The sequence below is a fragment of the Coptis chinensis genome, chromosome 5 (assembly GCF_015680905.1).
Source record: "Coptis chinensis isolate HL-2020 chromosome 5, ASM1568090v1, whole genome shotgun sequence".
NCBI lineage: Eukaryota > Viridiplantae > Streptophyta > Magnoliopsida > Ranunculales > Ranunculaceae > Coptis > Coptis chinensis.
This window is the reverse complement of record NC_141460.1, coordinates 79,616,871-79,734,403: the sequence shown is the minus strand read 5'-3', so window position 1 is coordinate 79,734,403 and position 117,533 is coordinate 79,616,871. Positions and strand designations below refer to the sequence as shown.

Sequence of the window (117,533 nt, the reverse complement as noted above, 5' to 3'; positions counted from 1 at the left end):
TTTCAAATTTCAACCAACACTTTGATGCACCCTAGATGTCCTCTTTTTCATTATATGCATTTTTTTAGTTATAAGTGAATTTTTTGTGTGAAATTCCAAACTATTTTCGTCTATTCTGGTAAAGTTGGATAACTTGGTGGTTAGCAACCAAATTGGGGTATTAAATTCTAAACAAATTTTCAACTTAGGACTACTAAAGTCACAAATTCAAATGTATTTGGAATTTTCAATTTTCAAAATATGCAACCCCATGAATTCAACTCATAGTCACAAGTTTAAAAATAAAAAAAATCAAAAAATATATAAATAATTAAAATATAAAATAATATGCAATGTGCGATTGTGCATTATGTCAGGATTACTTCAAACATATATCAAATTCAAAATTTGCAAATATATATATGTAAAGTCTTGTTATATCTTACGATATTCTATGCAATTCAGAAAATAAAATATTAAAATAAATTAATCGAAAGTTATCCATCATAAAAAAAAAAAATTGGAAAAAATTGTTAAAAATCAGTAAACATCCCCCTATCTATAGGCTTATGGGCTTAGGCCACGCAGTTAACATAGTGGCCCATGTAGGTTTGATGAGATTAAAGTTGAACAGCTGTATTTGCACCACCCTTCAAGTGTTGATGATTTATATTGCTGAAATTCAGATCGATGATACCATTATATTGAAAATACTCTTAGTAGCATTCCATTATTTATCAACACTTAAACATGTGGGTTCACAAATGACTTTTTATAGATCTCTACACCCTTGTTAGTAATTATAGGGCTGAAATTCAAAATGATACCATTATATTGAAAATAATTAGTAGAATTATTGGTGATTCAAAAATGACGCACGGTTAGATATTCGGTCAAAAAATCGCAATACTACAATTATGCGATGTTTAATTAATACGCGTTTTAAACGTTAGGTTGTAAAAATTATTCTTTACAACATAACACACACATCTAAACAATTTAGTTACAAAAACATTGAAACCAATTAAATAGTTCACATAGGTACCTTCATTTATTTGTTTTTGGATTGAAATTAATGTTCAAATTTCAAAATACACACACACACCATGACATGACAATTTAAATATTGCCCAAAAAGTATAAAAGCAAAGCTTTTGGATTAATTTATCACTAAAAATGTAAGAGTAGTGGACTTAAAGTAAGAGTGAGGACATAAAGCACATACAAAATAACAAAACGCAACCGAATTTTCATTATTTTTTTTTTTTTTTTTTTAGCCAAATTTTTTAGCTGGAATTTTTGAAAAATTTGGAAAAATCCGTATTATTCGTTCCAAGGCAAAAAATCGCGAATTATTGGAAATCTTTCAAACATTCGGAAGTATTATATGTTTTGCCCTTCAAAAATTCGATTCGCGAACTATTCGCGAATAATTTGGCGAATTGCTAACAAGGCTCTACACAAGCTAGCTACACGAATGCACAACAGAAGAGTCTACCAACTGATACTTGTGTGAATGTGCTTAATTTATTGGCTAGAGAAAGGTTTGCTCCGGTGTTAGAAGACTCGGGGAAATGAATTTACCGAGTACAAAGGAGCAAAATTTTTTTGGACAGGCTGGGATCACACATTGGCACCCATGTTAAAACATTCAACTAGTGTTTGGTCGATCAGCACATATCAGAAGGTCGTACTACCGCATTGATGCAGCCAACTATGTAAAATACACTAATTTCCACTGGCTGCTGGAGTACTAGCAGCACATTCTTGTTAAAATGGATTGTGATCGGTGTGGGACGACAAAAACACCAATATATACTGGGCAAACTTAAACTTTAGCTACAGAAAGGAAGTTATACTATGTTTTTAGTGCATGATCAGACATTTATTAAACTAGAGGACAATAAATCATTTGCCTTATGAGGAAAGAAATATATACCAATCATGTAAAACTTATACTATGATTTAACTGGATTGATATTGTTGTTTTCAGTATTGTTCGTTTTTCATTCAGAAAAAAGGGTGCGCACGCGCTCAACTATAGCCAGGCCTGAGGGCACACACGCCCATGTCGTGAAAAAGAAGTTAGTTAGTTTTTTTTTTTTTTTTTTTTTTTTTTTTTCCGTGAAACAATAGTACTAGAAGTTGGAAAAGTAGAGGGCACGCGCACTCCATTATGCCTTGCCCAAGGCGCACACACGCTCTAGCATCCACTCATCAGGTTCCGAGATTTCGCCAGTAAATCGAGATTGTGTTTTTTACACTGAAATTTTGACACACTATAAATAAAAGAGTTTGGGTTTTGATCTATGAATTCTTTTTGCTAAGTGAGAGATTTTGAGAGAACAAAAGAGAGATTTAAGAGAGAGCATTCTTTGTGAGTGTTGAGTGAATCATTCTAAGTGAGTGAAGAGAAAACTCATCTTTGTAATCCTCTATCTAGTTCATACAATATATCATTGAGCTCGCCGGAGGACGTAGGCACATTGTCTAACCACATATATCTTGGTGTTGTGTGAGTATGTTTTTATCTTCTCTATTTAGTTTATATGCCCTGTTGTTGATATTGTGTTGATTGGGTTGTTGCTTGGAAAGTTGTTGAATATCTTGTTGGTAGTTTGTTGTTAATCGCTTTTGCGTTAGACGCAACAATTGGTATCAGAGCGAGATTTACGACCTTGAATTTTGAGCTTTGGTGAAGAACCATAGTGCTCGGAATTTGCGTAGACAAGGTGTTCGATAAAATTTTTGAGTGGTTGTTTTTTCTTGTGGGTTGCTTAGTGTGACTTGGGAAAATGGCTCCTAAGATGTCAAACGCAAGGTTTGAAGTAGAGAAGTTTAATGGCAAGAATAACTTTGGGATTTGGCAAGTCCAAGTTAAGGACATCCTTATCCAACAAGGTTTGCACAAGGCGCTAAAAGGGATTAAAGCAAAGCCGGCGACAATATCCGATGATGATTGGGAAGAGTTTGATTTCTAGGCTTGTTCATCTATCCGATTGTGTCTTGCAAATGAGGTCATGTATAATGTGATGGGAGAAAATATTGCCGCCGGTATTTGGCTCAAGTTAGAGTCGATGTATATGACCAAGAGCATGACGAACAAGATATACCTTAAGAAGTGTCTTTATAGGTATATGATGGTGGATGGTTCAACGATGCAAGAGCACGTTAGTGAGTTCCGTCGACGCCTCTCGGATTATTTGAATGTTGGCATGAAGATGGATGGCGAGGATCAAACGGTAATGTTTAATATTCTCTTTGCCCGAAAGCTATGAGCATTTGATGACTACCTTTATGAACAGAGAAGATGTTGATCTTGACGAAATTTAAAGTATGCTTCTTTCTTATGAGTTAATGAAGAAGACACGAGTAGAGAATAACATTGATAATGCACAAGGGTTAGTGGCAAGATGAAGGTGGCATGAAAAGGCCTCTACAAATAATAAGAGGTCTAGGTCCAAGTCAAAGAAGCCATTGAAACATGTGAAGTGCTACAATTACAATGAAAATGGACATTACGCAAGTAATTGTCCTCACCCGAAGAAAAGTGACAAGAAAGATGGTAAGAACAAGGGTAAGGCTCAAGTTGTGGCAAGTTTTGCTTCGGGCTCTGAAGGGGATAATGTGAGTTTCTGTGTGTCCACATAAGACTATATGACCAAAAGATGGATTATTGATTCCGGGTGTTCCTACTATATGTGCCCGAATAGAAAGTGGTTTACTTCTTATGAGAGAATTGATGGTGGTTCTATTTTGATGGGTAATAACCATGCGTGTAAGACGGTTGGGATTGGAACTATACGGGTCAAAATGTATGATGGTGTTGCGAGGACTCTAAATGATGTGAGACATGTTCCTGAGCTAAAGAAGAATCTTATTTCTCTTGGTACCTTAGATTCCAAAGGCCACAAGTTTGTGCTAGAAGGTGGAGTCCTAAAGATTGTTAGTGTTTCTTTAGTTGTTATGAAAGGCCAAAGACATGGAACATTGTATACTTTGATGGGTAGTACGGTGACTGGCAATGTAGCAGTTAGTACATGTAGAGATGATTCTGAGTGCACTAAGATGTGGCATATGCATTTAGGGAATATGAGTGAACGGGGTTTGTCTAATTTGTGCAAGCGAGGGTTCTTGAAGGACTTGAAGAAGCCAAGTATATGGGGTTCTGTGAGCATTATGTCTATGGGAAACAGTGCAGAGTCAAGTTCAGTTCAAGTAAGCACACGACAACAGGCATCCTTGATTATGTGCATACGGATATTTGGGGACCCTCTAGAGTGGCTTCAAAAGGAGGTAACCGTTATTATGTCTCATTCATTAATGATCATACTCGCTATGTGTGGGTGTATATGATAAAAACAAAAGATGAAGTATTTGAGATATTTAAGAAGTGGAAGGCAAGGGTTGAGAATCGCACAGAAAGGAAGGTGAAGACTTTACGGTCTGACAATGGTATTAAGTATACTAATGGTACTTTCCAAGAGTTTTGTGGGTAATTAACATGGTATTGCTAGACATTGGATAGTCAGGGGCACGCCTCAACAGAATGGGATGGCAGAGAGGATGAATAGAACATTGCTTGAAATAGCCAGATGTCTGTTGTCTAATGCTATTCTTGGCAAAGAGTATTAGGCAGGTGTAGTGTCCATGGTGTGTTACTTGTATAATAGGTCACCGGTTTCGACAATAGATTGCAAGACACCTTATGAGGTGTGGTCAAGGAAACCTGCTGATTACAGTATTTTGCGAGTGTTTGGATCTACAACTTACTACCATGTGAGGAAAGCAAGCTTGATCCTAGAGCTAAGAAGGCAATATTCTTGGGCTTCACAAATAGGGTAAAGGGATACAGATTGTGGTGTCTTGAAGACAACAAGTTCCTGGTTAGTAGAGACGTTACCTTTGACGAGACTTCGGTGCTAAACTTTAGCAAACCGGAGAAAGCTGGGTAGAGTGGTGACTCTATGGAAACTCAGGCTATTGAGCTTGAGTTGTCTGATACAGCAGATGATTGGTTGGTTCATGATGATGTCAAGATCATAGAACCATACTACAACCGGAAGAAGAGCATGAGCATCCGCAACTTGAGTTGGCTAGCACTAGGCTAAAGAGACAAGTTAAGGAAGCCCACAAGTATAGGCACGATAAGCCGGTGAAACATTATGGTCAGGTGGATCTAGTAGCATATGCACTGAATATTGAAGGTGATGAGCCAAATAGCTTCAAAGAAGCTGTTAGAGATGCACATTATAGCGATTGGTTGGTAGCTATGCAAGAAGAGATGGAATCTCTTGATAAGAATCACACATGGGACCTGGTTTTGTTGTCTAAGGGCAAGAGGGCTATCGGTAGCAAATGGGTGTTCAGAAAGAAAGAGGTCCTTCCTGAGTCGGGTAATACTAGATTCAAAGCAAGAGTAGTAGCAAAGAGTTTCTCACAAAAGGAAGGAGTTGATTATAATGAGGTTTTCTCACCGGTGGTCAAGCATACTTCTATCCGTGTGTTATTAAGTTTGGTAGCTCACTTCGACTTAGAGTTGGAGCAATTTGATGTGAAACTACTTTCTTGCATGACAACTTAGAGGAAGAGATCTATATGAGACAACTCGGAAGGTTTTGTTGTTGCTGAGAAAGATGATCATGTGTGCAAGCTTAATTAATAGGTCATTGTATGGTTTAAAGCAATCGCCGAGGCAATGGTACAAGCGCTTTGACACGTTCATGATGAAGTAGAAATATACCCAAAGTAAGTATGATTGTTGTGTTTACTTTCGTAGGCTTCGTGGTGTTGAATTAGTTTATCTCTTGCTTTATGTGGATGACATGTTTATTGCTTCTAAAAGCATGGTGGAGATAGAAAAGTTGAAATCTCAACTTAGCTCTGAGTTTGAGATGAAAGACTTGGGTGGAACCAAGAAGATATTGGGCATGGAGATTGAAAGCGAGATAGGAAGAAGTGAATGCTAGTTGTATCTCAGAAGAAATACCTTCAGAAAGTGATTTCTAGATTCAGTTTGGAGAATGCAAAGTCGGTTTCTACTCCTTTAGCTGGGCATTTTAGGCTTTCAATTAGGTTTTCTCCTAGCTCGGTGGAGGAGCAAGAGCATATGACTCAAGTTCTTTATGCTAGTGCAGTGGGCAGTTTGATATATGCTATGGTGTGCATACATTAGGACATTTCATAAGCTGTGAGTGTTGTGAGTAGGTTAGTAGGTATATGGCAAATCTTGGGAAGCAGCATTGGGAGGTAGTGAAATGGGTATTGAGGTACTTGAAGATAGGGGTGGGCAATGGGCCAGGTCGGGCTAGCCCGGCCCTAAATATTTAAAGCCTTTCAGTTATTAGGGCCGGGCCACCCGCCCTAAAGTCCCCATAGGGTTGGGTCGGGCCGGGTCATAAGTTTAAATTTCAAGCCCTGACCCTACCCTAAGCCCTCTTTAACAGTTTAAGGCCGGGTCGGGCCGGGCCTATATATTTTATTCTTTTTATTACATCAGTTTTAAAACTCATTTATATTACAAAAAAATTTCAAAGATTTGCAAACTCAAAGTCTCACCACTTTGAAATTTGAATAACAACAAATCTAGTAATAATTCTTGATAAGTCCAACAATTTAAAATGCATATCCACAATCTAATAAACTAAAGTACATAGATACTCATATTTATATTTCAAAATTACAGTTAAAATGCACAAGACACATTTTGGAATGAGCTTTCACTGACATAAATCCGTTATTTCTTATACTTAAATCTCACCAAAATTACATTTAACATTGAAGAACACAAAGACAAATAAGAGTATGGAATGAGTTTTTACTGACGTCAACCTATTTTTCATTAGGCTAGTGCCCAATGCTCATTATTGTTCTTGGCGACTAGGTTAGACGGGGAGTTGTGAGGTGTACGTGAGTTGTGAGATATAAACAATTAGGTTTACAAGTTTTTATGATATAAGACAAGTTATTAGAAGTACCCATACGGTAAGTGATAAATTACAAAGGACAGTGTTATTTTAATTGAAAATATGTAACAAGGAGTTGGATAGTTTTAGTTGTGTATTTTATAGTGAAATTATAACTAGGGCTTGGTTAGGGTCGGGCCTATGTTTCAGAACCTTAGCCCTGACCCTGCCTTAGAAGGCATTAGGGTCGGGTTGGCCCTGCCCTAAATTCTATGAGGGCTTTAGTTGTGAGGGCTTTATAGGGCTTAGGGTCGGGTTGGTCAGGGCCGGGTTAGGGTCGTTAGGGCCAAATTCCCACCCCTACTTGAAGAGTACTTTGGATGTGGGATTAGTTTATGGTGGAGATACCTCTCATGTCAGTGGTTATGTGGACTCAGATTATGCAGGTGATCTAGACAGACACAGATTGACTACTAGTTATGTATTTATGATACATGGTGCACCAGTTAGTTGGAGGTCTATGCTATAGGCTACAATGGCTCTATCTACTACAGAGGCAGAGTATATGGCAGTGGCAGAGGTAGTGAAAGAGGCCTTATGGCTTCGAAGTCTTCTAAATGATATGGATTTTGAGCAAGACAGGGTTGCTTTGTATTGTGATAGTCAGAATGCTATTCATTTGGCGAAGAACCAAGTTCATCATGCTCGGACGAAGCATATTGATGTCCGCTATCACTTTGTATGGGATGTCGTTGAGGATGGTGATGTCACACTTGAGAAAGTGGGCACCAAAGACAACCCTGCTGATATGTTAAGTAAGGTTGCCACCAGAGTTAAGTTCCAACATTGTTTGGACTTACTCCAAATCCTACATGTTTGATGAGAGCAAGGCCGAAAAGTTTTGGGATTTGAAGATATGTCGGACCCTCCCAAAAACGATATATATCGGAAAAATTGAAAAATCGGATCGATATATCATTTTTGCCTATTTTGGTGATAATATTCAAAAAAATAAAAAAATCAGGATATATCAGAAATATCGCCAATATATAATGATATATATCGGTCAATAGTCAACAAAATCGGTCAAAAGTCAAACTGTCCAACCAAGTCAAACGATATATATCGAATATGTCGGAATATATCGCAGATATATATTTTTATATCGGTTTAAAAAATATTAAATTTTTGAAGCCGATATTTCAAATTTTTCGAAGTCGGATTGCTGAAAAAATGATATATATCGGCGATTTTTTGATGAATCGACCGATATTTTCGGCCTTGGATGAGAGCCCTTTGTGGCATGTCCCTTCGGGGTGATTGACGGCGAGTTCGCAATGTGGTTTGAAGACTAGTGACTCTTGGTGGATCTTGTATTCGGCTCGGTTTTATGTGTTAAAACCTTACCGAGGTGTAGAATGTTGTTTTCAATACTGTTCGTTTTTCATTCAAAGAAGAGGGTACGCATGCGCTCAATTATAGCCAGCCCCAAGGGGCGCACACCCCCATGCCGTGAAAAAGAAGTTAGTTTTTTTTTTCCAGCTTTCACGAAACAATAGTACTAGAAGTTGGAAAAGTAGAGGGCGCGCGCGCTCCAATATGCCTTGCCCATGGCGCGCACGCGCTCTAGCCTCCACACATCAGGTTCCGAGATTTCGCCAGTAAATCGAGATTGTGTTTTTTACACTGAAATTTCGACACACTATAAATAGAAGAGTTTGGGTTTTGACTTATGAATTCTTTTTGCTAAGTGAGAGAGATTTTGAGAGAACAAAAGAGAGATTTGAGAGAGAGCATTCTTTGTGAGTGTTGAGTGAATCATTCTAAGTTGTTAAAAAGAAAACTCATCTTTGTAATCCTTTATCTAGTTCATCCAATATATCATTGAGCTCGCCGGTGGACGTAGGCACATTGCCTAACTACGTATATCTTGGTGTTGTATGAGTATGCTTTTATCTTCTCTATTTAGTCTATATGCCTTGTTTGGGAGAAGAAAGAGACAGCGTGTGCACGCTTCAGTTGCACATGATGAAGGTGTGTGTGCGCTCAGTCGGTTCATGACAAGTTCGACTGATATTGGTGTTTCTATAAAAAGGAAGACTCCATTCTTAGAATATTGTCGATTTTGTGCACTTGTGTTGTGCCTATATATATCTCTGTAATGGAACCCTAAGAAATTAATCAAGCAATAAACTCTTTTCTTCTCCCGTGGACGTTAGGCTGCCGTATTGGCACCGAACCACTATAAATCTTGTGTTTTGTCTCTTTGATTGGTTATTTAATTCTACATGGTATCAGAGCGGAGCGCTTAATCTCTTCTTTAAATCAATCTAAATAAACACAAAACACTATGTCAGATCCAAAACCAAACCCAAAGTCTGCTGTAACAACATAGACTGATTCTAATCCCGTTAGAAGCTGTCATCAATTCTCTTAAATGGAACAAACTATATACCTTGGTCTAGGGCTGTCTTGCTATCTCTGGGTGGCAAGAGCAAATTAGGGTTCATTAATGGTGCAAAGGTGTGTCCTGCCATTGATGATGCCGAATATGAGAATTGGGTTTCTAAGGATCAGCTTGTTCGATCTTGGTTACTCAATTCTATGGAGTTAACTATTGCTGAAATTTTCACTTTCTCTGATTCTGCAAAGGAGATGTGGGATTCAATTGAAGATTTATACTGAAACCAGAACAATTATGCCCGTATTTTTGAACTTCAACTCACAATCGGTGCTTTGTAACAAGGTGAGAAGAATTTTACAGAACACCTTGGGAATTTGAAGAAATTGTGGGATGAGTTGAACATATATCGTCCACATGCCACAGATGCTAAAACTCTTTTGAAACGGGCTGAAGAGGATAAAATCTTCACAGTATTTCGTAGTCTTAAACCAGAATATGAAAATCTGGAAAGCAATATTCTAATGGAAATCACTCTTTCATCACTTGCTGCTGTTTGTGCAACTATTCAGAGAGAGGAAACAAGGAAGAAAACCATAAACTCCGAGGTGAAGTCCTCAATCTATGAATCTACTGTATTACTTGCAGAAAACGATTTCGAATTAAGAAGTCACAGGGATTTGAAAAAGGTAAGGGAAAAAGGGAACCGTCTCACTGTGATCATTGTGGAAAGAACTGGCACACCAAAGGCCGTTGTTGGGAATTATATCCGCATCTTAAAAAGGAAAAAGGAACTGTCTAAGAAAGAGCATGCCGCAGTAGCTAAGACATCAATGTCCAACTCAGATATTAGTCATCAGTTGAGTCATATTCTTCAACAACTCACTAAGTTCATGCCATCTAGCAAAGGTCAGTATGTCTTAACTCATGTGTCAGGTAATTTACATGCCTATTTTACTATGCCAGAAAATAGTAACTCATGGATAATTTATTCGGGGGCAACTGATCATATGGCTAATTGTCCTGCCTCTGTCCATAATTTTGTGTCCAAAACTGAAAAACATAATATTTCCATAGCCAATGGCTCCACCGTTTCTATTCTAGATAGTGGTCAAGTGAATTTTTTTAATTAAAGTTTCAAGAGTGATGCTCTAGTTGTTCCTTCCTTCCCTGTCCAACTTCTATCTATTGGCAAAGTTACAAATTCTTTAAATTGTGATGTCATTTTTTCTTCTAACTCTGTCGTCTTTCAGGATCAAAAGTCGAAGAGGACTATTGGTGAAGGAATTTATTCTAATGGACTCTATTTGTTGAAGTCGCATAAGAAGGCGTGTCAAGCTAGTGGTTCACTTGAGAGTCGCATTTTGCATAAAAGATTTGGGCATCCATCGAGTCATGTCCTGTCAAATTTGTTTCCGCATGTTTCTATAAACTCTGATGATGTTTGTGATGTTTGTCAATTTTCTAAACAAACTCGTTTACCTTTTCCAAACTCGCATTCTATGTCTAATAATTTGTTTGAGTTAATTCACTCTGATTTATGGGAATCTACTCTCGTTAATTCTTATGATGGCTATAAGTATTTTGTGTTGTTTATTGATGATAAATCTCGTGCTACATGGTTATATTTGTTGAAATCAAAGACTGAGGTTGTGAATGTTTTCAAGGATTTTCATAATATGGTTACTAATAAGTTTGCTGGAAAAATCAAGATGTTTAGATCTGACAATAGCACTGAGTTTTGCAAAGGTTTGTTACCTGAGTACCTTTGTAGCCAAGGGATAATTCATCAAACTAGTTGTGTTGGCACACCTCAGCAAAATGGCGTGGCTGAAAGAAAAAACAGACACCTTTTGGAGGCCACTCGTGCTCTTATGTTGGGCATGAATGTTCCCAAGCAATACTGGTCTCATGGCATCTTAACTGCTGCTTATTTGATTAATTGTCTTCCCAGTCGGGTTCTTGGTTTTAAATCCCCATTGGAAATGCTCAAATCTAGGCCGCTGGATCTCTCTCATCTGCTAGTTTTTGGGTGTGTTTGTTATGTGCATCAGCAAGCTCTTCATCAAGATAAATTCGATGCTTGGGCTACTTGATGTGTTTTTGTTGATTATTCTACCACTTAGAAAGGCTACATATGTTACAATCCGGCAACAAGTAAACTGGTTGTCTCTCGTGATGTCCGATTTATGGAATCTGAAGCCTTCTTTCAAAATCCAGCTATCTGGGAATCGGTCCTAGGGGGAGTGTTTGGCAGATTTGGCACCTCTCCCATCAGTTGGTGAAGATATAGTTCCTATCCCAGTAGTTGGTGAAGATATAGTTCTACTAAAAGAAAGGCGGGCACGCCGGTTCGTCAAGAAGTTATTGAGTCGATAAAGTAGAAAATGAAGTTATAGGTTCTAAACTAAAAGAAAGTGGCACATTTCCTCTTTAAAAGCAACTAAAAGTGAAAATAGGCGTCTTGGCGCTTTGTTCTCGACAACTTTTCCAAAAATTGACTTTAGATGGCGCTCTACTTTATGGACTTTTAGCCCTAGAATGAGTTAACAAAGGCGCGGGCCCACTCTAGTGCTCATGACTTTCTAGTAATCGATGGCGCTGGGTGGCCCCCGAGAATGAGCTAACAAAGGCGGTAGCTCATGACTTTCTAGCTCCTCCGTTTCGACAATCAGAATGAGAGAGACGACCTCCATTATAACTCTCAAGGATTACTATAAATCTGATAGAGAACTGCATCCTCCAGTGATTCACATGAATTTTTATTCCTTGCATGACGTTTCATATCCGCTACAGGAGTATATAACGTATGCCAATATCACTTCATCTCATCACACTTTCTTGAGTATAGTCGATGATGTGCAAGAACCCAAGAACTTTAGAGAAGCTAACTCTCGTCCAGTATGGAGAAAGGCGATGCAAGAAGAACTTCGTGCTCTAGATGAGAATAAAACTTGGGAGATTGTTATGCTACCCTACAGAAAAAAAAAACAGTTGATTGTTGTTGGGTGTTCAGAAACAAGTTCAACAGTGATGATTCCTTAGAGAGGTCTAAAGCTCGACTCGTTGCAAGGGGATTCACCCAAACATATGGTCAGGACTACAAGGAGACTCACCAGTTGTAAAGATGAACACGTTTAGAGTTATTGTATCTCTAGCTGTAAATCAAGACTGGAAATTGTTTCAGATGGATGTTAAAAATGCATTCTTACACGGTGATATGAAAGAAGAAGTGTATATGAGCATCCCACCTGGACATCCGAAGGAGACTAAGGTTGGATTAGTATGCAAGTTAAAAAAGGCTATCTATGGACTTAAACAATCTCCACGAGCGTGGTATGCCAAGCTCAGTTCTGTTCTAGCTATGACCGGTTTTAAGCGGAGTGATGCTGATCCTTCCTTATTTGTTAAGTCTAGCAAGTCAGACTTGGTTGTTGTTCTTATTTATGTTGATGACATAGTTATCACAGGTAATGACCATATTGAAATCTCTGCGCTCAAGGATCTACTGCACAAGAAATTTGCCATCAAGGATCTGGGTATTATGAAGTACTTTCTTGGGATCGAAATTGCTTATTCAAAAATAGGCATATTTCTTAATCAAAGAAAGTATGTGTTGAATCTTTTGAGTGAAGCAAGAAAGCTGGGGTAAAACCATCTGATTCTCCAACTGACAGTGGAGCCAAGTTGGACCACACCAGAGATCTTCTTACTGACATTGGTCAGTATCAGCGATTAGTTGGTAAACTAATATATTTAACTATTACCCGACCAGATATTTCTTATGCAGTAAGCTTGGTTAGTCGTTTTATGCATGCTCCAAGGACTCCACATATGAATGCAGTTTCTAGAATACTGCAATATCTGAAAGGGTCGCCAGGCAGAGGTATTTGGATGCGGAAAAATGGGCATACATCTATTACTGCTTATACATATGTTGATTGGGCAGGATGGCTAGTTGATCGGCTGTCTACTTCCTGTTATTGTACCTTTGTGAGAGGTAATTTGGTCACTTGGAAGAGTAAGAAACAGAATGTAGTGGCTCGTTCTAGTGCTGAAGCTGAGTACAGGGCTATGACTTCCACCACCAGTGAAATCATATGACTTCACACTTTTTCTAAAGGATTTGTGTTTTGGTTTGCATATGCCAACTACACTTTACTGTGATAGTCAAGTTGCTATGCACATTGCTGCAAATCCGGTGTTCCATGAGAGAACTAAGCATATTAAAGTTGACTGTCATTTTGTGCGTGAAAAAGTGCAGTCTGTAGACATTTTTACTAAGGGACTTCCAGCTTCCAAGTTTCATGATATACTCTTCAAGTTGGGCTCACTGGATATCTTCACACCAACTTGAGGGGGAGTGTGGGAGAAAAAGAGACAGCGCGTGCGCGCTTCAGTTTCACATGATGAAGGCGCGTGCGCGCTCAGTTGGTTCATGACAAGTTCGACCGATATTGGTGTTTCTATAAAAGGGAAGACTCCATTCTTAGAATATTGACAATTTTGTGCACTTGTGTTGTGTCTATATATATCTCTGTAACGGAACCCTAAGAAATTAATCAAGCAATAAACCCTTTCTTCTCCCGTAGATATAGGCTGCCGCATTGGCACCGAACCACTATAAATCTTGTGCTTTGTCTCTTTGATTGATTGTTTAATTCTACATCTTGTTGTTGATATTGTGTTGATTGGGTTGTTGTTTGGAGAGTTGTTGAATATCTTGTTGGTAGTTTGTTGTTAATCGCTTCCGCGTTAGACGCAACATATACATATTTTGAAATAGGTGACATTTACAAGATTGGTAGCATCGATTTTTCCCGACCTTATTTGGCCACTTACAATAACAGAACCGCCCTGTTTACAGGTCGAAGATGCTCTCATGAGCCATGCATGACATCAAACTCTCTTCAAAGTCCAAAGAAGGTACTTGAACTTGCACGCCCAGGAATCAAGGTAGAAGATAGAGTAATCGGTACGTTTAACAATCTTTAAAGTCAATATATAAGATGAAGAAAAAAGATTGGAAAAAAAATACGAAAATTTTATACGACGAAGATGATGGAAGTCAATTTACAATCCAAGTCTCATGAGTGCAGTGGAGAAGAGTTACAGAGACATGAGTGGGTAGTTGAGTCTTTGGTAACTGTAGTCTAGAGTATTGTAACTCATGAATTGACATGCTGTATGATAACTAACTACCTATGGTAAATTTAATCAAAGTGAGACACAATTTTCAAAAGGCAAAACAGAACCGCCAAAGAAGATATGATTTTAACTGACTTTAAGCCTTTTTGGTTTGAAAACAAGCTGTGGGGGTGTTGTATTCAGTCTCTATATTTCTTTAGTTAAGAATCTATAACTACTACTACTATTAGGTGGAATTCCACATCAACACCAGGGAAAAAGAGAGATCCCAACTTTTGGCTACATAGCTGAGCTAGTGTAAAAGTTTTTCTTAGTTTTTATGTGTGTGTACAACACTTTTCAAGGTATTGTGCTGCCGACTCAACGGTCGATTTGTCATAGAAAAAGAGTATTAGTAAAAGACTTTTCTATATTACAAGAATTGAAAATAGCAATGTTAATTGTGTCCTCAACTTCCTTACATTCAATATCCCTTCATTACATTTGTTGTGGGAAAATGATTCCACAAATAATTAAGTACTTTGATATCTCAGCATTCTAGAATTACAGGAGCTTTTATGTGACCTCACATAGAATGATGAAAAAAAACTGTATCTGGAAAAATAGTTTAAGACTATTCTGGTTATCAATGAGTATCATTCCGGCATAACTACCCCACCACTAATCTCTCTAGCGCTCTCAGCTCTCAACGATCGACAAAAGTAAAAGAAATATATAAAGGAAATGAAAGTAAAAGTGATATGATAGGTCAATACCACCTTTCACAAATGAACCTAGTGCAGGTCTTTTTGTAGTTTTCACACATAAAGAGCCCTGTATAAATCCATGAGTAGGGAAATTTTAAGCTCTTAAGAAGATGGTTATAAGGAATTACCATGTGAATAACATGGACTATTGCTTTCAAGCTCCAACTTTTACTGAATGGCTCAAGCCATCAACGGCAACCCCTATTTCTTCATCTTCTCCTTCAGGGAATCAACAAACTCAGGATACAAGCACCAAGAGTGTCTTAAAATTACCTTTCTTTTATCGTCAAGAAGATCATGACCACGTTCTTGATAAGAAGACCAAATGCTTACCTCTTCTAAACAGGTTAACTGAAACTAAGCCTTTGAAAGAAGAGAAAGTCCTGACAGAAGAAGAGACATCAGGGATCAGAGATGAGAAGCTAGAGAAGGTCACAGTTACCTTGCATATTGGATTACCTAATAATGAAGGTTTTGATGGCGTGACCAAACCCTTGAACTATAATGATGATGAGAAAACTATCAAGAAGAGCTTTGAAGGTTGTTCTCTAAACACTGAAGGTAGGTTTTGGATCCCCACACCAGCACAGATACTTCATGGGCCAACACAATTTTCTTGTTCAGTCTGCAGCAAGACCTTCAATAGGTACAACAACATGCAGGTGTGTAATTCTGTCTCTAATTATTTCTTTTTTTATGTGTCCCTCACAATTTACATGCTTTTTACTTGGTTATTGTTATGATGACCTGATCGAAAAAACATCACCGTGGCCTATAAAATAACTGATTCAACCTTTTATCAGTAATAACTAACAAAAACCTTGAACTGATCTGGTGCCCGCAGTGGTGCCAGATCTAAGGATTTCAATTTTCTTTCTCTCTTAATTTATTCATTAAAGTTTATTTGAGATTGATCAGTACGTGTACACGTCTCATATTCATTACCTCTTCCATACATTTCTTGAAATTATTATTTGTCAGTTTTCAAATAGAGGATTGAAAACCAATATATATAAGATATATTGGCTTTAATGTGTATGACTATTTGCATATACACCTTCTAATAATACTGATTTGTTTAAGGTATGGAGGGAGTACTTAAAACAAATCTAATTTGATTAAATGGTTTGGGAGAAATAGGAAAAAGATAGGGTTTGGGAGAAAACACTACTAATGATTACTTATTTCATTACAGGGGTAAAAGCAGTAGTAACAGTAACAGCAGGGAAGATATATAAGACTAACTACTCCAACTTATTGTGGTACTTTTTATTTTGATGCCAACTGCTGCTCCTCTTATTTCCTTGCAATAATTGATTAGTGAACACAAGTTTTCATTGCAATTAGCATTGAAGGAAACACTATGAACCTAGGAAGAAACTATGAACCGAACTTTTTCAGAAGATGAACAACCTATAGTAAGCATCTAAAACAAAGTGGACACTTCATACTTTTCCCGATTCATTCTATCTATAGAGTATGTAGGACCGAATAGTTGATTTCTACGGCATTTCAAGAAATCACTACTTTCTTTTCAATTTGTTGGTCCACAAAAGAATGAGACAACTCTTCTCAGATAGTTCTAGAAAATGATAGTGAGAACATTCAGGGGTACATGCAATCTGTTATATGTAATCAAACTTTCAATCATATTGATAGAAAGGATGACCATTCTGATGAATTATGAATACCTTCAAACATGTGCATGTTGAGTTATTTTCTGCCTACAGAATTTTACAAAGTTCCAAAAGTATTATGAAACCATACGTGTACATAGAACCTGTAAGGGAATCCAATGTCCAAATTAAGGTAATAATCCTACTACCTGTAAGATTTTAATTGCAAGCTCTTAGAGGGAAGAGGATGTATTTCGGACATATTGTCCCAGATATCACTCCTATCAACAGAATAAGTTGAAAAGGGAATTTGTTCGGTCTCCTCCTCTTCAACAAGTTCTCTAGTTTAAGCTTATTATCATGTCTTCTTGAATAAATTTTGCTTTTTTCGCTTAAACTTAACGAAGTATATATATATATATATATATATATATATATATATATATATATATATATATATATATATATATATATATATATATATAGGAATTCTCTTAAACGGATTATCCGTTTACAGACATGTTATAGTGTCTTGACGTATCTTATTTAGTGTCTTGAACAACTTATTTGGTGTTTTGCCCACGACCATGTAATAAACGTAAATGAAAAAGTTGTTCAAGACACTATATAAACTGTTCAAGACACTAAATAAGCTGTCCAAGACAACCATGTCCGTTAATGGATAATCTGTTTAAGAGAAGGCCTATATATATATATAGGCTTTATTTTAAATATATGGGATGTCCGTTAACGGACATGTTATATAGTGTGTTTCACAACTTATATAGTATCGTATATAAGCTGCCCACGAACAAGTTAATAAGCATATATATACTTGGAGCAAATAACTAATGACTTGATTAGTCTTGGAACCTTATGTAGTGTTATGTCTGTACTATACTACTATTGGACTACAACAAATAGCTGCACACGAACTCCTGGATTAGTTACCATTGATTACAATTAATTAAGGTCACTTTGCTTATTGGAACTATATTACATATCTATCTGGATCTTTACAGTAGACATTTAAACACTACTATACAATCATATGTATATCATATATAACCACCTTTTTTTTTTGTTTACTTAATCACTAATGACAATAATTTGCAGATGCATATGTGGGGACATGGATCACAATATAGAAGAGGACCTGAATCGCTTAAAGGAACACAACCAACAACAATGTTGAAGCTACCTTGCTATTGTTGTGCTCATGGTTGCAAGAACAACATCAACCATCCTAGAGCAAAACCATTGAAGGATTTTAGGACTCTTCAAACACATTACAAGAGAAAGCATGGTGCTAAGCCATTTTCATGTAGGAAGTGTGGCAAGTTATTTGCGGTAAAGGGAGACTGGAGAACGCATGAGAAGAACTGTGGCAAGCTGTGGTATTGAACATGTAGTTCTGATTTCAAACATAAGAGATCACTCAAGGATCACATAAGATCATTTGGAAATGGACATACTCCACACCCTTGTCATCAAAGTTTTGAAGAAGAAAAGGAATGTATTACGGGTCCGAAGATGAAACAGGCTCAAGAAGATCCAAGTGATCAATCTCCAATATATTATAATATTTAAGTTTACATGAACACCATATGAAAGTACTATGATTGCAGTAGGCTTATCTAAGCTTGTGCTCAGTAACAAAATACTCTAAGAAAGTGTTGTTGCAGGAAACACCTAGAGAGCAGTTTGATACTGAGCACAGATGATACGATAAGAAGATAATAAAGCTACATAGTTGTCTTTATTTATTAGTGGGTGTTTTCTGAAAATGAGGGTGTTGACGACTTGAAGTAGCTGAATTTGCTTCAGTGGCAAGATTTAGGTAAAGTGGCATAATCTGAAGTCGAAGTGTTTGTAAAAGCTCAGGTACGTGTTTGTAATCACTCGATCCTCATGGAGAATATTTGTCCACTTCAATGTCTAGTTGGTAATTGGTAATCTTAATGAATTATTAAGTAACAGATCGATTGTTGTTTGTGTAGTAATGGTCTTATGATCACGTGTTTGAGCGATTTCAATTATATCCAGTTATTCACAATTTCACACCATTTGGTAGGCTGTACCAAGGCCCAAAATATCGATATCGGTTAATATATCGGTGTACCCAAAAACCGAGATATATCGGATATTCCGGATATATCCATTTTTTTGGTAACTAGTCCAAACTATTTAAAATATAAGAAATATAAGATATATCGGAAATATAATATTGGAAATATATCGGAAATATCGGATTTATATTAAAAAATGGTCAAAAAGTCAACCGATATATATCAATTATATCGGAAATATCGATTATATCGGCGATATAAAATTTCATATCGAAAATTCCAATATATATCGGAAAAAAAGGGATTCAATATTCAATGGATATATATCGGAAATATTGATATCGTACCAATTTACCGAAATATATCGGATATTCGGTGATAGATATCTCGGCGATATCTAGGCTGGATATGTATGTAGGCATGATATTTCGGGGGACATATGGAGATAGATTTTGGCTTTTTGGGTACTCAGCAGGAAAGGCATAGTCCATCAAGGTTGTTTAAAAAAGGGGAATCAAATAAAGTGTAAGAGATCTTCCACCATGTTTTGTCGGAGCGGTGCTGTAAGCGAGCGAGCCACTATTTGAGCTTTTAACCAAGCCGTGTAAGCTCAATGGTTCATATAACATACTAGCATGAATACGGTAAGGGAGTGATATTCTCCTTCAAAGAATATCAAGCACGTGTTCAGTAGAGCGGACATACTACACCGACCTAGAGCAGGTCGCACCCACAAGATAAGAGAGCGTTCCGCAGCAGTTCGCACCAACACGCAAATCATCCTATTGCGGAGATCAATCTACCTTCCAGAAGCAATCATGAGCAAAGGTGTACAGACATCAGTCACTGCCGCCAGCTACTGACCACTGCCGCAAGCTATTGGTCCAGTCTACTCACCCCCATCATCACAGCAGACCTATGAGGGAAGTTCTCACACGATTCCTTGATCTCCACCCCACGTTTGTGTTGCACTTTACACGTGGGAGATGGAGATCTACTCTCAAGACCTATAAATACTCCTCTTATGAACTAAGCCCGACCTGATTCTACTCTCCACACACACACGAGAGCAAGATACGTAGGCAGTTCGCATCCAACACGAACTCGGTCCCAACCAAATATTCCAATCCATTTCCCCTCCTCCATCTAGTATATGTAAAGGAAGACCAAAATCACGCCTTTACATTGGCGTTGTCTGTGGTCTCGATTCCTTGAGACACACTTAACAAAACACAAACCAAAAACCAATAATCTCAAGCCCACGAAGCATGGCAAGCCTCGAAACTCAAGTCCAAACTTTAGCAAACCAAATAGGAATGACGAATGAGAGCATCTCCTTGCTCAGGCAGGAGAATGCTGCCTTACGAGCCCAAGTAGAAGCACAGCGACCACCAACGGGCACGGTAGTCAAGAACGGCATCAACGAAGTTAATCAACAACTCAACGAGCTGTCGCAAAGGATCGACCAGAGTGCAGTGCGCAAGGACGCAACTCAGATAGTCTAGAAAATGCTCAAAACTTACAGAGCATCTCCGTTCACACCTGACGTGCTCAACAAGCCTTCTCCTCAAGATTTCGTGCAGCCACCTTTCCCGATGTACGATGGCAGTGCATGCCCCGGTCAGCATGTAGCCCGCTACATTCAAAGCTTGGCCCTCTACAGCTCTCCGGAGTATGACCATCTACACTGTCGTCTATTCCCTGCCAGTCTAAAAGATGGAGCACTCGATTGGTTCTTCTCCCTCGAGTCAGACTCGATCAAGACCTTCAAACAACTCACGGATTTGTTTGCCAGCCAATACGTGCACAACAGATGTAAGAAAGCAGATTTGGATTCACTCTTCCAATTATCCTTTGGAGAAGACGAAACCATTCGCTAGTTCCTAGGTCGGTTCAAAGCCGAACTGCTATGCATGGAGGCTGGCCTTAAAGAATCTTTTGCCACATTGGCTTTCTCCAACGCCTGTCGTGTGCACAATACCGACCTCTCCAGATCCCTAATGAGATCACGTCCTGAAACCTTGTCCGAGCTTTACGCCCGAGTTGACAAATACATCAAGCAGCAGGAAGGGTTGCGGTACTCACGGTCTACCCGACAACATAGAGGTCGCGGCAATCTCCAATACCAATTCACGGCCCAATAAGCGACCCAGGTCGCCACCTCCACAACCAGCTCGTGCGAAAGACAACAACCGAGAGTTCGCTGTCTTGACACGCTCTCCCAGCCACATCTTGGAGAACATCAAACGAGCTTCATATTTCCGACCCGACGTACGGCAGCCAGCAGACCGACCTGACAAGCCTTACTACGCATTTCATAAAGCAAAATGTCACGAGACAGATGCGTGCTGGGGGCTAAAGCACTACCTCCAGGACCTAATTGAAGCCGGACAGATCAAACAATACACCAACATTGCCGACGGCGACTTACGCCATAAACTCATGGCTCGCCGAGTGCGCAGCAGATCGCCACCCCGCCATGTACGCCAAAGCGTCCAAGCTCGCTCCCACAGTAGAGGACGCCCTGTAGATCGCTAGCTCACGACATGACCATCGCCAGCACTCTTCCGATCGAGACAATGCCAGAACCATCCATATGATCACATTCCCAGATGATTCTGTTACTTCTGCCCGAGAGAAGCGAAGGCGTGTCGGCGCCCTACATGAAGTTTATCATTTCTCTGCCCAAGCAGCACACGCCCCACGACACCCCTCTCACAACTCAGGGGATATCATTTTTGCCGAAGCCGATCTCAACAAGGTCTGCCTCCCCCACAACGACGCGCTCGTCGTCCATGTCAAGATCAGTGAATGGACAGTTAAGCGCGTCCTGATAGACCTTGGTAGTTCTTGCGATATTCTGTTCTACCACACAATTCAAGAGATGAACCTACCCAAGTCAGTCTTCATAGACCCGATTGCTCCCCTGTACGGTTTTAACGGCTCTAGGGCCGACCCAATGGGCGACATCATTCTTCCAGTTTCAATAGGATCACGAGAGGATAAAGTTAGCTTCAACACGCGTTTTAGCGTCCTCAATACCAAGTTGTCCTACAACGCCATTCTAGGACGACGTTGGATCCACCAAATGCAGGCAGTACCGTCAACACTACATCAAGTTATCCGTTTTCCAGGCCCCAGGGGCATGATGGAGCTCCGAAGTAACCAGCTCGAAGCCTATCAGTGCAATCAAATTCTCTCAGCAAATAAGACCACTGACCCCCCAACCAGCACCAGATATGAGCCCACTAGTTATACAATGGCCAAAGACCTGGTGGCTGAGGTCCGAGCTAACGCTCCAAAACAGCACGCTGGGGGCTCCAGCAAGAAGATCCCTTCATCTGGCCTGACCCCAACATCCGCTAAGTCAGCATGTTATCCAGGAGCCCGCCTCCAGACGGATGTTCCCACGGTCAGCACCTCACTTGTTCCGCTCAGGAGATCGCCCCACCCGACCCTATACAAACAGAACAGCTCCAGCAACTCACTCCAGCCTCTGTCGTCTTGACCACAGAAATCGCTCCAGACCCTATTGTCATAACTACAGAAGACGCTCCAGTTGCCACAGCTACTCCCATCACTAATCAGACAGGCCCAGCATCCGCAGAGCGTATCCCCCCAGAGAACGCTCCACCAGCACAAGCCGCAGTACCAGCTGAAGAAAGGTAGAAAGTGAACTTAGGAACAGAAGACGACCCTAAGTTCGTCTATGTAGGCGCTAACCTAGACCCCACACTCAAAGCCCAGCTTGTAAACTTTTTATCAATGAATAAAGATGTATTCGTTTGGTCGTATATCGATGTGCCGGGTATTGACCCCTACTGTTGCATGTCATAAATTAAATGTCAACCCTCATGCCCGACCAGTTCGATAGCGACCTAGGCGGTTATCTTTACGCTTTCAAAAAGCAATCAACGATGAGGTCGACAAGCTCAGGCAAGTCGGTTTCATCCGCAAGGTCGATTACCCAGATTGGGTCGCTAACATAGTGGCCATTCCAAAAAAGAATGGCACAGTTCGCCTCTGTGTAGATTTCACCAATGTCAACCAAGAGACACCCAAAGACAGCTTTCCTTTACCAAGGATCGACCAACTTGTTGACCAGACATGCGGCCACGAGCTCCTCTCCTTCATGGATGCATATAGTGGGTACAACCAAATACCACTCGCCGAAGAAGATCAAGAGAAAACATCCTTCATCACAGAGCAAGGGATTTTTTGTTACAACGTTCTCCCATTCGGACTGAAGAACGCTGGAGCAACGTATCAACGTCTTGTCACTGACATGTTCCAAGACATGTTGGGGGACACCATGGAAGTTTATATCGACGATATGGTGGTCAAAAGCAAGAAAGCAGAAGACCACCTCACTCACCTCGAACGCGCGTTCTCCAAATTACGCCAAACCAAGATGAAGCTAAATCCAGAGAAGTGCCTCTTCGGAGCGTCCTCCGGAAAGTTCCTTGGGTACCAAGTGTTGCAAAGAGGGATCGAAGCCAATCCAGACCAAATCAGAGCATTCTTGGAAATGCCCGATCCACAAATGAAGAAGCAAATACAGAAGCTGTCAGGAATGGTTGCAGCACTGAATCGATTCATCTCCAGAGCATCAGACAAATGCAGACCGTTCTTGCAACTTCTTAAAAAAGGTGAGCAGTTCTCATGGAACGATCAGTGCCACCAAGCGTTCTCCACACTCAAGGAATATCTGACAACACCCCCCGTCTTGGCAAAACCAACGGACGGTGAAACACTGGGGCTGTACCTAGCAGTATCAGACTTCGCAATCAGTTCGGTGCTCTTCAAAGAAGCGAATAATTCAGAGAAGCCTATCTACTTTACAAGTAAGACGCTTACCTCAACCGAAAAGAATTATTCATATATTGAGCGAACAGTACTTGCACTACTACATTTCGCGCGCAAGTTTAGGCCCTACTTTCAAGCGCATCCAATCAAAGTCCTCACCGACCTCCCGTTGAGGAAAATCCTTCACAAGGAAAACAAGACAATTCGCATGGCCGTATGGGCTGAAGAACTCGGAGAGCACCACTTAGAGTTCGCTCCCCGCGACGGAAGGGCGTGTCGTCGCCGACTTCCTCATGAGATTTTCGATGGGCGATGACACCCGAAGCCGTAACCGGAGATCGCTTTTCCAAAAGAGAAAACCAAGACCAGTTGGTCTCTCTTAGTAGATGGTTCAAGCAACCTCGGAGGAAGCGGAATTGGAGTCGTCTTAGTATCCCCAGATGGAGCTATGGTAGAGAAATCAGTGCACATAGACTTCGCAACATCCAATAACGAGGCAGAGTACGAAGCGCTAATCATGGGGCTTCGAATGGCGCTACAGATTGGCATACAAGAGCTTCAGATCTATAGTGACTCGCAACTGGTTGTTCGTCAGATTGCTAAAGAGTATACTACCCATGAAGGTAACCTTTCTAAATACCTTCAAGTTGTTTATCAGTTACTCCCTTCTTTTAAGAAAGCCACTATACACCACTTCTTGCGGGAGGAAAATCGTCACGCGGATAGCTTAGCCTACCTAGCTACTCAAACACCGAGCTGTGCCCCTAGGCAGCTACTCATCGAAGTGGTGGACCGACTTGCTTACCAAGTGGAGCACGTTCTAGAAGTCAGCGACCTGTGTCCACTCACCGATATACAGATGAGTCAGACATGGATGCAGCCCCTCATCGAGTATATCCAGCATGGTACACTCCCAGAAGTAGCGTGCAAAAGCCAGACAAATTCCATATCAGTCACGCCGATATTGCTTAGTCAATCAAAAGTTATTCAGGAAATCCACTGGAGGACCTCATTTGAGATGCATAAGCCCAGAGCAAGGTCAGTTGATTTTAGCAGAAATTCATGAGGGAGAATGTGGAAACCATGCTGGAGGTCGCTCTTTGGCTCACAAGACGATCTCCCAAGGGTATTTTTGGCCTCGAATGCAAATTGATGCCAAAGGGTATGTCCTCAAGTGTATCAAATGTTAGACGTTCGGCCATAACATCATTCAACCAGCTCGCGAGTTGATCAGCATTGCGAGTCTTTGGCCGTTCCACATGTGGGGCATGGATATCATGGGACCATTCATCCCCCAAAAGAGCACAGGTTTTCGCTTCATTTTAGTTGCAACTGATTATTTCACAAAGTGGGTCGAAGCAATTCCTTTGGCACACGTCAAGGAGTCACATGTCAGGAATTTCATTTGGACTCACATTATCACTAGATTTGGGTTGCCACACGCCCTAGTGATGGACAATGGATCCCAGTTCAAAGGCAGAACGGTCAAAGAATTCCTCGCCAAGTGGAAGATCATACACGCTTTCTCCACTCCCCAGTACGCTCAAAGCAATGGTCAGGCAGAAGCCAGTAATAAAGCAATATTAGAGAACCTGAAGAAGAAGATCGAAAAGAACAAAAGCCAATGGCCAAACCAGCTGGAGAACTTTCTATGGGCTCATCGCACTACAACTCGCTCCAGCACTGGTGAGTCACCATTCTCTTTATGCTATGGAACCGAAGATGTTATCCCCACCGAGCTGACAGTCACGACAACTCGTTCTGAGCTGGTCGAGTTAGGTCACAATGACACTGTCTTGGCTCGGGAGGTTGACCTGCTCGAAGAGAGACGCGACCTTGCGGTGATCAGAGTCGCCTCTTACCATCAAAATTTAAAGAAATCTTACAATAGGAGAGTTCATCCTCGATCTTTCCACCCAGGCTATCTGATTCTGAAGAAAACTCAAGACGACTCCAAGCTCGCACCAACATGGGAAGGACCATACATAGTGGACCGAGTCGTCGGCAATGGAGCATATTGGATCAAGACTCAGGAGGGGAAACCATTACCTGGACCTTGGAACACTCATTTGTTAAAAAAGTTTTATCAGTAAAGTTTATTATGTGTACATTCCTTGTTATCACTTTATTATACATATATAAGTTTATGCCCGATCTTCTAAAATTGTTACGATCACACATCTTCAACACATTACCGTACTTGCAATGAGCTCACCAGCACACAGACACCTCCAGCAGTCTCGGACAGATCAAACACTCTCCACCGCGAACTATACGCTTTTCATAAGCTAAAACGTTCTATGCGGGCAACACGCTCTCTGGAGCTAACAGGCTCCTTAGCCTCTCCGAGTCTCGCTAGTCGAGGACCTATACCTCTAGGATCGACCTAGCGAGAACGCTCTCCATGAGCAGTACGATCTACTAAGCTAACAAGCTCTCAACGAGCAAACACGCTCCATTGAGCTTACTAGCACCATCGCCTCTCCGAGTCTCGCTGGTCGAGGACCTATACCTCTAGGATCGACCTAGCGAGAACGCTCTCCGTGAGCAGTTCGATCTACCAAGCTAACAAGCTCTTAACGAGCAAACACGCTCCATTGAGCTTACTAGCACCATCGCCTCTCCGAGTCTCGCTGGTCGAGGACCTATACCTCTAGGATCAACCTAGCGAGAACGCTCTCCATGAGCAGTACGATCTACTAAGCTCTCAACGAGCAAACACGCTCCATTGAGCTTACTAGCACCATCGCCTCTCCGAGTCTCGCTGGTCGAGGACCTATACCTCTAGGACCGACTTAGCAAGAACGCTCTCCGTGAGCAGTTCGATCTACTAAGCTAACATGCTCTCAACGAGCAAACACGCTCCATTGGGCTTACTAGCACCATCACCTCTCCGAGTCTCACCAGAGGCAGAACCTAGACTTCTAAGCGTCAGCATTATACGCTTTTCATAAGCTAAAACGTTCTACACGGCTAACTCGTTCTCCGGAGCTAAACGGACTGCTTAGCCCCTCCAAATCTAGTAAGTCGAGGACCTGTGTCCCTACGACCGACCTAGCAAGAACATTATCAGTAAGCAAACACCCACGAGTACAACGCTTCTATAAAGCTAAATCTCAGGATAACTCATCAGGAGTTTAACAATCAAAACGGCAGCTACAAACAGTAATGAAAAGCCATACATTCACAATAAAAATCTTACTCAAACTGCCCGAACAACGCCAGGACACCAGTTCACAAATACACCGATCTGCTGGGATTACCCAGAAAATCCAGATCGGTTCCTGGAAACATTCACAATCACATTAAGCAAACTGTCACTTCCACAGAAGCCAGTGCTCTACATCAATAAAAGGTGAACTGCTCAGGCAAGCCTGAAACACAGCTCTATTGATTAGCTCACTAAGGAGCGGGACACAACCAACAAGACCATCAAAAACCAAAAATCACACTTACCACAGACTAGAAGAAGAATCACCACTAAGGAGCAATCACGACATGTTTGTCCGCAGGAGCAGCACTAGTCGAAGGAGTACGCCTCGATGACTTACGCACAGCACGCACACTCGTACTGTAACGCCCGTATTTAAAATACGTATTTATTTATTAATTTATTAATTATTTATTTATTTAAAAATTCGCTGGATTGGATTTGTGATACGTGGGCCTGGTTTTTGGGCCCGAGTCTGTGTTGGGCTTGGGTTTCGAACCCAAGTATATAAATACATTGTTATAGAGAATAGGGTTTTTAAGATAATAAAAAATAATGAAAATGGAGGTAGAGCTAGAAACTTGTTTGCTCGAGCGTTGGAGCGCGACGGCTTGGACTAGGAGGGATTCGTCGGGTTTTAATATAGGTGAGTAGATTAGTTTTCTATTTCACAAAATATGTTAATTATTATGTTATTAATATTCGTCCTGTCATTGGTAAAACTGTCGTTATTAAAACTGATTAAAATCTGTTGAAACTCGGAATTGGCTGACGAACCTTTATGCCCGTTAAGGGAGTTAAAGTCCAACTTATTGAAATCGTCCTGTTTCTCTGTTTATCTGTTGCACTTTTTCTTTACTGTGGCTTAGTATTTGTTGATTTATGTCGGGAGTGTAGTATTGAAGTTTGGTTATTGTCAATGGAATGGGTGCTGGAAAGGGAAAGCTCGAAGAAATCGTTAATGGCGGCCGACAAGAACTCGCCAGTTTTATTTAAGAAAACTTTGTTGTTGGTTGGTGGGTTTTGGGTTGTGTACTGGTAAGGGTTGTTGGTGATGGGGTAGTGAAGGGGGTGTGTGTGGGCTGTTAATGGTGCTACTGAAGCTCCGGAGGTGCGTTAATGGCACCGGTGGTTGGGCTGTTTTTGAGTATGATTGGAGTGTGGGGCTTTTACCTAGACTAGGGTATAGTGATTGTAGTGTGTGGGAATTTGTCGAATCGCGGGCGCCAAAGCTTCGGAGAGGAGGCGTTAATGGAGGTCGATGGGTTTTAGATCTAGTTTTGAAGGAGATAGGGATTGAATGATTTGGGGGTTTTTGGTTTTATTAAAGGTGTTTGGTTTTTGATAAGGAGTAAAATCGGTTTGATGAAGTGAGGGGTAGTGGCCGATTTTTGGGTGGCCGGTTTTGGTGGTGGCTGTTGGAGAAGAGATGACCTTTATTTCATCTCTTGGGCTTGGGCGAGTTCAGTTTTTGGGCCTTGGTAGTTTTGTTTGGGCGGTTTGTGTTAGTTGTTTGGGCCAACCTTTTATTTGTTTTCTTTGGTCCAAAACTAGTTAGTTTCCTTCGGGGTAGGACCACATCGGTTTTGTTTTGATTGGGTCGGTTTGAGTTCAATTTTTGGACCGAACCACTTAACCGTTTTGGGGCCGGTTCTAATATTGTTTGGGGCCACCCATAGGACTTAATATAGATCCCAATTGGGTCGTAGAATAAATAAGTTGGTTTTAGACTTTCGGGTTCTAAGGTTTGGGCTTGGCCAGTTGGGTCCGAACCATTACCTTGGTCATGAGCCCGTGAGCCATGCACATTGCCTTTAGCCATGAACCATGGCTATGACCCTGAACCTGTCGAACATGGAAATGACAGTTTGACTTTGACAATGACGTGTTGACTTTGACCGTTGACTGTTGACTTTGACCTTTGACCATTAACTATGAAATGTTGACTTTTTCCAGTTTTTCACACATTTGATTATATGGACAAATATAGTAATAAAATATTGTCAAAAATTGTATAACTTGGTTGGTCATTATCTAATTAAGATTTGACGTGAGTAGTGTGTAGTGCAATATAATATTGACACGTAACTAGAGGAGAATTCTGATAATAAGAATTTGATATATATGTTGTTACGAGTATTAAATTATATACGGACTTAGATTTATGGACTTGAGTATTGGGCTTTGATGGTGGGCTTTTGACTGTTTAATTGTGCTACGTTGTATGTTGTAAATTGTATGGACAAATCAAATGCTAAAATGCTATGGAAGCTTGTATAAATTTGGTTGTCATTATCTAATTAAGATTTGACGTTGATATTGTGACATTATATAATATGTTGGGATATATATATTGAATGCAATAGTTTTGGAGACATAAATGTATAAACACTGCATTACGTTATCTGTGAGATGCTAGTAGAGTAATTGTGAATATTTCCCACGGGAGTGTGGCGTAGTGCAATAATGTATTGGCACGTGAAAGAATGAAAGTGGTTATGAGATATAATTGAGATATTTCTATATATTGTGGCTTAGTGCAATAATGTATTTGACATGCATGTGATATAGTGAAATTTATTATGAGTCATTAATGTATGACACTTGAATAAATTACGTAACGAAAATCCTAGAACCTAGCTACCACAACTCATGTGATTGGCCCTTCTGGCATTTCAGTGAATCTGAATGGCCTTCGGGCGTAAATAATATGATTGGCCCTTCTGGCATTTCAGTGAATCTGAATGGCCTTCGGGCGTAAGTAATATGATTGGCCCTTCTGGCGTTTCAGTGAATCTGAATGGCCTTCGGGCGTAAGTAATATGATTGGCCCTTCTGGCGTTTTAGTGAATCTGAATGGCCCTTCCGGGCGAGCGAATAGTGGTTTGATTATTCCGTTCGCAAAATAGAACGAGACGCTAGCGATATTTTATGCCAAATAGTGGCAGTACTTACATAATGGCTTTCGTGTGAGGGTTACGGTGTCGCGGCATCCCTCCGGTAGTTATGCACGGAGTGGTACATTATGTAAGGGGAGGCATGTGGATGTACATGTTTGGCGTTGGGTAGCGATTGTGGTAGCCAGGAAAACTAGGTAAGACATAGATATGACGTGATTTTAGGGACACGCAAAGAAAGCCTTAAATAATTTAATTACGGTAATATGTTGGTTATTTGTTTAGTTAGAACCTAAGGCGCCTCGATGGAGGAACTACATGCCTTATTTATTTATGCGTATGGTTTGTTGTGTGGTTAGTGGGAAGTTAAGGCCCCTCAGTGGAGGAACTACCGGCCTTAATTATTGTACTTAAGGATATTGTATTAGTCGTTGAAAGTTAAGGCGCCTTGGTGGAGGAACTAACTGCCTTATAGATTGTGTATATATATGTATAAGTATATGTTGTATGTTAGAGCTACTCACACCAGCATTTTTATAATGCTGACCCGATTTGCATGTTTGCTTATCGGGTGTGTTCATTAAATGAACATAGTTGATAAGTCTTGACGGGTTTAGTGTTGAAGAAGATTGGTTGCTGCTTGTGGTTTGCGTTAGCGTTGCATCTCAGGATATGTTTTGTTTTCCTTTGAGGTGATATAGATTTTCAGTTGAGATAAGGTTATTTGCATTTTCATTTGTTAATTTATGTAATGAAGAGGACTTTTGTTAATTTGAAATTTTTATTGGTTTTTAATTATCCGCATATTTAAACTGTTTATGGGTTTTTGGGAGTGGAGAGTGCGTCACACCTCGGAGATCGAAGAGTCGGGAACAAATCATGTTTTTCCGAATTCTGTCGAAATTCAGGGTGTGACACGTACCCTCACCACCAGATACCTCTCTCAGCTGACAGTATTTGTCATCTAGTTTGGCATATTCGGCATAGGCCGTGGTGTACGCGTCTTGAGCCTCACGCGCAACCCGCTGGCATTGCTTGGCATACTCGGTGACGTCTGCCAAATTCTCTTGCAGATCGGTCATTGCTATAACAAGCTTAGCATTCTCAGCAGCAGCAGCATGGTACTGGGTAGTCATCGCATCCAACCTCTTCTTATCATCAGTATCCGCGTGCTGCATAACGTTCTTCAATTTGTCGTAGCCGCTAGAAACTACAAAGACAAACCCAAAATCAAGATCGTTCACAGGGCAGAGTACAAGTTTAACAGATAAACACTCACCATACAGGTTGCCATGTCCATGGACCCCAACAACATTTCCATATCTACACCCTCCAGCTCCGCTTTGTCACCATCCAGAACGATACCCTTCAGCAGACTGGTCGCTATGGGTGTCGATTGAAAGCTGCAGTCAGAGCGCTTCACAGAACGCTTCTTCCCAGTCTTACCTATATAAAAGAATTCGCTCCCCACATCCCCAAGACGTGGGGGCGAACTATCAGTAGCTCGCCCATTATCCTTCACCTGACTGGGCGATCGGAAGAAGATGCCAGCAGTTGCGCGACCTGAGCTATTAGGTCGCTTATTGCCCATGGACCCGGAAGCGACAGCTTTCCCTTTACCGTGATCTCCATGCAGGAGAGGGTGAAACTTCATCTCCTCCATTATCAGAGGAGAAGTCTCTCTCACACTGCCCTCCCCTTGCACGCACTTGCGCCCCATAACCATGTTGAAATCTACAAGAGCAAAACCGAGGTTACAGGACTCAGCCATCAAGCTATAGGCTTCCTTTTGCAAGATATAGCCAAAAAGAGAAGTCATACCTACCTGAATAAGCAGCGACGGAGATGAAGCACCACAAGCGCAAAAGAGCAAGTTGCAGAAGCAAAAAGAGCAAATGCCTTTGCTCTTCCACGAACAGCCCCCTTTATGGCGAAGTAGCGTATCTTCCCAAGACAAATCATAAATACCTCGAGACACCAAACGCCAAGCCACCCGGCAGCCATCATTGCATAAACTCCCGACCGCCCATATTCCTACACGTGCCACGCACGTACTGTAGCTCCAGCAAACCCAGGCCATAGAACGCACCCTGCATCCTCAAGTGCCGTACAACCTACAAACGCTGACATTGGGCACCAAACATGACCGACCCAAGGAAGCACAGGTCGCAAAATGCAAGCACACACTTACGAATCGCAGCCATATGCAAAATACACAAAGCTACCGGAAGCAAAGGACAAGGTTTCATAAAAGTTATAAACAATATGACGACCTACGTCATGCAGCAGTTCGCAGACTAACCAAGCTACTGAGTTTACTCAGGAAATCCAGCTCAGATTAGCCACCATTCTTTACTACTTGAGCCCCACAATACAAGAACGGAGCCCAAGCAGCTCGTTACCAAGCCAAACAAAAAGAAGAGCGAACTGCCCAGGTTATCCCAGGAAACCAGTTCTTTTGTTTCAGGCCATAGGCCATTTACACGCATAAACAAAAAATCATTTCAAACAACATCATCAAAGCTCCCAACAAGAAGATCATCCACAGCATGGGAGCCACTCGGATCGCCAGCAGACACCCCCTACCTTGGGTGCAGCCACTTCCGGAACGCCAGGACTTTGGAGCTGATCAGTCACAATACCAGGAACAGGAGAACGCACGACCGCAGGAACAGCCCCAACTTCTTCGAGCGACCCGCTCCTGCCTTCCAGAGCAGATCCACGATCTCGTCCCTCTAGCAAGTCATCACATTTTCTCTCCAGCTCCTCTACCTCAGCAAGGATGGCAACATAGGCATCTTTCGCCTGCAGAGTGGCAGCTTTACATTTGGCAGCATAGGCATTTGCTGCGCCTAGCTGGCTCTTCAGTACCTCCACGTCGTGCTTCAGCTCCACCGACTCGTTCAAAGAAGCTGTCTTTTCCAGCGTCAACGAGGTGAGCTGGGTCTTCAGAGCATCCAGTTCTTTCTTTTCAGCCTGCCCCACCTCTCGCAAGGTCGCGAGCTCATCCCTTTAGCGGCTTCGACCCTCGTCTTCTCCATCTCGGAACCGGCGGTCGTCTTCATTTCCCGATACCTACCGCAATAAGCTAAGATAGAATTTCAAGACACCGCCTTAAGTTAGTACCAAGCACTAACAAGACGCCAAGAGAAAACAAAAAAGATCATACCACACAAGGACCTTACCAGACACAGCGCTCTATCCATTGCAACAAGGTTCGCATCCAGCCCCTTGGAGTCCAAGTCCTTTCTGTCTCCATCCAGCGTCACCCCATCCAGCAAACAAGCCGCTATCAGTGGCGACTTTAGTTCTGATCCGACCGGCTTTCACGTGGCGTTTTTTCGCCCGATCGCCTCATCCATCGCATTACATCGGTCGCTCAGATTATCTTTCCAACCGCTGGAGTGACCTCTACCAGTCTCTTTCATCACAGCTTTCCCCTTCATCTTGCCAGAGGGGCCTTCAGCGACCTTGGTCGGAGCGACCTCGGTTACATCCTCACCCAGAATGCTTAAGTTAGGAATCGGCCTCGCCCTTGAGTACCGAGGCGCCCTCCCCCCAGTTCGTCCCTCACCGCCAGCCCCTGGCATAGACTCCGCTGCCCGAGCAACCTTAGCAGGTCGGACCCCAGCATCATCACCTTTCCTCTTTGGCAGGCGAGTCCGCTCAGGGACCTCAAAGAGAGCATCGTCCAGGTCATAAGGAGCGTCCTCTGCGCTCCTCTCCGGCCTCGCCCCAGAGGTCCCAGCACCTCCATTAGGTCGCTGCAGCCCAGCTCGACTTCGGTTCCTATCTTCTCTGGTCACCAGGCTGCTCTTGCGCTTGTCCATCCTCGGATTCTTCGACATCCCCCCAGTCACCTTACCTCGTGCCCTCGCCTTCTGAGCGACCCTTTTCTTCCTGATCGCCGGCCCTCCCCGTTCCTCAAAGAAGTGCGCGACCTCTGGTAGTATTGCCCTTTTCTCAGCTCGGGTCAACCGCGTGAACCTCTCAATCTCCTGCCGATCAGTTTCCCTTTCTAGAGCAAGATCTGCACAAACAATAAAACAGAGTCATCAGCACAAAAATCAATCAATACACCATCAGAATACCTAAGATAGCGTACGAGTACCCACCCAGAAAGTCACATGTCCTTTTCTCCACACTGAACCCATGAGCACAAAAGTTCCCAACAAACAACAACGGTCTCTTATCCCAAGACTCGTTACTCACACCATCTATAACGCTCGATAGCGTAGCTCGCGTGTGCAAGCTGAAGTTATAAGCTCGAGATCGCTTTAAGAAGAAGTGCTCAATGATATCATCGACCTCTATCCGGTACTTTCCACTCGCGTTCAACATGTTGAACACCTTAAGCAGACGCCAAGTGTTACCCATAAACTGAACAGGCGCTTTGCCACAACGGTTTAAAAATTGGCAGACCAATTTAGAGAGCGGAATCGTCAGATGAGCCCTCAGCTGCCCCTCACAGATTATAACCCCATAGTTCGGTGGGGTATACAGATCGCTGAAGACCCTTGAATACCGATCGGGCTCGTAGATCTCCAGTCCGCTTACGGTTATACCATACGTCTCCCTCAGCTGAGGAAACGCCGTCAAAGCATGCCTATCTACAACCCTAAGAGGCAGCCCACTAGACGACGACTTCTCACTACGACCTGAAGTGCTAGTGGCAGCAACCACAGACGCAGATCGAGCATCCTCTTCCCCACCTTCTGCCCTATCAACAACATCATCCTCGTCAACACCCTCACTCCCCCCACAAACCGTTTCTTTCGTCTCTTCCTTCTCATTCTCCCACCCAAGTGAAACCTCACACACCTCATCAGATCGTGTATCGTCTGACTCAGACATCTATCCTCTCCCACTCACAATATACCCACTAGCAGCTAGGCTAACGTCCTAACAGCTTTAAGGAACAGCAAAGCAGAAAACCAACAATGGCAGAAGAACTAACCTGAACAATGTTGGGGTAGTGAAGTGTTCTCTCCAAACCGAAGCAGCAAAGTGACGTTTCAAACACAAGCGTAGTTTTTGAGAAACCGCCCCTCCAGTTTCCAAGGCAAATGATTACAACTCAGCCCTAGCCGCACACGACTTCCAGCATGATGTCCTATCTTTTCAATCCCGAAAAAATGGGGCCGCGACGCTTTTTCTCAGAATCGCCGGATCCTCTCCGCGTCGCGACACACGCGTGCCATCCGCACCCACCACCTCGCGAGGTAGCACAGGTCGTCCCCCATACACTTCACACGCGCTGCGGCGTTCTCTCAGCAGAGCGCTTTGATGACGGCGGCCCAATTGAGAGGGGGCTCTGTAAGGGAGTGATATTCTCCTTCAAAGAATATCAAGCACATGTTCAGTAGAGCGGACATACTACACCGACCTGGAGCAGGTCACACCCACAAGATAAGAGAGCGTTCCGCAGCAGTTCGCACCAACACGCAAATCATCCTATTGCGGAGATCAATCTACCTTCCAGAAGCAATCATGAGCAAAGGTGTACAGACATCAGTCACTGCCGCCAGCTACTGACCACTACCGCAAGCTACTGGTCCAGTCTACTCACCCCCATCATCACAGTAGACCTATGAGGGAAGTTCTCACATGACTCCTTGATCTCCACCCCACGTTTGTGTTGCACTTTACACGTGGGAGATGGAGATCCACTCTCAAGACCTATAAATACTCCTCTTATGAACTACGCCAGACCTGATTTTACTCTCCACACACACACGAGAGCAAGATACGTAGGCAGTTCGCATCCAACACGAACTTCGGTCCCAACCAAATATTCCAATCCATTTCCCTCCTCCATCTAGTATATGTAAAGGAAGACCAAATCACGCCTTTACAAATACCAATACAGAGACAGTTTAACAACTTGAGTCGAGCCAAGTGGGACAGTGGAAGGACTAATTAATCTACGTTCACATGAAAGTGAATCATGCATGAACCATACTGTGGGAGTGAGTCGCAGACAAAAGAATACTCCCCTTTTATCCATCTTTTTTGTTTGTCGCACGAATCGCACAATACTAGACACCAAGGAGTTCGTGATGGCTGGCTGGAGCCACATTCGAGGCAAAAGCAAAACCGGGGAAAGTCAATTCTGTGAAATTCAGATACAATCCTACTTTTTAAAGATTTTTAATGCAGCCAAAATGCACTGCCCATTTGCCTATCTAATAATCTTCAATGTGCCCTTTCGAGTTTCGAAACGTTATTACGGTTGGAGTTATCCTTCACATGAGGAGAAAAAGAAGTTCAGTCTGCATGAAGAAGGCTGAGCGCGCGCGCTTAATTTGGTCTTGCTCAAGGCACGCACGTGCCCATGCCGTGGACAACTTCCAGTGTTTTGAGGGTGCGCGCGCTAGACTTTGGCCTTGCCCAAAGCGCGTCCGCGCCCATGTCTAAATTTAGAAGAATTCTATTTTTGTGGAACTGTGAGTTTGCAATATAGGTTAGGGGTTTTTGGCAAAACCTAACACATGCAGAGACATGAAAATACATAGCACACAGAGAGGAAACCCAATCTTGAAAGCAATCAAGATTGAGAGATAACCTTTATAGAGATACAAGCCTGTAAAGAGAGAGAAGTGATCTAGTAAGGTGAGAGACTGAAAGGAGTGATTGTAATCTCCCTTCTCACTTTATAAAATGATTGACTCTTGTGCAAGTAGGTACCATTAGCCGAACCACGATATATCTTTGTATCGTAGTATGTTTGTTATTCTCCTTACATTATTATCTGTTGTTAATAGTTGTTTAACAAGTTGGACATGTTAGTTTGGTTGTAGAGAATATTTAGAATTGTCTGGAGTTGTTATTGTTCAAATACGAGTTATCTGTGTAGTGGGAAATCGATTGGTATTGGTATTAAACCCCAACAATTCCTACTATGCTATCCTATATTAGCAATGACGAAGCAGAGGTTTCAGTGTCTCAGCTGAAGGATATTCAATCTGCTTGTGTAACATCTCTAGATGATAAATTAGTAAATGCTGTAAAAGAAAATTTGTTCAAATGTGGACGTACAGAGGCTTCATTGAAGGAGAAAACTAGTTACAAATTTCCTAAACAAAAATGCGCATTGAAGATTTGATATTTTGATCTAAAGAGATTGAAAGTTGCACTAACAATGAAGGTTGCTTTGGATGTTTAATTGATCGAATATTTCTACTAATTTATTGAGTATAGATTGTTTAAAAACATGATTCTCTCAGAAATAGATTTTTTTCTGGAAAACAATCTAGAGAACTCTCATGTTTACCAACTCTCATGTGATTGATTAGAACAGTTGAGATCCGATCATCACAACACTACATAAGACACAATCAATATATATAATCATAGAAGAGGCTTATGAAGGTATAGTATGCGCGCAATTCAACTTTCCATATATAGCTTTAAGGGAAGGGAACCCCTTATTAATTGTAGGTTAACTAGTATTACCCCCCTACTAGATGAGCCAATTAGGATTCTTCTAGATGGGAAATTAGGGTCTCCCCTAAATACACACAAAAAAATTTCGGTCAACCCACTTTTTTTTTTTTTGTGTGTATTTAGGGGAGACCCTAATTTCCCATCTAGTGGGGGTAATACTAGTTAACCCTTAATTGTTTATATAGACCATGCATAATCGTCATAACACATCTTGAAGCACTTCTCCTTTGTTGATTCTCTCCAACAATTAGTTGGCACAAAGACTTGAAACATCGAAATAGGCAAAAGGCAATTAGCTAGAAGAACATTCTTCCTTTTCATTGAAAAACCTTCTTTGCAACATTGTGGAGGAGGAATCGATTGACCAACTCCAAGTTTATTTGAACAACTCATCCTCCTCATCTTCCTCTTCACCTTCTAGACCAATGTTTGATTCTCTTTCAAATGTATTCTTAGTCTTAGAAGCCATTCTTTGCTAATGTAAATCTAACATCCATGAAATAGCCCCAGATGTTATATATGGGGAAATAAACAAAGTTGTTTGAAAGAAGAGGATCATGAAAAAGGTGGCAAGTTTACCACTCTTCAACAAATCTACAACAACAAACTAAAAAGTTTTCAAACACCTATCTACCTCAACGGCTGCACCCAATAACCTACTCGACATGTTTGTTTTATGACTTTATGCCATAAACAATTAGAAATATCTGATCATGCCTAAGTTTAGGAATTACACAATAATTCCTGGTGTAATGTATTTTACCTACACAATTTGAGTAATTATACATAGATATTAGTGTGATGGACGAATTTCACGTGCCAATTATCTTGGAACCCATGATAGTGTGTGGGCCGCGCGACCATCTTTTGATTAATATGAAACTTGATGATCATCTAAATTGCTAGTTATCCTCTGGCTAGGTTAGTGATTGGAAATTCTCATTCATCTCAATTAGTAGAGTACACCATAATTAATATGGACATTTAAATTAGATTAGTTTTTTTTTACCACTAAATAACCTTGATAAAATATTCAAACAAATTATTCAATGCTTTCAAAAAAGACTATTTCGTCATTCTAAAATTTATTACCATTTATACCCTTAAGATTACATAAGACTTTGGGGTCGTTTGTTTTTATGAGCCTATGAATCTTTGAATCTTTGAATCTTTGAATGCTAAATCTCAATGATTCTTTGAATTCTAAAAACATGTTTGTTTTCGTTAGAATAAAACGGCTCTCGAAGGTTGAATATAAATCATTAGGACAATTTTACTCATGCTATCTATTTTAAACACTAACTTGATTTCTTGTTAAACAAAATATATATTATATTTGAGGAGAAGAGATGGATTATCGAAAAAAATAAATGATAAATAAATTTATTTAAAATATGCTTTCACAAATATATTTTAACGGTTTATTTTCATATTTTGTTTATTTTCAGAATATATATATGTAATTCTATTTTTAACAAAGTGGATATCATTCACCCAAAAATGAAAAACCCGTGGACGCCAACATCAAATTTTGAAGAACTTATTTTGAAGCCATAAAAGTCAAGGTAGGAAAGTAGATGGGTTCTTAAGATTGGGTTCTTAAGAAAGGGCAAGAAGGGACTTTCTTGTTTCAAGTATTAGAATTCAGCATTCAGAAGAAATTTTGGTGCTGAATGCTGAATGCTAAAAGTATCACTAAATGCTTAAACTACTTAAAAAAAACAAACAAGTTTTGAGCATCTAAATGCTTAAAACTTAAGTTTAAGAGGCTCTGAATGCTGAATTCAAAAAAAACAAACAACCCCTTAATGGACGTATGTGTAAATTCAAGTCCAAAATCAACTACACGCCACTATTGAATTGTTCGGCGAGTTAGCTTCACATTAATACAAAATTTAATTGCTAGGAAACCAGACGTCTTTCTCTTTCTCAAATCTCCCCTCATTTACTCTTAAAGTTTGCAACATCATTAAAATATTGAACCCTCTCTTCATTTGGTCAAGATCATTCTTCTCCAAAACTGAAAAGGCTCGAAATTAACCAACAAAGTTTTCTTTCCATCTTTATCTCATCATTACAATCATCAGTTTTCTTCTTTTTTTCACATCTCAATACTGCTTCAACACCAACAACAACTATTACTCCTGCTACGTAGTACGTACTGACATTTATGAATTGTTCGAGTGTCCTGTTTGTACCAATTCCATATTCATCAGGTTAGCTAGTGTTAATGAATTTTGAGTTTTGTGAAATTTGGTTTTTGCATGTTTTGGTTAGTGGGTGTCTTCATTCTTCGAAGGCACAATATGGTGGCCAATCTTATGTTACAATTGTTGAAGAATGTCTTTTTCTACCTTCTTTTGGTATTCACCCTGTTCCGATTTACCATTATATATATATATATATATATATATATATATATATAACAGATTTTGTACAACAGATTTTACAATGAATATAGGCCTTACAACACATCAAATCCTAGGGTCCTCAAGAGAGTTCACGTGCTCAACTACGGCTCAAGCCATTTTGACCAATATATTTGTCACGGTCTTTCTCTCCCCTTTCAACGTGTTTCTCTCTCTCTCCCGTCTCTTTTTCTTCTTCATAACATCCTCCTCTTAAAAAAAAAAAAAAAAAAAAAAAAAAAAGGCAAGAACAAAGCAAACAACAAAGAAGTCAACAGGAGGGAAGACACCAAGGAAGCAGCTTGGAACAAAGGCAGAAGAAAATTAAATCGGCACCAGCAAAACAAGGAGTGAAGGCCTTTTAATCAGGAAATATCATAAGAGTATTAAGCTTTTTAATCAGGAAGCTCCTGTTCTAACGTCTAGTCCGTGACCGTTAAATCGCTCAAGATTTCAAGACTGGTATTTAGAAAGAAGATTTTTCTCTTAAAATTTTGTTGTTGGGATGAGACTTTGTAAAAGTAAAGTAAATTTTGCCTGTACAGTACTTGTGTGAGCAGAATGAGCAATAGCTCTTAACAAATGTTAGTATGAAAATCTTTGTAAATGGGTGAATGTGTTGTTCAGTTGGGTCAATTCAATATTTAGTTTTTTATGTGGATTCAAAATTTGACATGGAGGGTGTATCCCTGTGGAGCAACTCTTGGCCTGAGTTTGTTGGAGCTGTAAAATAATGTCCTCGTAGAACTTATTTTTGGTTTGCCTAAATTGTTCGAAGAGTTTTGTTGTTGTAAAGGGATATTCCCTACTGTAACTTTTTTTTCTCTACACTAATACGAAATACCTTATTTTGCTATGCCAAAAAAAAAGTATTAACAACTTAAATGTCTTTGCTATGCCAAAAAAAAAGTATTAACAACTTAAATGTCCGACCTCATGAAAGAGACTGCTGATCTTTGTGTAATGTGGAGCCTGGACATCCTCACCGTGTGGTTTGGAACTTGGAATTCCAGTCAAAGGGTTCCCAAGATAGTTGAACTTGAGTCGCGCCTGTAGGTTTTAATCCACAATAATGAACAAGCTGGCATGTGCCTTGAGTACGTTTCCTTGCTATATTACTTACTAGGGTATGCCCGTGCCTACGGCCCACGAGACCTCGCCGCGCCTGCGGCGCTACCCAAAAAATGAACAATCATGTTCATATATGTTTTGGGTATGAACATTTATTGTTCATATATGTTTTGGGTAATGAACAATCATTGTTCAATCTTTTTGGGTATGAACATTTATTATTCATATATGTTTTGGGTATGAACAATCAATGTTCATATTTGTTTTGGGTTCATGTTTTTTTTTGAGTATGAACACGGATTGTTTATACCTAAAAAATGTATGAACAATCAATGTTCATATCTGTTTTGGGTGTGAACATTTATTGTTCATATCTGTTTTGTTCATACCTATTGTTCATAACCATTAAGTATGTGGTACACATATCAATCTTTGTCTATCCATTGGTTGCCTAGGTGTGTTTACCAGAACTTTGTCATATCTCATTTCTTAATTTTCAATTCCATTGTTTTAAAATGTGTCCACCTGCTACAAAACAGAAACGTCCACCAAACTTTGCAGTTATGTGCAGGAGCTTTTGATTATCTCTTCTTAATCCCAAGCAAAGAAAATATTACTTTGTGAGTATCCTATATATGTTTGGGAGCTAGAGTGTGTATGGGTATCTAATTACCCGAAACCGAATCGGAATTAGAACTGTTTATTGCGGTTATGGGTTTAAAAATGTTAATAGCAGAATTAATTAATACACTATATATGTTAAATTTAGTGTGTAATATATATTTATATAGATCGTATGTATGTATGTATAGTATAATGTACTCTTGTTCGATTTAAAATGGAAATTAATACATGCGTACGCACAATTTATGAGTTGTACTTAAAGTTTTTCTAAAAAATTCAAAGATTATCGAATTTATGACCATTATAAGTGTTATTGTCGCACTAAAAACTAACTTTTATATCTGTTACGTAATTAAAAACGTAATTTTAGTAATAATAATATATAACCCAAGAAAAAACCGAAACCAACTTAATTAATGGGTATAGTTTCGGGTTTTCTTAAAAATAAAATAAAATAACCAAACCTGATAGGAACCATTAAAAATAGAATGCAACTCGAAACCAGTAAAAACCGACCCATGAACACCCCTATTTGGTACCATGATCAACTGATCTTTGTTTAGCCTTAGGGTGCCCAGGTGTATCTACCGCAAATTTGTCCTATCTCATTTTATTATATTTTTTATTTGAAAATGTGACCTCATGTTATCAAAGAAAAACGTCCACCAATCTTTGAAGTTATGCCCACGCCTACGGCCCACGAGACCTCGACGCGCTGGTGGCTACTCAAAAAAAAATGAACAATCAATGTTCATATATGTTTTGGGTATGAACATTTATTGTTCATATATGTTTTGGGTATGAACAATCAATGTTCATGTCTGTTTTGGGTTCATGTTTTTTTTGGGTGTGAACATTTATTGTTCATAGCCTATAAAACACGGACACACCTCCTAATAGGTTATGTCCGCGTCTGACGCGGACGCGGACACGGACGCAGCATGGATGCCCATTGGACGTGGTCAACATGGTCAGGACGCGGGTCAAGACACAGTCAGGACGCGGATTTTGACCTAAAAAAATAAAAAATAAATCAAAATAATATTAAAAAAACTCAATTTTTTCATTTTTTTGTTTTGTTAAGACTTATAACATGTTTTTAAAGTTTGATTAGGAAATATTAAACTTAATTTTGTGGCTATTTATCTTTAATAGTTTTGAATTTATGAATGTTGATACATTTAATTAAGTTTTTAATGTTTAATTTATATAAAATAAAATTATAAATATTAATTAATTTCCGCGTTCTTTGCCGCGTCCGCGTCCTACTTTTTTGAGATATAACCGAGTCAGTGTTTGCGTCTGCGTCAGTGTCCGTGTCCGCATCCGCATCCGTGTTCGTGCAACATAGTTCATAGTTAATGTTCATACTTTGGAGTATGAACAGTTATTGTTCATATCTGTTTTAATAAGCAGTTGATGAAGAACAACTATATAGTTGATTGAGAAGTTATATATGTGATAAAATATATGAAGAAATGGTCACACACCCCATGCTTTCCAACGACAAATATTCCTTATGGGCTTATTAGCGAGTAAAGTGTGTAGGAAAAGACGGCTTTGGATTGTGCTTTTAAACAGACTTAAAGATTACAAGAACTTGAAGGAGAAAAGACAATGGAATTAGAAAGCCTGAAATGAAGTTCACGTCATGTTCAAGTGAAACGTATCAGGGATGGTTAAAGAAGTTAAATGGACTTGTATACACAAGGGTATGCCCGTGCCTACGGCCCATGACGCGCCTGCGGCGCTACCCCGAAAAATGAACAATCAATGTTCATATATGTTTTGGGTATGAACAATCAATGTTCATGTATGTTTTGGGTATGAACATTTATTGTTCATATATATTTTGGGTATGAACAATCAATGTTCATATTTGTTATGGATTCATGTTTTTTTTTTGGTATGAACACGGATTGTTCATGCCTTCTTTAGGTATGAACAATCAATGTTCATATCTGTTTTGGGTGTGAACATTTATTGTTCATATCTGTTTTGTTTATACCTATTGTTCATAGCTAATGTTCATAATTTGGTATATTAACAGTTATTGTTCATATCTGTTTTGGGTTCATGTTTTCATAGCCACAATCAATGTTCATAGCTGACATTCAGCATGGGTAGATATGAACAATCAATGTTCATACCTATTGTGGGTATGAATGAAAATAGAACCTGTCAAGTCTCACAGTTCAAACCAACTTCATTCTAGGCATTTTTCACCATAAAATAATAATAATAATAAAAGATTCTAGTGCCTCTTCAAAGGAAACTAAGGCATGTGTGAGTATGAATACTAAGGAAGCTTTTCATCATGACAGCAGCAATCCGCTGAAAATTTCCCAGACAGGGTAAATTGCACCATACAAAGTGACTTCTACCATTGACGTGCCTGTAGAAATAATACTACGTGTTACTCAAATCTTCAGCTCCTTCCACCATTGATGTGCCTGTAGAAAATACACTGAAACTGTATTAATAACTGTGAGACTATATGAAAAAAAATGTAAAAAATAAATAAATAATACTATAGTAGTTTGTACCTTCGTGATCTGACTTTGTCTTTTTTGAAGGACAATTTCGACTGTCATGATCAACATAAGAATTGCAAGAGTAACATTTTCTTTTGTTTTTACTTCCTTGTTCTTCCATAGGATCTAAATATCTACCATGTTTTCCTTGTGATGCATCATCTTTTTTGCCGGGTCTACCTTTAGTTCGTGAAACAGGGGGATCTAAGAGCACAAAAGGCAAAGAAGGGTCATCGCTTGAAGCACATGGTGCTGATGGCAAAGAAGGGTCATCTCTTGAAGCACATGGTGCTGATTCACTTGGACCATCTTCGTTGACAACTTCCCCCGGAGTGATACATGAGATTTTTTTACCGAGTTCCCGTAAACCATCTAAGAATATCTTGTAGCTTGCTGGAGTTCGCGAGGCAATACATGCCCATTTAGTTGCTTCTTGGCATAAATAGCTAAGGTTCATCGCGTCAATTTGTTCTTGACATTGTGATCCTCCCTTATCATCTCTCCTAAATCAGTTAGCCCCTTTCAACCATCTTTCTTTTATGAAACATTTAGGAATTTCATAAGCATCAAGTTTGGATAATACCTTTAGTAAGTGGGCACAAGGTATTCCAACAAACTCATAACGATGACATTCACAAACACCTTCACAAGTTTGTGGATTCCATTTCACAATCCAATGCTGATTCTCGCCATCAATTTTATTGGGCATGAACTCCACCTTATATATATTCAACTCACCACCAACAAGGTTAGCTTTTTATACAACTTCGAGATCAAAGTCTCGAGCCCTAAATTTTTCATACATCTTTCTTGTATATATCTTTGCTGCATGATTCAAAATAAAACTTTTTCCAGTAACAATACGATTTTTCTGCTCCGACTCAAAATCCTCATGTCTCTCCTTTACTTCTATAGTCTTCAAAGCTTGTTCATATTTTTGAACGAATTCCTTCAGACTAGTAGTACTACAAATATAATCTTTGAAAAAGCTATTAATTCCCTCACTACGGCCAGTAGTATTCATACCAGCAAAGAAAGTAGTTCGATTATACACTGGAACCCATGCTTCTCTATCTTTATAAAGTCCGTCCAACCAAGTATTTTCAGTCAACCCATATTTAACTATCAATGATTTCCATCTCCTCTCAAAATCCTCAATCCTAAATGTAAATCTCAAACATTCCTTCATGGCCCTTTTGAAACCTGATTTTTTGTAGTACAAATATCCTAATTTTTTACCAAACTTCTTCTTAATATGTCAATAACACAACCTGTGTCGTGTGGTAGGAAACACCTTAGGAACAGCAGCTCTCATGGCTGGATCCGAGTCAGTAATAAAAGAAACCAGAGCCTTTCCCCCCATCGCTTTCTTCCAAGTCTCGAATAGCCATAAGAAACTCTTCTCCGTTTCGTCTTGTAACAATGCACATCCAAATTGGATGGTTTGAAAGTGATGGTTTACACCAGTGAATGGTGCAAAAGGTAACTCGTACTTGTTAGTCTTGTATGTTGTATCAAAAGTGACTACATCTCCAAACTGTTCGTAGGACATGCGTGACCTAGCATCAACCCAAAAAAAATTAACAGCTCTCCCTTCTAAATCACACTGATGAGCATGGTAAAACTGAGGATTATCAATTTCTCTTCTTTGGAAGTGATTAAAACCCAATGAGCATCACCAACATCAAGTTTTTGTCTCACATCACTTAAGATGATTCCAACAACCACGATCATTGACACCAATCACTTCACCTCCAAGAACAGTATTGACTTTGTTTATTTGTAGATTTGCGTCATAAAAACGCTCAACCATACTTTTCACTGCATCGGGCATTTTTCGATTTGGCTTTAGGTGGTTTCTTTTTTAGGGTGATACAAAGGAGTGATTATGCTCGTCACAAAACTGCCTAACCTCCCATTTCATTGTGGTTCGAATGAGCTTAATATACATGTGTGATTTGCATTCCCCTCTTTGTGTTGAGGTATTCAACCGTGACCTTGACACCTCCTCTTTAAACTCTTTTTTGTATGACCCGAAATGTGAGCATGCAAAAGAGATGTTTGTCACCTTATCACAATTACTCCAGGATTTGTTAGACGATCTTTTAATGATTGAAAACCCCTTGTTAAGACCATACTTTTCGTAGTATTCTTTCGCCTCTTCGCTTGAATCAAAACCCATGCCCACAAATGGTGTTTGAATATTATGTTCAGCATCCTCATCAGAAAATCCGGTGACCTGCCTCATATCTTCAAAAAATTCTGTACGTGATTCTTCCATTTTTAACAACACCACATCTGTAGTAAAATTTTAGTGATTAGCCACTTAATAATCCATAAACTCCATTAATTTTGTTCATCTCAAATATTGCTTATTTTTTTTAAATTAAGAAAAAGAAGAAAAATAAAAATAAAAATAACATAACTAATACACTATAAAGAATCAAAGAAATATAATACAATTGAAAGAGTAAATTAAAAGAAAAAAAAAATCAAATTGAAAACCTTAATAAGTCTTGTAAATGAGAGTGTGGATTGTCCTAAAAAAAAGTGTGAACTGGAAGATAATGTCTGTGAGCACCGAATTTTTGGTAGAATATTTTTAACAAATGGAAGAGATAAGAGATGAGGGGGGGGGGGGGGTGTTCTTAACTCTGAAGAAGAAATGGAGGAGAGAGAGAGAGAGAAAGTTGGGAGAAAGAAATAGAGAAACCGTAATAGTTTGGTCAAAGGCTTAATTGCCCATTAGTTGAGCCGAGCCGTTATTGTCAATATTTGAGGTCAATTATGAAAGCCTAACTCTCTTGAAGACCCTAGGATTTGATGTGTTGTAAGGCCTATATTCATTGTAAAATCATTTGTATCTTGATCCCTATATATATATATATATATATATATATATATATATATATATATATATATATATATATATATATATATATATATATAGTTTTGCTCTAGTCAGGACCAGTCCGCACAAAATAAAATCAGGACCTAAAAACAACACGTGACTTCTCTTTTCTCTCTCTTATTTTTTTTTCTCTTTCCTATTCTTTCTCTCCACTAAAAAATAGTCCTAAACAAATTCACGCAACTTTTTTTTCTCTCTCCTCTCTCTCCACTTTTCCCCCTTGGCCCACACAAACTCTCCACTTTTACTACTTTTATCAATCCTCCCTCTCTCTCTCTCTCTCTCTTGTTTTGCTGCCACACTTTCTCTCTCACCTCAATGTCTCAATCCCTCTCTTTGAAGCTTTGCAACTCAATCACTCTTTTGTACCTCTGCTTTCCAATGGAGTAAACTTTTAATTTTTGGGGTTCGTGGTTGGTTAAAGAGATTTGTGCAAAAGAAGACACTTCCCGATTTTTTGAGGCAAACACACTCGATTTGTCTATAACAAGGTGTTGGGGAGCTTGAAGGAGAGGTGGTTGATCCTGAAACTATAGTATAGACCATTACTCATGTTAAAGTGGCTTCAGAAATGGGTGGAACAACCATTGTAATGTTCATCCGGTGGGGAGTGAAGTATGGTGGTCCAATGGATGTTGCTAAGATCCGAAGGTGGTTTGAGAGGCATCTTCAAAGGCATACCTTTGCACTTGAAGTTCTGGAAATGTTGCAATGTTTGGTGTCAAGCAATTAATCGCAGTGGACATGACACTTCGGGGTTAAGGAGGCGATTCATGATTGTTGTTGGAGATTTGGCTGGAGCCTTATTTTGGCTTATGGTATACCCCACTGATTTTGTCAAGAGTGTGATTCAAGTGGATAATTACAAGAATCCTAAATTCTCTGGTTCCCTCGATGCTTTTAAAAGGATTAAGAGATGGGAAGGCCTCCCTGTCCAATGAGAATACCTTACTTGTTGCCTGCAGGAGAGAGTATTCTTTTAAGGAAACTTGGAAAGGATGGAAATAGTGCTAGCTTGTTTATGACTGTCGAAAAAATTAATTTCCCATATTTAGTACCTCAGTAGCATTCCTAATTTTCTTTTCGGACATATTTAGGCTTTCTGCGATTCTCTGGTAAGGAAAGAAGTTTATGTAAGATAGAACTGCAAACGGAGGAAGAAATTTGGGCAACAAAATACAATCGAAGAGGAATAATTTGCTTACTGCTATTGATGGGGTAATTCCTTTCTCTTCCAACCTTATCTTTGCATTCCTTATTAAGCTTTAACCTCTCATGCAAATCGTAGGCAATCTTAGAGTTCTCGAGTACTCAACCGATTGCTCTTGAAAGCATACGGCAACAAGAAAAAATCCCGTAAGTTCATTCCTAAGACATAAATGGTTACTGCGTTTGGTAATAAACCTCTTGGTTCAAGTATCTAGTCTATATATAGAACATTGAAATAAGTGCTTCATTTTAAGAGAAATTAGGAAGAATATACACATCAACAAACACTCTACAGAGTCCGGATCCAAATCTGCTTATGAGTTATGACTTTATGGCGACAATCCAAGCATCATCTCTTTTTTTCATTCTGCTTTTTCTTAATTAATAACCGCATGATTAAGGCAGTAGTAACTTTTGGTAAATCAGCATGTTGGAGGTATCTTGTTTAGTTTGAAAAATATGCATGTCCATAACAGCATACATAAACCCCATAAAATGACGGGTGAGAGTTCAACACATTAGTGTCACCTGAGAATGACCCAAAGATACCCGATACACAATCGTGCTTTAGTGTGCCCACATGCATTCTTAAAAGGTGGGAAACAAAACAGTGTCTAAATTAGAGAAATTTAAAAAATGGAGTGACCCTGCTACAAGTTTCTTGGTGTCTAACTGTCTAGTAAAGGTAATGGAATTCTGCTCATTGGTGACATTCCTGTTAGTGGAGTTCTTCAGCAGACTACAAACTATCATGATTATAACTTACTGAAAAGCTACCACCATCATGGAGAAAAGTTGGGACCATATAGTGGCGGAACGGCACATTGGCGAAATTACTTACAGGTGTGATCACAAGATCTGCAAAGCTAAATGTAACGCCCGTATTTTTAAATACGTATTTTTCTATTTATAAATTAATTTAATTTATTTATTTTCAAAATTCGTCGGATTGGACTCGGGATACGTGGGCCTGGTTTTTGGGCCCGAGTCGGTGTTGGGCTTGGGTTTCGGACCCAAGTATATAAACACATTGTTCTGGAAAATAGGGTTCAGAGAATAATAAAATAATGAAAATGGAGGCAGAGATGAAAGCTGGTTTGCTGGAGGGTGGAGCGCGACGAATCGGACTCGGAGAAATTCGTAGGAGCTGTTCATACAGGTGAGTAGCTATTTTGCTATTTCACTGGATTTATCGTTTTCCGTGTACATCTGTTTTATTAAACTTTGTTAAATTTCGAATTTTGTTATTAAACTGTCGTAACTTTGTTAATTGGGTAAACTGTTCGAACTCTGGAGGTTTTAATGGCGATCGATAACTTCGCCAAGAAACCTCTATGAGTGGTATCATTGTTGTTTGTTGTATGGTTTGAAGATCGTTTTTGCGTTTTGTTGGTTGAAATTCGTTGGTTGATGTCGGGCTTTGAAGCTCATCGAAGCTTCGGATTGCACGATAATGGCGTCACCACGTAAATCGTTTTGTTTGTTTTTAATTTCGTCGGCTTGAATGGTTTGTTGGGTTGTGTGTGTGGGGATGTCGAGTGAGGGCAGTGAAGCTTGGAGGCGTTAATGGCGCCGGTGTTGGGCTGTTTTTCTTGGGTTTAATTGGTTGTTGAGTTTTGTGGATGAATGGGTTGATGTTTGGTTGTGAGGGGGTGTGTGTGAGGGTAGTGAGGAGGCGTGAATGCTGTTGGAAGCTTGTCGCAGCCATTAATGGCGGCAATGAAGGTTCCAGATCCAGTTTTGTTTGAAGTTTTTAAACTTAAGAATTGAGTTTGTGGCTTTGAGTAAAGTTGTAGGGTTGGTTATAGGGAGTGAAACCGTGGGGTCAAAGTGGGTGGTCGATTAGAGCTTGTGGTGGCCGGATTTTTTTGCTGGTGGTGGAGCTGCTGAAGAGTCGTGAGGAAGATGACCGAATTTGGGTCTGGGGCTTGGGCCCGGTTTTGGTTTTGGTTGGGCCGACTTTGTTTTAATTTTGTTTGGGCCCTTTTCCCATTAGTTGTGTTGGGCCCATTTCTATTTTAAGTGGTTGGGCGAAATGTTTTATTGGCTTGGCGAAATTTCAATAGTGGTTGGACGAAATTTCGGTTTAGTGTTAGTTGTGGGCCGAGTTCTATTCAGGATTTGGGCCAAACTAATTAGCTGTTTTGGGCCTGTTCAGTATAAGTTTTTGGGCCCGTTTCTAATATTGATTGGGGCCAGTCCATTGGACTTAAAATAGATCTATTGGTGTCTTTCAATGTTTAGACTTTCGGGGTCTAAGGTTTGGGCTCGGCCAGTTGGGTCCGAACCATGACCTTGGCCATGAGCCCATGAGCCATGCACATTGACCTTAGCCATGATCCATGGCTATGACCCTGAACCTGTCGAACACGGAAACGACAGTTTGACTTTGACCATGACATGTTGAGTTTGACCTTGACCATGAGGTGTTGACCTTTGACCGTTGACTTTGACTGTTGACCGTTGACCGTTGCCTTTGACCTTTGACTGGGAATGTTGACTTTTCTAGTTTTTCACATATTTGATTATATGGATAAATATAGTAATAAAATATTGTCGATATTATATAACTTGGTTGGTCATTATCTAATTTAGATTTGACGTGAGTAGTGTGTAAAGCATATTTATATTGGGCTTTGATTGTGGATCGTGATTTGTTTTATTTGTGCTTCGTTTTTATGTGTATATTATATGGACAAATATAATAATAAAATGCTGTGGAAGCTAGTATATATTTGGTTGTCATTATCTAAGAAAGATTTGACATTGATGTTGTGTATTTTGACACGTGACGATATTGAGATGTTAGGAGACATTATATTCCTAATACGTTATAATAAAGATGTATGCGATACGTTGAAGCATTGTGACATGATATAATATGTTGGGATAGTTATATTAATGCAATATCTTGGAGAAATGTATATACACTCCATTATTTTATATGTGAGATGCTAATATAGTATCGGTGAATATTTGCCCACGGGAATGTAGTGTAGTGCAATAATATATTGGCACGTAAAAGAATGAAAGTGGTTATGAGATATAATTGAGATGTTTCTAAATATTATGGCTTAGTGCAATAAGGTAATTGACCTGCACGTGATATAGTGGAATGTTTATGAGTCATTAACGTATGACACCTGAATAAATTACATAACGAAAATCCTAGAACCTGACTACCACAACTCATGTGATTGGCCCTTCGGCGGCGTTTGATTAATCTGAATGGCCTTCAGTGCGCCCTCCCGGCGTTTGAGTTAAATTTGAATGGCCCTCCCGGCGAGCCGAATAGTGGCTTGATTATTCCGTTCGCAAAAATAGAACGATGATGCGCAATATTTTATGCGAATAGTGGCATTACTTACATAATTGCTTCCGTGTGAGGATTTACGGTGTGCGGCATCATTTCGAGGTGGTTACGCACGGAGTGGTTCATTATGTAAGGGGAGGCATGTGGATGTACATGTCCGGGCGTTGGGTAGCGATTGTGGTAGCCAAGAAAACTAGGTAAGACATAGATAATGACGTGATTTTAGGGACACGCATAAATAAAACCTTAATTAATATAATTATGGTAATATATTTGTTAATGATGTATATGTAGATAGATGATTATATATGGTTTTGCATAAGGGTGGGTCAAACTAATTACTTGGGCAGAGACGACCCACTCGTGATTGAGCATGAAATGAATGCATTATATAATACGTTTGTTTGGTTATTTGTTTAGTTGAACTAAAAAGCCTCGATGGAGGAACTACATGCCTTATTTATTATGTGTATAGTTTGTTGTGTGGTTAGTGGGAAGTTAAAGGCTCGGTGGAGGAACTACCTGCCTTAATTATTATTCTTAAGGATGTTGTATTTGTCGATTTGAAAGTTAAGGCCTCGGTGGAGGAACTAATTGCCTTGTGGATTGTGTTTATATTTGTATAAGTATATGTTGTTTTAGGGCTACTCACACCGGCATTGTTTATAATGCTGACCGATTTGCATGTTTGCTTATCGGGTGTGTTCATTAAATGAACATAGTTGATAAGTCTTGACGAGGTTTAGTGATGAAGAAGATTGGTTTTGCTTGTGGTTTTGCGTTAGCATTGCATCTCGGGATAAGTTTTGTTTTCCCTCGAGGTGATATAGCTTCGGTCCTAGACAATGTTTTGTATTCTCATTTGTATATTTTAATTAAAGAGTTATTGAAAAGAGATTTGTAACCTAATCTTAATTGGGAATTTTTGTAATGAAGAGGACTTTTGTATAATTAAAATTTTTATTGGTTTTAATTATCCGCATATTTTAAAACTGTTTATGGGTTTTTGGGAGTGGAGAGTGCGTCACACCTCGGAAATCGAAGAGTCGGGGACAATTAATGTTTTTCCGAATTCTGTCGAAATTCGGGGTGTGACACTAAACCTCTACTCCATCCCAAAAGTGGGGGTTCTGGTTGTATCTTTCACTCATTAAATTAACTATTCTAGTCAATTAAGAGATAAAGGCCACTCTAATTCCACCTGAATAGAAATCATAAGTTTTTTACATTGTTTAGAATTATCTGTTACCAATGAAAACCAAAGCCTCACCTGACGTATCCACCAATACACGTAAGTAGAAAATGAAAAGCAGGTTGTCACTTGTCGCTTGTTACTATCCTACATTTTATATTTGTGTGAATTCTGAAGCTATGAAAGTGATGACAAGCACCTTATAATTTCCAGGTGTCAAGTTCCACAGCCCTTTCTGAAAACAGTGTGGAGGAGCTCACTTTCTGGCGAACCCGGCAGGTTGGCACCCTTGATCGCCCAAATAGAAATAATGCTTGGAGCGCACGGACGAGGGAAAAGGTGTGCTTTACTTCCATAAATTCCTTGCATTTCTATTTACACTTGAGGCAAATATGTAGGGAGTCATTTTTCTGTGCATTCTTAGTGAACTGCAGTCTACATTGGATTTCATTGTTATAGCCAATTTCTTGCAATTCTTACTACGAAACCCTTCTCTAATCTCTGTGTTCTCTGTTGCATAAGCAGTATGTGCTTTGATACATCTGACTTCACATACAAACCGTCTGAATCGAACATGTACCAACGAATGGAAGGACGGGTACCATGAGCCAGTCACTTGTACCATAATGTGATTTTCATTGATGTTCTATGAACAGAGGCACTTTTACCATAATGTGATTTTTATTGATGTTCTATGAATCCTAATGTGATATCATATGGTCTGGACCAAACGAGACTTGATTTCTGAAACAGGTTTTTGCTGGATTTTTGTGTGTAAACTACTAAATTGTGGTGATGTCAAACAGTGTATTTTCTTTGTTCATGAAATTTTCTTTCTTTTTCTGAGTGGGTAGAATGATACTTGTTCAGGAGCTTTAATTTATTTCACGAGTAATGTTGGATTGAGTTACATCTTAGACACTAGGATTGTGATATGCCTGACTTGTGGCCTATAACTCGGATATGGCGATATGATTATATGACACAGATTCGAGAAATTTGGCAATTTCGGGGTATACTTACTACAAAGTACGACCGTGTGATCACTAAACGGGGATAACTTTTACGACTTGCTTTCGGAAAGAGGGCTTTATTGTTTCAAGAAGCCTGCTGTTGCTGTTGCTGTTGATTGCACAAACAAAAAAATCACTAACTTTCACTAGATCACACAAAAAACAATAATAAAACTTTTAATAGATTAACTTCACCCGTGATCGATTCTTTGGTGTGTGTGTGTGTGTCTGTTTGAAGTACGTTCAAATTTACCAAGGCTTTGAAGGAGTTTGGGGAAAAGGTGTGGGACTACAACTGTACTCTTGGTGTGGAACTTTTTGTGACAACCACTTTGTGCTGTCAGAAACTTATGTCAGAAACAGTGGAACAAGGAAACAGTGAATAGTCCTTTGGTTGGAAACTTCGAATAAAATTCTTTAACAAACTTGTACAGAGAACTAGCTGAATGTCATTAAAAGTTAGAAGTTTAAAAATTCATTAGCTTTAAAAAATAAAATAAAAACACCTCAATTCATATACTAAAGAACAGTGCTAATTCTAGTTACAAACCCCATTTAATTTACTGAAGAAAAAAAACTACTAACTCCATTTCACAAATGGATAGCGCCACCAGTTCACTATATGGTCCACTCAAGGCAAGCGTTCAACTTCGTAGAATTTGACGAGTTACCACCACCATCACCGGACTTTGAGTGCCAGTTGAACCTATAACATCCAATATTAAGCTCAAGACAAATAAAAATAAAAAGAGTAATTATTAAATAAAAATAGTAAGCAATCGAAAATTACCAATCAACTTCGGACAGTTTCTTTTGTCATGTGATTGCCCAGTAAGTCCACATCCATTACAACGCCTTAGTTGACTTGCTTGAACCTGTGCCTTCTCTTTTCCCCCTTGTAATCTATGTTTCCCTTTGCCTTTTTTGCTTTAACAGATTAGGCTCATTCAAAGTCACATGTCGATGCGTTTTTTCTGTTGGAGAAATTCCAACTCCTTTAATAGCCAGCACTTCCTTAATCTTTTCATGTACCACTTTCAAATGTTCTTCATATACTTCACTTGCCTCTTCACAAGCTACAGCGTCATCAAGTACCCTTGAAGTAAGATGAGATAATTTTGTGTGCCTCAACAACATAAAGTCGTTGTTACTATTTTCTTTCACCTCTTTCCCACCATCTGATATTATTTCTTCCAATTTTGTGTCTTTCTTCCATCTACTCAGTATATAAGCATCCGGCAAGTAAACAATTTGACTAACTTTCAAGTAAGCCAAAATGTGTCTACAAGGAATTCCTTCAAATTCAAATTTCTTGCAGCTACATGTAGCAAAATTTAGAGCCATATCATATACAATTTTCCGCGGTCTATAATCTCTTGCACTTGGCCTTTTCACCATGTAGACAACCTGCTTTTCATTTTCTACCAAACTTTCAATAAAATACTCCAAACTCTCCCACAACTCATTCTGAAATCTAAGAAAAATAGACAATGTATAAATATCTGCCATCTGCTTCTCCATAGAAATTGGGGTTTTCATCACGGGTCGCTCATTGCTATCAACATGATCAGCTTGCAATTCTTTATGACGCTGGTATTCAAGTGCCCTATTAAATCGCGTAACAAATTCATTTAAAGAATTTTCTTTAGAGACATACCTCTTGAAAAATGCATGTGAACTTTCCGCCCGTTGACTACTTGACGACATGTGAAAATAAAATGTTTCACAAATGATCGGAACCCCCACTGGACCGAGATACCATACAATGCAGCTAACCAAGTGTTATCTTTTAGTTAAGCTCTTCCCTATTGTTTCTTGCCACATTGCCTCAAACTCTTCCCCGGACTGTATTCCAAATGCATTTTGAAAAGCAAAGATAGTGATCTCTATAAATGATTGCATCTAATTTTTCAGAAAACTTGTTCAGAATATGCCAAATGCAATACCGGTGATATGTATTTGGAAGAGCTTGAGCAATAGCTTTTGACATAGCAGGGTCTTGATCGGTGATAATCATTTTGGGAGGGCCAACTGACATTACTTCCATCCATTTTTGGAGTAGCCAAATGAATGATTCTGTCGTCTCGTCACACAGGAATGCACAACCAAATATTACAGTCTGACTATGTTTATTCACCCCTACAAATGGTGCAAATATCATACCATATTTATTGGTTTTGTAAGTTGTATCAAACACTACTACATCACCGTAAAGCTTGTACGCCCTTATTGCCTTTGCATCAGCCCAAAAACAATGAGTTAACCTATTTTCTTCGTCGATCTCAGTTTTAAAAGAAAATGAAGAATTTTTTTCTTGCTCTGACAAAAAATATTCCATCAATATCTCTGCATCATGCCCATCTACTAAGCTTTTTGAATCTCTAACAAAATTTCTAAGGTCTTTTTCTGTACAACCAATATTTTCTATTCCACCCACTTCCATTGAAAGAATACTAATTTGCTGGTTTATAGGTATATTAGCAGATGATAAAAGATTAGACAATGACTTTTTGTATCGGATATGCCGCGGTGAGATCTCAACGGATATACTTTATGAGGGGTTGAAAGTGAGTGGTTGTGGACCTCGATAAATTGGTATTGACAGTAACCCGACTTCAATTTATTCTTCAAAACCCGACAATTTTGCCTTGCAACCCTCACGAACAATCCCCCGTCGCCTTTTCTTTTCTCTCTTATTTTCTGTTTAGGTTTCCCTTCTTTGAAACAACAGTACTCCTTCCTAGTTATTTCATTGCCTTCTTTATCATTCTTAGTAGAATTACTTCGTATACTAAATCCAGCCACTTTTGCATAAGTATTGTAAAATTCATAAGCTTCATCCAAAGAGAGAAATTCTTGTCCTATTTTCGGTTTGCAATCTTCTTTTACTTCAGGCATATAAACTATATCAGACTGTTCTTCTTCATCTGAGTCCAAATGTTCAAACTCCATATCCATTCAATAGATGCTACACATATCAATTTCAAAATATGAGCAGCATTATAATTAGTTGGCATTTAATAATAATTCTTAAGAAATTAAATGTATATAAATTGAGCATACCACCCAATATGTTAAAAACGGAATATAATTAATTAACATTTAATAATAAAAATTTGAGAAAAAAAAACAGGAAAAAAATTGAGCTGACTTGTGTATTGATGCTGAAAAGCAATAGTATAGTGTTGACTATTTTGTTCCACGTTGGAACACTCTTAAAAATTGGGAAGTGTCGAAAAAGTTGGGAAGTGTCGAAAAAGAAATTAAAAGATAGAGAGGAGAGAGGCGTGAGAGAAAAAATTGAGGAGAATAAAAAAGGCACGTGAAATTGTTTGATAAAGTGGAGAGAGAAAGAGAGTGTGTGAGGTCAAAGAAAATCAATAAAGTAAAGAGAGAGGAGAGAGAAAAGGTGGGGTTGGAGAAAAAAATGGAGAGAAAAGAGAGAAAAAAAAAGTACGTGAAATTGTTTGATAAAGTGGAGAGAGAGGAGAGAGAGAAAGAGAGTGTGTGGGGTCAAAGAAAATCAATAAAGTAGAGAGAGAGAGAGAGAGGAGAGAGAAAGAGTGGGGTTGGAGAAAAAAGTGGAGAGAAAGGAGAGAGAAAAAAAAGTCACGTGAATTTGTTTGGTCCGGAAGTTTTTTTATCCGAGAAGTCCTGACTAGAGCAAAACTGTATATATATATATATACGGGCCGGCTACCTTGACATACTATTCTAACATACTATCTTGACATACCTACCCAACCGTCAGATTTTACATAATCTAATGTCCAGATATGCGTGTATGGAAACCAAACAAATAAAAAAGTGGGGTGGGACAAAAGTGACATTTCCATTTTTTCTCAAAAAGAAATTCGATCTTTTTCTATCTTTTTCTTCTTCATTCACGTTTCTTTCTTTACGAGATCTTTGTCAAAGCCGCCGCAAAGTTCTCTTCTCAACTTCGTGTTGTTTGCTTTGAAGTTTGAGCGAAAGGCAGCTATGGAACGGGAGAATATATCCATATAAGCATTGTTGTTATTGGTTCCCCTTTGGGAAGTCAAGAACCACTAGACATCTTGACAAGCTTAATGCTGAAGTGAGCGTGGTATCACCATTGGCGTTATTGCCTTGTGGAAGTTGAATTCATTTTGTTTATTACCAAAAAATATACCCATCAAAAAAGTCACAAGTGTTTATATAGTTACACCGGCATTTTTAATCTTAGAAAAATGAGAAAGCCGGTTATAAGAAACAGTTTAAACATCAAGCAAGCTAACAATACACAAATGATGAGCTACTGGTGATTATACAATGTATGGATTATAACGTGATTGCAACTAAAGCTAAGCCATTTCAGACCGATAACTTGGTTTGAGAAACAAGAATTCCGTCTATATCTACATATAGCCATTCATGGTTTCTGGGATCTAAGTGTTCTAACCGAAAATTGAGTCACACATTGAAAACTACATCCCAAAAACTGAATTACACCTACACCTGTATTATTTACCATCTCAACTCATCTACACCAAAGAACAATAGCAGCAACCATTCAAGCCAAAATCACTATTTTTCAAAAAGAAACCCACGAAATCAAATCTACCCAGTTCTCCAAACTAATTATTTCATTATCGGTTAGAACTTCAGAATCGAGGGAGACAAGAGAGAACCATTTAAGTCAATTTTTTCTTCTTGGACAGTGGTACTAAAGCTTTGATTGAGTTCTTCTTCATTGTGGGAGAGCCGAAGAGCTTCGTTTCTTTATGAATTTTTTTCGTGGAGTTGATTTCTTTTTTATCATGGAGTCGATTCCAGGGAGAAAAATGAGATTTTTAGAGGCGTCCTATTTTTGTAGAGAGAGAGAGTTGGGAGCTGGGTTAAGTTTGTTAGAGAGGGCACGTTTAGTTTGGGAAGAAGAAAGCTTAAAAGCCTAAATGACATTGTTACCCTTTTTATGTTTCTCTGTTAAAACAAATCTAGATTTGATCACTAGATTCAATCTAAATCTGACGGTTGGCTAGGTATGTCAAGATGGTATGTTAGAATAGTATGTCAAGGTAGCCGACCCGATATATATATATATATAGCCCGGCTCTTAAACGGACTAGTCCGTTTACGGATTTGTGTCTTGAACAGCTTATATAGTGTCGTGAACAACTTATATAGTGTCTTGAACAACTTTTTTAATTTACACTTATTAACTTTTTAATTTATGTTTATATGTGACACTATATAAGCTGTGCAAGACATTATATAAGCTTCGCAAGACACTATATAATAAGTCCGTAAACGGACGTCCGTTTAAGAGTCGGCCTGTATATATATATATATATATATATACACGTGTGTGTGTGTGGCAAAGTTAGGGGGGCTATAGCCCCAGACAACCAACTCGATCATAGATCCACCCCTACAACATACCCCAGCGGCCCTAGCCATGCCTTGTTACTCTTTATCGGAAATAATCTATATATCAATGTTTTTTTTTTAATGAAAAAAAGATATTAGAAAAATTAATAATAGTGAAGATAATTTGCCCGAAATGCCATGGTTATTGCATGAATCCAAGTATCATAGTTATCTCAGGAGAGTAGTAGATATACCAGAATTGTCGTAGGATTGTTATAATGATGAACGAAGAACGGATCATTGCTTTCTTGAGTTTTGGCGACACCAACTAAAACTTCATTATTCTAGCTCATTTGCCATGACTAAGAATTGAGGCAATAATAGTGGAGGAAGATGCCTCTGGTCAGTTGTACACTAGACTATAGTTCTAATTTAATACATGTGAATTGAGGCAATAATAGTGGAGGAAGATGCCTCTGGTCAGTTGTACCCATCCCTAGCTAGCTTATTTTCGGAAAAAAAAAAAAGAATTGAGGCAATAAAAAAAAAATGATAAACGAGATGAAAGATTAGAGGGGCTCTAATACCATAAGAAAACTTAAAACGAATGAGTTGGTGCTTTCCTCAACTTGAGGTTAGACTAAGGATGGGTGCAATGGCTCTGCATTCCCTCCAAATCGATGAGAGTTGCGGTGGTTTTCTCTCCCTATCCATATTTAACTCTCTATATATTGAGAGTATTATTAAGGAAGGAAGAGTGGATTCCACGCGAGTTGAAATGTCGTGGTTTGTAAAAACCCAAATGGCGACGCCACTTGAAGTGGGGCGGAATGTAAAAAAATATTATTATTATTTTGTTTTCATTTTGCACTAGTCGAAGTGGCGTTGAAAAAAATGTGGGTTTCAAACCGCGCCAGTTCAAGTGGCGTAGGATTGTTCAGATCATTGATTCAACAAAACCTACTCTCTATCCGTATAACACTGTTTTTTGGAGGGATAGAGATGGAGAGTGCAGAGTCATTGGACTCAGCCTAAAAGACGTATTGTATTTATAGAAACTGGTTTACAACTTAAAAAATATACATGAATCACCTTACAAGATATACATCAAAAGTTCTGTAACTAATTAACCCAAGTGATAAGCCTACTTAACCGATCTTAACCCTCTGAGACTTCTCGGGGAGGTCACTATCTTGAAATTACGCCACCTGAACATGCTTAAGTGCATAATTCTTACCAACCCATGACCAATAGTGATATTAGTATATTAGGGATAACTAGACTTTTCCAACATACCCCAACGGCCTAGCCACATCCTATATATATATATATATATATATATATATATATTATGCAATGTTTTATACAATATCTCTTGAAAATATGAATTGAGCCATGATTCCATGTAGATATGATCTTCACGCCATAGATATTATCTCTACAAAAATTTAGCTCATTTGAAAACTCCTAACCATGAGAAAAATTGTTCTCAACCTATGAATTTTATCAACGGTCTAAAAATATCGATTTTGTAACCCTTTTTTGGCAAACTTAAAAATGTTCAAAGGACCCGATTTTTTGTGGAGGTCATATCCAGAGTGAAAATATCTTATCCACAAAAAATTAGCCCCTAAAATATCTTGAAGGGTCTGGTGGGGGGTATTGTATAAAACGTTGAATAAAAAGTGTTGTAAACGGAACCTACCTCGGTCAGGCTACATTAACACCCCTAAATGACACTCCAAATAGACACTCCTGCCAAACACGATGATTTAATGACTGATTTTTGGTAGATATGATCTCCAAAAAAATTCAACTTATTTCAATATGTTTAATCATGTCAAAAGTTGTGTCGAAGCTTGCAATTTTTTCAACGATTTATAATTTTTCAGTTTTGTAAATAAATTTGACAAGACTAGAGATATCAAAATGAATCGATATTTTGCCGACATAATCAACATGGTAAGAGAGTCATCTCCACAAAAGATCAACTATTAAGTCATTGTAAAAGTGCATTTTTTGGTATGGGTGTCAATTCGGGCTGTCATTCAGGGTATATATATAGGGGATAGTTATATGACTCAGAAGTTACTCTACTCGTAAAAATAGACTTACAATATGAATCTAAGGCTAATATCTACTCTCTATACTAGGCTAGAGGTGATAAAAAAAATATTAAAAAAATTAATAATAGTGAATATAATTTGTCCTTGTTCGAGTGGGTATATCCACTCCAAATCCTTGCATGTCGGACACGTGTCAGGAAATACCTATAAAATCTTCTATCATTAATCGAAAGTCCAAACCAAAGATTGGGATTTTTGTACATTGGTTAATAGTGAACAATGTTTATTTCAGGGATCAGTTTATGTTCCATCTTTTGACCACGGCGTTGGAGATACAGTGGAAAATGATATTTTTGTGAGCCTTCAGTAACGACAGTAAGTCATTTTCTTCAAGTACTTGAGTCATCCAGATCATCTACATTAAATCCAACAATATAATTTTCTATACAAACTGGATATACACAAGCTCGTGGTTTTTCTGATTTCCCCCCCTTACATTTACCCTGTAGGCTCAGTGACGTTTATCTTTTCTGAAAATATTGGCAGGTCTCTTTATTTTGTATGGTTGTCATTTAGTAGTCCTGGATTTTCTTATGACGTTCCTCTTTCTTGCTCCTCTCCAGGCATAAAATAGTGATAGTAGAGGGGAATTACTTACTTTTGGAAGAGGGTATCTGGAACGAAGTTTCCTCTATATTTGATGAGAAATGGTAAGCCTCAAGTCTGAAATGTTAAATGTTGTGTTTGGCAATCAAACTTATTTAATGCCAGAGAAACTAGTATAAGGGGATAGTTAATCACTCCCCCTCCCCTCCCCACCCACACACACCACACACACACAATATAAATAAAATTTTACTCAATATTAAATTATCAACTATGTAGTAACAAATGGTGCAATTTTGAATGCACACTTGAAGAATGCGGTGCAGAAGTGGCAAATCAAAACTCTCATGTTTTCTCTAGCAAAAATGTGTGGATATTCGTAAGTCTTGTATCATATTCCCCCATTATCATTAAATTGAGAATTTGAATACAATCAAAAATTTATATAAGTCCAACACTTTCACTGAAAGAAATCAATAAAAACAACTTGCTAAATCTTTCTTTATGGATTACTTGCTACTACTACTCCTATCCTCACCACACCAAAATCCACAAAAAGTGCTCTTAGTCACCCAGGATGGAATTCTGCTATGCTAGAAGAAATGAATGCTCTCTCACACAATGAGACATGGGTACTTGTTCCAGGACAACTCTACATGAATGTCATTGATTGTCGGTGGGTGTTTATAGCCAAACTCAAATCTGATGGTTCATTGGATCGGCTGAAATCAAGACTTGTAGCGAAAGGCTATAACCAAAGGGAAGGAGTCGACTTTCTCGAAAACATTCATCCGTAATAAAACACCGCTACTATCGGATTTGTTTTCTCACCATTGCAACTGTTAAAGGTTGGAATTTCCGGCAACTTAATGTTAAGAATGCTTTTTTACATGGACATCTTCAAACCACAATTTTCATTGAACAACCCCCCGGCTTTGTAGATGAACTATTGCCAAATCATGTGTGTCAGCTCCAACGAACGTTGTATTGTTTAAAACAGGCTCCACGGGCCTGGTTTGATAGATTCAGTTCTTATCTCATTGAGTATGGTTTTAGATGCAGCCCAGTTGACTCATCATTATTCATTTTCAACAATGGTGTTAATATAATGGTTCTACTGGTATATGTTGATGATATAGTACTCACTGGTGACAATAATATTTTATTAGATAAATTTGTTGCAGAACTCAGGGCTCAATTCTCCATAAAGGATCTTGGCCCTCTTAGTTACTTTCTCGGAGTACAAGTACAATATTTCAAAGATGGACTCTTTCTATCTCAAACAAAATATATGCTGGACTTGCTTCATAATACAAAGATGACTGATTGCAAACCGACATCTACTCCTATGGCTGCTAAACCTGTTCTCATTTCAAATGGTGAAGCTCTCTATCCTGATGTTACCGAGTATCGAAAGATTGTCGGCACACTTCAGTATCTCACCTTGACACGACCCAATTTGAACTATGCTGTGAGCACTGTTGTCAACATATGCATGCACCTACCAATGCACACTTCCAGATGGTTAAAAGAATACTCCATTACATCAAAGGAACTATCTCTACTGGTTTCCGCATACTCAAGCATAGCAGTCTTGATCTCTATGCTATTTCCGACACTGATTAGGCTGGGTGCCCCCTTACTAGACGATCTACTACTAGTTTCTGTACTTTTCTGGGGTCTAATTGTATCTCCTGGAGTGCTAAGAAGCAGCCTACCGTATCACGTTTCCAACGGTGAATATCGAGCAATGGCATCTACATTGCTTTGAACTCACATGGATTTCTTTCATCCTACGTGACCTTGGAATTTTCCAGTCAAAACCACAAGTTCTATTATGTGATAATATCTCAACACTTCACATATCAATCAATCCAGTGTTCCATGCTCGAACCAAACACATAGCTATTGATTATCATTTAGTTCGCGGAGAAAGTTGCTCTCAAGACACTCGTTATTAGATTTGTTCCTTCAACAAAACAACTTGCGATATTTTCACAAAAAACCTGCTCTTCGAAATTTGTCTTTGAAGGATTTAAAAGCAAACTTGAACTTTGGCTCCAACCCACGTCAAGTTTGAAGGGGAGTAATAGAGCACAGAACACACTGTTGTGTGTTAATCTACAGCTCAATGACTTGGAAGACTTGGTCTTATACAAGTGTCAGTAGATCCTATTTTCTATAACAACTTAAGAGATAACTCTTAGATATCCTGTAGAGATTGCTTGAGTATGGAGTCTATATAAGTCCAACACTTTCACTGAAAGAAATCAATAAAAACAACTTGCTAAATCTTTCTTTAAAATTACCTAGCAAAAAAATAGAACCTGGAATTCTGTATGAGCATGTGCTCTTTCTGTGGCAGCCTAATCTCCAGTGACCCACTGGTCAAGCCTTGGGGGGTTGGGCCCAAGGTCTTGGGTTTTGATTCCCACCTTCACTTGGGAAGGACGGTTTAGTTCTTAAAATCAAGGAACAAAATATCACCGATATATCTGATATATATCATTTTTTTGGTACACCGACATCGATATATCCACCGAATATAGAACCCTTTTTTCCCGATATATATCGGAATTTCCGATATAAAACTTTATATCGCCGATATAACCGATATATGTAATATTTACGATATATATCGTTTGATTTTTTGACCATTTTTTAATATAAATATTTCCGATATATCTGATATATATCGGCGAGATATCCGATATTTCCGATATATGGTAGTGGTTGGGGATACAACCAATCAAGAGATAACGATTCTTCTAGTGGCATGATCAGTCACTCTACGAGTAGTGCGTCATATGGTTCTTTATATGGATATTGGATGGGGGTTGATCAACAACCTTATGGCGCACCACAATCTGAACCAACATATGGACAACTCTATCCAAGTTATGAATCTGTTGGAATTGTACCTAGATTTGTTTCATTGTGCCCAATGTATACTTACACCAACACTCCTCGAATTGGAATCATGTTAGAATTTCCAACACAAAAATATGAGTGATATGTTCGACAATTTCTCGACGGTGGGTATAACTCTGTATACACTTGGGTAGGGTATTGTGAAGCAGTTAGGATTCAAGAATGGGGTATGGAAGTTGACCCGACCACGCCACTCGTTTATGTATTGATGTAACTTATTTATCTTATTTTGTAATTTGAGACTTTGAGTACATTAGATTATGACATTGTGGTTAATTATTTGTCAATATTTTTTTATGATTTTCTTAATAAATAAATGTTGCTATTATGTCCTCCGATATTTCTGATATTTTAGATAGTTTGGACTGGTCACAAAAAAACTGGATATATCCGATATATATCGGTTTTTGGATACACCGATATATTCACCGAATTCGATATTTTGATCCTTGGTTAAAATGAACAGAAGTAGTTGTAACAATTAAAAGGAAAGGTATTCCTGCCAAAGTGTTGAAAATAGAGTACTGTCAAACAGTGAAGCATTCTTTATAGTCTTCAGCGGAGAACTCGAAAGGTTCTTCAAATTTCTTATAACCCTTGTTTGACTATGTAAAGGTTCCTTGAGGTTGACATTGTAACAGCTATGCAGCGAGTCCTGAAGAGGTTTACTTCGGAGATGAGTAAGTTCATGCCAACATATGTTCAACAACAAATAACTATAGACAGATAAGTAGAAGTCTCATGTTATTTCTGTCTTTATTTTCAGGATTACCACTAGATACTGCGAAATGGCGGGTAAGTTTAATACTCAGCGCAATCTCAGCTTAAACTCTAGTTTTATGATGTTGGAAATTTGCTTTACATCTCTTACCTTTTGGCCCTGTAATAATATTTTTCTTCCCTTAATTATACAGTTATACCTCAACTTCAGAGTGAGTACAATGACCGACCAAATGCAGAGATTATTAACAAGTCCAAGAAGAATGCAGATCTTGTAATTAGGTCAGTGAACTTGTAATCTTACTATTATGTAACTTCAACAGTGAGGAAACCTATGATTGAAAAAAATGTAGTTATTGCAGTCTTCTTTACATGGCTGTGTTGTACAGGTCGACCTAAGTTATACTTTTTAATAACATGTTTTCTTGTTTATGTCTCCTCCTTGCTGAGACTTGTATGGATGCTAGTGTTTGTTGATTTTGAGAGTTGAAACAGTTGAGTTGATAGTACATCGCGCTAATGTTACAAGCATCTTTCAAATTCGACTTGATCGATTATGACAGCCATTACACAGAAAAGGTTTCAGTTCTTGCATAATGACGCATTGACACTATATTATGCCCCATATAATGGCCACTATTCAGACTTCAGAGTGGCCTCTGTTGGGCCCAGAAGAATTATAGTGGACCCCTATATAACTCTCTATCCAGTATCCACACAAGTTAGTTGCAAACTTACTAATAAACATGTACTACGCGTCTACGCCCGTGCAAAACTATAAAGAGAGGGACGGAGGGGTATGTAAAAGAACAGAAAAATGAGTACAAAAGACTTGTTTGGAACACTTTCATTCTTGGTGCACTTTGTTGAAAGTTAAAAATAATCAATGTGTGGTGACTTTTGTGTAAATCTGTTGAGAAAAACTTCAATTAAAATATTAACAGTTACCGTCCTGTGAACAATAATTAATCTCCAACAACTTATCAGGGTTTGGGGTGTGGTTAGGGAGAGCAGCTATGTTCTCTTCATCAAATAGCAGGCTGGTTTGTGTGTGTGTTGTGTTGTGTTTGTGTGTGTGGGGTGGGGTGGGGGTGGGGGCTTATATTTTGTCTGCCAACAACAACAAAAGAAGTTCTCGATCTTCAGCAAATAGCAGGTTGCTGAGAGTGAGTGTGTGTGTGTGTGTGTGTGTGTGTGTGTGGGGGGTGTGTGTGTGTGTGTGTGTGTGGGGTGGTATTTTGTCTGCCAACAACAACAAAAAGAAGTTCTCGATCTTCAGCAAATAGCAGGTTGCTGAGAGTGTGTGTGTGTGTGGGGGGCGTAGCAGCAACGAAAACTAAATGCATTTGTACTGTATTGGTGGTCTTGCTTGGTAGTGAAAGATCTAAAAGCAAAATCTGGGTGTCTTAAATCCTGTGTTTTGAGAGGGTTATGAGTGTGTCTTCACATAAAGCTTCTGCTAGGAAACCATGGTGTTCACAACTCTAGCAGCTAGCGCATGATGCTTGTTAATGATTCATTTGCCTAAATCGTGCTGTGGTTTGTAGTGGACTTTTTAAGCAAGATATGAGTAGTTTTTTCTTTGATAACACTAAATAAAATGAGTAGATGTCCAGTATCGAAGAACTCACTGTGTGCTATGCTACCATTAAGCAATGGAAACTCAATAACTTCAACAGGGATGACTTTGGGTAGACATTTAAAAATGAAAATCAAATATATCAGTATCTCCTGAGATATCCATGTCCGCCTAAAGATGAACAACATGCAAAATATGATATCATGAGGGAGAGAAAAAAGTATGCAAAATATCAAAATTCATGACGTGGAGCGCTTTAGTATAGTTAGAACTAGATTTTGAACCCCGGGCATACGCCCGAGATCTTTTAGGTATTTTTATGATATAGATCGTAATATTCTAACATTGTTTTATGTAATGAAACACTATTAAGATCAAATATGTTCTATGCTCCAATGTACTCTATCAATCTATCACATGTGTCCTATGCAGTCCAGGTAAGGCATCCATTTCCAGTTGTGGTTTTGGTCTAGCACTTTTTGATGGAAAAGATTTAATGCAGAGAACATAGTGTCTAGACTATTTTTGAACGTACAATATAATTTCTTTAATTGACTATTGTTTTGTATAAATTTAAGTAAACAAACAAACTAATAATTGAAACAATGCAAATCTTCAATAATCATCGCTAATAATGATGAATTCTTCTTTGTCGTCGGTTATGCATTACCAGTGGTGAAGATAAAAAAAAAAAAAAAAATTGTGAAGAGTTAAGGTCAACAATTTCTGAGGATCCCAATAGACTTTTATGCATACTCTCCTATGTAAAGGTTTATATCAAAAGTTCCCAGCTCATAAACATTGCCTTTTAAAAAAAAAAAATGTAACCAATGACTTCTGTGTTTGATGGACTATTTAGACTTCACGGAGGAACAACTGTTTGCCTATTCCCATGGTTGACCTCCAAGTTAGCTGGAGTTATTGTTTGAAGCTAAGGCAGTTCCAGTGCCTTACTTGGAGTCTTTGTACTTGTGCTTATTTGGACAGTTAAGTTAGATGATTCTTGTGGCAACAAAGGGGGATAATATTGAGATCTCTCAGCAGGGTTCAGGGGATCAGAAAAGCTAATTCTGTCCCAACTCTAAACCATCATCTACGTCTAAGCTATAGCATATGAGAAATTTTTATGAACTGTTCGTTCTGTTGATAGTAGATTATGAAAGATTTCTTAGGAAGTCCGAGGATTCAAGTTAAAATTATATTGTTACACAACTATCTCTTAACAAAAACCCCATTCAAAGTGTTGATGTTCTTGAATATATATCGACTATCTATAGACAATATATAGCTTGCAAATTCAAGGATCTTCTATAGCTTATTATCTTACCTTTGCAGGAGCAAGTTGCAATTTCGTACTATATATATACAATCTATAGCTTACACATTCAAAGATCTTATATATATAGCTTATTATCTCACCTATACAAGAGCAAATTGTCGTTTCTTGAGAGTATAGATGGGAAGATCGAAGTAAAGAACTTGATTGTGTGGGGATTTATGAGAAGCAAGACTAAAAATATATATAGAAATTTTAATTGTATTATTTTGTTTGTCAATTAATCCGAAAAAGAGATTGGACTTGTACATAACCGAAATTGGAAATATCAAAATACACTCGAACCCCTCGGCTATGTGTACAGAACCTATTTTATAGAAAGTGGAAATACCGAAAATACCATAATACACTCAAACTCTTCAAAGAAGTTATATGTGTTGTGTTGTACAGAACCTATTTTCTTCAAAGTGGAGTTAGATACTGACTTGTTGTGGACTCTGTAAAGGTTATGTATATTTACTGATGTTGCATATGGAGCAGACTTATATAATTTTCTGAGCGAAATTGAAGACTCCCCACTTTTTAGCTCGCCTCGAAGTCTCTAGAATCTAAGCCCTATTTGCTCTGGATGATATACCATCTGATTCTTTGGCATTTTCATTTATGTTGGTTATCTTGAATCTGGTATGTATGGTTTAGACGGCTATATTCTGGTAGTTTTAGATTGTACAGATATTTAAGCTATATTATGGTAGTAACACACAGTGCACATATATATACTTGTTTATTGGAACATTTTTTAGTTTAGAAAGGAAACTAACTCTTGGATCTCACTTTATGTGGTTCAGTACCATACACTGAAGACTTATTGAAGGCTGGGAAACCCAAGGTTTAGAGTTTTACCTGCTTCCAGCGAATGTTACTCAGTCTTTTTGAGGTTCAAGCACTTTTATCCTCATGACATAATTCATAGCTCTAGTTTTTCTGGAGTTCATCTAATCTTTTTTATTTTTTCTTGTTTTGTGCGTGTATGTTTGTTGGCAGGGTTGGTACTGGCCCATCTGATATCCATAGCTTCACGTTGGATGACTACTTCCACTGCTAAAACAGACGGTGTTTCTTTAGAGTAAGATGCAAGAAGAGCCACCAAGAGAACATTAATCATCAACATTGAGGATCATCTAATCGATTGAATCTTCTTATATATTATCTCTGAAAAAAAATCTCAATACCAATCTTCCCGTCTTTAATTGTTTCTATCAACATATTAAATATTTTATGCCCTGTCAAAAAAATATATATAAGTCGAGACTCGAGAAAAAGATAAGCAGAGGCAGTATAGAAAGCTTTGCCAATTTGGAGATATTTAGGTTTCTCAAGAAGTCAAGAGTTTTAATTGAAAGAGAAGTCTACGTGGCATTGTAGGGGCTATTAGAAAAAGCTAACTCTTATATTAGAGTGCCACCTAGGAGAGAGAAAATCTTCTATTGGAGGTCTCTACTTTTCTCACCTAGAACTCTCTGCTTTAGTATATATGTTAATTTAATGAAATGTGCAGTATATTGGTTCTCCGGCAAATTCTTGTCAGTGAGAAATTAGCAACCAGTGCTGCAGATGTAGAAAATGCAGTACACAACTCTGTTGGTCGACTCACTGAGCTGCTGGACCAAGTCGAAGATGTGGGTATAGCAGAAATTGTTGAAACAATCAGTGAATCTTCATGTGACTATGTGGATGCTGAGAAACTCCAGTCGAGGAAGGAGGTCATGGCAAATATGTTGGGAAAAAGCTTGAGAGATGGGGACCCTATGTTTTCAAGTGTGTCTCGTGCTGTTTACTTGGTTGCAAGGGCGGTTGTCTTTGGATGACAAAAGGAAAAAAGTGTTAATTCTATTTCAGTTCTAACAATCTAACTAAACTATAGCCTATAAGTGGGAAGCACGGCAAAGGTTTTGATGTGTCTCACTCTTTGGCCATGGCCAAGTGGCCAGCATAGTGAATTATTGAATTATGTTAGTACGTGAGCATGGAAAAGCTGGTCACCACTTGAGATCATCCGTTACATACAGATGCTAAACGTAAATTATAATCTTAGTTAAAACGCACTTACGTATGTGTGCACCTACACTTTACTGCAATTTCCCTACATGAAAGGATTAACAGAAAATTATTGTACGTGTTAGAACATAGTGTTATCCTATCCTTCCAAAAATCACGATTTAATGTCCTGTCATTTGTATGATATAAACGTTAGACACATCAACAACTGGGCTATGTGCCTATGCCCAAGTGCACATAACACATACCAAACATTTTGTTATCACGCACTTATCACTTTATCAGTATCTTTAAATTTTCATCCTACATTCTAGTGATGAATAAAGAGTTCATAGTTTAAAATGAAAAATAGAATGAAACACATTATAAGTCTTTGCTGAAACGTACTACAGCGTGCAAGGAGTTACCTCTTCAGCTTCAACGGAGAAATGAAGTGGGGCTCATAGGAGCTAAAGTTAATGGCCTTCTTTCCTGTAAATAGGTCTTGGAGATGGGCTTTAATCCAATTGTGCGAAAAGGAGCATTGGTGGTGTATGGGCTCATCAGACTATATGAACTACGAAGCTTCAGACTTTATTTCTGTTTTTATAAGTAGATTTTATTAGAAAGGAAGTGCAAGCACTGTTGATAGTGAATGAGAACATCACAAGTACGTTCTGCAACTAAAAGGAAAACATACAGGGAAACAAAAGAACATAGCATCCCTAGAATATTACTCCCTCCGAGTCGGCCATTATCACTCAAGGCCAATCCAGTACCAAATTCCTGAATTTGTACTGTCGCCTTTCGTTAGAATTGGACATCCCATACCACGACACACCTTTGATCTCCCTGACTGTTTGTGATACCGAGCATTCTTTGTTCCTGAAAATGTGATGATTTCTATTCTTCCATATTACCCAAATAACAACATATATATACTCTAAATGGCCTAATTCAATAAAAGAAGATTATCCTGATCATAACCAAGTCATAGCTGGTCACTTCGACTTGAAAAGATACATCAAATTCAATTCAAAGGTCATGCATTTCGATTATGAGGGGGCGTCTGACAAAGAAAAGGTTATATGGGATCTTTAGACTGGCACTGGTGATCCCTTCAGTCCAAAAGGAAAATGGAACATTACTGCCAACAACAGCTACATGCAATCACCTGAGGTAACCCAGCTGAGCACTGGTTACAATGATCTTGATGTTCGAAACCTACAAATCTAAAAAGTTGATTTCTACTTTCTTAAATCTGAAATCGATATCCTGAATTTTATATAGGGTTAACTAGTATTACCCCCCTCACTAGATGAGCCAATTAGGATTTCCTCCCTACTAGATGGGAAATTAGGGTCTCCCCCCTAAATACACACAAAAAAAAAGTCAAAGTGGATTGACCGAATTTTTTTTGTGTGTATTTAGGGAGGAGACCCTAATTTCCCATCTAGTGGGGGGGGGGGAATCCTAATTGGCTCATCTAGTGGGGGGTAATACTAGTTCACCCTTTTATATATTCTGACATTGTGCTTCCGTTAGAAACGGCTTTATCAAGTAAACCTTGTGATCCATTGCCTTGGAAAGTATAGTGACATCTCAACCATTCCGAAATTTCCACCAAATAAAGGCCCTGAAGTCTATGGTGGTAAGGTACGGTGATACACACTATGGACTACTCCTCCATGGATGATACTGTTGTAGCAAAATTCATTAAGGTCGTTGGAATGCAGAAATTAGGATCAGACATTGCAAATGAGTGTGCCATGGCAAATGGTAAGACATCCATATCAAGCCCGAATCATACATCTTAATTCTGATACTACTTTTCGATCCAATATCAATTACAAAAAAACCTAATAGCTAAACTAATCCGGAAAAACATATATAAAATCAGACGCAAGTGATCCTCAACAAAGCCACCTAAATATTCTTTTGGGTACCCTATTCTTTTTCCGCCATTTCAATGGATACTACTTGTGAGGGAGTAATATTCACATCTAATGAATATTAGACACGCGGTCCAAAGATAAACAGAAATACCACACCGATCTCATGTCAACGTCCTCAAAGCTCACTTCATAAACAACTTGCCTTATGTAGGTGGTCTATTTCAGCTCGCTCCAGGATAACGCAGGTCGAACAGACGATCTCATGCAGAACGCCTCGACTTATGACATCATCTCTTATCCATATGCAATCATTACCGAAGGTGTACTTTCACAAACCATGCCGCAAGCTACTAATCACTGCCACCAACCATCGACCACTACCGCAAACTACTTGCCCGGACTACTAATCCCCATCATTACAAAGGACCTATGAGGGGCGGTTCTCACGCTATCCTAATCTCCACCCCTCATTTGGGACATCCTTTACACGTGGTGAGCAAGGATACACTCTCAATCTTTATAAATACCCTCCTATGAACTCCACGCCTGACTGATTCTACTCTCCCCATACAACCCGAGAGTAAGATATCGAGGCGGTTAAGCTCTCAAGTCGAACTTCGGTCTCATCCAATAACCTATTCCAATCCCGGATCGCTTGTTTGTAAGGGAAAGCCAAATCACACCTTTACATTGGCGCCGTCTGTGGGAACGATTTCTTGAGAAACCACCTAATAAATCCAAACTCCAGAAACCAAAAGTCTCAAGCCCACGAAGCATGGCAAGCCTCGAAGCTCAAGTCCAGAGTTTAGTCGGTCACTTAGGCACAATGAACGGGCACATTACCCTGCTCCAGCGGGAAAAGTCTCCAAGTTAACAGTTTTTTGTTCTAATTTCTTTTGGACATTAGTTCGATCTAGTGCAGGTCAATCAAGCTCCGATGCACATTGGGGGCAAGCCACAACCATCTCCGGACTGGGGCTCATTGTTGCCATCTAAACAAGTTCAATTATGTTATTATGATCCATGCATCTGCACAATTACTACTGTTAGGTCGTACTAACTCTTTGGTGTTAGCTCGCATTTTGTACAGGTTCTTCAAGCTCCAAACTAGGGGCTAGCCACAGCCATCTCCGAACTGGGGTTAGTCAATGAAGCTCCAAAACTGGGGCTAACTATAGTCACGCCAATTCAAGGCTAGCTATTGATGACGATCTCCAAAGCAGGATGCCCACAGACTCACTCGGGTCACAACACCCAGCTGAATATAACGCTCACTTGAGCTCGAACGCTACATAGCGTCACCACTTCTCTCCCGTTGACGAGACCCCAGAGGTCGTCTCAGCTCCTATTGGCAAGACCCCAGAGGTCGCCTCCGCTCTTGTTGTCAAGACCCCAGAGGTCGCACCAACTCCTGTTGCCAAGATCTCCATTCCTCCTGGCCGAGAAATAATCACGGAGACCAGCTCTACTGAGCTTCATCATCTTCTAGCAGCTCAAAGATGAGGAAACCACTCACAGCTCGTCTCTACAGAACAAAACACTCTCAGGAGTTCGAATGTGCTCAAGCACAAAACGCTCTCTTGAGCTTACAGGCTCCATAGCCTCTCCGAGTCTCACTAGTTGAGGACCTACATCTCTAGGACCAACTCAGTGAGAACGCTCTCCGGGAGCAGTACGCTTTCATAAGCTAACACGCTCTCCGCGAGCAGAACGCTCTCTTGAGCTTATAGGCTCCATAGTCTCTCCGAGTCTCGCTAGTTGAGGACCTACATCTCTAGGATCAACTCAGTGAGAACGCTCTCCGGGAGCAATACGCTTTCATAAGCTAACACGCTCTCCGCGAGAAGAACGCTCTCTTGAGCTTACAGGCTCCATAGCCTCTCCGAGTCTCGCTAGTTGAGGACCTACATCTCTAGGATTAACTCAGTGAGAACGCTCTCCGGGAGCAATATGCTTTCATAAGCTAACACAATCTCCGTGAGCAGCACGCTCTCTTGAGCTTACAGGCTCGATAGCCTCTCCGAGTCTCGCTAGTTGAGGACCTACATCTCTAGGATCAACTCAGTGAGAACGCTCTCCGGGAGCAATACGCTTTCATAAGCTAACACGCTCTCCGCAAGCAGAACGCTCTCTTGAGCTTACAGGCTCCATAGTCTCTCCGAGTCTCGCTAGTTGAGGACCTACATCTCTAGGATCAACTCAGTGAGAACGCTCTCCGAGAGCAATACGCTTTCATAAGCTAACACACTCTCCGTGAGCAGCACGCTCTCTTGAGCTTACAGGCTCGATAGTCTCTCCGAGTCTCGCTAGTTGAGGACCTACATCTCTAGGATCAACTCAGTGAAAACGCCTCCGGGGAGCAATACGCTTTCATAAGCTAACACGCCTCTCAGGGCGAAAGCGTAACTCTCTTGAGCTTACAGGCTCCATAGTCTCTCCGAGTCTCGCTAGTTGAGGACCTACATCTCTAGGATCAACACGGTGAGAACGCCTCCGAGCAATACGCTTTCATAAGCTAACACACTCTCGCGGAGCAAAGACACTCTCTTGAGCTTACAGGCTCGATAGCCTCTCCGAGTCTCGCTAGTTGAGGACCTACATCTCTAGGATCAACCCAGTGAGAACGCTCTCCATGAGCAATACGCTTTCATAAGCTAACACGCTCTCCGTGAGCAGCACGCTCTCTTGAGCTTACAGGCTCCATAGCCTCTCCAATTCTCGCTAGTTGCGGACCTACATCTCTAGGATTAACTCAGTGATAACGCTCTCCGTGAGCAATACACTTTCTTAAGCTAGCACGCTCTTTGCGAGCAGAACGCTTCCATAAGTGTTATAAGGTCCCTTGACCTACGCTCTCCGCGAGCAGAACGCTTCCATAAGCGTTACAAGGTCCCTTGACCTACGCTCTCTGCGAGCAGAATGCTTCCATAAGCGCTACAAGGTCCCTTGACCTACTGGAGCAACATACTTACATACGCTAGAATGAACACTCGAGCTCTCTAAGGGTCCCTCGACCTACGCTCAACTCAGTGCAGAACACTCTCTACGAGCCAACCATTTATTCGAACTAAAATACTTTTAGGAGTTCCAACGTTCTCCAGCACCATACGCTTTCTATAGCTCTAAGGCTACTTAACTCTCGCACGCACTCTCAAAAGTTATGCTAAACACGTGCCAATCACGCATCTGCTTCAATCCACCACCAGTTTGCTATATAATACGGAACAATCTCTCCAGCACGGTGAATATCTCTGTTCACATCCGTTCGCCTCCTCACATATGCTAAACACGTGGCACCATTCTTTCTCAGCAGATCACTTTTCCGTATAAAGCGACCTACTGAGAAGGGGCTGTGTGAGGGAGTAATATTCACATCTAATGAATATTAGACATGTGTCCAGCATAAACAGAAATACCACACCGATCTCATGTCAACGTCCTCAAAGCTCACTTCATAAACAACTTACCTTATGTAGGTGGTCTATTTCAGCTCGCTCCAGGATAACGCAGGTCGAACAAACGATCTCATGCAGAACGCCTCGACTTATGACATCATCTCTTATCCATATGCAATCATTACCGAAGGTGTACTTTCACAAACCACTGCCGCAAGCTACTAATCACTACCACCAACTCTTCGACCACCGCCATGAAGCTACTTGCCCGGACTACTAATCCCCATCATTCTGCCAGACCTATGAGGGCAGTTCTCTCGTGCTATCCTAATCTCCACCCCTCATTTGGGACATCCTTTACACGTGGTGAGCAAGGATACACTCTCAATCTTTATAAATACCCCTCCTATGAACTACGCCAGACCTGATTCTACTCTCCCCCATACAACCCAGAGTAAGATATGTAGGCAGTTCGCTCTCAAGTCGAACTCGGTCTCATCCAATGACCTATTCCAGTCCCCCAGTGACTGTTTGTAAGGGAAAGCCAAATCACACCTTTACACTACTTAAAAAATTATTTATTGATTAATGACATATCTTTTTCACAGGATCTATTAAATTGTCCGTTTTCTTCAAAAAATTGATGAAGCGTAGAGGTAGAGGTTCGTTGCGTTTATGAAAGCGGTGTTATGTGTATGCAGAAATGATCAAGAATATGTGATGTTTGCAAATTTGTCATATATTGTACATAAGAAGTATGTATGATTTTCGGTAGTGTTTCAATTATAGTAGTGTTATTCCTTAATTACACGTAGGAAGTGTTTTAATTAGAATAGAAAGGGTTTCACATAAGAAGTGTTTCAATTAGAATAGGAAGGTAGAGATCCACGTGGCGTAGCAGACTCAAAATCTTTGATCTTAGAGTGTCACGTGGCATAGTAGACTCAAAAGCTTTGATATTAGAGTGCCACCTAGGAGAGAGAAAAATCTCAACTAGAACTCTATTCTTTAGTATATAGACTAGAATTTAACCCGTGGCTACGCCACTCAAGTCATTATGGGTTTTCCAAATAATTGTACAGAATTGATCTAACTTGAATGACATTTTTACAATACGAATGTATAGTAACGTGATCTCGAAATTACCCTTGTCTTCAACCTGAATGATTCTTGATTTTGTTTCTCACCATTTACTTTGTATCTAACAAAGTAATATAAAACCTTGGAATTCTTCTCCTCTTTCTTCTCAGCTCACAAAGCTTTATGGATAACAACCGATGGAACTAAGTTATCTCAGCCCACCCCGATCGAGAGCATTGATTCCTGAGGCATCTTAAGTTTCCAAACCTTAAGTAGCAAATCACTTTAACATGGATTATCATTTTCCTTTCTCTATCGAACACCTACCTGCACACTTGCACTGCAAATAAGATCAGCATATTGAACATTTGCTTACATGAATTAAAGGATAACATGTTGTAAAAAGTGAGTACCATTGTCTATTCGTATCATGCTCTTGAAAATTTTTGAGTATCCACAAAATGTCTAAATGTTGAGATAAATATAATTAAGTGTCCACATCCTTCAACACATAAAACCCAATTTCACAATGCTCAAATGTTCAATTGATACTAGTATAACTTAATGACACGCAAGGAGGCAAAATGCAGAATATTTGGCACCATCGAACATTCAATTGTTGCAACCTTGGTTTTCCATATATTAATATATATAGACTTCAACTATTTGTTGCAGGCATAGTCTCCATTCCCCAAGCAACTGAAAAAATTAGGGTCACTAACTACATAGACAATGTCACCTGCAAGATATGTAGAAAACAAAATTATATAAAATATTACTGATTCATTTGCCATCACTCACTTAATGCAAAATAGGGTGCCAATAAGTTTTAGGAAACACAATCCAAGAAAAAAAAATGAATTAAAGATTCTTAACCTGGATGGCCTAAATATGGTGTGCCAAGTAACAGAGCAACAATTGATCATGGTGATCAGGTGATGCCTATGATAGGCCTCTCATTACTGTGGTATCCAGACTTTCATTTGAACCCCACAGAGCCAGACTATAAGTGGTAATTAACCTAACTACCATTACCACCACTTGGGAATAGAATCCATCTACTGAGTCTGAATGAAGTAAAATTCTTTATTGCTACTTTTGCGGTTATGCTTCCACCGAGATTGTAAGAAGTAGTATTCTACAATCGAAGCGAAGATGTTTGGGTTCATGATGTTTCGGTGGTGGTTTATGAACTTCTCGTGAGCTGCACCGAAGTTCTCAAAGTAATGTTGGAAACCAAAATGCGGGTACCTCTCATACCATGTGTCCTACTGAACATGAGTGTCCCAATGCTCTCCACGTACAGCTACTTTTTCCGTACTTGTGTACCCAACCAGAGCCATTGTGACCTTCCCCCAATGTACGGTTCCACCGCTCCCATACTTTTCTTCCCACCACGTCTCTCCTTGCTTGACACCTTGGCCATATTGATTGAAATTCTCATCCCACTTGTCGCCCCATTTTGTCCATCCATCACCCTCTAAGCGCGGCCTACTTGTCGTTGTATTTTATATCGCTACCGTGCCCATCGTGACTTCTCTCCCCACTGCAAAAATACAAATACATTAACAATATTAACGTAAGCAGAAAACAAACATTGTATAGATTGTGGAGTTTTACAATTCATGTAAGAATAAAAGAAAAAAAAAAAAAACTTGATAAAATACCTCACCAAATGCAGCACGTTCACTGGTAGAAGTAGTTTGTGTCTTATCCATGCTGAGGATCGGAGAAAATGGAAAACAATAAAAATTTTATGAGAACTTGGCAGACTACAAAATATTGATAATCAATAACTTGTTGAGCAAAAAACAAAATAAATATGACTGCATTGAATACTAATCACTAACAACAGATTCAAGAGCCATATTTTGGGGAATGTTAACTTGCTTCACATTTTTTTTTTCTTTCCTATGAACAATCTATCTAATCAATAAGTAAAAAGAACTTCTAAAGTAACGGTTTCCATTCCATAAGTTATTTTGATTCAGGCTTATCAATTGAAGTGTTCTCTTATATGGTTTTCAAGTGTTTATACAGGTGTATAGTGCCGCTCAACGACACAAATTCTATGTGTGCGAAGGGAAAAATCAATTGCTTGGTGTTTGCTTAGTCAAATAAGCCAGCCAATGTTGATAACTGGAATTATGAAAAGCCAATATAATACATAAACTTTCCCTAATAAGCGTTGATAACAAAGAATTTTTATATAAGTTAGCGTTGATAACAAAGAATTCTTAGATAAGTTGGTAGTAATTCCAAAATATGAGTTTATATAGTAAGTGTTGGGAGTTTCCCAATCACACTAATACTCTATAGAAAGTTTGCGAAGAAGGAAGAAAGTGATTGTACTTCATGGCTCGTTGATCGAGATTGAGAAGAAAGTAATCTGTGAGGAGGTGTTGGGCAGTCTGGAGAAGGCTAATATCATCAGTACGTTAAAATTTAGATAACTTCAGATAAATTTAGATAAGTTAGAATTTAAATAAATTAGATAAGTTTCATAAATTCTAGATATGTTAGTATAGTAATTTCTTTGAGTATATTTTCATAAAGATTGTTTCCTAATTGGAATCAACTTACTCTTTAATCGTGCCGGTCTACCGTCAGATGTACTGATTGTATTAACTATTAGCCATCCGATGTAGACTTCACACAACTCTTTAGTTTATAGTGAAAAAGAAGTAGGACTCTTAAAAGATATAGATTAAAATTGAAAGTGGAAAAGAGGTAGGACTCTTAAAAGAAGTAGGACTCTTAAAATATATAGATTAAAATTGAAAGTGGAAAAGAGGTAGGACTCTTAAAAGAATGTAGGACTCTTTAGTTTAGAGTAAGTAGGACTCGATTTTAAAATAAATTGATTTATCACCGTAGGATTGTCCAAAAACTGCTTTCTTCTGGACCGCTTGATATAACAGCATAAAAAACCAAACTGCTTTATTATATAGATTAGATATAACCCGTGCCGACGGAACGATTGGTTATGAGGTGCTTATTATGTTGTTTGTGGCACTGAATGTAACTCTACCGCATTCAGTATACAACATTTTACCATGACTATATCCCAATCATTCTATTGATTTTATGCAAACCTTTTCTCAACCAAATGGGAATTGGGGACATTCCCCGGATACCTTTTGGTTAATACATGTTGATAAGTATATTCTTCTAACAAAGAGTACTACACCGGTCCAAAACTCAAAGATGATAAGGAATTGAAGGAGTTCTTTGAGAAGAGCATGTACCTCTATTATAACCAAATTAGAACAAACATCCTACTTCAAATTTTAAGAAGCTTCAACATTCATGGTTTTTTCAGAAGCTTTAAGAAATTTGTCTTGAAACTCACTTAATGGGCGACACTTCATGGGCACTTCTTCATGCAAGAAAGGACTCAAACCAAAACCCATTGAAGCCCTTCCACATAATTAAGGTGTTGGCAACTATTTAATAGCCCCTTAATTTTGTTAATAAGATTCATCAAATTCATTCATTATATACTTAAATTTGGTATTGAAGAGAACCTTCAAAGCTTTTCGACACCCACATTGGAACATATTAACCGGTCTTTAAATTTGGTTGGAGTTGGCTAGTGCATGGAAAGTTGAAGTTATCTCGACCAGTGGGCTTTTTGAGGACATCTTCCGACCCAGTCTCATGGCTTTCAGTTAGGAAGAGGACGTTTGCATAAATAGGTAAATCAAGTTCATGCTTTAGATTCTTGAATCTAAGGTCTTTGTTGAATTCACGATCTACGATCCATACTGTAAACTGTAAAGGTGTTCCCCTAGGTAGTACCCAATTCCTAAGCATATACAATGCAAATATTTGAAACGACAAAATTTTTGTTCATTAAAAGTTGCACAGTTTGCACATACTTTTTCTTTGTTGAGTGTTCAAGTATTTACAGTGGTCAAGGAGAATAGTTATTTTTTCGACAACTAACATCAAGGAGGATAGTAACATAGATCTACTCGTCTTTATTCCAGTTGACATGAGACTCATTTCAAGAAAATCTCACACTTAGTATTCTAATTCTCCCACATTTGAAGTCATGTAGGTGTCACTTTATGTATTTTCTTGGCACATTTCAGCTGCATGCGAGATTAGATGTTACATCCACCATATGTACAGAAGTTGGTATCTTTGAGGTAATTTTCAAGACATTCATCAATCTTCTATTGACCTTGAATCGGAAGGTAAGCTTCGAATAATAGAAAATATGCATTCATGCAGTTGAGGAATTAAGTAACATTGCTAAATCGAAGAGGTCAAGAGTTCAGATTATTACCATTAGAAGTGGTTTTGATCTAGCACTGCACTTCACAGTAACTGCACATCTCCTTGCAATTAGCTTAGGGTGCGTTCTTTCTTCTTTTAAAATTTTGAAATATGAAACATTGGAAGTGATTTCGAACTTACACTTGATCTAACACTACACTTCACAGTAACGGAACATCTCTTTGTAATTAGCTTAGAGTGCGTTGTTCTTTCTTCTTCCAACTTTTTTAAATTTGAAACACATCTTAGCACTTTTCTTCTCAGTGGATTCATGAGCGCCAACATAGTTGTTGATTAGCTCCCAATAGTCTCTGAAAAGCCGACAAATTTAGTTGATTATTTTCGGAGTTATCCCATTGTTCAATACAAATGACATCCGCTAGACATCCAGGAAAATAATATTAGAGCAAAATTAGAAGTAACATATTAAAGCAACATAAGACTAAGAGCATACTTTAATCAATTCAACTTCCAAGAGTCATAAACATGTTGGACTTGTCAAAAGAGGGCCAAGCATCCAAGGATCATGTATTCTTTCTATCATGTCTTCAAAACAACTACGAGCATATATATATATATAACATGGCACAATCAAGTAGTATATATAGTAGGAACTAAATGTTCAAATTGAAATCCAACCATTATTAAAGAAGAGTTCTATGTAACAACATTATTTGTCAAAGGAGTCGATGTTTCTTGAAACCTATAAATAAACTGTGTTATAGTTTCTATGTTCCCATCAATCGAATTTCTTTGGTATAAATTATCAAGGAAACATGCCAGGCCATCAATATTTCATCATACCATCTCTTATCAAATGGAACGTGGTTGTGTTATTTGTTGTATCATGCAATAACCAACCGAGGAAAATGAATCAAAGTCCATCAAAGTTCTCCAAACTTAAATATTAAGACAAATAACTAACTTCGAGCTTATAGTGTTATAGACCCCATCGATCAAGAGTTTTTGCAAAGTAATTATAGTATTGAGAAACACACATTCTCAGATTCCCAACACTGAACTCTAACTATACACCCGTGAGTAACATTCCTAGTATTCACTTGCAATAAGGAATAACATCTTTCGTTAAGCATGTGTAATAATTACTCCAAACAAAGAAAGATGTTGCTCGATCACCTTTTCATGCTAGTCTTATGATAGTATAAATCTTGTTCTAATTACATACTATTAATTATAAATTCTACTCACCTGTCTAAACTTCTGAACACCACGTAAAGTTTGGTCCAACCACACATCACTTGAGAACTACCACTCTAAACACAATCTATGGATTTCAAAAATTGCATATATCAACCACTTCATATGTGATGAAAGAGAGGTCGCAGTAGGCACAACACAAACCATAATTGTAAAAGAAATGTCTCATTACTCCATTGGTAATAGATGTCTCGTTACTCATTTTGCATTAAGCAATATATGAGAATCATCAAAGATCCAAAGAAAGGACCGATGTACCAATCAATAATCCTAAAAACACAGGCAACACTAACTATAGCAGATTACAACGGTTGAAAAATAATTTAACACTTTTAAAGGTTTGACTCCCTTCGAGACTTGATAATCCATCTATAATGCTTCAACGACTAGCTGAAATTAAAATATGGGCAGTCAATAACCCCCAACCCTTTGTTTGTTAAGTTAAAGCTGAATCTCCCAGTTGAGAAGGCCATGGGATTCTCTACCCATTGTTGAACATCCCCTAATATTCTCTACCCATTGTTGAACATCTACCCCCTAGTAAATCTCAAAGTACTAACTGTTTAGGCTAAAGAAGTTGTCACGGTTTTACACCTTACTTATGCTTATATCCAATATCTCAAGTTCACATAGTAAGCAAGGGATAAAGGGATCAACAATTTCTAATCCATATAGGGCCACCGAATAGGATTTCAGAAGAAACTTGAATATTGTATGAGTGAAACATTCTAAACGACAATTCTACTCATCCAATAATGTCATTTGTATTAGTAAGTATGCAAGATTTCAAAGTATCTGAAAATACTTGACTAATACAATGCAAGAATGCTTCCTAGAGCCGACTATCTTCATCTCTTAGACCACTTTCAATGGACATTGAAGATCAATTTGTGCAAGGAACTTACAGTAATAAAAAATACTATAGATGAATAGCTTATTGCAAAAGCAAGTATAAGCTGGGATCACTGAAATCAAACACATATTATGCATTTATGCACACTGAATTCAACACGCTCTATTAAACAATTCTTTAGCAACAACAATTGGTTCCACCAAATTATGCCCTCTTACCTATTCACACCACTTGAACACAACATGAAAAAGATCAAACCTCTTTGGTGCGCATTCCGCAAAAACTACTTTTATATCCTTCTTTTTTTTTGGGGTGGTGATATTTTTTGGGGAGGCTAGTCTCATCAAGTACTATTGTACCTTGGTTTACACTATCCTTGCTAGGAGAAACAATCAATAAACCATTTCCAATTTAAACAACTCAAAATACAAACACATTAACTCTTAAATGGCTAATTCACAATTTCCTACCAACATCAACAAAAAATATATAAAAAAAAAAACAAAAAAAAAAAAATGATCAAATATAGTAATAGATTCAACAAATAAAGTGACACTTGGATTTCTTAACAACAATTTTTTAGTAAGCATCATTTTAATTAAATCATCCAATGGAAGTATCTGAAAAAGAAACAATACCTTAATTTGAATTTCAATCCAACGATGAGGGAAATGAAGAAAATGTACATGTTTTCCTCATTGGGTTTGATCATTTCCGCGATCCCCGGCTTGAAGACGTTGCCTTCTAATTCAATGCCCTTTCACTTTTGCAAATTTATTGGTTTGTTTTAATGGAGAACGTAAGGTAGTTACAAACTTGCAATATACCTTAATACCTATCAAAAAACAAAAGGAATAAAAGGTTTAGTATGGATAGGCAGGCAACAATTAGGAAGTATGCATAAAACCTTTGCTGGGAATAAATAAAAAATTAAAATCTGACAACAATAAGAAGATATATAATTGCTGAAAATCCAATAAGAAAACGGGTTTTAGAAGCCCACACTGGTATGAAACATACTGACATCCTTACACAAATATCAATGAAAAGTACATGTTCGTAGCGCATATTGTACAACACAGAAATAGAGCACTTCTTCACCTCACATGCCCTTATTAGATATAAGGCTTAGGCAATCCCTAGATCTGAGAATCAGGTTTTGCTCCGGCTTTTGGGAACATGACGTATTCTGTAGGCAGAAGTAGGGTTGGTCGCCCTTCTGGGGTTTTGACCCGCAGTTGCTTATGAGAATGCCTCTATTTTGAGCCCAAAGAATTCTTTTTCTCAAACTAAAATGAGCATAAATACCAAAAAGAGCCCAAAGAATTCTATTTTTGTGTTGTACAATGCGCTATTAACATGTACTTTTCATTGATATTTGTATAAAAGAATATTAGGCATTACATATAAATGTCATAATAGAAATCTAACTGAAATCGTAGTCAGTTATTGGTAGAGGAAAATTCTATATGTGGTCATTAGTCATTATATATAAATGTCATAACAAAAATATCTAACTAAAATCATAATCGTTATTGGTAGAGGAGATTGAGGACAATGGAATCTTTAGTTCTTGATATCTTGCAATGAAGGACCCAAGAGGGCCAATAAGTTGTCAAACCTTCACGAAGGACTGGGAATGAGACTTCATTAGTGGGTCCACTATAAGTCAAATTTGTTTATTGCAATTAGCATTTATGAAAACACACTCTCAACTATATCTTCAATCGACATTTCCGCAAACAAAGGGGGAGTGCTTAAATTCTTGAAGGTTAAGAATGCATAAGATTTTATTTTTTATAGAAAAATAGTATCCATGCATGATTCTGAGAAAGAAAGGATGCTTTAAAACATGCTTTAAACAGTAGAGAAGTTACAAATAACGTTGTATGCTTTAAACACCATTTATTTTCTTCAACACATTAAGCGTTACAAACCACTAAAGTCGGTAGAGAAATTGCATACTAATCAAATTAACTCTTATTGAATGGGAAAGGAAAACGGAGAGCAACTATCGGAAGGAAATAATCAGTGGTGCTCTAACTCTCAATAAGTATGCGAGAGGAAAAAGATGAGTAACTGATGTGTACTAATTAATTGGGTGTCTATTAATTTTTGGTGAAGGAAAAGGAAATTGGCTAAAATTAACCTCTATGAACTAAATTTTTTGGGTGTCTACCAACATAATGCACTAAAATTAACCTTTATGTAGAGGATATGAGACAAAAGTGTTCTAAATCTGCTACCCCTCTCGCCCTCTTTTTGTTAAAAAAAAATAGCAGCTCAGAATCACTTTCAAAAGAGAAAGGATTTGAAAAGGTAGAAATCAGTGGCGTCAATACTTCAACATGCACAAACTAAACAAACAAATAAATTGGGATGTGTTTCGACCCCCACCTACGTGGCAAACGTCCATTAGTAGGGGTCTCCACTTTATTCGTTTAATCGACAGGGCTAAAGCCCAATTCGCAATATCATTGATCAATGTACAGGCCCATTAACTCATGTGTCTAAGGCTGAACCTTAGCCACATGGCTTGCCACTTATGTACATTAATTTATGTCTAGATTCATTTTCTTATCAATGAGATAATTATCAATTAAGAGTTATGTTCAATTACGATTACTTGAGCTACAAGAAATCTCTACTCTACACATATAAATACAAAACTATTTTTCATAAAGAACTACGTTCTTGAGACTTGATCCCACTGATAGTTTGGGTACGTAGGTAACCGCAAGGTACAGTCTCATCATTCCCCCGATCACCATCATTTTTCTAATTACTTTTCTACGTTATTCGTCTTTTTCATCAACACTTGGTGTTTTGATAATATTTGGTCGAAACATAATTGGCGCCGTCTGCGGTTCTTATGCAAAACCGACGATCACGTTCTACAAAAGTTATAACGAATACTCGACGAGCCTAAGTTCTCGATGCACTTACTGACGATCATCGCGAATGTGCGGTGCAAGGTCAACCTGGCGATATCGAACTACTCCCTCCTATTCCTTTTCAACATCCGATTGCATACGACCCGGCTATCGTTCCACCGAAGCCAAATTATTCAAAGACGGTTATTGCCTCGACGATTCTTCTTCATTGCATTCATGGATAATGTCCGGCCATATGTCTCGAGGCATTCTTGTATTGAAAATATTACACCGGCCTTGTTTCATCTTTGTCACGACGCCTTAAGCTTATTTCAAAGAAGGAATAGTCGAAGTTTATACTTGTCGAATATCCGCTGCGCAAGTTTTTTCGCAACGTCTACGGATAGAGCCACAGAATGGAAAAGTTACCTTAGTGTTTACAACAATGTCTTTGACACTCATACAATTAAACAGAGACAAACTTTGGTTTCGCTAATGACTGATTTTCTTATTGATGATATTCCTATGTCGAAAGCATTACTCGATGAGGAAAACGTCGATCTCTAATTGTCATTACCTCCCGGGGGCGATGACTTGAAATATATATCGGATATATCAGCTAATTGCTAGATTTACACCGATAGTTCGCATAGTATGTCCGCCTCCGGTCTTGTTTGTGTCATCTTGAAGCTGAATGAAGACATAATTGAGAGGTCTCTACATTGAGGATTTGACACGTCAAATAATATGGCCGAGTCTGAAACTGTCATTTGTGGTATACGCACAACTCTTCACCTTGGGGCGACTAAGTTACGATTAATTATTCTAAGTTAGTTGTTAGCCAATTTGAATGATAATATGCGGCTCGCAATGATAGAATGAACGTTTATTTAGACTTCGTTCAACGAATTGCATGAAATTTTATATCTATCATTATCGACAAGATCCGGCGTTATGATGTAAGGCATTCTGATTCTATCGCATACTTATCCGTGGAAAATCAAGTCGTCACTGTTATGACAACACTGGATTAACCACTTATGCTGTAAGATGATTCCAACGAGCTTGGCACTAATAATGTCTCGGTATCTACCGACGACGATCATGCAGCTGACGATGCTCAGGAATTCCTGATGAATAAAAACTTTATCACAGCAGCACAAGTCTCAATCCTATCCTTCGTTGTTTGGGCAGAACGAACAATTTACTAGGCCCTCAAGAAATTCATTGGGGACTATGTGAACACCACTCCCGGGCTTAAGTCTCGCTCACATAGCAATGACCCAATGGTATTGGTGGCCATACATGCCAAAGGATGTTAAGTGTTTGTCCGAGAAGTGTATGCCTTGTCAAACACATGATATATGATATGGGTCAACTTCCCGCGACGAAGCGTCATCCAATCCATAAACCTTGGTCATTTACGAAATGGGGCCTTGACATTGTTGGTTTATTTCCGACAGCCCTTGACAGTGTTCGTTTCTGGCTCATCGCAACAAATTATTTTACTAAATGTGCGGACAAAATTAACAAATTGAATGAAAAACCTGAGTTCTAATGTTATAATTTTGTTTCCATCGCAACATTACTATCGCTACGACAAAATCGATTTTAAATTACCACGTTTAATTTTGTGGGTCCTAAGTTGAACGCTTTTACGCCGCTTAGTCGTTACTATCGCTATAACAAAAATCAATTTAAATTACCACGTTTAATTTCGTCCTAAGTTGAACGCTTTTATTTCGCTTAGTCGTTACTATCGCTATACGATAAAAATCGGACGAAATTACCACGTTTAATTTCGCCTAAGTTGAACGCTTTTACGCCGCTTTAGTCATTATTATCGCTATTTACGACAAAATCGGCGAAATTACCACGTTTAATTTTCGGTCCTAAGTTGAACGCTTTTTTCCGCTTAGTCGTTATTATCGTTACGACAAAATCGGGCGAAATTACCACGCGTTTAATTTCGCCTAAGTTGAACACTTTACGCTTTTAGTCGTTACTATCGCTATTTATTGACAAAATCGACGAAATTACTACGTTTAATTTTCTAATCCTAAGTTGAACGCTTTTACGCTTAGTCGTTACTATCATCTACGACAAAATCGACGAAATTACCACGTTTAATTTCACATGGATGGGTCTAAGTTGAACGCTTTACGCCGCTTAGTCGTTACTATCACTATAACAAAACTGGCGAAATTACCACGTTTAATTTCACAAATCTAAGTTGAACGCTTTTATGCTTTCGCTTAGTCGTTACTATCACTACAACAAAATCCGGGCGAAATTACCACGTTTAATTTCGTCAGTCTAAGTCGAACGCTTTTACGCTCGCTTAGTCGTTACTATTGCTCCGACAAAATCTGGCGAAATTACCACGTTTAATTTCGTCAATCTAAATTGAACGATTTTACGCTCGCTTAGTCGGTTACTCGCGCTATGACAACATCTGATGAAGTTACCCCGTTTCGTTTCGTCAGTTATGCGTTGAAGCATTTTTTCGCTCAATCTAATTTTGCAAACTTAAAGTTAGCATTGGGGGAGTTTCATTCTATTTCGTGTCATATATATAAACCAACAACATTGTCAGTTTTACACAGGTATGTTATCAGACATCGCAACTATATTCAATTGCCAAAACATACTTTATTTTTATTTTCATCACAAGAATTTTTAGCTCTATGATATTACATTCACACAATCACATATTCATTGGTTTGGGAAACGTCAATGGTTCCTTATCAGTTTTTTGCTTATACAACTCGTACAACTCTTTCCATTTCATGCGAAACTATATGACAGCTTAATTATTTTTTCTAAGGCATTGTGCCGATCTTTCTACGAAAAAATTTCCGAGCAAAAATTTTCGACAGTTTCATTATTTTGTCTAAGGCAACGAGACGATCTTTCTGAGTGAATCTTTCCGGCAGCTTCATTGAGCCAATCTTCCTGAGCAAAATTTTCCGAGCGACACTTTCCGAGTAAAACTTTCCGTCAACTTCATTCTTTTTTTCTAAGGCATTGAGCCGATTTTTCCGGGCGAATCTTTCCGAGTTAAACTTTCCGACAGCGCTATAAGACATTGAGTTGATCTTTCTCAACGAAACTTCTTTCAGCTTCTTTCATTCTTCTACGACATTAATTGACACCTTGTTACGCAAAACTTTTTTCCGTCGACTCCTTGTGAATATATTTTGCTCGTACTACCGCCATTTCTCCGTGCGGCAAAAAAATTCGCATTACGTTAACTTTCCGAGCGGATTGAAAATTATCTTCACCTTATTTATTTTTTCCAAGGCATTGAGATCATGCGGAGCGAAACTTTTATTCGCGGTCTTTTCATGAATTTCTTTCTCCCGTCGTACCGCCGTTTCTACCTGCGACGACAAGAATAAACTTTTCGTCAGTCTTTCAGACTTAACCAAAATTTTACGATAACTAATAAAAAAAATACTAACATATCTGTTTCCGACACCACTTTGTCATATTCTCCGTACTTTTCTCCGTTTTCTTCGTCTTCTTCGACAGACCAAATTTAATTTTTATTGAAACTCAATAATTTAAGCTTAATATCCTAGCCGATCCAATTTGAAGCTGCTCGATCCTGAGCTAGATTATGCCGCAGTCTCGTGTATTCGCTATATCTGTCACCAATTCTTTCCACCTCACCAAATCTACTATCGTCATCGATTTTTAATATTCTAGATTATCTTTTGCCTGTATAATACAGTCGTTTCTACCTGTGGCACAAATCACAAACATACAAAAACTTTTTGTCAGATCAGTTCTTCATACCAAACAAGTCTAACAATATTGAGAGCAAACACGAAACACCTCCAGAACAATAAAAAAAGCGTACTTGAAAATTTTCAGAGATCAGACTGATCGTGTTCTTACAGACCGTATCTATAAAAAATGAATTTTTTTTTTCTCGTTACATGTGAGGAAGGGTTCACTTACATAAGTTAAAAAGTACCCGCATACGAATTGACTGGTCAACATTCAAATATACAAAAGCAGCAATAACAACATCAGCCATATTAACATATGAACCAACTTATAAGTGTTACTTTTTATTCTTTTTTTAATACGTACTCAAAAGCTTGTACACACAACACCCTCTCATCCATCTTTCATTCATTAACACATTAAACATCCCAACAACTTTGATACGTGGCATTTGCATCGGTTGATTTATCAACTACAGCTTCCAGTTATCATCGGTAGAGAAAGTTCAATTTGCATCTTCTCACGAATCCCACTAATTGATAAACAGACTAAATATGTTGGCACAATATCAATCGATCAAATTGTTCTACTAACATTTTCCTTTTCGTTATCTGTGCATAAACGTCTCTACCAATTTGAAATTTGATTTCCAATTTTCCGTGGCATGCTGCCTTGCCACGCCATATCATGCATCCTTGTATATATTTTTTTTTTACGTCTACTATTTTGCATATGGAGATTAGCTAGCACTTATATAATATTTCTTAGATCTAGTTTTACATTGTTGGTTGGATTCTTATCTAATCCGAATTCTTATCTATTCTGAATTCTAATCCGACTTCTTATCTCATCCGAACACTTTGAGTCCAATTTGTATTTAACTTCATTTTATTATTATTATTACTAAACTACCCCTACGTTTAATTTTCAAAGGTATAATCCAAGTATCGCTATTCCGTTGGCACGCATCGTCGAATTCAAATTTTCAGTATTATTACGTTGACGTTGCTCAGATTTTTCAGCAATCAATTTCGTTCGAATTTTTTTACTGTGCATTTTTCAGCCATTTTTTAACTACAATACATCCCATATACATTAGTTTGACATTATTTCGTTTCCGATAATTCACGATATTTTTTTTTTCGACAGTCAATTTTTGAATTATTTCTTTTCGCACGACACTTCGTTATACATTTCGCTCCTTTTTCTTTCTTCTTTGCCATATGAACTTTGTTCGCATGCCAAAGAGGGGGCGGTGTTTCGACCCCCACCTACGTGGCAAACGTCCATTAGTAGGGGTCTCCACTTTATTCGTTTAATCGACAGGGCTAAAGCCCAATTCGCAATATCATTGATCAATGTACAGGCCCATTAACTCATGTGTCTAAGGCTGAACCTTAGCCACATGGCTTGCCACTTATATACATTAATTTATGTCTAGATTCATTTTCTTATCAATGAGATAATTATCAATTAAGAGTTATGTTCAATTACGATTACTTGAGCTACAAGAAATCTCTACTCTACACATATAAATACAAAACTATTTTTCATAAAGAACTACGTTCTTGAGACTTGATCCCACTGATAATTTGGGTACGTAGGCAACCGCAAGGTACAGTCTCATCATTCCCCGATCACCATCATTTTTCTAATTACTTTTCTACGTTCTTCGTCTTTTTCATCAACACTTGGTGTTTTGATCATATTTGGTCGAAACATAATTGGCGCCGTCTGCGGTTCTTATGCAAAACCGACGATCACGTTCTACAAAAGTTATGACGAATACTCAACGAGCCTAAGTTCTCGATGCACTTACTGACGATCATCGCAAATGTGCGGTGCAAGGTCAACCTGGCGATATCGAACTACTCCCTCCTATTCCTTTTCAACATCCGATTGCATACGACTCGGCTACCGTTCCACGAACGCCAAATTATTCCATGATGGTGGTAGCTTTTCAGATCCGTATTTTGCATACGACCCGTATTATTACGTGACCCGGCTATCGAACTGATACAGATCTTGTGATCACACCTGTAAGTAATTTCGCCAATGTGCCGTTCCGCCACTATATGGTCCCAACTTTTCTCCATGATGGTGGTAGCTTTTCAGTAAGTTATAATCATGATAGTTTGTAGTCTTTGAAGAACTCCACTACCGGGAATGTCACCAATGAGCAGAATTCCATTACCTTTACTAGACAGTTAGACACCAAGAAACTTGTAGCGAGGTGGTCACTCCATTTTTAAATTTCTCTAATTCAGGAATCGCTTTTGTTTCCCACCTTTTAAGAATGCATGTGGGCACACTAAAGCACGATTGTGTATCGGTATCTTTGGGTCATTCTCAGGTGACACTAATGTGTTGAATTCTCACCCTGTCATTTTATGGGGTTTATGTATCGCTGTTATGGACATGCATATTTTTCAAACTAAACAAGATACCTCCAACATGCTGATTTACCAAAAAGTTACTACTGCCTTTAATCATGCGGTTATTAATTAAGAAAAAGCGAATGAAAAAAAGAAGATGATGCTTGGATTGTCGCTCATAAAGTCATAACTCATAAGTAGACTGGATCCGGACTCGTAGAGTGTTTGTTGATGTGTTATATTCTTCCTAATTTCTCTTAAAATGAAGCACTTATTTCAATGTTCTATCTATAGACTAGATACTTGGACCGAGAGGTTTATTACCAAAAGTTGTAACCATTTATGTCTTAGGAATGAACTTACAGGATTTTTCTTGTTGCCGGGGCATTTCAAGAGCAATCGGTTGAGTACTCGAGAACTCTAAGATTGCCTACGCATTTGCATGAGAGGTTAAGCTTAATAAGGAATGCAAAGATAAGGTTGGAAGAGAAAGGAATTACCCTATCAATAGCAGTAAGCAAATTATTCCTCTTCTGATTGTATTTTGTTGCCCAAATTTCTTCCTCCGTTTGCAGTTCTATCTTACATAAACTTCTTTCCTTACCAGAGAATCGCAGAAAGCCTAAATATGTCCGAAAAGAAAATTAGGAATGCTCTTGAGGTACTAAATATGGGAAATTAATTTTTTCGACAGTCATAATCAAGCTAGCACTATTTCCATCCTTTCCAAGTTTCCTTAAAAGAATACTCTCTCTTGCAGGCAACAAGTAAGGTATTCTCATTGGACAGGGAGGCCTTCCCATCTCTTAATCCTTTTAAAAGCATCGAGGGAACCAGAGAATTTAGGATTCTTGTAATTATCCACTTGAATCACACTCTTGACAAAATCAGTGGGGTATACCATAAGCCAAAATAAGGCTCCAACCAAATCTCCAAAGAACAATCATGAACTGCCTCCTTAACCACGAAGTGTCATGTCCACTGCGATTAATTGCTTGACACCAAACATTGCAACATTTCAGGAACCCGGCGTGCAAAGGTATGCCTTTGAAGATGCCTCTCAAACCACCTTCGGATCTTAGCAACATCCATTGGACCACCATACTTCACTCCCCACCGATGAATGAACATTACAATGGTTGTTCCACCCATTTCTGAAGCCACTTTAACATGAGTAATGGTCTATACTATAGTTTCAGGATCAGCCACCTCTCCTTCAAGCTCCCCGACACTGTTATAGACAAATCGAGTGTGTTTGCCTGCAAAATCAGGAAGTGTCTTCTTTTGCACAAATCTCTTTAACCAACCACGAACCCCAAAAAATTAAAAGTTTACTCCATTGGAAAGCAGAGGTACAGAAAGAGTGATTGAGTTGCAAAGCTTCAAAGAGAGGGATTGAGACATTGAGGTGAGAGAGAAAGTGTGGCAGCAAAACACAAGAGAGATAGAGATAGAGGGCGTGAGAAAAGTAGTAAAAGTGGAGAGTTTGTGTGGGCCAAGGGGGAAAAGTGGAGAGAGAGGAGAGAGAAAAAAAAGTTGCGTGAATTTGTTTAGGACTATTTTTTAGTGGAGAGAAAGAATAGGAAAGAGAAAAAAAAAATAAGAGAGAGAAAAGAGAAGTCACGTGTTGTTTTTAGGTCCTGATTTTATTTTGTGCGGACTGGTCCTGACTAGAGCAAAACTATATATATTCACCATGAATGGATTACACCCCCTCCCTTTCAAAAACCAAATAGTAGTGGCAATTAAGGCTAATAGCCCCCCTTGTGGAGAATCTTGCATCCGCCCCCCTGACCCTAGATCCAAATACATCTAATTATTTGTAATATCACTATTGGCTGCGCCACTGCGTGTTGGTAAGAATTATGCACTTAAGCGTGTTCAGTGATCATAGTTTCGAGATGGTGACCTCCTGAGAAATCTCATCGTGATAAAAATTCCACATTGCTAGAGGTCTGCAGCGGCAAAGTGCAGACAACATCAAGGTAATAGGTTAGGACGGATCGTTGATCTAGCTAGTACTGTGACGAAGTTCATTATTATATTGTTTTATTTATATTAATTAATTAATTTTTTCTTTGGGAGTTAATAATGAAGAAAGGTAGAAAACCATGTCCAGAATAATGAAATTGAACAAAAAGAATGGGCCTTGCAAACACGGAAGTTTTCATTAGGTGCACCACCAAATAAGTCCATGGATGGCCTTGTTTAGATGATACAAGTACAGTACAACTTTTCATTTTCTTATCATTCAATGGTAGGAGAGGAAGATGTATAATTTGTAACCTACGCTTTCTACATATAATTAGAGAGGTATGCAACTTATATGGAGTTCTTTAAAACGGATGTCTTTTTATCTTCCCGCTTTTCCTTATAAATTCACCATTCCGGAATATCACATTCTTCACACATTTGCTCTATCTCCAACTCATATGATATTTCCATGGCTTTCAAAATATTTGCTCTTCTATTAGCAAGTTCATACATCATGGGAGCTATTATTGTGTCGGCCAACAAACCTCTATTTAGGCCAGGGCACAACCTTAAAGCTAGGCTCTATGGCGAGGGGGGAGGAGATTGCTGGAACGCCGTACTACAGCTGAAGTCTTACACCAGTGAGATTATTATTTTCTTCTTGGATGGTGAGGCCTATCTAGGCATCCCATGTTGCCGCGCAATACGTATCATTACTCGCAATTGCTGGCCTGGTATGCTAACCTCAATTGGTTTCACATCCCAATTGGCTACTGTGACACAACATCAGCGTCTCCTGCAGGGCCAATTCAGACTCCTCTGCAGTCACCTCCAGATGTAGTTTAGTACGTCATTAGTGTTATAATGAAGTGTCTAGGTTAAGCTTTTATTCTTGTCTTTTACTTTGTGCTTGAAGTTGAGTTAGGGAGTGCTCATCTGCTGGTTGGCTTTGTTACGGTGTTATCGATGTCTTGGTACGACATTCTGCTTGAATAATGGTATTATTTGATCTTATATTAAGTAGCCTACATTTCTGTTTACATCTTTTTTTCGATCAAGCATTTTGTTATTGTTGAAAGCGGCAATAAATGTGCTCGCCATAGTCTGCAATGTTTATGCCCAAACATGTCTGCCATATTATTCGTTGGGTCGATTTAGATCACATTTGCACATTTCAATCATGTCCAAGGAGAAACAATTTGATGAGTGCAAGCGCAACAGCTAATGCCCTGAAACAGAGTCGAAGGTATGTGTCAATTACTCAATTGTTTAAAAACATGGGTTGGGCTTTGGGTTTGTGTAGCAAAAAACCATCTCGATCCATCCAATGGCAAAAGTTTGACTGACACGTTTTAGCAAAGCTTAATAGAATATGCCATTCCTAATCAAAACAAAAACCATTGTCTTTGTCTAGGTTTGCTTCATTGTTTGCCTTTGCTATACTCGATATAAACACTCTTCCATAATAAGAGTAGGATGAAGTAGAGGGTGTCAAAAGTGGTTTCTTTTCTTAAGCATGTGTTATATATACTTCATACGTTCACACTATCTGGATTACCTTGCCTCTTACAGGCTAATTGAAGAGGAAAAAGAAGATAAGGAAGGCTCAAAATCAAAGAATGACATCCGAAGTGAAGAGAAACAAGAAGAAAAAGAGGGGTCAAAATCAAAGAATGACCTGCCACGCGACATGATGGAGGAAATACTTTCATGACTACCTGTCAAGTCTCTTTTACGATTTAGGTGTGTAGCCAAAACATGATGTAGGCTTGTCACCTAAAGCAATCAAATTAAAGAACAACAAGAAAAATCTTAGACTCATGCTTCCAAAAAAACACTTGATATTTCAATTAGATTGTGAAGAATTTGATGAAGTAGTGATTCGTTATCCATTAAGACATGAAACCAAAATTTGGGTTGGGTTCACTACACCATAACAGGCTATTTGCAACGGCAAAAAACCGTTGCGAATAATTTTCGCAACGCTTTTTAAGCGTTGCAAATAGGGCGTCGGTAAAGTGTTGGAAATATTTGCAACGGTTTTTTGCCGTTGCAAACCAAATTTTCCAACGGTTATTAACCGTTGCAAAGTGACAATTACTAACGGTTAAAAAGCAAAGCAAGCGTTGCAAACCAAATTTTCCAACGGTTATTAACCGTTGCAGAGTGACAATTAGTAACGGTTAAAAAGCGTTGCGTAATTTGATTTGTAACGATTATTGATGATGCTTTAATTTTTTTTGCTTTGTAACGGTTTAAAACCGTTACTAATGTGTTGATATTGTAAAAAAAAATTATTTTTATTTTTTTCTTGCCCTAAATTTGAACCTCCTGGTTTCATATAGAAACAAAGAAAATTACCAATGCTTTTGCAAATAGGACGAAAGGAATTAATCAAAACAGGAGCATTTGTATTATGGTTTGATGACTAAATCTCAAAAGATAGTGAAAGAGGTAAAAGAAACTACCTCATCTATATAGCAACCAAATAAAAAATACAATTTTATGAAATCAAGTAAAATACAATTCTATACTCCCAAGCAAAGTTTTGTACATCCTGACAACTTCAGCTCCCTATCAAAGATCACAACAATAATCCACAATCCTTAAATTGCCAAATGAAGTCATAGTGCAACATGAAGATGAACAAGAGCTGCGAGAAGAAAAACAAACCTTCTCATATACCTGTAGTCAGAAAATAAGAAACCTTTTAGGCTTCGTATAACTTTTTTAGTAAGGAAATACACAATGGAACTATATGTATATATAGGAGGGATAAAGAGTAAGACTCATAGTCACTGTATGGTCCATAATAGACCCATATGAGGAGTCATAGCCAATCATGGAGTTGCACAACATCAGCCAACACATTTCAATACATCAGAATCGACAGCACACAATCACTTCAGATCAATAGTAAAATCACGAAAGAGAACAACAACTAAGCAACATACGAAAATGCTGATTTTCACTACTACCCAATAGAAAAGCAATCAGAAGGTCCTATTGCTCGTAAAGGGAAATCACTTACAGCAATTTCTCGCATCAAGTCGTGACCCTCACAATAAGGCCCCGAGATTCCTTGATCTTCGCGTTTTTTTTATCAATCGCACGCCCAGATTCAACATAAATCTACACGAGGAGAAACAAAAATGCCCAACACAACTCATTAGTAACCTTCCAAGAGAAATTACTTGTTAAAAGAGAAAATAGCTTTGTAATTTATTAATTCACGCTTACCTTCCTAGCAGATATAATCGTTTAGCGTTTTGATTAATTCTACACGAGCTTCAATATCGGGCATGTCATCTATATATTGCATAGCTTCTTTGGACCATAGCGAGAATAAAACTGTTTAACACCAAATAACAACATGGAACTAGATTTGAGATTTATATTATATTAAATCAATCGAAAAAAAAATGTACTGTTTAAATTTGGCCTCTTCGTTTGGACAATATGAGGATCCGTTCATTAAGAGTTTTCCAAGCACGTGCTCCGGAACAAAGTTGAATGATATCAATGACAGCTTTCTTAGTAGCAAAAACATTCTCAGCAAGTCTACTTTGTTTCTCTACATTCAATAAAGATTCAATTTGTGCATCCAAATTATCCCCTCCTTCCTGCACAGACAAAGAAACAATAGTAAAAAATGAGAAAGCCGAAATCTAGAAATAAATTGAGATCTATAACGAACAAACTTACCATTGAATCAAAAGTTTGAAAAGTAGATTTGAGAGAGAATAAAACCCTAGCTGCTGATGACAAGAAGACTATGGCATTAAAATCCTTTCACCACTAAGGGTACTACAAGACTATGGCATTCCAATATAGACCATATGAAGTGGTTTGTGTAATACATTAAATAATCCAAGATACAATGACATATTAGGCTATAAAATATCAAACATCTACACAAACCGACTATAGCATGACTAAGTAGCTAAGACGTTAAGTCGTCACTTCTATTAAGGTTTCTTATCAAAGCAAGACAGTAAGACCTACTAATTACACCAAGCTCACGGTGGAAGATATCTCAGAACGTCATAAATTTGATCTTTAAACCCTCGCTTCAACATCTCATCTGATTCATCCTGTCTCAACATAAAAAAATTACAATAAATAACCTGACTCCTAACCAAACAATAAATAATATCCGATAAGCAATGATATACATTCCATTGAGAATCGGAATATTGGTGCACCATATACCTATCCTCCATTTATGCAGCAAAAAAGACATAGATATCAAGGAAGGGATGAGCTGAGCCAAGCTTTTGGCACACCACAGTCTTACACTCACAGTGAAGGAAGTGAAGAGCTAAGCCATGTTGTTACCAACACACCACCGTCCTTCAATCACAGTCAAGGAAGACAGGAGCTGAGTCAAACACTTAATATGTAGGTTCTGTTCCCAACCCTGTTCAAGGACTCAATACGTTAAACATTTTCTTTGAATATTTCAAAACGCCTGTCCTTCTCCGTTGCGTCATTGTATACACGATCATACTGAACCATCCAGTGTTCATATATCTCCAACATAGAAGCCTCATTGAGAGTTCGAGAAGCAACTTGACAAGCCCATAAACTTAAAATGACTAGGACTATATTAAAAACATGGATTGATTTCCCGACTGAAGCCATTCGAGCAACTGAAACCAAGACTCGGAATTAATGTTTGTTATGGATGTGTTTGTAGGTGCATTTGAAGTCGAGTTATCCTTGAGTTTATATAGACAACTAACTTCATAAAGATTCTAAACATTCTATATTAAAGATATCGAGATTCAATTTACGTTGTTATTTAACTTTGATTAAGATAGAATGATTGAGTAGTAGTTTTATCATACTACTATTTCGATTCCAAAAGCAAAATGGTATTACGCTTGAAATGGCCATGGGACATGATGAACCAAAACAATAACAATAATAATAATAACAAGCAATTGCAATTTGAAACCCCTCCCATGACATATCATCATTTAAAAACTCAACTTATTATGTAAATTTCTTAAGTTATTAAACATGGGGGTATCACATATGTTCCAAAATATAAGTGATTCAAAGATATTAACAAAGCCTATAATTCAAAGATTATGAAACATACCAGTAGGGATGATTTGCTCAAACTTCCTTCTACTCTGTGGAGCTCCTTCTTTCACCATTGATCCCTATATATAAAAAATGTAAGAAAGAGAAAAAATGTAAGAAGTGTCGTGTACATTCAACATATCGCGTAAATCACCAATATTTCTTGCAATTCTGTACCGTGGTGGTAGATTCCACGTAGGAGGTCGTTGTTAATTCCCATTTTATCGAAAGTTGAAATTGGTTCGACTCCATGTGTGGTTTGAAATACTAAGGTCTCGTCGTCTGGTCCGTTTCGACGGGTGGTGTTGTTTCGAGCGGGGGCGGAAGAGGTTGCAGCAGCCATGGTAGGGAAATAGATTGCACTATCTGTGGAGTGCTACTTGAACCAGCAAATTTCGCGAAGCATCCGCTGATAACCGGGTCCTCCATCTCTTGCAAAAAGTAGGCGAACAAGAAAGCGAAAGGCATGGAAGTTGCTCTAGCTTCCAGATTGGAACGAACACCGGAATGCACATTCGCAAAAATATATAGCGAGGGAGGATAGTGCAAGTAACGGCGGATGTTGCTAGAGTCATGGGAGAATCACGGAGAGTCAAGATCATTGACGTGTTGGCTTAAATAATTGGATTTAGGAGCAAGCTGGGGAAGAAAATGAAGTAATAAACAAATACATGGGACGAGCAAAAAAATAATGCCATCTAATGATTCAGGGACTATTAACACCTACATCATAGCAATACTCCATGAGAGGATTCTCAGCTATATAGCAATGATCCTCTGTTGTGCCTTTCCAAATTAACACCAATATCTTTTTTGCGGGATCTTTGAACCTCGAAGTTCATTCACTATTGTACCAAAGATCATAACTTTTAGGTTCGGGTCGCATCATAACTTCGAGAGAGAACTAGAACAAGAAAAGTAACCAAAGAAGACTTACAAAATTTACAAGCTTTGAAGCCATAACTTGAGCTGATTTTAATGAGACAAGCCCATCTTCAGCACCTGCAACGACCAAAACCAAAAGTTCTTTCATCGACTTCAATAAAGCTTCTACAGTTTGTGACGAGAGGATAGTTTCATACAATAGCCTGCCTATATAAGATTATATATGCATAATAAGATTCTTTCTTATTATCCTTAGAGCTGATTTAAGAAAATTCCTACCCAAGAGGGGAAAGGTCATAATAGGCAGCCCTCAATCCCCATTTGAAAACTTTAAAAGTTTAAAGACCCACTCTTAAAAGTAGAAACAAAACAAAGCCATTTGCCTTACCAACCAACTCTACATTCATTTCAGACTAGATGAAGAAGAAGGCGATGAACAACAAGCATCATCGCAGTAGAACACTCACCATGTCCTTGTTCTTCTTCCTCCTCTTGCAGGTGCTCCCTTACGCGAATTGCCCAGGGAGTCATTCATCCTTAACACCACCTAACTAGAGCTTCAAGCCATCCATGGCGGTCACCCATAGTGGTTCTTCTTGTTGCTGTGTTATCATCGCTTTCTTCTCCTTCTACATCCACCGGTGTGCTCGTGATATTCACATGGATGGTATGGGAAGTGTCCGCTTAACTGAGAACTTAACCGGGCCGGTGCCTCGTGGCCTTGATCCTACACATTGAAACTTTTCCAACATTTCTATACTCGGTTTGAAAGGGTCAAGATTGGGAAAGAATTGCTAGAATGTGATGTGTGCTTAAATGAATTTGAAGAAGGCGAGACTCTTAGATTGCTCCCTCGGTGCAATCCGTCTTCCATCCGAGTGTATCGACTGGTTGACTTCTCACACTACGAATATGCGTAGAGCTAACCTAGAGGTTCATAGTCCATCGGAAACAAGCAGTGCCCGGATTATTGGGCCTCTTCCAATACCATAAAAGAAAATATAGCAGAGTTCAAAGACAAAACATCAAAAGTTCAAAACCAAGATTGCTAATTAGTAATCAATAAAGCATCTGGAAACAAAACTTAAGAGCAAACTACAAATTCGACTACTGGACCTCAAAAAAGCATATCAACTAGGGAACAAAAGATGCCATTTAACAGATATCAGGAATGATCCCATAGATTAAACCACTAAATAAACAGAGAAACTGACACTCATATATAAGTGTTTAATTGCAAATCTTAGTTGAATCCGTGTCTAAACCAATCAACTTGAACAACAATTTTCAGTAATGAAAAGTGACATGCTATTAACACCCCCCACCCCTTAAGTATAGCGTCCATACTAAATAAAAGCCTACAACAGTTCCTTCTAAAAATTGACATCTTAGCGCTGAGCCGCTGAGTTGGGTTGGCAGCGCCTTTCCTCCAAACTAAATTTCCCAAAACGAAGAACAAAAAACAATACAAAAAATTTCTATAAAAGCATTAAATCAATCAGCTTGACCCAATACAACTGGACTCAGATTGACCAACCAATGAATTGGCAAATAAGAATCTCATGAATCAATTTTGATCGAAACTTATCTATAAAAATATTGTTGCTCAGGTAACCTAGAGGTTCACAGTCCAATACCATAAAGGAAAATAAACACATTTCCAAGAAAGAGAAGAATGTAACCTTGCTCCCTGGATGCGCCATGGCATTGCAGAAGTTTGCATTTTGTTGTTGACCAACAGAGCTGGTGATAGATGTTGAATTTCACCACAGAAGGTCTCACCAACAGATCAATTAAAGACATAATCACTTCAAACATAATAAACAAGTTCTAAAGTAATGGTCAGACTACATAAACCAATATCAATTTCCCAGTTATAAATATATAGCTAAAAAGTCACACTAGTTTTTTTTTTTTATGAACTAACTATTTGCATCAACCAATAAAACACTTCACACTCACAGAATAGATCTGTTGAATGGGGAAGTATATCATAGACGACGTTTGAATGAAGAACAGATCTGTTGAATGAAGAACTTTGACTCTAGATTCTGTGTTCAATCAGGTCTTTTCCCGCTGGTACATAAATCTGCTTGAACACATCTCCGAAGTTTTTGTTTCCCACCATCTCTTCAAAAAACTCGTCATCTTGGATGCTTTCGATTGGGACTTTTCGGTTTATTGCCATGATCTTGACATTTGAGAAAACCAATTCCGACAAAAGATCCTTTGAAGCAAAATTGAAGCAAGAAAATTATCCAAATTCAATATCGGCAAAAATAAAAATCATACCTTTGAAGCAAGAAAATTTGGAGCAGTATCAAGCCAAGCAAAATTGAAGTAGTATTAACCCAAGTGAGCGAGAGAGAGAGAAAAGGGTACCTGCATTGAGAGAGAGGGAGGAGACCTAAGAGTCAGCGGTGGTGAGAGAGAGAGGAGAGAGACTAAATGTTATCTTTTATATTTCGACCGAAATAATAGAGCGCAATTTTTTTTGGTTTCCCTCTTTCGCGAAATTTTCAAAATTTTGATTTGTAACACTTCTCAAACGTTTTTTAAGCGTTAGAAATTAATTCATGAAATTCACCCAAATTAAAGCAACACTTAACAACATTACTAACACTTATATAGCGTTGGCAACTTGGTAACGGTAAATAACCGTTGCAAAGCAAAAAAGGTCTGTGTTGCAAATATCCTATTATGGTGTAGTGGTTCTTGTAATGGACTACTATGTATTGTCAATCAGAACAACACCATCTGCCTATGGAATCTGTCGACTAGGAAATTGGCTCGAATACCTGTCTCGAAGATTTACCTAGTCATACTTGGTAAGTTGGTATACGGTATTACGGTATATATATGGCTTTGGTCACAGTGCAATTGTTAAGGATTACGAGATCATCGAAATTGTGTGCTTTGTCAAGCCCACTCATATTCATCCTTCCGAAGTTGCAGTATATTCACTAAAAAGTAAATTATGGACAAGTATTCCTGACATCCCTTACAGAGTTCGTAGTAAAATGGGAGTACATGTTAATGGTGCACTTCATTGGACGGCAACACACTATACAACACCGGAGAGACACTAGCTTGAACCACTGGACAATACTTATAAGTTAATTAGTCATTGCATTTGACATTGGAGGTCAAAGGTTTTGAGAAGTGTCACAACCGAATGGTCATCATGACAGTGTTCTTGACACTAATGTTGCAATGTTGGATGGGAACCTTTATGCAGTTTATCGATATGAAACAAGTGCTGAATTGTGGGTCATGAAGGACTACGATGTGAGAGAGTCTTGGATGAAGTTGTTTACAATTAAAGAAGATAGTCGAATGGAATTTGTCACCATCATATTTCATGGTACCATCTTTGCTTTCTATTGAAACGTTTGAGAGGGAGTGTTAGTAAGACAATTATTGTACTTTTCTATATTACCTCTATAATTATTTTATTACCCTTTTTAGGGTTTATATTATGATTTTATAAATATAAGTGATGAGCTATCTCATTCACTTCATTTTTCCCTAAATTACTTTCTACAAAATAATAGACGGCATCCATTTTTATATGGCACAAAAGACCATATGAATTAACAAGACTTCTCATAAGTTTTAGAAAGTTCTACCATGCCACAACCTACATAGAGCGCCTGGTCACAGTGCATTGATAATGAAATTTTGTGATAATAACCAGTAACAAATGGGAAAACTTTTATAAGGTAAACATCAGTTTTTTAGATTTCCACCCCCACCAAGTTTGCCAATTAGACTTCAACCCCCAGTTCTTCGATTATTAGACTTCCACCCCCAATTTCACAGCATGACCAAGTCAACTCTCTTTGACTAGATTCCGTCTGTTTCGTGTTTGTACAATGTCAAATCTACCCTTCACCATGTAAAATGTCTAAAATGCCCATGGACTCTTCCAAGACCAAGATCATTCCAATTGCCACGTGTCATCATCTTATCCATTTAATCCAACGTACACCCAAAAAATTCTTAAATGACACCCACTACCCTTGCTTACCAAAATTTACCGAAATACCCTCACTCATGTTTACCTCTTCTTCCACGTGTCATCATCCTAACAGGCATCTTAAGTTAGTAAACCAACATCTCAAACCACTCTATCAGCTTTTCTTTTCAAAGACAATATAATAAAAAATACAACATAACATAAGAACAAAAGTACTGTTCATCTTCTCCATCTCTCCCCCACCTATGTGATAGACGGAGGTTATGTGTATAAATAAATTTAATGATCTATATACTCTAAGTCTCTAATACTCTTTTGTGTTGGTGAATTTGATGTGGATATATGTCACATTCAAACATTCATGTACCTCGCGATCTCGTGTGTATGAGTTGTGAAATTAACGTAGATCTAGGACCAAAAGCACTTACTATCCTGCCTATCCAGTTAGCTAAGACTCTCAAGTCTGAAGTCTCAACTACGTACATATGTGTGAGCCGTTGAGTTGTTCATTCAGTAATTTGCGTCAATCTTCAATCTTCAGCATCATTCATTACGAATTTGGGCCTGAATGTCGCAGTCTGGAGCTAAAGCCCAACTAAATTCTCTGCCAATTTTTTTTATGTAAGCCTACTTCTTAAATCCTTGACATGGATTTGATGATGAAGATGATTGTAGAAGATGAAGAACAATATTTAGGACTATACTGTTCTTGTGTTTTCCTTTTGGTTTGGTGTAATATTATGTTTTACTCATCAATATGCAGTGATAAAGTGGACGAGAAGGGATTGAAAGATCAAAGTGATTTTGATTTAATGGTGTGTGCACTCATTGCCAGTCTCATTCACCCGGTGGATACATAAGTGATGGACCGAATCAAGGCACTGCAACACTAAGAAGAAAACAGGCTTTTGAAACATTTGTGGTATCAAACGCATGCGCCTTGTTGTCCTCACTTTATGCCGTGTTTAGTCACTTTTGTACAAGGCGCTTCCTCAGGAAGGACATCAATTTTTTCATTATGTACTGCTATAAAATCTGCTATGTACGAACTATGAACTATGAAATTCTGCCAAGGACACAATAGATTGTTGGCATGCATGAAAATTCCATAGATATGTGTAAAGAACTGGACTGTGACTGCATGCATCTCTGCAGTAAGTGTTTATTCTATAAAACTAGGACCAAGCTGCGTTAGAGATTAGGTTTGAAGTTTGAACTTGCCTTAGCAACTTGAACTTCTCTACAAGAAGTATCAATACATACTACTGGATAACAACATGAAGACCTTAGGTATGGTGTCTTGAATCCTGATCACACGAACGCAATCTCCACCAAGTCAGCATTCATCACTGTGACCCGAATTCAGAAACACCACCACCAAGTACAAACTATGAAGTTTTGCATCTGCATTAGAACAATTTAGCTTCTTAATAATTAAACAACACGAGTTGTAATGAGAACACTCTTACAAGTTCACTGAATTTTAGACAAACAACAAATCAAAATAGAGAGTCGACAACCCTAACTCACTTCCCCTTCCAGCATCTCTGCATCTCACAATCTGTTGTGCATCCACTGATGAAGTATTCCAGAAGTATTTCAGCTTTCTCATTCCCGAAAATCAATGAAAATGTCACACAAAAGTCAGAAAATTACAAAAGTCCAAGATAACCCAAGACTTTATGCACATTATGGGTAATGAAGTATATATAATACCTGTTTATTAAGAAACTTCTCTAACCTTTATTTCTAGTTCAGTTTTGTATTTCTGAACTCTTTTATGCAGCCCCAACATCATTAGCAACTTTGTATTGAATTTGAACATAGACCTGCAAATGATTGTGTTACTTACTTCAGCTAAGAAGACTACATATGTAGAAGTAGGAATTGAAGTAGGAACCTTCAAATGGGATTCCAGAATAAGTAAAAGGGCTTCGACAAGATTTAGTACTAGAACACATAAAACTGGTTTTCGATTATTAACAAGGTCAACGCCCTGAATTTCGGTATCATAGCTCACAAGTTTGCTTACAATCTTAAAATTATGTTCCACCTTCTTTTCCTGGATAATCCACATATAACCAGTAGTTCTTACAAAACCGACTTCGGTTATGTTCTCAAGAGGAAGAAGGCCAAGAGGGAGTCCAAATTCTTCAAGAAGAGCAATGGCCATTTTTGTGCCCTCTTCATGTCCCTTCTTGACAATTCCTCCTTCCTTCTCTGCCATGTCTGATAACTTTAGTTTGTGTGAGTGTTTACTTTGGAAGATTGATTTACACAATGGGTGAAGGTGCGATCCATTTATACTTTGGAAATAAGTATGTGGACAAATATAAGAGATACCCAATTATTTGGGTTTCATGATTTGGATTGTAACTTGTTTATTTGGTGTGAAATCATTTTAACTTTTGTAGATCATTATCTTGTGAAGAGATGAATTTGAACTTGAAATTCGTTAGTAATCAAGAATTTTGTGGGGGTAGATCATTAAATTTATTTATACACATGACCTCCAACCATCACATAGGTGGGGGAGAGAGAGGGAGAAGATGAACAATACTTTTGTTCTTACATTGTAATTTTTATTATATTGTCTTTGAAAAGAAAAGCTGATAGAGTGGTTTGAGATGTTGGCTTACTAACTTAAGATGACTGTAATGATGATGACACGTGGCAGAAGGGGGGGGTAAACATAAGTGAGGGTAGTTCGGTAATATTTGGTAAGCAAGGGTAGTAGGTGTCATTTAAGAATTTTTTTGGTATACGTTGGATGGATAGGATGATAACACGTGGCAATTTGAATGATTTTGGTCTTAGAAAAGTCAATGGGTATTTTTGACCTTTTACATGGTGAAGAATAGATTTGACATTATACAAGCACAAAACAGACGGAATATAGTCAAAGAGAGTTGACTTGGTCATGTTTTGAAATTGGAGGCGGAAGTAACTGGGAGGTAGTAGTCTAATTGGCAATGTTGGTGGGGGTGGAAGTTTAAAAACTGGGTAAACATTTATAGTATGTAATGTCAATATATCACTTGCTATTGTTTGCGCATGTAATCATAAATACAAACGAAAATATGAATTTTACAGGGGTTTATACAAAATGCTTCAACTCAGGGGTTATACTTTATACAATATATAGCTAGTTGTTCTGTTGTTTACCTTTTAGTCTTTTACACATCGCTTTGCAGCCAATAGTAGCAAAGCAATATTAACATCATCTGTTTTGGTCTTTTGGTTGCACAAATCAGCGCCACAAGGACCTGAACCAATTTCTTTTTCTATGTTGCGACTGAAGAGCAATGTATAAAAAATGCTTATAATTCAGCTTCCCCTGTTAGAGCATTTTGAGTATATTCATTTCATCCATCTTCAGAGAGAGTTGACCTGCTTTGAAGAAAAATTTAATCTCTAGCTCGTACTTCAATTTCACAAACATACCAGAAAATTTTTTGGCTTTCAGAGAAATCTTATTATTCAAGAACTAAATGGTCAAAATTTCCTTTTTGTCGGTTAAATTTCACATTTTTCTTTAAAAACTGTTAAAATGATTTCGGTGTAGGCTTAGTGGGTGTTTGGTTCTCAGTTTTTTCAAAAAATCATTTTTTCTTAAAAAACATTTTTATGAAAAAATATTTATTCTAAAAACAGTTTTTCAATAAGAAGACAAAACTAAAAAAGACAAAATTCCAAAATAATGAACCAAAAAACCCACCCACAATTTCACCAAGGACAATAGTTGACTTTTGTCCCAAAAAAAATAATATTCCCCAGATATGCGCGGTGTCGGTGCATACCACCTTAAATGTTAACTTAGGTGTATGTAGGCATCGGTCGCATACCAAACATCGAAAAAAATGTTATGCATGCAAGTGTTAGTGCATACAGATACTACTTTTTGGACAAAAGTCAACTATTAATCCTTGAGAGGGGAGGTATCTCAAATTGACCAAAAATTATTAAATTCATAATATCATTTATCATCTAGTACCCTTCTCATTTCTAAACATTTTTTAGGAAGAATTTGATCTTCCTCCTTGTCGCCGAAAGGCACCACTTTGCATAAGCTTAACATAGCTTGGAAACAAAGAAAATCCGACCTTCGTTGCAAGTGGTATGACAAGTTATTAGATGTTGAAAAAAAGAGAAATGTGGTTTTGTTAAAAAGGAAGATTAGGAAAAATTTGTTGACATTTATCAATGGTTTCGAGAAAATGGAAAGTTTTCTAGGATGAAGATGAAAAAAATATACAACTAGTAGAAAGGGCTTTATTTTGTGTGATTAAACATGTTTAATTTATATCTTTTGATATAGTCTTATTTTAGTTTAAAGTTTTGTTTTGTGTTTAAATTTCGGATTCCTTTATGTAGAAAAAGATAAATCCTAAAGTCAGTTAAAACAAGGATTTTTTGGGCACCTATGAGATAAAAGGAAGTTTTTGATTCCTGGAAAATGGTAAGAACTATTTTTTGTTATATGTCTTGTTTTTTTTTAAACTAATAAATAATTAGGATATTTACTTGAATATAAATTCTTTCATATGAGGAAATAAAGCGACTTACTAGTGTCAACCCAGATCGGTGGAAAAAGATTTAGATAATGATCCAGTTGTTTTGGTGTGTATTGATTACCATTATCAAAAGTTTATTTTCCTTAAGTAAAATATTTTATGAAGAAAATTTTAATGCTTGATTTAGGTTTGTGTCTTAGTAGGTGGGAGACACCATAACAAACATCTATCAAAAATGGATACAAACTCATACTATATCTCTTGGTAAAACTTGAACATCCCAAACTATACAAAAAATTTGATTAGTTTGGCATACCAAACAATAAGGGTAAAATGAAAATGAATGAGTAAAAATAAAAAAGTCAAGTCTGTCTTTATTAATAATTAAAACGTGAAATCTGGTTTTTCTAGTAGTTATAAGCAAAAAATTGTTTTTATCAATGGTTTCAAAACCCAGTTGTCCTAGACTATGATTAAAATTAGAAATTGAGCCTTTTGGCTTATTTCTTGTTTCAATAAACATGTTTGGTTGTGGTTTTTGTTAAAAGCTATTTTATCAAATCAGATTTCACACTATATTTCTCGATATATTTTGGCATATCGTGGCATAAATCACTAAAGTCTAAAACAAATTTTACCTAATTATCATAAAACAAGTTTTTGGGACCAAAAAGTGTTTTTTGAATGAAAAACTATTTTTTTAAAAAAATAGAAACCAAACACATTTATTTTTTCAAAAAATATTTTTTCACTAATAAATACTTTTTGGCAATAAATAAATTGAATCCAAACACTCCCTTAAGATTAATTTAGCAAAAGTTTACTCACTGAAAATAAGTTACTGAAGAAAATTATTCTTACAAATTTATTTGTGTCTTAGTAGGTGGGAGACACAATAACTACCTATCAAATATTGATACAAACTCAACGAAAACTTGAACTCCTACTAAACTATACAAATATTTGATTAGTTTGGCCTCTATGCAATAATAGCAAATGAAAATGAATGACAAAAAATGATGTGTTATCTTTACGTCTCCTTAATGGATATTCTTGAAATTAGCAGAATATGATCTAATTCGACAACAGTTATAGTGAGAGATCCAACCAATTTAAAGTAGCTAAAACAATATCATATCGTAGGCTACATAAACCAAAACAAAAAAGTACCATTCATTATTCACGTAGATCGTAGTACTAGACCATGGAAAACTCCGTAAGAAAGCAACTCAAGTGAAGTCTATGTAAATAAAAGACAACCAAATTCTAACAGAAAATAAAAGACAACCAAAAACAAAAACTCAAGCATGTAAACTTTAGCCAGACACTTCATTTTGTCTCACTAATGACATATCAAACTACACTAAGAGGGGCAAGAGGTGACTGAAGAGGAGTCTGAACTGGTCTTGCAGGAGGAGCTGATGTAGTGTTGCAGTAGCCAACAAGTATATCACCCTCTTGGGATGTAAAACCAAGTGAAGTAAGCATACTAGGCCAACAATCGCGAGTAATTATACGAATTGCGCGGCAACAGTCAGTGCCTAGATAGGAATCACCATCCATTAAGAAAAGAATAATCTCGCTGGTACAAGATTTCAGCTGCAATAAAGCGTTCCAGCAATCTCCCACACCCTCTCCATAAAGCCTAGACTTAAGGTTGTACCCTTGCCTAAACGGCAGCTTGTTGGTTGACGCAGTAATAGCTCCGATGATGCATGAAATTGTTAGTAGAAGAGCAAAGTTTTTGAAAGCCATGAATATAGATCAAATGAGTTAAAGACAAAAGTGTGTGAAGAATGTGATTTTGGATTGTTGAATTTATAGTGAAGAAAATGAAGATGAAAAGACATCCGTTTTAATGAAAATAAGTTGCATGTCTCTCTAAGTCTCCAATTACGTACAAATTTTAAGTTACAAATTATACATCTCCCTCTCTTGCAAAGCCATTTAATGAATAACAAAACTAGAAGTGGCATCTAAAGTAGGATGTTGACTTATTTAGTAGTTTCTTTAGCTACATGCAGAACTAACACAAATCGTCACATCCAGATACGTATTGTTTCAATTAAAATTTCAAAATTTGATGAGGTAAAGATTTTGCTACTAATTACTTGAACGCCTATGTGTGCTCGGAACTCATGGCATGGACAGCCACTGAACCCTGCCCCTTTAACACATTTCATATATATATATGGACTGGTTAGTATCCTGGCCTAAAGCTAGAGAGAAGGTTTTGGTGCTAATAAGTTGGGGAGTTTGACACCTTACACATTAATTTGGGCATTATGTGGAAATCTATAAATACTAGAATTTTCAGGAACAAAGTGATTAATTAATGCTGAAAGAACTTGTGGCCGGCGTTGAGGCTTTCTTGCGGTTTTGGCTACATCAACACCTCATATGTGGAAGAACTACTGATACAGAGACTTGGTTCTCACTTAGCAAGGATTAAAAGTAGTAAAGTCTAATATTTTTTGATCGGTTTTCGATCTTTATGTGGATATATGACTCTTTGGTGAGTTTCTTTTGTCCTCTTGACGTACTGTAAGTCTGTAGCATTTGTCTATGCTGCTGGTGGCCTTCTCTCGCCAATGCGGTCTCTGGTGGCATTGCTTCTGTGAAGCTTCTCTTACTGAAAATAAAATTCAAATCTTCTGTTTTCAGAAACCATTATAGGCTTTTTCTTGAAGGAGTGCAACATGACATTTTTAGCCAGCTCTATTATTATCGATTTGCTAGAAACAGGGAACTCTGTAACAGGCATACAGCCATAGTTCATGGTTCTGAAATCTCATTTAAATGAAGAAGACTAGCTTTCCCAGTAATCATTTTAACTTTTTCAATTGGGAAATGAAGAATAAAAAACAACAATGTAGTATCAGATTAACTGACTTTCTTTCACTTTTCGGAAATACGTATCAGCTTAACTTATTTAGGAATATCATTGAGCAGAATATATTACACATGTAGAGTGAATACGGATCTAAGTAGTGCTTGTGGTTATTTATTTTCTTTATTAGTAGAATCATATGCAAATACAGTAGCCTTGAAGTTCATGTGCATAAACCATATCAAAATAAGCTGCAACATCATGGCATTACTAAAAATAAACTATAAGAATTATTTAATAAATTACTAAATTAGTATTATTGAAGGTTTTATTATAAAGGTTTGATTGAAATTGAAATGGTTATAGTTTTGTCGCAATGAAGTTTCTAAGTGAGAGCGTGCTAGTTGTCCATGGCAAGAACTTTGGAGGTTGTTCCAGAGCTCTTGAGTTTCATCTCATACATGGATATATGCTTAGTTTTGTGTATCCATTCATGTTTTATGCGTATGCATATATTATTTTATTTTGGATTTTATGAAAATATTGTGGAATGTGTTGTCTGTAGTGGGAACGTTGTAGAATATTTGTCGAAAATGGTAAGATCTAAGGATATAGGATGGGATCATTGTACAAGGGTAGCAGGTTTGAAAAATCACTTTGAGTGCAATTACTGCAAAAAAATCATTAAAGGAGGTGGCATCACTCATCTTAAACAATATTTGGCGGGTGGATATGAAGATGTGGAAAAATGTGTTAAAGTACTTGGTGAAGCGAGGGTCATAATGAGAGATTTTTTGTTAGGGAAGAAACAAGAGAAATATGATAAAAGAAGGGTTGACAGAGATAATAGAAACTATGTGCAATCCTACTATTGTTGATTCAGAAAGTGGGGATGATGTACAAGTCCGTTATACAAGAACTCAATCAAGAAGAGAACAATCTTCTTATCGTGGTTCTGGGCAAGACACTGTGGCACATGGAAAAAAGTTTACATCCTCAGTTGATGGCACATTGCATGACTTCTATCCTTCTCATAAGAGAACTCATTCTAAGGATGTTGACTTTGATGCCTTTAGACATCAAGATGCAAGGCAACCGTCTGTGAAACATATTATTAACAGGGGATTTGGTGATCAGTTAAAAGACTTGGTATCAAAGTTTGCTCTATGGGCAGGGATTGCCCTACATGTTGTGTGTAAAAATCCTTTCTACCAGCCTATGATAGATGAGGCAGCAAGGGTAGGAATTGGGGTGCAGGGTCCTTCTCTCCATGAGTTAATGCATAAATATTTGAAGAAAAATGTTGATGAATTGAAAGCTTACATTGATGGAATGAAAAGGAAGTGGAAGCAATATGGAGTCACAGTTATGTGTGATGGTTGGACAGGGACCACTAGGAAGAATATCATGAACTTTATGATATATTGTGATGGCCAGACCGTCTTCCACATCTCAAAGGAGGTGTCAGGGCATTGTAAAGACCATATTTTCATACTTGCACATATGAAGGAGGTGATTAATATGATAGGGAAAGAGTATGTTGTTCAAGTTGTTACAGACAATGGGAGCAACTACAAGAAAGCTGGAGAAGTGCTTATGCCTTTTTGGATGCAAATGGTTCCTTTGGTACACTAGCCGCTATGCATGGCAGGAGTTCAACTCAACCAGGTAAGCGTGTAGGTTTTAAATAAAAATTGTGGTGTTTAGCTTTGTATTAAAGCTTTACTAAAATCATGTAAATGAATATATGCAGCTGATTGGTGGTTTTCATATGGGAAGGATGCACCTAATCTCAGGGAGGTAGCCATTCGAGTTTTATCTCAAACGTGTTCGTCATCTGTATGTGAGCGAAACTGGAGCACATTTGGGATGATCCATTTGAAGAAAAGGAACACCATGAATGATGAAACTCTGCATGACTTTGTTTATGTGCATTACAACTTGAGATTGAAGATAAAACACTTGAAAAGAGTAAAGGAGCAAGATGACCCGATTGATCTACATCATTACTTTGCTGAGTCTGAAGCCGAGGACCCTTTGTTCGAGTGGATTAGAAATCCCCCTCCACTACCCGACTTAGATAGTGAGGACGGGTTACCTGACCCTCTCATTGCACAGATGTTAGGAGAGGATATAAGGAACCACACACCCCTACCAAATCGGCATGGCTTTGATTGGGAAGAAGAAGAACAACCACCTAATGACACCATTGGAGATTATCATGATTACACTAATGATGAAGTATTTAATTCCGATGGAGAACCAGATAATAATATCATTGGTGATTCAAGTGATGATAATGGTGGTGGTGGTGGTACTAGGGGTGGTGGTGGTGGTGGGCAAGGCGGTGATATGGATGTTGGTGGGGAGGGTGATGATGATGATGGTGGTGGTGGTGGTGGTGGTGGTGGTGGTGGTGGTGGTGGTGGTGGATGCATATCAATTGCTAAGGATGCGGGGATCAGATTTTGACCCTTCGATGGTGATGGTGATGGTGAGAGGCGCATGGAAGGAACTAGACGAGTTTCTGGGAGTCGCCAGAGAACTAGGAGAGCACAACCCGGTGGAGCAAGTGATACTTCTTCTTATTATGGGAACTACTCGGGTGAAAGTAGTGCTACCTCTTCCTATTATTGTTATCCTTCTGGGCAAGAGAGCGAGCCATATCATTCCCCTTCTGGTCAAGAGATCGAGTCATATCATTTCCAACCACATCAGGAGATGGGCCACCAGTATGCAATGTTTGAGGTATTTATAAAGTTTATTTCCAAGTTTGTTTACATTTCAAATCATTTATTTTTCTAATAGACCAATACTTGATTTAGATTTTTCTTAGGAGCCTTCGTCTAGTGAGTCGGGTTTTGTGAAGGTAGGAGAAATTTGGGCTTCGACTGCTGTTGTTCAATACGATGGGTATCCCATCATTGGGTACCTACTTCAGATGGGCACCTACCTTACTCAAAATTCTTATGATCAATATGTGTATAATTATAACTGGGCGTTCATGAAAACTATGAGTTGGGAGCAATATTGCACTCAATTAATTTATTCTCAGATGAAAGCTCATAACTATGTATTATGAGATTTGTGTTAGTTTAAACTATGCTTCTAATTAGACTTTTGAACTTGGGATTATGTTCTAATTGATGTTGGGAGACATTTGGACTTGGACTTTTGAAGACATTTGGGTTGTAATAATTTTTCATATCTTAGACTTCTTTGTTATTTTGTAACTTTGTATTTTAGGTTACGTATGTTTGTATGTTTGGCTATATATGTTTGTTAGTATAGTAAATAGTTTAGTATTTTGTATTTTGTATGAATTTATGACAGGTTTATAGCGTGTAACGTGAAATTTACAGGGTAGACTATGTTGGAAGTTTTTGTGGCTATGCATGTATGTATGATTGTATGTTTGTTAGGCTAAGTCCAATGGTTTGGTGCAACAAAACACCAAACCACAATAGCACAGTGGATACCGTTAGTTGGATAGCGAAATCAAACCCAATGGTTTATTTTTTCAGCCGCCAATGATACTGGCGTGCAGGCCAAAATATTAAATATCGTTATTTAAATATCGACTTTAAATACATCAAATTTCTAACCGCCACTGGCTATGGCGTACAGAGGATACGCTATCGCGTTAAAAGTGACTGCATAAATAGAGAAATTTATAACGATAGTGTTGGCGGTATAACGTTTTAACGTACCATTGGATCACATTTTACACGAAATTTGGTGTTTTGCCGCACTATTGGACTTAGCCTTAGTTTATGACGCATATGAATTTATGACAGGTTTATGAAGTATAATGTAAAATTTACAAGGGAGACTATGTCGAATTTTTTTGAGTGTTTTATTAACTTTATGGTTATTTTGAGCCTTCAAATGTTGTAAACTAATTTTCAAAAAATTTGGAAGTCGCTTGGGAAAAAAATGGACCTAAGAGTCTAAAACATGAAAAAAAAAAAATGACTTGACTACTTGGTAATTTGTATTTTTTTTTTTTTTTTTGTTGGTTAAAATTTAACCAACAAATTGATTTGCAATTTAATTAAAATTCCATTGAATATTTATTTATTTAAAATTAATTGCTCATGTATTTTTATTTCATTTTCATTTTTATTTAATGTTTAAATGAACATAAAATGATAAAAGATGAATAAAAAACATTTTAATTCCGGCCATGTATAATTTTCCGGTGAAAATGAGGACCTTGCAGATTTCGATACATCACCCGGAATTCCGAGTGGAATTCTGGTTTTTCAATTTGTTGGAATTCCGATGATTTCGGAATCGTGAACTATGGCTGTATCATAGATTCATACTCAGTATGTTTGACTCACAACTCACAAGTTTTAGATCTAGAATTTTTCAAGTATATTTTTCAATGAAACAAAAACGAATCGAATCGAGTCACAACAATGAAACAGAAACGAATGAGTCACAACAATGAAACAGAAACGAATCGAGGGTTTAGACTCGTATATTTTTCGTATTTAGATTTTTCAAAATTTAAATGGAAAAAAATAAATTCTTACCTTTTAGATTTAGAATTTGGAAACTAGAAAATATCCACATCATCCATGCTCCGATTACTCTGGTGAATAGTTTTTTGGGAGAGAAATTTTTTGAGTGAACTGTTCGGTATTGTCGAATACTATAGAATTTGAGATGTATTCGGGTAGTTTTCGTTATTTGCTGTTGAATAATAAGTTATTTACCGAAAATGCCACAAGCGATACATTCCGGATTAATTCATTTCGATGCCGTTTCGTTTTTTTGAAAAACCAAAATATCTACCGGAATTCCAACGTTTCGTTCGGAATCGTAAACACTGGTAACAGTACTTTCATAAACACTGGATAAGAAGACTGCATTCGCAAATTTTTCATACAATAACCGAGTGCGAGCTGGATCACGATATGCTGAGCCGCTGAAGACTGCATTCGCAAATTTAATATGTCATAACGTTGTAAAAAGGTTAGAGATTTCTTTGGTAGGCCAAACTATTTAAAATAGAAAATTTATTCTTCGATATATTGAGCAAAAGATTTATATTTTAAAATAGTCAAAAAGTCAAACTCCACGAAATATAAAGTTTTCGATATGCTGAAAAAGGGTTTTATATTCGGTGGACATATCGAAGCAGGCATCCCATCAGAGTCATTTGAGCTACTTTTAGGTGTATTCCCTCGTTCAGACACCCAAGACTTGTAAGCAAGAAGAACATACCCTAATGCACAAAGTGGTACAGACATTTGCAGTTGATGATCCGTGTATTCAACCTTGATGTTAATTCAACGTTTGCTATTAGCGCTAGCTTTGTTTGTTTGATTATTTAATCACTTGGCCCACTGTGCTATGAAGTTGGCTCACTGTTTTATAAATCGTGTTTCTCTATATATTCAATTGTCCATGGCCCACCAGGCCACCAGTATGATACAAAGGTTACAAACTGTAAAACAGATGATGATCTTTAAACTTTAAAGTGATTTGCATATTAGTAGCTAATGTACTAATTATTTATTTGTATGATACATTTATATAATATTGAACTTAGCATCTTTCTAAAACATAGTTTGACACATTTCCTGCTTATATATGTGTTTCCAAGTGTTTCAAAAAATATATTTTGGTTATCCAAAGAAAAAACAGAGAAAGCGTAATTAAGTTTTATTATTGAAGATAAAAAGTAAGAAATTCAGTTTTGCATTTTAGTATATATATATATATATTTATTTATTTATTTATTTAGATAATTTTTTTTTCAAATTTGCCTATTAGCCATTCTTTTTTAACAAAAAAATTGTGAGAGTTTAAAAATACAAATTTTCTTACAAAATGTATAAATCAATGTTGATTGACTTTGAATACTTTGGGTGAAAATCCTGGGTCCATCCCTGGACATTTGTCGGTGAAATAAACTTTGAACCGGATGGACTTGTTTCTCTTTTGCCTTAGTGTGCATGTCATCAAATACTCAGTGTTCAAAATTCCAAATGGAATGCTGGAATTCCGTAGGATATTTCAATTTTAAAAAAAATCGGAATATATAACATAGAGTCGAAATATTAATCATTCCGAAATCTTGTCGAAATCAATATTTGACATGGGTCAAAATATTGTCAATTTCGATTTTTAGATTTGTTGAAATTTCGAAAATTCCAAAATCCCAAACTATGTCAATACTATCTATCTGGTATGGTTTGCTCGTATGCGTTCCAAATCCCATAACCTTTACTCCTTTAGTAACACTAGTACCGACTTGATATATTATAATTTGATTTAAACATGATTTTATGAATTAGTGAATGAGCTAACACTCTTTGTATGTAATAAATGGTTATCTCAAATACTCACTTACTAATAAGGAAAATTCAAGTTCTCAACTAAATATTGAGCATGAATTCAGCTCAGTGAATGCATACCTTGTCGCAGTTGTGTAGACCAAAGCGTGATAACCCCAAACATTTTCAGTTGCAAGGTGAGGGGATGCGATTACCA

General features: G+C 38.1%; 3 protein-coding genes, 5 long non-coding RNA genes and 1 pseudogene across 11 annotated transcripts; 4 read left to right on the top strand and 5 right to left on the bottom strand.

Annotated features, from left to right (window-relative positions):
- The first annotated feature begins 3,981 nt into the window (after nucleotides 1-3,981).
- Nucleotides 3,982-13,389, top strand: LOC147499142 (uncharacterized). The gene is made up of 8 exons (XM_086563426.1): nucleotides 3,982-4,084; nucleotides 5,019-5,241; nucleotides 8,854-8,918; nucleotides 9,631-10,400; nucleotides 10,539-10,736; nucleotides 10,929-11,243; nucleotides 12,473-12,705; nucleotides 12,921-13,389. The coding sequence occupies exons 1-8, from the start codon at nucleotides 3,982-3,984 to the stop codon at nucleotides 13,387-13,389; spliced, it is 2,376 nt and encodes a 791-aa protein (XP_086419552.1).
- A 1,795-nt stretch (nucleotides 13,390-15,184) lies between these two features.
- LOC147499141 (zinc finger protein WIP3-like) lies at nucleotides 15,185-18,794 on the top strand. The gene is made up of 2 exons (XM_086560933.1): nucleotides 15,185-15,841; nucleotides 17,912-18,794. The coding sequence occupies exons 1-2, from the start codon at nucleotides 15,290-15,292 to the stop codon at nucleotides 18,197-18,199; spliced, it is 840 nt and encodes a 279-aa protein (XP_086417059.1). The 5' UTR covers nucleotides 15,185-15,289; the 3' UTR covers nucleotides 18,200-18,794.
- Nucleotides 18,795-44,618: 25,824 nt separating this feature from the next.
- LOC147499140 (protein FAR1-RELATED SEQUENCE 5 pseudogene) lies at nucleotides 44,619-46,142 on the bottom strand (annotated as a pseudogene).
- Nucleotides 46,143-47,680: 1,538 nt separating this feature from the next.
- On the bottom strand, nucleotides 47,681-48,040 carry LOC147499139 (uncharacterized). The gene is made up of 3 exons (XR_015196300.1): nucleotides 47,978-48,040; nucleotides 47,831-47,884; nucleotides 47,681-47,731 (listed from the first exon to the last, which is right to left on the bottom strand). It is a non-coding gene; the product is annotated as an uncharacterized LOC147499139 (long non-coding RNA).
- Nucleotides 48,041-52,765: 4,725 nt separating this feature from the next.
- On the top strand, nucleotides 52,766-53,332 carry LOC147499138 (uncharacterized). The gene is made up of 2 exons (XR_015194427.1): nucleotides 52,766-52,825; nucleotides 53,012-53,332. It is a non-coding gene; the product is annotated as an uncharacterized LOC147499138 (long non-coding RNA).
- Nucleotides 53,333-61,146: 7,814 nt separating this feature from the next.
- Nucleotides 61,147-65,592, top strand: LOC147499137 (uncharacterized). 4 transcript variants are annotated; one of them, XR_015194424.1, is made up of 5 exons: nucleotides 61,147-61,271; nucleotides 61,520-61,606; nucleotides 65,049-65,113; nucleotides 65,200-65,228; nucleotides 65,365-65,592. It is a non-coding gene; the product is annotated as an uncharacterized LOC147499137 (long non-coding RNA). The 4 variants fall into 4 exon arrangements; XR_015194426.1 differs by having other exon boundaries at nucleotides 65,348-65,592; XR_015194425.1 differs by having other exon boundaries at nucleotides 61,189-61,262.
- Nucleotides 65,593-96,117: 30,525 nt separating this feature from the next.
- LOC147499136 (uncharacterized) lies at nucleotides 96,118-96,693 on the bottom strand. Its single transcript, XR_015194422.1, has 2 exons — nucleotides 96,517-96,693; nucleotides 96,118-96,412 (listed from the first exon to the last, which is right to left on the bottom strand). It is a non-coding gene; the product is annotated as an uncharacterized LOC147499136 (long non-coding RNA).
- A 1,056-nt stretch (nucleotides 96,694-97,749) lies between these two features.
- On the bottom strand, nucleotides 97,750-99,203 carry LOC147499135 (uncharacterized). The gene is made up of 3 exons (XR_015194421.1): nucleotides 98,996-99,203; nucleotides 98,835-98,898; nucleotides 97,750-97,821 (listed from the first exon to the last, which is right to left on the bottom strand). It is a non-coding gene; the product is annotated as an uncharacterized LOC147499135 (long non-coding RNA).
- Nucleotides 99,204-104,445: 5,242 nt separating this feature from the next.
- On the bottom strand, nucleotides 104,446-106,193 carry LOC147499134 (uncharacterized). The gene is made up of 3 exons (XM_086559104.1): nucleotides 105,583-106,193; nucleotides 105,399-105,511; nucleotides 104,446-105,285 (listed from the first exon to the last, which is right to left on the bottom strand). The coding sequence occupies exons 1-2, from the start codon at nucleotides 105,907-105,909 to the stop codon at nucleotides 105,461-105,463; spliced, it is 378 nt and encodes a 125-aa protein (XP_086415230.1). The 5' UTR covers nucleotides 105,910-106,193; the 3' UTR covers nucleotides 104,446-105,285; nucleotides 105,399-105,460.
- Between the last annotated feature and the right edge of the window lie 11,340 nt (nucleotides 106,194-117,533).

Excerpts from the sequence above, each read along its gene's own strand:
- LOC147499142 (XM_086563426.1), top strand. The coding sequence starts at position 3,982 with ATGGGTAGTACGGTGACTGGCAATGTAGCAGTTAGTACATGTAGAGAT. Across the intron at positions 8,919-9,630 it reads TTCAGTTGCACATGATGAAG|GTGAGAAGAATTTTACAGAA; the intron begins GTGTGTGTGCGC and ends CTTTGTAACAAG. Across the intron at positions 12,706-12,920 it reads TTATTTGTTAAGTCTAGCAA|CAAGAAAGCTGGGGTAAAAC; the intron begins GTCAGACTTGGT and ends TTTTGAGTGAAG.
- LOC147499141 (XM_086560933.1), top strand. The coding sequence starts at position 15,290 with ATGGTTATAAGGAATTACCATGTGAATAACATGGACTATTGCTTTCAA. Across the intron at positions 15,842-17,911 it reads ATAGGTACAACAACATGCAG|ATGCATATGTGGGGACATGG; the intron begins GTGTGTAATTCT and ends AATAATTTGCAG.
- LOC147499134 (XM_086559104.1), bottom strand. The coding sequence starts at position 105,909 with ATGGCAGAGAAGGAAGGAGGAATTGTCAAGAAGGGACATGAAGAGGGC. Across the intron at positions 105,512-105,582 it reads TTCTGGAATCCCATTTGAAG|GTCTATGTTCAAATTCAATA; the intron begins GTTCCTACTTCA and ends AATCATTTGCAG.